Source organism: Athene noctua, chromosome 25 (assembly GCF_965140245.1).
Source record: "Athene noctua chromosome 25, bAthNoc1.hap1.1, whole genome shotgun sequence".
Lineage (NCBI taxonomy): Eukaryota > Metazoa > Chordata > Aves > Strigiformes > Strigidae > Athene > Athene noctua.
The window spans coordinates 2,956,740-3,098,657 of NC_134061.1; the positions used below are offsets into that span (position 1 = coordinate 2,956,740).

General features: G+C 46.1%; 4 protein-coding genes across 13 annotated transcripts; 1 reads left to right on the forward strand and 3 right to left on the reverse strand.

Moving 5' to 3' along the window:
- Window positions 1-6,316: 6,316 nt before the first annotated feature.
- SPOP (speckle type BTB/POZ protein) lies at window positions 6,317-34,775 on the reverse strand. Its single transcript, XM_074926954.1, has 11 exons — window positions 34,433-34,775; window positions 31,797-31,866; window positions 19,662-19,804; window positions 19,099-19,220; window positions 17,240-17,391; window positions 17,011-17,138; window positions 13,177-13,354; window positions 12,534-12,589; window positions 11,981-12,103; window positions 8,284-8,426; window positions 6,317-7,557 (listed from the first exon to the last, which is right to left on the reverse strand). The coding sequence occupies exons 3-11, from the start codon at window positions 19,737-19,739 to the stop codon at window positions 7,413-7,415; spliced, it is 1,125 nt and encodes a 374-aa protein (XP_074783055.1). The 5' UTR covers window positions 19,740-19,804; window positions 31,797-31,866; window positions 34,433-34,775; the 3' UTR covers window positions 6,317-7,412.
- A 13,862-nt stretch (window positions 34,776-48,637) lies between these two features.
- SLC35B1 (solute carrier family 35 member B1) lies at window positions 48,638-54,817 on the reverse strand. The gene is made up of 9 exons (XM_074926983.1): window positions 54,609-54,817; window positions 54,319-54,422; window positions 53,438-53,568; window positions 52,915-52,945; window positions 52,576-52,733; window positions 52,103-52,229; window positions 50,266-50,372; window positions 49,335-49,488; window positions 48,638-49,023 (listed from the first exon to the last, which is right to left on the reverse strand). The coding sequence occupies exons 1-9, from the start codon at window positions 54,800-54,802 to the stop codon at window positions 48,971-48,973; spliced, it is 1,059 nt and encodes a 352-aa protein (XP_074783084.1). The 5' UTR covers window positions 54,803-54,817; the 3' UTR covers window positions 48,638-48,970.
- Window positions 54,818-55,320: 503 nt separating this feature from the next.
- FAM117A (family with sequence similarity 117 member A) lies at window positions 55,321-89,448 on the reverse strand. Of its 5 annotated transcripts, none has more exons than XM_074926621.1 (11): window positions 89,282-89,448; window positions 88,444-88,549; window positions 85,810-85,944; window positions 82,319-82,412; window positions 63,748-63,910; window positions 60,164-60,280; window positions 59,497-59,610; window positions 59,048-59,182; window positions 58,320-58,542; window positions 57,849-57,969; window positions 55,321-57,021 (listed from the first exon to the last, which is right to left on the reverse strand). In XM_074926621.1, the coding sequence occupies exons 4-11, from the start codon at window positions 82,375-82,377 to the stop codon at window positions 56,682-56,684; spliced, it is 1,272 nt and encodes a 423-aa protein (XP_074782722.1). In that variant the 5' UTR covers window positions 82,378-82,412; window positions 85,810-85,944; window positions 88,444-88,549; window positions 89,282-89,448; the 3' UTR covers window positions 55,321-56,681. The 5 variants fall into 5 exon arrangements, with proteins under 5 accessions (XP_074782722.1, XP_074782721.1, XP_074782723.1 ...); XM_074926620.1 differs by having other exon boundaries at window positions 82,319-82,415; XM_074926622.1 differs by lacking the exon at window positions 82,319-82,412 and having other exon boundaries at window positions 63,748-63,914; window positions 89,282-89,445.
- A 169-nt stretch (window positions 89,449-89,617) lies between these two features.
- On the forward strand, window positions 89,618-102,867 carry KAT7 (lysine acetyltransferase 7). 6 transcript variants are annotated; one of them, XM_074926866.1, is made up of 15 exons: window positions 89,618-89,848; window positions 91,388-91,535; window positions 92,814-92,990; window positions 93,181-93,420; window positions 93,982-94,064; window positions 94,311-94,400; window positions 95,098-95,196; window positions 95,368-95,478; window positions 96,361-96,552; window positions 96,740-96,829; window positions 97,748-97,888; window positions 99,063-99,156; window positions 99,341-99,487; window positions 100,324-100,430; window positions 101,062-102,867. In XM_074926866.1, exons 1-15 carry the CDS (start codon window positions 89,834-89,836, stop codon window positions 101,161-101,163), a joined length of 1,836 nt encoding a protein of 611 aa, XP_074782967.1. In that variant the 5' UTR covers window positions 89,618-89,833; the 3' UTR covers window positions 101,164-102,867. The 6 variants fall into 6 exon arrangements, with proteins under 6 accessions (XP_074782967.1, XP_074782968.1, XP_074782969.1 ...); XM_074926867.1 differs by lacking the exon at window positions 94,311-94,400; XM_074926868.1 differs by lacking the exon at window positions 93,181-93,420.
- The last annotated feature ends 39,051 nt before the right edge of the window (window positions 102,868-141,918 follow it).

The following is a 141,918-nucleotide window of genomic DNA, read 5'->3' on the forward strand; positions in this document are numbered from 1 at the left end:
GATGGAGTTATTGCTGTGGTGCTGAAAGGAAGGAAAAAGCTTCTTTAAACATTTACCGTCTGCGAAAAGCCTCTCTTTTTCCCCTTGCCTTTTGAGGCTTCAGCACCCAGAAATAAATCTAGCTCATTAAAGAGTATTTCGTAGTTCAGTTTTGTTTACAGGCCCCAGCTAAGTAATGCCTGCTACCTAATTCAGGTTTTACCATCTGGCACATCACATTAGAAATCAAATCTGCAAAGTGGTTTATTTTTGATTATTTCTTTTTTTTTTTTTTTTTTTTTTTTAAAAAAAAAAAGATTCAGGAGAATCTATTAGGAGTGACATCACAACGGGCAGAGGAAAATAAAGAAAAGGCATTTTAATTTCACATCCTCTGGAGAGAGAAAATATGAGAAGAACCCATGAGATTATCTCCTGCTCATTTATGTCTGAATGTTTTACAGTCGCAAGGGCTGGAGTTACTGCCGGCCCCGCAGCAGAGCCACCGCCAAGGGCACGTCCAGCCCCTGAACGACGTCCCGGCAGCCCGCGTCCGTAGGAGCGAGCACGGAATGAAACACTCGTATCCCAGCTGCACGGAGATGGAGGCAGTTGGACTAGGTGATCGTAGGTTCCTTCCAACTGAAAACTTCTTCTGTTCTAATTCTATTCTATTCGGATTTCAATTCTAGAGCAGAGCAGAATAGAATAGAATATTTCAAATTCTATTCGGATTCAAATTCAAATTCTATTCTATTCAAATTCAAACTCTAAGCTATTCAAATTCAAATTCTATTCTATTACAATTCAAATTCAAATTCGATTCTACTCAAATTCTATTCTATTCAAATTCAAATTCTATTCAAATTCAAATTCTGATCTATTCGAATTCAAATTCTATTCAAAATCAAATTCTATGCTATTCAAAATCAAATTCTATGCTATTCAAATTCAAATTCTAGTCAAATTCAAATTCTAGTCAAATTCAAATTCTAGTCAAATTCAAATTCTAGTCAAATTCAAATTCTAGTCAAATTCAAATTCTATTCTCGAATTCTATTTGAATTCAAATTCAAATTCTATTCTATTCAAATTCAAATTCTATTCTACTCGAATTCTATTTGAATTCAAATTCAAATTCTATTCTATTCAAATTCAAATTCTATTCTACTCGAATTCTATTTGAATATTTGAATATTCTATTCTATCCGAATTCAAATTCAAATTCTATTCTACTTGAATTATATTCTATTCAAATTCAAATTCTATTATATTCAAATTCTTATTCTTATTCTATTCAAATTCTACCCCATCCTATCCTACCCCATCCCCTCCCGAGGCTGCTGTCGGGTGAACACACCATTCCAGGACACCTTTATTTCAACAAGCACATCAGGGCAGCGAGGCACAGTAATTACCTTGCTGTCTCCTTGCTGTATAGCACACAGGATAGAAGCCAACGTCCCCAAATCCACAAACACAGAGAACACAAAGAGAAAACTTGCAGTGTCTCATCGCTGGCCACAAAAAGCACTGGCCAGTTGTCCTTGCAACAGGGGTGAAACCCCTGACGAGCCTCCAACAACCGCCGGAGCTGGCTGCGAGCTGTATCCTGGCCACAGACTGAAAACTCAACATCCTGTTCAGCTATTTTTGTCGAGTGTTTTGTTGTTTGGCAAAAATTCAATAATAAGCAATAATTTTGCCAACGCCACCTGCCTAGAGGAGTGAAAAAAGTTAGTGGGAAAGAAAGGAAGCGCGGACAAACTGCAATGCAGCAACAACCGGAATCAACAGTGGGAAATTCTCCTCCTAACGCAAAATAAAAAAGCAACCAAAACCTCGGAGCGGTACGGTAACACTGAAATAAGTAGGCGTGAACAGGAAAAAAAAAAAAAAAAAGGACCCACCCCATCTATGAGGTGCAACAATCTTCGGAGCTAACGCTTATACTGCTTCATCTTACCACGCAAAGATAAAAAAGCAAACAAAAAGCACTCCAGCTCCAGCATCAGAGGCGGCGGCGAGGAGCGGGCTTGCAGACATCCACGCAAGGACGTCACTCTCCAGGATGCCACGTTATTAAATATCGAGGAGCAGCACACCCACCTCCCCGCCGTGGGGGGAACCAGGGCCCTGTCTGACAAAGCGTTTTCTCTAGTAGCTTTTAAATGACTCAAAATGCTCAGGGATAACCTCCGCGGCTGCCAGGAGCCTTCCAGAAGAAGCGGAACGACAGTTTGAAAATGGGTCGCGTTTGTTTTGTTTTCATCCCATTACTCCTAGATGTGAAACCTCTGGCTTTTGCAAGGCTCAGAAAGCTTCATTAGCAGCTCGGTACAAACACCTGAAGAGTTCTTGTCCTCAACACTGCTCCCCAGTGGCAAAGTCAATGATTTTCTCTTCAATCCCTCCTCAATTTCCCAATGGCAGAGCTCAAAGTAACGTTTCTGCAATTGGATTAGAGAAAAATACTCCAGCATAACATTAGACATCATTTCTCTTCTGGAGGGCTGGGGCAAGTGTTTCAGTTCCCATCCAGTTTATCATGCACCACCTCAATTAACTAAATTTTTTTTTTTTTTGCCATTGATGCTTTTCAATTATTCAAAGAGGAGCCCTACATTTTGTACCTCTCCAGTCTGTGATTTTTCATAACTTGATGGAATAATTGCAATCCTCTCTCCATTCCTTCCCAATTTATCCCATCAATTAACACATTTCCTCAAGTGATTTTAATAATTCAGTCTTAGAGACAAAGTCTAATGTATCAGTGTGCTGGTTTTGGCTGGGAGAGAGTTAATTCTCTTCACAGCAGCTGGTATGGGGCTATGTTTTTAGATTTGTGCTGAAAACAGTGTTGATAACACAGAGATGTTTTCCGATTGCTGAGCAGCGCTCACACTGAGCAAAGGCCTCTTCTGCTCCTCACCCCACCCGTGAGCTGGCTGGGGGGGGGCACAAGGAGTTGGGGGGGACACAGCCAGGACAGTTGACCCCACCAGAGCCCAGGGCTACCCCAGACCACACGGCGTCACGCTCAGCACATAGAGCTGGGGGAGGAGGAGGAGGAAGGGGGGGACGTTGGGTGTGATGGTGTTTGTCCTCCCAAGTCACCGTTAGGTGTGGTGGAGCCCGGCTGCCCTGGGGATGGCTGAGCACCTGCCTACCATGGGAAGGGGTGAACAAATTCCTTGTTTTGCTTTGCTTGCCTGCATGGCTTTTGCTTTACAACTGTCTTTATCTCAACCCTCATTTTCTCACTTCTACCCTTCCGATCTGCTCCCCCCATCCCACCGAGGAGGGAGTGAGTGGCTGCGTGGGGCCAAGTTGCTCTCCACAACAGTCATAGCAAGATGCAAAATCCAAACCCAAAGTTCACCCAAAACTCAGCTGATTTTTCTTGCCCGCACTCTGCCCAACAAACTTCAACTGGGTTAAAAGGCCACCTCCTATGCTGAACCACTTCTGTTTTATTTATCATATATATTTTCCAAAAACCTTCCAGGTCACTGCCATTTATTTCCCCAATTATTTTATTAAGGGCTGGGGTTTTTTGTGTTTTTTTAAATTTTTTTCTCCTCACACACACCTGCTGCACCCCCTCTTGCTGTGCACCCATCAGCACCACCACCAGCAGTTTTAAAGTTAACTTTAAATGTGAACACACACAAGAAACTGGAATCGCCAAGGCAAAATTTGCTGCAGCATGTGTCTGGATTTGCAGCCAAAGATCCAAGTGGGCAGCAGGTCAGAAAAAGAAAAAAAATAATACACCCTCTGTAATTAAATGTCTTCCTATTAGATTAACCAAAAAAAGTCATTAGAAATAAATGAGTTAAGTAATTCTGCAACACAAGTTAAATGGCAGTCATGAGAGAAAGAAAAACTGCATGGCCCAAGCTGACTGAACAAGATAATTATTTTAGCAAAGCCTTTTGCAAAATAATTTGCACGGAAGTTGAGAAACCATCTGAAACGAAGTTTTAAAAAAAATAAAAATCTTTGGCTCCTTCAAGGAAGTGGAGGGGGAAAAAAAAAAAAAAAAAAAAGGGAAAAAAGAAAAAGGAGAGAGCTGGTATTGTGTCCTTAACAGCAGTTTGAGAACCAGAACAAAGCCAGAGAGAGTTTCAAAGCCCAGCAGCTCTCCCCTCTCCCCACTCCACCGTTTGTTCTGCTCATAAGCAGACAAGCTGCTTCCTTTCATCTGGAAAAACTCACACAATAAATACCTCAGTAGACTTTGAGTCTGTAATAACAAAGCCCAAGGGGCACGCAGAAAGAAATCTTTCGGCCAGTAAAAAATATTTGGTGTTCGCATCCTCAGAGAGCGCCGAGTGCTTCTGGGTTTAGGGCACGCGTACACGGAGCGCTGCCGGAGGAGGTCAGGGATCCACTGAGGTGTTTCTCATTCCCCTCTCTCCTCCCCACACCCAGATGAAGGCTGCAACCCTCGTAGGTCAGCACAAAAGCGAGCGGAGGAAGCAGGAGCAAGGAGATAATAGGGAGAAGGAAGCACATGAAAGACTGCACACAGGGATGAAACGTCTCTCTGTTAACACCCCTGAGGAGGGGGAAGAGAAGGAATTAAAAGCACGAGCGCAGGGTTCAACCTAACTTCTGAATCCAGACCTGCGGTGGCTCCGCTGCGGTTCAGAAGACCCGGTAAAAATGTCTCTCTGAAATATTGTTTTGATAAATATGCCATCTCCTTGTGGAATTCAAATCTCCAACTGTTCAACTGGCATGGACATCTCTGCAGTAACAACACATGCCACAGATTGTGAGTTAACTTGAATTACATTTCAGATCTGGGGAGGGGAGGATGTCAGTGGGAGGTTTATGAACAGTATGCTCTAGCTCTGATGTTGTTATAACCAGATGGCTTCAGCTGTATCATTTACAATAAAAAAAAAAAAACAAACAAACAAAAAAGTGAAGTTGACAAATAAATCATTAATTCACCTGCAGCCAGAACAATGTGAACAAGACGCCTCCTTCGTGGATCTCATTTCAGCCCTTCCATGACAGCGACTTCTGCAACTGCGCCTGGCTCCGTGGGAAGGGCTGGGACAGACGAGCCCCAGAACAGATTATTTTCCTGCAGGTATCTCATCATCCTCTGGGGAAAGAGGCTGCCAAACCCGTATCGCTCTCCCGTAAATATGTGTGTGTGTGTCCCCTCCACCCCCCCAAAAAAACCAGGCTGAGGACACACGACGTGAGCACCCGTTTACTTTCTTCCAGGGCAAGGCTGAGCCAGGGACACTCCTCTGACAGTTGGTCACTCTAACGTGACAAGGATAAAAGGTCTCCTTCAGGTTTGGGTATTTCAGTAAACAATGCAGTTACTGCAGCGTAATTAGACATCTCTGTGCCACACGGACAACTTCTGCAATTACCTGGCACTGAACTTTTCATGTCTGTATGCAATTATAAGCTAGAAACGGAGGGTTTGAGTTCTGACAGGGTAGTGGGGAGAATGCTTTGCTTACCTACAAGGAAACACAACGTTAAATCCAATATAAAAGGAATTAGTGGTGTTCAAGCAATGGCTGTAATGTGGGAATTTGTGAACCAGGTAAAAGGAAGGCTTTTACTCTACAGCCTGTTGTGTGTTCGTGATGAGAGCCTTGGTGGGGGAACACAAAAAAAGGGGCCGGGACCCTCTCATGAGTCACCGTTTGATAAAAATAGACAGCAGCTAGATTAAACACACGAGTGTATGAACGGAATTCTCCTTCACACAAGGGACAAGAGGCTGTGAGAGAAAGTATGATAACAGAATGAAAAAATCAGAGACAACAGATACCTCATCTATTTTCTAGACAAAACAGAGTTATTCTCTGTAATCCATTACATGCCCTACCTGACCATCTTAAGGTCAGAGCAATTTGCCACTGCCCCAGCACTGCGTATTTCAATCTAACCTCCCCGGAGATTTGGGGCTAATGATGACAGAAATGGATGGCGTCTATCCTACCCAGACATCCTGCGTTGCACCTTAATGTTATAAAACAGATGGTGGTTTATACGGTTCTCCCTTCCCACATCTGAATGGGTACAGGTAAAAGGAAGGACCCTGGGTCAGCTTCACACAGCTATTATTAGAACCAAGGCTCTCTAGTATTTTGGGAATACCTGCTACGAGAAGTAAGACAGGTTTGCGTTGCAATTGTGTGTGCAACATTCCTTAATAAATCCCATTCTGGTTCCAGGAACAGCATGTCACTACAAGTACATGGCAGCAGACTGCAACTGAACCTTTTGGAAGCTGGTTTTAAACCGAGAAGTCTTAAAATGAAACAAAAAAAAGACAACAGATACCACACAGTGCAAAATAGTAATTATTTGTATTTTCAAAAAGAAAAAAAAAAAAGTTACCAGCTATTTTGAAACTTCTTCCTTGTAAGAAGAGTGACTAATAGAAAGGAACAGGACTGGCTCCTATATAGGTACAAACAGTTGTTAAGAATCATTTAGCAACTCAGAACAGGGACTTTTAACGCAGCGTTCATGAACAATAAATTTTTTTTGTTTTATAAAAGGGGGAGGAGGGAAATAAAGCAAGGAAAAATGCCAAAAACATTTCCCACAATATCTAAAAACAGTAACCGTTGTTCTTGTCAGACAGCACACTCCAGATCAAGGATTTTCTAGACCTTTCAAAACCAATACAGACTTGCCAAAGGCTGCCTTCAGTCTATTCACACCCTCCAGAACACACAGCCTTTCACTGCCCCCTTTCACTTCAATCTGTCATTTTATAAAAGGTGGGTTTTTAAATTTTTTTGTGTTTTTTTTTTTTTTTTTTTTTTTTTCAATTAACATACAAGTGCTACTAACAGAGAAACTGATCTTGTTGCTGGATGGCAATAAGGAGTTACACAAACGTCCAGTTTTTAGCTCAGCTGGAAGGACTTAAAATTCTCTTTTTTTGATATAAATACTACTGGAGCTCTCATCAGGTGCTTCCTTTCCAGAACCTCACTGGAAATTCTTTTTAACCTTCCAACGCTCTTCAAAGCTAAAAAGTCCTCTTGCTCCAGGCATCTGACGATTTGTTCTGTGCTGCCAGACGCAGAGACGTTGTTTTCCCCAGTACCACTGCTGGGTTATTCCGACTTGGGTCGGTGCCTAAACCAAACTCTGTACTTAATTGACTCAGCCAAGTCGAAGGGAACACACAGACGATGCAGCAACAGGGATTCGTTAGGTTGAACAGCCCCAGAGCCCCAGGCCCACCCTCCCCCCTCTCCCCAAGTTACTTGGTGCTGTTTTAAAAAGTCTGGGTGTCACGAAGCAGTCTTTTCCCCCCAACAACAGAGTAAAAGCTCCACAGATTTCGTCATCTACCTGGTGGTCAAGGTTACAGCAGCAACAGTTGACGCTGCTTCCAAAAAAAAATATGGGGTGGTGTGACAGATGGGGCTTTAGGATTGCTTCAGTCGTTTACGTGGGGGCCCCAGAAAGGGGCACTGCGCAGAGGCCAAAGAGCGATACGCCTCAGCCACCAGATGCGGATGTGATACTACCATGGACTTCCAGCCTGATGTCTCCATGACGTCAGAGGCATGACTAGAAATAAGAGAGAATAAATCTGAAGTTATCAACTGAGGATAAAAAGGATTAATTAAGGGAGATTCTTTCCACGTGCCTAAAACCTGACATTTTTAGCGTGGCGTTTTAGGATCGTCCTGGGTGTATGCTTTGGCTCTGCTGGCACAAGTTCTATGCTGGACAGTCTTTCAACTTTTGGATGGGAAGCTCAAACACACACAACGATCCCAGGTGGAGGACAGCAGGAACACAGTGCTTATCTACCCTGACTACTCAGCACAGAAGTATTTTAAATCAATATAGGAAGTAGTGAGAAAAACTGTATTAACTGACAAACAGGACTAAAAAAGTTTCCAGACATGGTAGTCATTTTACATCTACTGAAAGGTCTGTTATATTAGGAGTTGCAAACAGAGCCTCAATATCAGGGACTACCTGATATTCTACCACCTGGAAGTTCTTGTGATCTGTTCAGCAGACAGCAGGACTGTCTGTTAGCTACTACGGATCTCTTCCTAAGAGCACAAGAACTTTCTTGTCCCAGCAGGACAAGACTAATCTGCCCTTAGGGCAACATCACTTCTGGGGTGCCAGATAAACAACAGATCACAATGGGAGAACTAAAAGAGAAAAATAATACAGGAGAATCTCCCCTGCATACAACAGTTGACGAGTTGTGAGTGTTTTTTGCTAACAAACACGACTTCCCTCTAGATTTGTTGCACCCTGGAACAGTAAACTCACTAGTTAATGAAGTCCACTGCTTGAGTTTTCAGTTGATCAGCACTATGTAGGTCAGCTAGAATAAGGATCTCAGCTGCATTTTCCACAGACAGGTTACTGCACAGGGCATCCTCACACATCACCTTCAGACGTTCTAGAGCGTACTGCAAAATACAAGCCAAAGTAGAGTTACAAAGAAGAAAACATCTCACCAGGCCTGATGTGAAGCCTTACTCGTGCTCCTTCACTCTCTGGTAACAAACTATATTACGCTGAACAGATCTCTTTGCTTTGTTGTATGCATCTGAACTGTCCTCAAAGAAGTAGTGAGCAGCAAAATAAATAAATAAATAAATAAATAAAAGATTCATGATGTACCCACCCTGAGGAAAGCAATGGAGAGGAAACATACCCACCATAACTCTCATCCCGGCCTTCTTATGTTACAGGCTTACTTGTGCTGTGTTCATGCTTTGAAATGAGAATTTCAGGTCACCTGTAATACTTATTATCTCAGCTACCTCAAGGCACAGAACGCTAAAGCCAAATCTTTATTCTCACTCTGTTACTGCATGACAGTATTACCTGGGTTCAGTGGGAAGACCTATCTAACAGTGAATGCTCCATAGGTGTTCCAGTGATGTTTAAGGCAGTTTTCACTCAATTCCTTTACCATTAATGACCTGCACGTTAAGATCAGCCGTGCTCAATCAAGTACATGCTACCAGTTTAACACTACGATGTTAAACAAATGCCCCTGATTTCTTGCAGCTATCCAGTTAGAAATGAAACACCACAGCACGTCTGTAATGCCCTGGCAAACGCTCTATTGTAATTTCACATTCTCAGTCTAAGAGTTTCTATCATTCAATTGTGCATTTGCCTCAATATTTTTTAGATCCGTGGCGCTGGGTCACATCAGTGGTTTGTGAAATTCAAAGGACATGCTTAGCAGAAGAGTGCTAACAAATTTCACACTCTACTTTCTGCAGCACTTCAGGCAGTATTGAAACATGCAGACACAGCCCAGATTTTTCAAAAGCAACACAGTGGTCTTGGTCAGCCTTCAAAAAGGTCAATACTCAGAAAAGGGGAAGCCACTCGGTATCAAGAAGTAAAACCTAAACCCCAAATCTCAGTCTTTTGGAATATCATAGCTGGGAATTGTGAGACTGAGATACTTCTGAAAACCTGGGGGGGTGTGATCTGATTGTGGGGTTTGTGGCTCTTTGGATGAAACAAACTGAGTATTTCTGAATAATTCTGAATATTCTAGATCCCATGATTACACTTCACAAGGATTAGGACAGTAGTAAACTCTAGCAAAAGTTCTTATACGAGTAATAACATTAACACTATGTAAATGGTTCTAAAGATTAAACACAGTTAAGACTTCTTCATGTTACGACTTCAAATTGAATGACAATTCTAAAAAAAGAAAAATCTTTTGAGTTTGTTAATTTTTTTCATCTAACTGTATTTGAGAGTACCCTTCGTACCATTTATACAGCTTTTCTGAACAACTCGGCGATGATGTGGCATACAAGTTCTTCACTATATGAGGCTGCATTTGGAAAAGATACCAGATTTATATGGACTGTTCTGTCCTGAACCTCAATAAAGAGCTGGTAACAAGCTCATCTGCATGACGACAGGAGTGTGTACCATATGATAAGCACTATTACTATAAAATAATTTTATATTCCGATTGAAATTTTCATCCCATTATGATTAAATTTAAATGAATAATTTTAGATTATAAAAACATTTTTTCACTTAATTGAAGTAATTATCACTGAGACTCGAGGCATGGCACTCATAACCAGGACAGTTTTCTCCCACCAGAACATCTGAGAAGGAAAATCAAATTTACTTGCTTAATTTGTATTACTAAAACAGTTTCAAATGAGGGGCAAGCCATTAGTTTATGTTATTGTCTGTCAGTATCTTAAAATGCAGTAAATGAAGCTTAAAATTATTCCTTTTGTAAATTGAATAGTCTCCTCCCATGCATATACAATTTTTATTTCAATTTTCACTACAAATAGCTCAGCTTCTAATTACATAGTTGGGCAAAAGTAGCCATTCTGGTCTCTCAGGTACCAGAATTTCCCATTCCCCCTTTTCTTAATTACAATTTAAAAGAACACCCTACCTAACAGCATACGTACCCAAGAGGCTGAAATAGTATCTCCTGGGTTGAGAAGACATGCTTTGTTTTGGTTTTGGTCTAATTACATATTTCCCCCAAGAGACAGGAGGAACTCAGAAGAAGCTGTTTCAGTCTCCTGGGTAAATATTAGATGTTTTATGTGCCTTCATGAAAGATTTTTTATTTCTGCTTTTAAAAGACACACAATGAGTTTAAAAGGAAAAAAAAAAACCTACATTAAAAGCCAGGAAACTCAAAGTTAAAGCCTACTCTGTCCTTAATGTACTGCTTCTTACTTACACTTGTCTCAGTTAAAGATGGTATGTGAGCTCTCAATCAATACTCTTTAAATATTGAATAAAATGTGGCAATGGGTATAATCAGGCCAAGATTCTCCTTGCATTATTTCCCATTTTGATTCTAGTTGCAGTGGCCTAATAATGGCATATGGAGCATTTCACCTCTAAAAATCAGCATTTTTGATGAAGCCCAGGGTTGCAGCGACAGGGAATTTGATGGCTGCGTGGTGGTTGCGTGGAAGAAGGTTACATGCATCCACATCTCAAAATCCACCACCCTAACTGGCACCCCCAAGAGAATCCAAGGACTGAAGAAGCATGGAGACTGAACTACGCTCTCACCCCTAGAGGTGGTCCCTCCGGGTCAGAGTTGAGGCACATTGGCAGGGCAGTGTGGAGAATCTTGCACTGCTGCTACCCGTGCTGAACCTGTTCGATGGATAAATTCACTTTTAAGAGAAAAAAGAAAAAGGAAATAAAATTTTCATTATATATTACAGATTTTCACTGGTTAATACGGCTCAGTGGCCAGCAGAGCACTCTTCTGTCCTTGGGGCTGCAAAGGGAAGGAGGCAGAGGCTGGCTGGCAAGGCCACAGCGCTGCACCTGCTACACAGGGACTACCAGCAGCCTTCCAGTCAGACCAACCCCAACACCTCCTTGGCAAGGACCCTGCAAAACCACAGATGGGTTAGGCAACAGGGCTTCCTCCAGTGCACCCCTTCTCTCCATAAACAGCAGGGATCGCCACTGCAAAAAGAAAATAAACAGCAGAACCTTCCCACTCTTGGCTATCCATCACCTTAGAGCATCTCTTGGAGCTGCTGATACCAGCCAGACCAGAAGCAGCAAGCCCTGTTTGCCAGGGCAGAACACTACTTTTGAGATTTGGTGATAGCCACACTAAAAAAAAAAAAAAAAAAAAAAATCACCAGGTCCACCTCGAAATTTTCTTCTCACCCCCAGCTACATTATGCTGAATAAAGATGTCCTCTGAAATGTTAAAACGGCGCTTAAAAATGAGCAGTAAAGACAGAAATTCCTGATGTTATATGTTAAGTATCTATACAGCTATAGGTATCTTATATGTATATCTTATAGGTATCTAATACTACATCTAAGCTTACCTGCGAGCCACCACCAGTGCAAAGAAACTGCCCAACCACAATGATCCCATGAAAAATCTTACTGCTACAAACACCAAGGAGCACTGTGCAAGGCGCACGTCATTCCCAGTTCTCTGAACACCCATAAATCCCCACCGTACCTTGTCAGCAGCTGCCAGCAAGTCATCAGCCATTTTGTCAAGATTTGGTGCCTTCCCCGTGTAAATAAAGCACATCATTTCCTTAAAAACTTCAGGCTCCACATCATTGATTTCAACCCGGTTCTGTAGCAGAAAAATGAAGCTTATTAAGATGCTGACAAAAGGCTAAAGGTTTCCTTCTACTCAAGTTCTTTCAGTATTCAGATATTTGCTACAAACTATGTAGAACGTGTACTACTTGCGGAAAAAAAAAAAATTAAATGTGGATGGAGTAAGAAAAATTCTAAGTTGTACTTCACATTCACTGCTTGTCCCTATCCCACCCCAGACTCTTTCCCCAAGAGTAACAAAGGTAACAATTGCCTCCTCCATCCCTTTCTTCCTCCCTTCAGGACAGCTGAAGCAGAGACTTGCATCTAATGTGAGAAAAACAGTTAAAAGGTGACAAGAGTCACAAACACTACATAAGAAAGTTATCTGACCAGTGATGCTAGGAGTTGACTAGAGAGCTATTCACCTAGCCAGAGGAGTTCTCCTTCCTTCAGGAACTTACCTTTTTGCTCTCTTCCATCTCATGCTCAAACATGGCACTGAAAACCGGGGAACGTGCTACAGCAGTGGGGAAAATAAAACAGTTAGAGATGCTCTTTTACTCTTCAGAAGGTGCTAAGTGTAGCTTGCTAACACTTCCAACAACTATGCTGCTGCTTAATGCAGGAAAAATCCTCATATATATAAGACAGGTCAAATTGTGTATAACTGGTAAACAAGCATAGGTTGTGATATAATGTAATGTGGCCAACGTAGCTTCAAAGCAGGCATGGGAGAGTTTATGATGTCCTTTTAAGCAAGGCTGAAGGGTACATGGGTGGTAAGGTAGGTTTCTTGACTTCACAGTGAAGTATTCCTTTAGCAATGCACTAACTTCTCCTTACAAATGCTTTAGCAATCCATTACAGCGTGCTGCAGCCACACAAGAATCCTCCTACCATCCTCGTCATAGGAGGAGACAGGCAATTAAAAAAATGGAGTGGATATTTCTTCTCTACCTCTAACAGTTCACGAAACAGTACTGTATGACAGCTCTGCAGTTAAAAGAGCTGCAGAAATCTCCTTTAAAGATGAAATAACTCAAACCACTTGCCCTCAGGTAGTTGTCCCCTATCCCACTAAAGCCCATCGAACTCAAGACTCACCTGCTAGTATGGCTTTGTGAGCCTGGAATTCCTGGCCTGCAACGCACAGGCAACAGTCTGTGAAGCGGGAATTCTCCCAGAGTCCTCCCAACTCATCTGCCAAGCGGCACTCAGGTACCTTCACCATATTCATAGTGTTCTGGCCAGAGATGTTGACAGAATCCTGGACCACACTCACCTGGAGGTGGGGGGAAAAAAAAAGCAAACAACCCACAAACTCAAAAACTCACACTGGAAAAAAAAAACATCTCCCTACAGGAAGTTTTTATTTCCAGGGCAAGTGAAGGGAAATGCAAAGCAAACCCCACGCTTCTCAAGCAGAACTGCTGTATGATTCAAAATGTCTCCATCTTTAAAGCATCCTTTCTACCCTGTCTTAACCCTGTTCTCTGCTCCTCCAAAGTGTTTATCCCAAGTCCTAAATCACCCCAGCAGATTTGCTTCTTGACCCCAAACTAACATCACTTCTATGCTCTTATTTAATCATAATTTTATTAGATGGTTTCCTAAGGAAGTGGAATCTTATTTTTCTGCTTTTACAGACACCATACCTGACCTAGTTTTTTCCTTCTATCAACACTCTGAAACCCTCCTCAATCAATAATGCAATACAGACAGCAGTACAAATGAAAATTAAGTATACAGAGAGCTTCTACAACCAAGCACTGCATCCACACATGTACCCAAGGGCCGTGTCTGACCCCCCAAATGTCTTGCTGTTTCTGGTTCTAAATTTCTTCAAGAGTTCAACGCTTCCATCCCATTAAAAAATAAAATTAAAAGAAACCCTAATCAGTGAGTTTTAAAAAGCAGGTTTTTGTCAAGTAACTAGGATGATTTGTGGAAGGCAGATGGATTCCCTTATCACCTGCTCTAAAGCAGACGTGGTTAGGCAGGGACCATACATCGCCGTACTGGCTGATGAATAACCTACACAAAGGGAACCATGAAGAGCCTATTCAGCACCAAACCATTATTGTCAAACACACAGTAAATCACATGCCTTCTACAGCAGACTCCAATTAGAAAAGATCAGAGTGACTAATACTACCTCGCTATAACAAAGAATAAAGGAAGAAGCTGATTGACAGGGAAGCAGACGTGAGACTATTTCCTGGATTTCTGTCAAGTACAAGTTAAATTTCATTTCTATTAATAACCAATGGCCAAAGAACAACAACGGACAGCAAATGAACCTTCAGTTATGTAAAAGGAGAAGTAAATTATGAAGCGAGACATGTGACAGAAGCAGCAGGAATTTTCCTTAGAAGATAACAGCACCCCAACTCTTGAGAAACCTCCAGTGGGTTTTTATGGCAGACAGATCTTGTGCAAACTATACAACACTCCAAACAAATATCAGATGCTGCTTGCCAAAGGACACTAACAATTAGCCAGAGCAATTGTGAAGAAGCTAATGTTCTTCGTCATTAATCTGACAATTACATCATCTTTTTGCCCTGTGACTTCTAGCCCAGCAACATCGACTCGAGGATGGGTAAAATTTCATCAGATTCACTAAAAAGGAATTCTAAGATGCAGATCCCTTGCTAGAGTCCAATACCGGTTACAGATAAACCAAAAAAGACTTGCAAACTGTGTCTCAAACCAACAAATAAATCTTCATATATGAAAGGCAGTTACTGGCATGAAAATCTATTACATGGCTTTTTACATAAGGAGTTTAGACTGGTACATTCCAAGAGGTGACCAGCCTTAGAGGTCAAAACAGATAAGGTTTTGCTTAAGCTATTTTCAGCATCTTAGCAAGAGAAGCAATGCTGCCCAGCTCAGAAGGGAGCTATTACCACAACTTTGGGAACACCGTTCTTTTTGAAGATTTACCAGAATGATATTTACTTACGATGCTGGAATATAATTTAAACAGCAAAAAAGTAATGCAGTTGGGATATGAGCAATCAACCTCACCTGCAGAACAGAGGTTGAAAAATCCCCAAACTGACAACTAAACGAGGTCAGATTTGAAATGTTTGACAAGGAACATCATTCTCTGCCTTAACACCATTTTCAGCAAGATGTTATCTGTGTTCAGCACCAGACATGAGCAGAGAGCAAAAGGCTTTTTCCTTTTAACTTTAATAAAGGAATGAGAAGGTGCAGCAGAGACACTCAGCAACCTTCTGGTCTACAGAAAACTCCAACATATCCCCACATAACAAGCATCTCAACATCCAGTATTGCTAACTCTTTAGGGAGAGTTTCTACATACAGAACATGCTTGCTGAAAGTACAGATGTGAGCAGCATCACTTGGCACCTGTGGCCAGGAGGGAAGCATTAGGAGAGCATATGGCACACTGGTTTACATGCTAAGAGACTTATAAGCTCAGGGAAGAAAAAGCAAAAAAAGGAGTCTGGAAAAAAAACCACAAACACCCAAGCTGTTAAAAGTTCTTGACAAACTGTTTCCAGACAGCAAAAGCTTCCCTTCTGATATCACTAAACTTAAGATTTCTTACATGTTAGACTGTAAAACAAACAGAAAGAGAAAACAGAAGATATCAAGGCCAGGTGAAGCCAGCAACAAGTTTTCTCTTCATCCAGAACAAACAAGAACTGAGCTGAAGCTTTTGAAGGGAGTAATTCAGTTGTATTAGAACTGGTTGCCAAGACTACTGGTGGATCTCAGGTTTATCTACATCACACCTCACAAATTCCCTTCTCAGACATTAATTTTTGAGTTTTGCTCCACAATTGTAAGTTTTCTGGCTCTTTTATCATAAAGGAAAGAATAACTGCCAGACCTACAGAGGTGTCATCCAAGACACTGTCGTCTTCTCCTCCCATATTGCTACAAGTGTTGAAGGAAGGGGTCCCTCCATGACACTAATAATTTATGCTACTGATTGAATACACATGTTTTTAGGAGATGTTTGTCAATTTAAATATGTGCATGCTTATGATGGCCAACAAAAATGGAAAAAATACCCCACAAAACAAACCCCATCACAAAAAAAACCCCAAACAACCCAGCTGTCAGACAACTCCGAAGCATTTCTTTCATTCCTGAAAGAAAACACAGCAAAAGAAAAGACTCCCATACAAAACACTGCAGGAGATCCAAAGAGAGAACAACTTGTTCTACCTGTCTTCTGGCAAAAAAAAAAAAAATCACAGCTACAGGAGGTATTTTGCAGTTAGAAGGACAACGGAAATAAGACAGCAGAACCTCTGAAGACACTAAATTAGAGAGTTAAAATTTGCTCATTAAGGTTTCGAAACTTAAATATCTAGTTTTAGAAATAAGTGTCCGCATCTTTGTCTGAAATGAGCAGCGGTGAAGTAATAGTTTTGTAAGCAGTTGTAGAAAAATACAAACACAATGAACAGAAAATTGTGGTTTACTATAAAATTCCTTTTTCTTAAAATTTTCTTTTTGTTGGCTTAGGAAAATAAAGAAGGCTCTTTATTCAGCAGGCAAGTAATAAGCGGGCCAGTTTCCACTACAGAGCTAGTGTTGGTTATTATCCCAAGTGAGTTTCAAATTAAGAAGTACAAACAGATGGATGATAACACTAAACCAGAAGTGAAATGATAATCAAACATGTTTAATTCCTATCATCATCACAGGTAAAAGACAGATATAAAGTAACAAAAAATAAATGGAAGTGAAATGCGATGAATCACACACAGAAAAAGCTACCAGCCACACGGGTACACACACACACACAGAAATAAAAATCTAAGTGCCATATAAACATCCAGTATTTCTCCTGACACCTCTGACTCCTTAAAAGCAATGATGAAAAAATAAGGTCACACCTACCTTAAGCTAATGGAACTGCTATTCTTTCAGCTGCACAAGAAGACTTACCTCACAGAAGAGAGTGAGTTTGTCATCTGGAAGAAGTCCATTGGCCTCATCCAAAAGAAAGTCTCTTCTAATAAATTTTTTGAATCCCCAGTCCTTGCCTTGTACAAATCGATACGCTCGCTGGCTCTCTGAAAGAAAGACATGGTGCTTCAAACATCAGCTGAGTGACTCGCTTGATCAAACAGCAAAAGACAACCGACCCCATCAGACAGAAAGAGGTTTTACACACCCATTGCTTTTGTTTCTTCTCCTTTAGCATTCAGGATGGAGAATTTGAACTTTGCTCGAACTTCACTTTTTGGACAGCTCACCAGCAACAGATAGAGGGACAGATAATCTTTACTTTCTTCATCCAAGCCTTTAGGGTTCACACGTAAACACCTGTAGAAGCAAGCATCTGAATGAGATGTCAGGAAGTTTTTGGCAGGTCATTCATAGCTTTCAAAGAAAGGGCACTGTAGAATTTTCACAATAAAATGTACAGCAAACAAGTTCTGTTTAACAGCCACTGAACCACAAGGAAATAACTGGTGGGTCAATAGAGTGGAACTGCGTGTTACAGTCAGCCTCATGCTACATCTCCAAGACAGATAATATACAGGCAGTAACTATGGGCAAACCTATTTAAAAAAAAAAAAAAATGGGGGAAAAAGAGGAGGGGTGTACAATTTAAATTACTGAAAAAACACCTTGGATGTCAACTTTCACAAAAAGAAAGTGAAAGAAATAGCAGAATGGAGGCAATGGATTTGAAAAAGTGCAATAAATCCAGAGAAATTCTAGGTAAAATTCCACAGGAAGCAACTGAAAGGAAAAATGCATTTCTAGAAAGCTGGTAGTTTCTCAGAAACATAATATTAGGGTAAAAAGAGAAAAACTACTCTGGTGTGAAGAAAAAGTAGTAAAGTACAGGAAGAGGCTAACTCATAAGCACTTCCGTGACCTGAAACTTGACACAGAATCTAACAAGAAGAAAAAACTAGGCCAAATGACTAACAGCTCAAATACACAAGGACCAAAAAAAAAAAGAAAAAAAAATCAGAAAAATCTAGACATTAAAATGAGATCTGACAAGAAAAGGTTATAAAGGTAAGTAATTTAATAACAAAAAGCAGTCCAAGGAAAGCACAGGTCTGCCACCCAAAGGAAGGGAACACAAATTGTACCATATACACACACACTAAATTATTTAGTGGCTGATTTGCCACAATCTATATTAAAAGAGCTTTAAAGAAAAATGCTAAAACACTTAACATCAGCAACAAGGGATAAAATAAGGAACCAGGTGTCCATGGATCTGCAAGGTCAGACGCAACTCACAGCAGATACACATTCTGACCAAAATCCACTCTGAGTTACTGGAAATTACTTGAGAACTCAGGGAAGATAATAAAGGTTTTAAGGGAAGGGAAAAGGGTAAAAATAATGTCATCTTTAAGAATCAGAAACTGCCGGGCAGAAGGAGTTATGGAACACTGTCACTTAAATCACCTCCGTTTAAGCCTCCAAATTCAGAAAAAGCTGCCATAAGAGAAAGGCAATACAGTAGCAATAATCTTAAACTGCAGGATTTAGAGCACAGGCAAAAATTATCTTTCTAACAACATGGAGTACTAGGGACTGAAACTGGGAGGGTGAAACAGAGCTTGAAAACACTGGCTGTGGACTCTCATTCGCTTATAAGAACTTGTTAAGCTAAGCATCTGTCAAAAAACCCCAAAACTTAATAATATTAAGTTAATATTAGCAGTCATTTGTGGCGTGTCTCTGCTCCAAGGCAGGATGTAGTCTCCCTTCCAGCTACAGCTTCTATTACTTCTGATGTTTCCCATTATCAGAGAAACACTGCAAACAGCCAGATCCTCACATTTGTTTTGTGTGTCCAAACACTGTGCTGAAGCAACAGCACTTTCTCCCTGGGCATATGCTGTACACCCAAGGAAGCAAGAAGCCATGTGCAGTACAAATTTTTAATTTTTTATCTATATCTCTTCCTTCCCCAAATTCTTTCACACAGTTGTATAAACAGAGTGAACCTCTCAACCTCCCTGCTCCATATTCTTACCCAGATCTTCCCCAGTTTCTTACCATTTGAGTTTATCATTGGCTCCAGATGAAAAGGTTGAGCTTTTGATGACCTCACCCATTTCTTCTCGGCAGAAGCTGAAGTTGTTTATGGTCCACATGTAGGAAAACTTCACCACCTTGATCTTAATAGAGAGGATAGGAAGACGCTCAGGGCCACGCTGACTCTGGCCAGGGTCAGGCTGCCTACGCTCATCGTCAGGCTGCCTACGACCACGGTGCCTATGGCCACGGTGCCTATGGCCACGGTGCCTATGGCCACGGTGCCTCCCCCTGGCCATCTTAAAGGCAAAAACTGAAAACTTGGAAGTTTTACTGAGTGGATAGCACCAAATAACCCCCAAGCACAAGACAAGAGTCTCCAAATGGCTGCAAGGGGCAAGTTTGCAAATGGCTGCCAAACGGCTCTAAGGGCAGAGGACAACATTCTACCGTTGCCCCGGTAACGCCTGTGACCAAATACAACACTGCCCAAAAATCCAACTCTAAACTTGTTTCAAATATATTTTTTAATACAGAATTGAATCACGTTATGCCAAGAATATCTTAACACAGTGTAGACTTACCTGAGTGTAGCACCAGCTCTCTGCTACAGGTCCACTCGACATTTCTGCCGGAGGAGGAGGACTCGGCACCCTTGACATCGCCAGTTTGAAGATTAAACAGAATTTCACAACTCAACAGAAGAAATTTATAATCGATTTTGAGCCTGTCAGTCCCCAAAAAGAGAAAAAAATGAAACTAAGAATAAAAAAACCACTTTCAGGAGTGCTGTTAAATCTCATAGGACACAAGTTAAAGCCATCATGCTTTCTCCCTCCTCCCTAGCACCTTCAAAATATGATGTTACATTTATACGTTCTGAAGTGTTACCATGTTTTTTGAAGAGGGGATATACCACCTCCACTCATTTTTTCAATATGCAGCTCCTTATAGGAAATAAGCCTATCATATAATTTCCTTTAAGGAGTCCAAGTCTCAAATAGGAGACTCCCCACTTGACTTGGGATTTACTACTTCACCCTGAGGCCACCATTTCAACTCACTACTTACTCCCTGTTTTAATATTGAGAGTCAACACTGTCAGAGATTAGATTTGACAAATTAAGTTCTTGAACTGAAAAAGCTACAGGTAGCAACATGCAACCCAAACTCAACAGCAAAACAAAACCTTAGGTTCAAAGCGACTCTGGTAACATCAGCAGAATAATTCCCTGCAGTTTAAACCTTTTCCTGAAGCCTTACTATTAGGGAAGGTGTTGGTAACGATTTCTCTACTTCAAACTGAATCCTTTTGGCCTGAGGGGAATTCCCATTGCCTTTATATGCTAGTGAAGTTCCCAACTTCTAAGTGCCAAGTAAAACTGTCATTTGTAGAGAACCTATGGGGTTAAAACCACTGCAGCACCCCTGAAAGACTACAGAGGCACAACTGATGGAACAGGCACCCAGTTACCAGAAGGGAGCTTTTAAAACAAAATAGAATAATCAACCCATCTCTGACTTCTGAGTCCAGATCCCTAAAGGCAGATACACAAAACATCTTCAAAGATGAGCTCAAAAACTAGGATTCTAACTTTAGCAGGTATAAAAGCATCACATGCCTTACAGTTTAGCCTTCTGCTAAACACTTTCTGTTCCACAGGTAGTATTTATCTGCCTTCCTCTTACTGCACAGAACAAGCAGTGAACCACGAGAACTCCACTGCTGTTAGTTCTGTCCTCGGAAGGAGAAAGACATAAAATTGTTGTTATCTTGCAGTGCGAATTGCTTTATATACAAAAGCTGATATTCTATTTATCAGGCAGGTTCACTGGGGAAAAAGGCAAAGCACAGAGAGGCTCATGCTCTTGAGGAAGGCCAAGTCATTAGTTCTTGAAAGGAAATGGTGGAAAGCACAGAGAATATACACCTGAAAATCCCACACCTCAAAACAACAGAAGAATGTTCATAATAAGCACATCAACATACATGCACATACCCCCCCCCAACCTGCTACCAACATAATTTGGAGTCTTTAAGCACAGTTGCAGGGCAGGTCTGGATTTGACTGCAGGCTCCAGCTGCAGACCAGACCTCTCCCAGGTGAGACATCAGTCTCCACTCCAGTTTACGGCCACGTACTCAAATTTTGAGTTCTACACACCTTCAGAAAGTACCTGGAAATACCAGTACACAGGCATTATCTAACTGTAAAACAAGGGTGGGCGTTTCTTTTCAGATTTAATTTCCTTAAAAAGCACAAGTGGGCCCATGTAAACACTGAAATAGAGATACTGGCTATCAAGAGCCAAGAAATAAGTATCTTAGGGTGCAGAGACGCACACTTAACTAGCTGGAAATTTACTTCCCAGAACAAAGCTCAGGGGCAAAAAGACTAACTTGGTAAGGTCCAAGCTGCAGACAACTAGCACTACCGTAAAACCAGGTGCTCTCAGATCAAACTGCTTTACAAACTTCTCGCATTTGCAGTTGGTGCTGTGCATGCAGAATGAGGGGAGGAAAAAAAAAAAGTTTAAAAAGTTGATTTTCAAATGTTGAAAAATCAACATCTTAAAAAGAACAGGACATCAATATGCACTTTGGGTACTTGCTGCAGGTTTTATTACATTAAGCTCAAAATTACCACACTTTCTCTAAATAAATTCAATTATAGCACTCTGTCATTCAAATTAAGGCAAAATTACAGACACTAGTTTTGAATACTCGGCAAACTGCCCTCCTATGGACAACGCTGTCTTGACTCCCAAGGACATCAACACTTCACTATCTCCAGTCACACATCTTGGGGGGGTGAGGGGACACATAAAACCTGAAATTTCAGCACAAGCAGCAAGAAACACCTCCTCCTCTCACCGGCTGGGGAAATTATGGCTTTTTGCTGGTTTTAGTCTATGGGCAGGAGAGACCCAAGCCTTTTCCTTCCCCTTGGGGGTTCACAGAAGCACTGCTCAACTCCACCCAGGCTGTTACATTGTTCTGTGCACAGCTATTTTTAATCTACATTATTCTAGCGATCTGTTTTATAGCACAGGCACAAACAACTGGGACACAAACTCCTGAGAAGAGGGAAAGGATGAAGTTTCTTAATCTCACCTTCTCACCAACGGCAATCTGTCTGCACACTGAGCAACAAGATGCTAAACCTAACTGAAAGGTTTGACCAGAAGAAAGCACAACGAGTAAATAAAACACAAGAGTCAAATGTGAAATTAGGTATTTTTGTTGTTAAAACTGTAGCTAGTTTCAGTGATTTTAGTTTTTAACTAACACCTTTTTACTCAAACTACTTGCAAACCAGAAGTATTCCAGTCTCTTAAAATCCTTATGCAGAGTGAGAAATAAAGCAACTTTTCTTTATCCCTCTAATGCTGCTTAAATAAAAGCCATAACTTAGCTTACAAGAACTTTTGAATTCTCTGAAACACCACCACTATGGCCCTCCATACATCTCCCCATACACCTGGACAAAACTGGGGTGTGAATTAAACCTCAATTCACAACAAACTACTTGGTCTTCCTTTGAACAGGGATTCTGGGCACAGCCCATCTCTGCAGGACACCCTAAAGCCCCGTGTGAGGATCGTGGTGTCACAACTCTGAGGCCACAATGCTGATCTACTTGCCCGGCTTCAGAATAATTACAAGGAACAAAGCCAGAACAGTTGATATAAGGAACCAGTTTTGACATAAGGTATTTATCAACAATAAGAAATTTTCTAAGATGGCTTTTCCTTCTAGGTAAACTGAAACAATTAACTATCTCTACACACACATTAGAGAAGTGGTTTAACACTAAAGGTAATGACCAACTGAAAGACTCCAGTGAGTCCTTCTCGCAGACAGCTTGGTAAGTTTAGGGCTAACACCTCCCTTTTTGGCATTAAAATGAGGGATCAATGAGGAAAGAAAGAGGAGACAACATTTTTTTTTTTTTATGTTACAAGGGCTCCTTCATTCAAGGTTGGAACACCGTGAGAAGTTGAAGGGTTTGCTGGACAGAGGGCTGAAGTTAACCCTAAATTCCCTTCCACTGGTCTCCAAGGAGCAAAATCCAGAAGGCTGTAGCCATCGATCATATTAACTGGGGAAAGAAATAGATAAACATGTGATGCAAAAATCAAAACTTTAACAGCTACTTTTTGTATTTCAACAGGATTTTAAGATGAACCTAAATATTACTTCTGTCTTGCATACGCAAAGAAGTTTTAGAAAGCTTCTGTGGTCTAAAGGGAAGACAAATGTGTGAGCTTGAGATACACTGGACTATTTAATATCCTCTGAGTAACTGTCACTTTTATGTATCCTTTCCTCCCAGATGGCTTGGATAGACAGGTGGTAATAAAAGTTATGACAACGTGCTAATAGAATTGCTGCATGCCAGCACGTTATTTGTTATGCTTTTAAAATGGCCCAAAGGGGACAAAGGTTCTAGATTTTAAAGATTTTCTATTATTCAGAAAATACTTTCAGTCAAAGCTTTTTACAGATGCTTTGTGAGGCAGTTAAATACAGTTGAAAAAAGATGTTAAACTCCAAGCACACCCCTAGATCAATACAGCAATCAACCATCAAATACCTGTCATCAAATGACATCACTGGTACTTTTACCGCTGTACCAAGTCATAATGGGAATAAACAGGTAATATCCATCACTGGTTTTTTGGTAAAAATTACCAGTAAGGAAAAACTTGCCGCTTGCCTTGTTTGGGAAGCCCACGAGGGTCACTAAAATACACTTTCAGAAGTGTGCTTAGAAACTGCCATACCCTGGTTCCACCTTCAAATGCTGAATGGCTGGTCTGGCAGGGACCAGTACTAAATGCATTTTAAAAGGAACCACAGCTGACTTAACTTTCCCTTAAGTTTCTGAAATCAGCAGAGCACCCCCCGGTGTTTATTTGCTCCTGAACACTTAATACTTCGCCACTTCACACTTCTTCACTAACAGTGCTGGCACCTCTGAACTAGGAGTGAATTAAAAAGGGCTGCAGGCAGAAGTTTTAGGAAAACATTTTGTAAGTAGTTTGGATATCAAAATTCTTTCTGACCAGGAGAGGCAGGGACAAACCTGAAAGTACAGGGATAAATATCAAGTCACAGGAAACAAAATATAAAATATTATCCTATGGACCCCAGCGACCCCATGTACAGTCTGCAAGTCTCTTACTTCCCTGATTAGAAATAACAAACAGCACATGCCTCTGGACATACTTAAGATTACAGTTAAGAAAGAATAATTCTCACCTCATTCACAACTACTTCCAGATGAAGACATTTTATCTAAGAACCAGAGCCAAATCAGACCTTTTTGAAGCAGAGGAAATGTTCCCTCGCCACCTTGTCCTCATAATTACCTCCTGACTTAGCAGCTCTACCACGACAGCTCAGCTCAAAACTTTACTGTAGGAATCAACACTCAAAACTATTCTGTGAGCAGCAGAGACTTGACCTGAGAGAGGCAGGGAATATTAACAAGCAGTTCTAGAAGAGGCTTTAAAATTACTAGACTTGTGCTAAACAGCCAGTCACTTTTTGCTTCTCAAGATATACCAGCAGTTTACACTAGAAATTTGCAAATATATTCGTTTTCAGTATGTTTTATTCAGCAAAAGATAACTTACAGAAGCCTGCAAAAGAAGTGTATTTTTAATTAAGTGTTTCAAAAACGGGGGTGGTTGCTTCTTGGACCAGCAACATATCAAAGACTATCCAAGAACAGCACAAAGCACAGAGAAAAGGAGCAGGACAAGATAATTGGAGCAATAAAACAAGAGGATGAGATATGGAAGCACAGGAAAAGGCCATTATCTTCCCGCATTCTTCAAAGCCTTAGAAAGGACAATGGAAGGTCTGAATTTGCTGCTGTAAAGAAAAAAAAAGAAAAAAGAAGAAAAAGGAAAAAAAAAGGGTAAGTTAACTGAAAGAGCAAAGTGGGATGCAATGCTATCTAACTAGTGGATGAATATAAGTTTTCAGATTTTAATGTATACATTAAATAGGGTGGCATACCACAGAAGAAAGCAATGATGGGCAAAGCATTCCCACAGCCTGTGCTAACGACTGCCAAGAGACACCGATTGCAAAGTCTCCTGTGTGGCAGGAAATCTTGTCTAGTTGGAAATGCAGGTTGAAAGTCAGGCACAGTGAATTCCAGAGGTTACACAAAGTTGCCTAATTATTAACACGGTGGTGTAGAAGAGACTGCACCAAGGTAGCAAACAACCTGTACCAATAAAGAGATTTAAGATTAGAAATCAACACTTAGGAAAGATGAAAGTGGCGAACACCAAAAAAGCTACACCTTGAAAGAAAGTCTGGTTTACAAGAGCGAGAGGCTTATCTTTTTGGAACACAGAAATGTGAACAGTTCTACAACAAGAAGCCAGTCATCACCCACAAAAAAAAAACAAACTATAAAGGAGTAACACGAACAGGATATATACAGACTTAATTCTACCTGAGTTAGAGGGAAGAATAATTAACGCCAAAAAAGTGGTTGGTGAATTAAGCTTGAACACTTTCTTAAAAACCAGGAGTGTGTGCATTACACCTTCCTCCAACTTCTGTGCTCTTAAATTCAAAAAAAAAAAAAAAGATCTTACTTAACCTGTACCCCGTTGAGTGCCACAAAAACTGCTGAGCTCAAAATGACACACAGAGTTTCATTTACAATCTTCAGTCATAAGAGAACAGACTGGAAAATCAACACAATCATAGCCGAGATAAAAGGAATGAACTGGCATCCAGTGGAAGATGCATACCAGGCTAAAGGACCTACAATTTCTCATTTGGGAGACAGAAACAATAGAGATAATCTGGTTTCTTTAAAACACAGTGAAAATGATCTCTCCAAGGTCCTATCTATCAGTCCTAATTCAGTGTGTAAGCTGTCCCCATTATACCAGCAGTAGCATTCAGGAACTTGGATGGGTACCTTCTTTTTATTATACCCCGAAGTTGCCAAGCACACTCCAGAAGGCCAAATTCCTGAGGTCACAACAGGGCCCTCTGGACACTGCATAAAAGGAGGATTTTAATTAAGGCAGACACATACATCTTAATTCAGTTTATTTCAGAGAACTCATTATCAAGCTGGAATCCAGAATTACTTTTTTTTTTTTTTTGAGATGACTGAACATGGAAAAGTAGAGGAGTTACCTAGAAAAAGAATTTTCAACACAGTCAGTAAGCTGGGGAGATAGTTATCTCAAAACATGCTGGATATTGGCAGCCCACTAGAATTCAGTAACTAGAATTCCACTTTGAGAAATATTATTTAGAGACTAAGGGTTTCTTTTCCATTCTTGGAATGTTTTTATTTTTCTTCCCTTGAACCAATGCTCCAGTTATAAAAGAGGAAAAAAAAAAAAAAAGGAAAGGCTTGGTCACCTACAAAAATCGTAATTTGTGTGAAACTATTAAGGGATGGGACAACTGTCAGTGAAACATCAGCACTGTAAGGAGAATTACAAGTTTTACATATATTTTATAAGAAAAGAACCACCATCATTCTTTAGCTGTAGACCTTTTACCATCCCTTCCCCCTCCTCCCCAAACATCACCAGATAAAATAGCAAACAGCTAAAACCAAACCAATGAAAAAAGAGAGGAAGTTGGTGGTAAGAAGCAGCCCAGAGTTCTCTAAATAACCTTCTGCTTTTATAAACAAATCCTCCACTGAAAATTTCTGCTTTTCAGTCATTGTCAAGTCATATTTCTGACATGCTTCTAAGACTGCTTCATGAGAACAGATGCAGAAAACTGTATCCCCTTTAATCACATCCAACCCTAACTATAAATTACTCAAAGTATATTAGAATTATATCCACACCAGTAAATATAAAAAGTAATCAAATTCTTAAGCAAACAAAACTTTTAGTTACTGTTGAATTTAAGTCACCACGCCTACTTGCACCAGATGTTTGTCACTTCTTTAACTCTTTCTACTTCCATCTTTAATCCTCCTGAGATGATTGAAAACTGTTTTTCCTCAAAGTTAATCTTCCTCATAATTTTTTAATTCAGATCATAAGCATGATAAAAAGAAATAAACGTCTTACTACTTTTTCTCCAAATTCTCCTTTCCACCTTTTTTCTCTTTCCTCCTGCCAATGCTGATTTCTCTCCTCTCACAAGGAAAAAATGTTATTTCAACACACCAGTTTAGGTCTTACAGAAACAATCAGCCTGAGCAGACTTCTGTCTTCAGTGAGAAACCTGATCTTATTTTTTAAAATAAGGGTTTTGTTATTGCCCGTGAACTCTTTATTTTAGACTCTCCCTCACAGGCAAATCATAGAAAGTGTTTTACAGCTTCAGGTTCTACTTGTAGGGTAAATTGTCAAGTAACTCTGTTGCCATTTTAGCAAATTTTTTTAAAAAAAGTAAAATATTTGCACTTTCATAGCATGCAAGTCATCTTCTAAATTAAAAGATAAAACCATGAAAACTACTCTTTCTCAGAAAACTTCCTAGCATCCTGGGGAAGCCTCACATCCTGAAAGCAGGCTGGCAGCAGCAGGGCTTTTTCTCCCTTCTGTAGATTGTTCTCCTGTAAAGAGTGACACACTGCTAGAAATACCTCACACCTCTAAAATCCCAACAGATTCCTGGGGACTTGGAAATAACTGGAAGAAAATGCTTAAGCGATACGATGTCTAATCAGAGAACAAGGAAAAACTGAAAATTAAGCAAGACTGCATTTTTCAATCTGCTGTGGTGAGACCTGGTACAAAACACCGCTAAAGCACTCAGATGGGATTGCAGATCTGACCTCTAGCAAACCACCGAGACTATAATCCCCTCTGAAGCCTTTTATTTATATCAACTTTCCAGTAATATAAACATCTGGTAGTCCTCACATAACATTTTCCAGTTGCCATCTTGCATTAATATTTCTAAGAGCTTATCAAAACCAACTCGAGCCGAAATACAGATTCTGCCATTATTATTCTAGAAATTAAGCTTTCAAATAATCAATTTAGAGATTACAATGCATGGCCAGAACTAGACAGCAAACTACTGGATTCCTTCACCTACTTGCAATTGCAGCATGACTTCAAAATGGTTATGAAAATTATTTCAACCTGCTAAATGTAAAGATCATAGGATTGCTAAATAAGGGCACTCTTAGAATCAGCACGCAAACCCAAGTTTTTGGAAAAGCATGAAAAGAAATCAATTGCTTGCTTCATTCCACCAGAAAGCTCACTATGGGACTTATTTCTAATAGATAATAAATAGCAATTACAAGCACTCAAAGACTCCTGTTTGCAGCCTATCCTATCAGGTAATGCTTCTCCAACACTTTTGTTTTTACAGGCAGGAAGAGTCCTTAATTTTCAAAGTTATATTGTTTAGCCTTTTCTCTGACCTTATCAGACACCAGCATGAGAAGGAATAAGGAGAGGAAGGAGATGGGAATCGAATTCCAATCAACTACTACTCCCAACCCATCTGCATTTTCCTCAAAAATCAGCAGCCGTATTTTCTATAAAACATACCACACCAACTTCAATAAGGCGTGATGGTTTTGCCAGCATGATTTTAATAATCTTACTCCCATTAACATAAAAACCCCCACAGTTTACCATAAATCATACTCTGAAAATAGCAATTATGGCATTGGCCTACACCCATATTTGAATACCCTAACCATTCAAGAGCAAGATTATCAAATTAATAACATAAAGAGCAAAGCAAAATTTCAGTAGCTTAGATATTCTATATTTAATAGGTTCTTAGTCAATAGGAAAAAAGACTGGGCCAGAGGCATTATTCTATGTCTGTTTATATTAGTGACACTTCAGAAGGAGGACAGCAAGGTGCATTCTTTTCACTGCTTTTGGCATTAATGTTGTAACTTGTGTTAGAAGAGGAAAAAAAAAAATCCTCAAAGTATCCTGGACACAAGGAACCAATTTGCTGACTTTTAATTATATGTTTTAAACTGTTGTTGGCATAAGCCATTTACTGAACCTTTAAAAAACAGAGGTAAATTTAAAGTACATGAAAGTAACTTCCCAGAAGATATCTACATTTATTTCCCTTTTTACACCAACAAGCCATCTCCATAAACCATGCCTCAAGGAAAAAAAAAAAAGTTGTTGTCGCTTTTGTTTTCTTCCTGTTACTCCTTCCATTCTTAAACACACTTTAAAAAGTCCTCCTACTATTTTCGCCATCAAAACTCAATAAACTACTAAGCAATATAACCTAAAGAGAAATACTGATTATCTGCTAGCCAAGAACCAGCTCGAAATCACACATTTATAACAATAAATCTTTACTACTGAGTAACACTAGGACTTTTATCACACTTGCAGGTTCAGTAAGGTTGGCACCAACCTAAAGCAAGGACATCACAGAACCTTTCCAGAATACAGCTGAATATCATCTACTGTAATTCTTGTGCTCCCTGATGAAAATTATATTAATAAAATTTAAGTGTCAGTCGTTTCACTGTAATCTTACTTGCTAGAAAGCAGAGATCTGTGAGGCAGAACACGATACTTCAACGGCAATTTTCAAAACTTCCTAGACTCAAACACACAGTTCTTTCCAGGAACAAGTATGGACACAATCACAAGCTAGCATGAAATCTTAAGAAAATCGTCTGTCCCTCAAATGCAGTAGTGAAACTGTTCTCCGAATTTGATTTACTGCCCACAAGTCCTTCTCAGAAATTAATCAAACGTGATACACGTGGTTTTTAAGCACAACTTGTTGAGGTCGCACACTTCTACAAAAAAAGCAGCTGAGGAAATGAAGACACCAATACAGTGGGATCATTTAATATGATTTTGAAATGACAAAGGCAGATCTATAAGGTCAGGATATCCAGCCTAGAACAGCCTGGCTTCTATGCATCCAAGGCAGCTACTGTAGGAGGTCTCCACCATAAGATAAAGCATTCCTGGAGGTGGGGGAATATAACAACATTCTTTAAGAGTCAAGACAGTTAATCTGTAGGAATGATTCTAGCCATCTTAACCTAAAACTTTTCCATCAATGCAGTCTGCCTCTGTTCTAGCCTCTTTATGCAGCAACACTTGGGAGGCAGCCAGGCAGCCTCTCTGCATTGCTATACAGCAGCTCCAGACGACTTCGTGTATCTGTCCCCACCTGCTCTCCAGCCTCACGGCTATAAGCCTGTCCCTAAACCCAGGGCTGTCATCTGAGCTTTCCATTCAGACACAAAGGCAAATCCACAATTTTTAAATAAAAAGAAATAAAAAAGGATTGCTTTTTAAGAGAAGATAAGCGAGGCCTCACTAGCTTTAAAAATCTAAGCTGAATAAATAAAACTTAACAATCTTAGGAAGTCTCCCACTAGTAAACCACCGCCGTTAGATAAAAGTTGCTACATACAATTGTGATCCGATTTATGATTTGTTGAACAAGAATCTGCAGCAGTGAGCAAAGAATGTGGGCAGAGCAGTAACTAAAGCCCCACTAAATTAAAACACACATTCTTAAATTAAATTACTTCTTCATCCGATCGACGCCTGTAAGCAAACTTCTACTTCTTGTTTGGCTCTAAGATCAGTAAGTTTTTCTAGGCTGTCTTCTCTGCCCACGTAATTTCGCTAAGTATCAGTTCTTGTCACAGCCCCTACAAAGATATTCACATTATACTCATTTTGGAGATACCTGTATTGGTAACTATGAGGACTCAGACTTCATGAAAAGGAGGAAAAAAACCTGAACTACACATTGCTGTTTAAGTCCCACAAGTAATTTTATAGCATTCTGGCATATCTGTAGTTAGAAAAAGTGTAAGTTCTGTTCGACATCAGAAGATACAGTTTCCATTTTTAGAACATCACATCAGTCTTTTCAGACTGATGCTTGTACAGATGTCACCGGCATGTCTGATGTCACACATACGAGTGCTCCAGCTGTACCTCTATTAACTCAAAGGGTGTTAACTCCAAAGAAAAAGTAGTGATTCAGAGCACCTTAAACTATCAGCCAGCAATTTTAGTATCCCAGTGTCCAGCTATACCCTGTAAGTTCACATGACATGAAATGTTTCTGAACATGTAATAAATCCAAGAGCTCTAGACCTTCCAGTATATTTTCAGAAACAGTATTACTGAACTTATGAGATTTCTAAGGATTTAAAATGCTTAAAAATGAACATATTTTCAAATGAATAGTCTGACTTTTTCTGTACGCAAGTCTCTTGAAGGTGTGCACAAGGGCATCCTTTTATGCTAGAAAATGATTTCTGTTATCAGAAGTTGGATCAGTTTTTTTAAAAGCATTAACATGACTGTATATGATTCTCAGCCCAAGTATTACATCAGACCCAATTTAAAATGCACAACATACATGCTGTATTCCTAGCAAAAGCCATTTAAAAGAATCTACAGTCATACAATATAGCCTCTTGAGTAAGACCTACAGCACAGGCTAAGAAAAGGTGAACTGAGATCTTCAATAGGAAAATTTTAGTACTATTTTCTCCAGTCAGTGCATCTAAAGTCACCAGTATCCTACTGGCTTCTACTGTATCAATGGCCAAACCAGTATCTTCCAGTTATAAATTTAGTGTTGGGAGTGTTTAATCCCTCCCACGGTGCTGACTTTATAAACTCTATGGATGTCTAAAAATCCACAGAGTTGTAAGGCCAGCTATTCCTCACAGAAAGCAACAGCCCAACTCCTGCTTGTAGGGAAGGAATTTACTCACAGTATACAGATGAACTCCCAAGTCTTTTCTGGGCATTTGCTAGAGTCAGTAGTTCTGCATCTTTTTGGTCCTAAAAACGTGGAGAAAAAAAACAATAAACAGAAAACCCACAAATTGCATTTCATGTGTGCTACATATTTTCTTGAATTCTCAGCTATGCACATCAGCAAAGGGGAAGAGACTTCCAGAATCACTCAACTCCTTCCTTCCAAAACACTGCTACAGATTTCAGTAAAGGGACACTCAACAACATGAAACCAAGAAAAGAAGTTCTAATATATTTACAGATACAGTTTCTGAAAAACAGCAGCTTCTTTGCCTCCTCAAGGATACAAATACTTTAATCTCATGCTAGTTTCCTGTACTGTCATGTGTTTCTAGAACTTGGGACACGTGCTTTATTTAAGAGGTCTCTCAAGTACAAAGTACAAGACAGAATGCAGTAGCAGCTTATCGACTGAGAATCGAGAAGCAACAGTCTCATTAAAGGTTTTTTTGATTGTTTTTTTTTTTTTTTTGGTTGGTTGGTTTTGTGTTTTTGTTTTTTTTTTTTTTTTTTAAAAAACCCACATTTTTGTCGTATTTCCTCTCCGTGCCGAGTAGGAAACACCAGCAGCCAGAGGTTGGAGGAACACAGCAAGATCTTACATAATATTCCAATCGTGCAGAAAATCGAGCCAAAGCTGGGAGGAGAGAAGGAATTTTACAAAATTACAGTGGGTATTTCCAAGCGTGGAACTCTGAATGCAATCAGTAACAGCAATAGCTCCTGATCGTGCAAGAAATAGCTATCTTTCCCAGCTTTATGCCCAATTTTGCAGAAATAATGTCCAGGAAGAAGTGAAACACATTATTTCAAGTTTACAGGTCCACAGTGAGCCAGGCAGGGGAATGGCAAGCCCCACGAGTAAAATGCTGAACAGAAGGGTGTGCCAAGAATAAAGCTGGTAAGTCCCTCTTATTGTAAACTGGATTGGTATCTAGAAAAATCACACAGGGCCACAAACTCAGTTCACAGTACATACCTAACACTAGGTCCGTCTACAGGCTCAGTTGCAGTTCAGAGATTAACCCTAAACCTCCCCCCCCCACGGGGCAAGCTGGCTCAGTGGAAACTAATCGAGAGAAGACTCTGGTGAATGGAATTGTTTTTAACATTTAACAGGTCTAATCAACCTAATACTATAGCCAGTACTGGTACCATCTCCATGTTAAAACATCAGCAAATTGTAAGATCAATTACACAAGAAATAGTATCTTCTAAGCACTCCACTGTGACCTGTGCAATTAGTGACACATGCTCACCGAGACCATGTGTCAACCAAAAATCCCTTCCATTTTAACTCCCTCCCTGATCTGTATCTATGTGCAAATCCTGGAGGTTTCGGGGAGGAAACACAATTAGTTTTATAACAGTGGTAAGTACAGTCAAGTAAATGAGGATATCAGATTTGATAGTAGTTTCTACGATCTCATGGAAGGTATAGTTTTGTATTACTGTCCTCTGCTGATACAGTGACAGGATGACAGCTTGCAATGTACTTCTGCTATCACGTTGTCTTGATCTCGACACCCATCCATGACAAAGTAGCATTAAGGAAAAAAAAATAATCTGCTTTTTCTTCAGGTCACAATGAAACAAGTGACATAATGAAAGCAAATCATTCTGGGCATCTGGCTAGCAAATGTCACTGAGAAAAAAGCAAGCTAGTTACATGCTTTACTTAACTGATTTAGGATGTTTTTATAACCAAAGAGTTCTATTTTATAAAGCATAAATAATAGTGTAATTCTTCAGACTTTTACAGGGTTTCACATCAAGCCACCCCAGACATAACCACTCAGAACTCTAAAGGAAAAGGAAAAAAAAGGAAATCACAAAAAAGTATTCCTTTTCATTATGTCACGATGATGCTCCACAATGCTCACAAATGTAAACACATTTAATAATGCTGAGTTACAGAAAAATGACAACAAATGACATCATAGCCTGCATTTTCCTTCCCCCCTAAAAACTCCTGGCAGAAAAAGGCAATTCCATTTCACAGGCATCTTGGCAAATACTACAGGAATAATATTTTACCTTTATAATGCCATCTATCACTAATCAAGATAATGCTTGCGGCAAGCACTAGCACTCTGCTATCAAATCGCATTAGTGACACATTTAACTGTGAAAGGGAATTCTTTTGCCTTTCCATACTGCATGATGATGCACCATTTCCTTTAAACACCACTACAGGCCTAAGACACAGCTAAGAAACACCAGTACTGATCCCAGACACCCTGGGGTCTAATTCCTAGGAAGACCAAGTTCTCTCCTGATTTAGCAATGTGCCTCAGAGCCCTCGGTGGCACAGCTACAACCTGTCATCCCTCACTTGGTTATGCTGTTTGTCATCTCAGTTCGGCCACTCCAACCCTTATTTCCTTTCTGCCACTCGTGTTTCCTTACTCAGTTCCTGGCACCCCACTGAAGCTCTACCCCTGCCTGGGGATCTCTAGGAGCCCCTTCAGCAGACCTCCCCCCCCAACTTCTCCCCGCCACACCTCTCCCTGCTCAGGCCCTGCTCCCTCGCACCCCTCCCTCCCCCCCGAGCCCCCTCAACTCCTGCCCCCTTCCCCACAGCTCTTACCTGCTGCCCCACGAGTGACTCCTACGGCCGGAGGAAGCGCGGTTCCGAGGCAGGGAAGCCCGAGCAGTCCTTGCCCAAGCAGGTGAGGTGGGTGGGGATGGCTCCCCGGGACTCTGCCCCCCCCCCACTCAGCAGCCAGCCCCCCTAGGAGAACACCAGCAGTTGGGGATCACTATTTGGCAGCATGTCTTCCTCCTCCGACTCCCCCCCGAGCAGATGCAGAGGCTCAGTATTCCGCAGGTGCCCGCAGCAGCGCACTGCGCAGGCGCGGAGCTGCCGAACCACCAGGATATGGCTGTTCCCAGCGCTCCCCTCCCGGCCGCGCCTGCGCGTTGCGCCCACAGCGCCGCCTCCCCGGCGAGCAAGGCGCATGCTCAGGGCGCCCTGCTCCCCGCCCAACCGCCCGCCGCCTTCTGCGCACGCGCCTCCCGTCGCTACGCAACTCCGGCGCACGCGCCCCCCCCCTCCCCCTCACGCCAGCTGCGCGTGCGCGCGGGGCAACCCACGCCTACTTTCCCCGCCCCGCGGCTCCCAATCTGGCAGCGCGGCGGCGCATGCGCAGTGTGCCCCGGGGCCCCCCTCGGTGGAATGGCTCACTATTTGGCAAAGTGCCGCTCCTGTCGCAGTGCCATTTCAACAGAGCCCGGAGCGCGGGCCCGGGCGGGTCTCCCAGCTCCCAGGCGTGCGGCAGGAGCAGAGAGGAACCTGCCCCACACACACCTCGCAGAGGCATGCGGTGGAGGGAGAACGACGACGCTACTTTCCCCCCATCCCTGCGGGGGTTTCCTGTCCTCGCCCAGTTCCTTCTGCTTCTTTCTCCCACCCCCCCGCACACACACAACCCCTCCCACCTCACCTGAGGGACCTACCGCTGCCTGCTGTCCCCTTGCGGTCTCCTTATAACTGCCCTAAACTACCACATCCGGGCTCCCCACAGCCCCCGCCTCTCCCCAGGCTGGAGTGGGGCGGGGCCACGCACGGCGCATGTACAAAGAGGGGGCGGGGCCTAAGGGAGGCGGGGGAAGAGGCGTCGAGTGTGGTGGTGTGAGGGACATGGCTGCCCACCGCCTCCTGCCTTGTCTCCTGGGGGCGTGTGAGCGCTGAGGGCTCTCTTCGGGAGAGAGAAAATCCCTTTACCCAAGGAGGAAGAACTAGGGGAAGCGAGAGGGTGAGGGTGAGGGTTTCTCTTGATGTGATGGTGTGGTTGTGTCAGCCCTGGCGTGGCCAGCAGGGACAGGGAAGGGATCTGAGCCCTGGGCTCAGCACTGGGGAGGCTGCCCCTCGCTGAGTGGGTTCAGTGTTGGGCCCCTCACCCCAAAAAGGCCATTGAATGACTTGAGTGTGGCCAGAGAAGGGCAACGGAGCTGGGGCAGGGTCTGGAGCACAGGTCGGCTGGGGGAACTGGGGGGGTTCAGTCTGGAGAAGAGGAGGCTGAGGGGAGACCTCCTGGCCCTCTGCAACTCCCTGCCAGGAGGGGGCAGAGAGGGGGGATGAGTCTCTGGAGCCAAGGCCCCAGCGCCAGGCCCCGAGGGAATGGCCTCAAGCTGCCCAGGGCAGGGTCAGGCTGGCTCTGAGGAAGGATTTCTGTGCAGAAGGGGCTGTTGGGCGTTGGAATGGGCTGCCCAGGGCAGGGGGGGAGTCCCCGGGATCCCTGGGGGGGTTGAAGAGTCGGGCTGAGCCAGCGCTGAGGGATCTGGGGGAGTTGGGAACATGGTTCATGGTTGGGCTGGAGGAGCTTCAAAGTCTTTTCCAAACAAGATGATTCTGGGATTCTATGTGGCCTGATTTCACCTTGCCCCCCTCCCCACCAATTCCTTTGAGGGTTGGACTTTTGTGTAGTTAAAAACACAAATGGGTTTTCTCCCTTCTTTCACTTCGGGCTGTCTCCTGGGCCACTGCAGTGCGTGGATCACCAGGGCTTCAAGAATGGCTCACCTCTCTCTGCACAATGTGAACTTCTTGCCAAGTTTGAGAATGATTGGTGAGTTTTTCTCAAACCACAGCATTTATCTTAACCTTTTGAGAAAAGGATTGTAAAGCAAACATCCTTTACGCCTGCATTCAGGGGCCTAGATCAAAAGTTTAAGGGAGACCTTATAGACCTTTCAGTACCTACGAGGGGGTTATGAAGCAAATGGAGCCAGGAGTTCCATAGTGGTATATGGTGGGAGGATGAGAAACAAAAAAACGAGAGTGACTTTTGACTAGATAGAAGAAACTTTTTCATCATGACCGTAGATGAAGATTTTGACAGGTTGCCCAAAGAGATTATGCAGCCTCTGTTGGAGGTTTTCAAGGCCTGATTAAATCCCTGAGCAACCTTGGCAGATCTCATAGGTGAGATGCTTTGAGCAGGTTGGACCAGGTGACATCCTGAGTCCCTTCCAACACAAATCATCCTGTGATCCTAAGATCTCGTTTATGTGTGGCTCTTCTAATTTGTAATGGTTTGCAACCAGGGGAAGCAAAATTTTCATTGTTGGTAGTCCTTAATTAGTTAAATGTTTGTGGAGAAGCTTATCCAGAGCTAGCCTGCCTTTCCTGCCAGGCTCAGTCTCACATTATAGTGAATTAATACAATTACACACAAAGCACCCCAATAACCACATGAGTCAGGTTGCGTAATACATACCACAGCTACACTTCTTTAAATGAAAGATGCAAAGTCTTCTTCCCTCATATTTCATTCTCTCAGATGAAAAAAATGCTGCTTCTCATAGCACAATTGGTCCTGTGCACTGGGCTGCCACATTTGTCCACTACTGACTCAGAGAATATTGCCTGGTTTATTGCTAACATTTTCTGCAGTGTCCTGGGTTTTCCTGGCAAGTATCTCATCCAAGTCATGACCAATTCTTGGACCCTGCTTCATTCCTTCATTTCACAAACTGCTGCCCATGGTGACAAAACAGCAGGTAATGCTGCATTGTAATGAAGAAATGCCATAAAACTGCCTCTTGGGAAGTACAGAATTGGTATTAGCATTCCTAGTCTGGCAACGCATTTCTCCTAGAAACTCATTTTCATACCCTGTCCATTATTCTGGATTTTGTATGCCCAATATAAACTGTGGATTTTCACTGATGTGTTTATCCTCTTGAGTTGAAGTACAAAAGGAAATTACAGCACCAGTTTTAGAAAAAAAATCAAAGAGATTCTCCCCTCCCATCCCTTATCTCTCTTAGACTGCGGACTCTATACAAGGGTTTTCTAGATAGAACAAACAGAAAAGTCTCCTTTAATTCAACACTGGCCATGTCTCGCTTAGCAGTAGGGAGGTCAACCTCTTTTACAGTTTATGACGTTCTCCTGCTCAAAATTCTCTTGTTCCCAGGAAGTGGAAAATTAAATTGGGTATCTGTGAAAATGAAGATCGAATTTCACCTCTCCTCCATACGATAAAGTTATTTAGGGTCAGTTCTACCCTCCTCGGTGGCGGATAGAAGTGAAATACTGTCACTTATTCTTCACAATCCCTATCACCTTCTGTCTTTAATACAATTCTGTAATAAAATTACAGGACAATTCCTAGGTGCAGGTACTGCTCGAACCTTGAAAACTTGCCTGGGGATATGCTGATGTGTGTGTGTTTTGACACTACTGTGCATGTGAGAGCACCAAATGCTCAAATGCATTCACTTTGGGGATAATTCTCAGTATCGTCTGAATGATAAGAGACAGGTGGTTTTTTCTGCATGAAAAGAACCAGTAAATAGTAATGTACATATAGGTTTGGAGGTGTTACTTTTGTGCATATGTAAGTTTGATTTTATGTGAAGCTGATTAAACTGATGTCCGTGAAAGAGTTGTGTGCAAGAATTTTAAATAGCTCTTGCTCTTTAATATTCACTTCCTCTTTAGTTTTAATTATTTTGTTCCTACGTTTTCCCTTTCAATTTACTAAAAATCTAGAAATGTAATTAGAGAGAGGCTGAACTCAGAAAAAGCTGCCAGCATTTCTACATCATGATTAAATATATCAGCCATCCCTTTAGTGAGAGACTGAAAAACAGGATTCTCATAATTATCTCCCTGTTATCCAGGAAAGAAATCTGCAACACGTACGGATACAGAGTTATTGAAAATGCAGCACTAATTAAAATCTCATATAGGAGCCTGATGATCAGGAGAGTATGAAAACACAGTTATTTAATTATTTCCTGTATTTGCTATCTTTGTTACAAAAACAAACAAAACCCTTCTAAACAAAACCCATCTCCAATCACTGGGGAGACTTAATGAGGCTTTTATAGATGCAACAGTCACACAGACATTGGAAGCTGCTTGATTCACCTCTCCTTACACCAGCGAGACATCTATATATCTCCTTTTCCATATGTAACACAAAAGGAACGCTGTGGTATATTCCCAAACAGTAACGGAATCATTCCTTGGCTTGAGGATATGGTTAACTGTTTATTTTAAAATTAAGGCATAAAAAGAATCTTGATATTACAGGCTTTTATGGTTTCATTGTGAAATAGTAATATTTGTGTTATAGCCAATTAAAAATCTAGTATCTAATGCGTTATCCTTCCAGTCTGACTTCTGCCAGGGTATCTCCATCTTGAAGATGTCATGCTCTCACCTAGCCCAGCACAAAGCCTACGTTATTATTTCTCTTGTCAAAGGAATCTAAGCTTTGGCACTAGCAGAGCACGCTAGAGGACAATAACTGCTGATATGGTTTGTGATGAAAGGAAAAGCTTCTGAGATACTGGCTTCTTTGAACCACGTAAGTCTGAGCATCCTCCAGGGAAAGGGAACTGGTGAGCTTTTTGCGTTTGCATCCCTTTTCCTCAAAATTTAATTTGCAACAGAATAGCAAGTACTAATAAGCTAGATACCGAGTCCAGTATCCTCACTTTTCCCTTACTATAAATTAAGTAATCTTCAGTGTTGCATGGAGTAGGATGGTAAGTCAAATATTACCTATCTTTTAAAAGTATAGAGAAGTTAATAGTATAGTTAATAGTAAAGTTAATAAAGAAGAATTATACTATAATAAAAAAGAATTTTACTATTAAACTAGAAGTTAATAGTAAAGTTAATAAAGCTTAGTCACATTTAAAAAAAAAAAAAAAGAGATTTGGGAAACTGGTTGCTTCCAGTATCAGAGCATAAATCCAGAGAGTATAGGAATTAGGTGGATTTTACACATCTAGATTCAAAACTATGACTGAAAACAATTATTTTTCAACAGACATACAAAATTACAGGTACCCACATTTTTCAGGCACTGCCCTTTCTGACCTGAAAGTTCACTGAAGCGTTGCCAGGTTCAGGTTATGCATGTGCTCAGAACTGTCATGGCCTGAGCACTTTGGCAATTAGCTCCCCCCTTCCTTCCTTTGGATCCAGTAGCACCTACATCCCTTGGAGCATGAAGGGGTAAATTTGCTCTAGTACAGCCACCACATACACAACAGCATTAAATTCAGTAGAAACCACAATAACAACCAGCACTTCTGTGAGAAAGTGCCTGCTGGCAGTGGTGGGATAGTCTCCTTTTACACATACAAACCATTCCCAGGTCTGAGCTTACTGCTAGGCATATTTTCTTGTCAGAATTTGCTTTCCTGACTTCAGAACGCTGTAAGATAACTTAGTCATTGTTGTGATTAAAAAGTGTTTTTACTTGTGAGAAAACAAACATGGTTTAAAAAATCTTGACCTCTTTTGGAAAAACTCTGACTTGAAGATTTTAATTGCAGGGAATCTGTTCATAGTGCTATTTTTACATGTATTGGAAAAGTACCAAAGCTAATTTTTTAGAAGAGGAAATTATACTTTAAAATGCACTATTGTGAGAAAGTGACTCCCTAATGTCTTTGAGTTGGTGCTTTGTTTCTCGTTAGAAGCATCTCCTGTCTTCCCTGATGAGCCTGCTCTTGTTTTCAGTGCTGGTTTGCTTTAAGATGCTTTTGATCCTGTATTCATTAAAACCTGATCCTGCTGCTTCCCACCAGCCCTAATGGTCTGTGAAATTATTTTCCTTTCTCCAAGACACTGTTAACTCTGCTAGCACCTGCAGAGTGGAGGAGCTCAGAACATTGTCAAAAGTCCTCTGATTTATTCAAACCAGCTTTTCTCCACAAACAAGAATTAATCTTCAATATTATCACAGCAATGTTCCTCAGTGGAGAAGTGGGAACGGACTGCAACAGAGTCTGAAGGTTTTTATCACTCCTGTTTTCCCCTTCTACAGGTACAGAGAGATAATTGGACAAAAGACTTGAAAATCGAGGATAAGATTCACTCTGTATAAGAGTATGGAAGTATGAATGAGCATAAATGGCTCAAACAGCTGCAAAAATAATTAAAAAAAAAAAAGAGAAGTAAATCAAGTAAGAAAAAAGTAGGGAACAACAATGAAGAGAAATGATGTAAAAAAAAAAAAAACAAACATAAAAATGCATTTTCAGTCTGGACCTCGCAGGGAATAACAGTTAAGGGAAAGGCAGAGTTTTTAACATATCCACAAACTAATAATTTTTCACTCAGCATCAAGATTTATAACTCGATGACAGTTTAGTCTTATTCTATTTTTTAATGCTGGTGGAAAAGAGGAGAGCTCTCCAAATCTGTACTTTCAACACAGTGATAAAGATTAATATTAGCTGTCAATATGTATTTTATCGCACAAATTTTAGCAAGTATTATGACTTAAATATTGCTACTCTAGAACATTCTTTCAGAACTGAACTGCTTAACGTAAGAGTTAATCAGTCCTTTGTTTTTGCCTTCTCATTAGCAACGTCCTGGCATTAAGTTACTGCAACCAAAATGGCCGTAATGAGTATTCAGATGTTTAATTTCATTTGAAGACTCACTCGGTTATTGCCTAGAAAATTGTTTTCTAGAACAGGGATTTCAAAACCAAGCGTTCAGGAGCCATGAAGACCAACAAAAAGTAAGGTTGTCCATGCAATATTTTGGTCCTGTTGTAGAGAGCTGTATGCTGTAGTCTTTAATTGCACGATCCCATTATCTTGAACCTGATTTCCTAAAGAGACAAAGCTTACGTTGTCGATGTGTCTATCCTCCTGCCCTCAGTGACTTCTAATTCAGCAGCATTTTCCAACGGAGTTTTATAAAAAGGAGTCACAAAGTTCATTGTGTTCTACCACACTCCGTTAAAGTAGGGGCTGGATAGAGAAAAGGGACCTTCCCAAGTGCTCCAGGACGTTACACTCCAGTTTCATAAACACACCCGCGTGGGGCAGAAACTCTGTGAATATGCTGTGGAGAAAGCTGACATGGGAACCACAATCAGCCACAAACCTCACATCTGGAGGAAACCAGGCACTGCTGATTCCAGCACTTACAGAACCTTTTTTCACTGGACTGTGCTGTCCCTTTCTGTGACTGGGTAAGTTTATACGTGATTAAATGTTATATAAAAAAATAAAATTAAATGTTGCCTCCTGTATGGGGGCCCAAGCTTTATGTAACTCACACTTCCTAAAGTATTTACTGACTGCAAAATTAATTCATTTCTTCCTGGGCATTTCCAGAATTACCAGATAAGAGTGTCTTGCTGCTTAGAAATATCAATGAAGCCATCTTAACTGGTACCCCTGTGACTTTAAGTGATAATACTTCATAATTATTATATACATCTATATTAGACAAGAGGGGAGAAGAAAATCTTAGAATTTATCAAACCAGGGAAAATAAAGCTTATGTCAAAACTCCACACTAACTTAAAGTGCCCAATTTGATACATCCCATGCCTCATTATTTAGAGAAGTTGGTAATTCAGTTGTATTTAGTGTGTTCAGACTGCTTTACATCTCCCCAGGGGTGGCTGTGAACACTCCCCTTTCTGCAGATCTAGTCTAGCTGTTCGTACAAAAATAAAAAATTTACTAATCATTGAAATTCTTTGGGTGACTGGATTGCCACACGGGTCCTAAGGCAGGGGCAGAACCTGCTAATCCAAACTGGTGGTGTTTCTTAATCCCAGAACAAGGATTTGTTTTTTTTTTTTTCCTGCCACACTCACTGTTAAACTAATTAACAAATTATAGCCTATCACGTTCAATGAACGAGATCTCTCAAGACCTTGGGAGAATGTGACACTGTAATTCTGAGAATAAACTGAATCAGAGCAGGCTGCAAATTTGTCTGGAAAGCAGCCTCAGCTCCTCAAAGCTGATAAGGACTGAGAGAGGCAGCCTTTGCCTGGAAAACCATTTGCATTGTTCTGAGAAGTGATTTTTAGAACTTTAGCTAATGAATGTCAGGCAGTCATGCTGCCAGAGGACACAAATTCAACTCTACTTTTTTCCACTTCCTCAGAAACTGGAGACAGTGCTCCCTACTGTTTTGAGCGTACTTGAGAGGGTTGAGATTTTTATTGCTTTTGTAACGTTTAATTTTAGGTGGGAAATCATCCTTTGGAGGACAGTTTTCTGCTATCAGTGGGAAGAGACCATTACAGACAGGCCTGGTATGCCCTCTGCTCATGTCCCAGGGCTGCTGCAAGATTCCTTAGTGTCTTTAGACTGGCTATTAGAAAGGAGAAACTGCAACGTTTGATTAAGCAGTGTGGGGTGCTAGTGCCACCTGCAAAGCAAATCGCAGTGTACAAGGACTGTTATGGAAATCTGTCCTTGCTGTCCCCAGAATTATGGATGCCTGTTCGACTATTTCATTTCATTCCCATTTTCAAGTTTCAAACAAAAGACTTAGCACTCGTTCCAAGCGACGGAAGGTTTCCATGACTGACCTGGCTGGATTTTAACTTTTATGGATTTTTCAGCATCTGGTCTGTGCTAATAGAACCACTCCTGGGAATGCCTGATGCTGCACATCCCTGCTGCTCGTGGAGTCACTGAAGACCTGGTAAAGGGCCTGAACCTACTTCCAGGAAAAAAAAAAAAAACACATCACCACCACCCCTGACTCTGGCAGGCTGGTCCCTGCGCTCTCCTATCAAAACATCTCTGCTGAATGAGTCAGGATATTTCAACGAGGACTGTGTATGAAAACCATGCTGTCTTCTGAACAATTTTTTTTTTTCTTCAACACAGGTTAATTGCTGATAAAAACTTCAGAAACAGGCTGTGGGCTTACCAAAGTAGCTGAAATGTGATGATGAAGAAGGTAGGAAAAGCATTCTGGATCCTCTATATGCATAAATATACTGAAAGAGTAAAAATGACATTGCAAGCACTGTGGAAAAACACAGCAAGAGAAAGGAAAAAAAGCCATATGACCATTTTTGCTAGTTTAATTCTGAAGCCTTAAATGCAGTCTTCATCTTAATTTTTTTTTTTTTTCCTTAAAATATTTAAACCAAATACCTCATTCCAGTGTGACATACAGCAACAACTGACTGTCTCAGTTTCAGTCTGAGGCAGTTACTGGTTTTGCTGTTCTTTACTTGCATTCCTGGCTCACTGTTGCTGCAATTCTATTACTTACAAACTGTAAATTGATTATTATATTATAGAGTATCTATTTCCAATGCATCTCCCGCCCCTATCAGCCTTACAAAGGTCCTACTACTAGTCAGCATAAACCTACTACATGCTGAAGTGGGACTCTAAAGCTAGCACATCTTTTCCCTGATGGGTGCTATTTTGATTCTCATGTGCTTTTCAGTCCACAAAATCTGTTAGGAATTCCTGTTTCCTTTGCAAGACTCTGGAATCCCACAGGATAAACTCTGATTTATTTTATTTTTTATCCTCTCATGCAGAATAATCACTAACTTTTAACCGAGTGGCACAGCATAAATCTTAGTTGTTCTTGAAGAATCACCTTTTGGGTTGGGTTTTTGATTGGTATGTTCAAGACTGGCAATCAATTGATTTTAATAACTTCCTTATGCCTTAAATTGTAATTTGAGTGCGAGTCTTTACTATCCTCTGACCAGAAAATTATCAGTGTTACACAATTATATCCACCCCTACAAAATATACACGCACACGCTATCATCTACCTTATTCTATGCACTCTCTAAACATTTGTTTTTTGGTTTTTTTTTAAACATCTGCTGATGGAGTTGCAGAAGGAGCTCGTAAAAACAAGGAAGATGAAAGGAAAAGGAACACAGCTGCCAAGTTTTCCCCCCTGTGGATGCCTTGCCTCAGTTAGCTATGAAATAAAACTTCACCTTTCCTAGCTGATACATCAACGAGTTCCTCCTGGAGGGACAACAGGCACAAACACTGCAGCAATGTAATCTGTTTATTCTCATCTCCCCGGAACCTCCAAGAACTGACAAGGTTCCTAGGAGAATTCTGGCAGAAATGTTTTCAAAACTGTCGACTGTGACGCCAGTGGCTGCTGCTGTGCAGGATGCCAGCTGTTTGTGTTACATGAGGACACGAGGACATGCAGGTGTGCACATACTTCTTTATACTGATGCTATTTGTAACGGAGGCCGTTCTGCACAAGAGATGGGGATTGTCTCAAATCTTCTAACGACTTTGCTTCTGCTGACGGTCAAAAAGAAACAGAATAAAAATGGAGGAAGACCTTGATTTCCACATTATGCTTTTACTGTAAGCACAAAGACTCTAGAAGTACAGTTATATCGTTAATTAAACAGGAACTGCTTTTTTTGGTTGTTTTTCTCCTTGTATTTCTTGAAAATTATTGAAATAAGGGTTCCCCCTGCTGGTAACTGGCTGAGTCATAAACGGACTCAAGGTTGGGACTCTGGAGCCAACAAAAAGTAGAAGAAAATGGAATCTCCTCATCACTTCTCAGTCTAACTTTCATGTTTTGTATTTGCAGGGCTTCGTCTAAGGCACTTAATTAACTAATCTCCCACTCAACTGATTTCCCTTCCTCTTCTACTCAGAGAAAGACCAGTCACATCTGTGAAGGAAGGAACAAACCACAAGTGTTCCCTTTAGTAACTCCTTGGTAAGTCAACCCAAACTCCCAACATTACCCAGTGGGTGTTCAAAGCACCTACCATCTTGGCTGCGAAGGGCCATGTTTGACACTTTACAAAAACTTTTCATTTTGGAAAATCTGGCATTATTTTCTGGGAAAGACAGACAGATCAAGCACACAGGACTAAAAAGAACAAGGTAGTGCTTTTTATTTAACTAGATTTGCACCCTTTAATAAACTGGAGAATATCTAGAAAAAAAACCCCAAAAACCAAAAACAGACAAACTGAGTTGTAGCAGAACTGGTAAAGCCCAGACTGTTGGTGGAGACCCTGGGCGCTGTGCTTTAATTCCCTGAAACCTCTAAAATGTTTATAGGTGCACATGCTACCACGGAACGCTTCCTTCTTACAGTAAGCAAACTATAACTTGCCAGCAGCAGTTAAGAATTCCTTTGCACAGCCATACCCTGGGTGTTATGCAGTATCTGGATAAACTAGAGTAAGTTCTGTCAACACTTTGTTTGTTACTAATCTCTTACTTGAAGACAGAAAGCCTTTCCTGACACTTCACCAGAAATTCAAGCATTGCCTCTGAAGACACTTGAGCTCTTTATAAAAAAAGAACAAAGCCAAAAAAACTTATTAAACAGAATTATCCCTCTGCAAAAGGTGCCTCGAAGAGGAGCTACCATTTCTAATCGGAAAAAGTAACACAGGAGATGAAAACTTTATTGGATCCTAACCCAGTTCCTTTGGAGTTTACTTGTCTTTATTTAGAGACAGCTGAACTCGAGCAGTGACATACACCAAAAGCCACCAGGCAGGCTTCTCAAAATGTGGTAACCAGTCTGTCACTGGGGAGAGGTATTGCAGCAATCCTCCCGACAGCTCAGGGCTGGGGACCTGCTTTGTGGCAGCGTTGTTCAAACTGTCCAAGAAAAGCCAGTGCTGATTTGAAAACAGCTTCTTGAATTGGTTTTGTAGCCTCCTCTGGGATCTTGCAGTACGTGAGGTCTGGAGAGAAGACAGCAAGCTGTCCAAGGAAATCCAAAGGATTCAGACTCAAGGTAGGTACAAAAGCTGCCTTTGTTTTAAGAAATTCGTATTGACTAAGAGTCAGAGGTGCAGCAAGAACCAAGTTGGAGCAATACCAGGAATAGGCTTTAGAGCTAAAGTGGGTCAAGGGAGCCTGCAGCAATCAGGAGAGAGAAAATCTCCTTTATTTTCTTTCTTCTTGGCAGACTGATCTTTAAATCTGTGCTCTGAATACAGACAAGTTGAAGATATTGGTAAAGACAGATCTTGGCTTAGAAAATAGACCTTGGGAAGCTCCCAACTTCATTCTTTCTGCTGGTCCTCTAGGCTGCTGCAGCGTGGGCAAGGGGACAGACCTGGGGCTTTGAGCAAGTTCCCTTGAATCTACAGTGGCTTCTTTTCAGTGGTTAAGAAAAGAATTAACAAAGTCTTTGTTTTTTTGGTTGGTTTTGTGGTGGGGTTTTTTTGTTTGTTTTGGTGGTTTGGGGGTGGTGTTTTTTTCTTTAAGACTCAGTTTCTTCTAAAGCTACACCTAGACTCGGGGCAAAAGGGGGAGAAGAAGAGTTCAGAAAAGCAGTCTCTGTACAGAGAAAAGGCAATTTGGCTTGAGATGCTGTAAATAAAAAGGAGATCACCGATAACAGACGGACAGCACAGCGGAGAAAGGCTGCTGCTATCTCACTCCCTCAGTTTCTGATCATGTCCTTTCTCAAGAGCTTTAGTCAGTATAGAATTATTGCTATTAAACAATTCTGCTTCTGCGGAATCAAAACAGAGCTAATTCCCTTTTGATTCGTAGCACACTCGCTAGAACAGAGTAGTTTGTTACAGCAATGACTCAAATATTCTGAACAGGCAACATGTTTTAACAGAAATTCCACGATTATCACAAGGAAGTGGACGGTTGAGGGAGTAAGTGATTTATAATGCATTTTTCAGGTGTTTGCACAGTGATGTGGGAGCTGGGTCTAATCCTAGATTACTAACTTAACAGAAGGGAAAACAAGTCTGCAAAACGAATAGAATTGAGAGCTCGCCTAGAATACTTCTGCTGCTGTTGGTTGCTGAGTTTGAGACTTGATTAAGTTTAAGATAGTGCTGAGAGAGAGGAATACAAGTCCTATAAAAAGAGAGCAAAGATAGTTTTATGATTAAATCACACAGAAGATAATTCTTATCTCTGCCACAGCGTTCATGAACAAGTCACGCAATTTCTCTGCTCCCTTTTATAAAATGGAAATAGTAATCATTACCTTAGAGATACTGGGAAGTGTAAACTGTCTTCAGGGAAGGGAGAATCTCCACACAGTAGCAGATGCCAGCGCAGGGTGTGTGTCAGGCAGCACTCATGGAGTTAAGTCACAGAAGCTTTTACTTCAGGCTTCTCTACTACTGAGGACATGTTTGTTTACTACTTATCACTTGACCTTTAAGACAATGGAAGTTAGCAAAGAGGTGAAGGTGACAGAGAAAAACCCTTTAACAGCCTCAGGTTTAATTTTGCAAGAAACGCGTTGTTTGAGTAGAACTGTAGGATAGTAAGATTAATGAAAACCAAATTTGAGGCCAAAAAAGTTGTAAAGAAACGCTGGAGGGGTGGAGGAAGCAGGGGATGGAGAGAGAGACTTACAACAGGCGCTCAGGAGAGAGATCAAGATCCCATCTGGAGGGACAAAAGGCCAAAGCCACAGAACAGATGGAGACCAAGCGACAGCTGGTAGAAACATGCTTTCATGTGTAAAGTTTGCTCTTTGGAGAATTTTGCTCTCCAACTCTGAAGGCATCATTATGGTAATAACTCCTCCCAGTACAACACTGGGGAGCCAGCCTGTGCCCAGGAGCGGGTGTTCCAAGGCTCATCGTGATGGTGGTTAATTAACAAGGGCCCTTTCAACGTTTAGAAGCCCTTGTCACACAACCTTGGCATGGTTTTAGCAGCAGAGGGTCCCCTTCCTTCATTAGCGGAGGGGATGAAAAGAATTCATTTGGGCTCCACTGGTTAAACAGGTTTCCTGTAAACTTTGACATATGCCAAGAGTTGCTTCTGGTTTAGAAGAGCTGGGGTGAAGGATGTGACACATCTCGGTGGTCACACACGTGACCTTAACGGCAGAACGTCCAACTGGCTGCTCCACCAACCCAGTTCTGGAAAAACCATACGAGCAGTCAGAAGAGGGGGTGGTCTTCAACACCAGCCTTTAATCCAGGGGCCTTTCCAGGCCACACCAAAGAACTAACATAATTCTACAGCTAGTCCTCCCCTCGGAGGGAAGTGTGCTGTTTCTCCCCAAGATCAGCCAACAATACTGAAATTAAAGTTCCGGAAAAGTGGCCATTGTATCTTTTTCTTTAATAAAGATATGAACGGGTTTTTTTTCCTGTTAAGGCAAGAATTTCATCCTGCTGCTAGGATCTAGTAATGCAGCTTTGATTACAGAAAAAAAAAAAAAAAAAAAAAAGCTTAATTACAGTTAAAACTAAAGTATTACATTTTTAAGACAATTTAGAAATAAAAAACTAAAGCAAAAAAAAAATCCAGACACTCCCCTTCTGATTACCTATCCTGAGTCCAGTTTCATAACAGATTTTGAGGTACAAGACAATAAATTAAAAGTTCATTCCAACTGCAGAGATCAACCATTTCCTCAATGCGATGTCTTCTTCACTCCCTTCCCAAATTTGGCATCGAGTCCAAGGCCTGCAAAGAGACAAAATAATCTGTGTGCACAGAAAATTTCTTCTTCCTACAAACATAAGCCAAGAAACTCTGGGAAAAATCAGCTTAACAGCACCGATTTATGAACGGTCAGAGGCAGCGACTTAACCAGTGTGGGGGGAAAGGAGCACGTAGATCTGGTGGGAGTCACGTTCCCCTTTCCCTGTGCTGGTACTAACACACTGTTCCAACGAGTATTCTAATTTTTTTTTTTGTTTTTGACCAGCATCTTTTGTCAGCTTTCCTTTTGTTAACAGGGGCCAGGCCTCAGGTGTTTTGCTTCCCAGACTTACCCAAGAACACCAGGACTGTCCCCACCCACTGCGTGGTACTGATGGGGTTGGCAAACAGAATGACGGACGCTAAAATGGTGAAGAACTTGCGGGTTGTGGTGATGATGGAGCAAGTCAGAGGTCCGAAGTATACCACAGTCATGAAAATAAAACTCTGTAAATAACAAACAAGGTGCCTTTTGTCACTCTGACTGAAAAATAGTACAACACGGGTCATATTTTCGGGTGAAAAGTCATCAAGCCAGAGCTAAATGAATCTTACTTCAAATCCGGATTATTTTCATACAAACTTAAACCAGTTTTACCCCCAAGGCAGCCTGTACAGAAAGCAAGGAACAGCCAAAGTGACGGAAAGTGAAGCCGCCTCACTCTGCTGTCTCCCAGCTGGGCAAACACATCCCTGCGAAGGCTGCGCGACAAGGGAGGTGTATTTGGCCCCTCACCCCAAAAAGGCCATTGAATGACTCGAGCGTGGCCAGAGAAGGGCAACGGAGCTGGGGCAGGGTCTGGAGCACAGGTCTGCTGGGGAGCGGCTGGGGGAACTGGGGGGGTTCAGTCTGGAGAAGAGGAGGCTGAGGGGAGACCTCCTGGCCCTCTGCAACTCCCTGCCAGGAGGGGGCAGAGAGGGGGGGTGAGTCTCTGGAGCCAAGGCCCCAGCGCCAGGCCCCGAGGGAATGGCCTCAAGCTGCCCAGGGCAGGGTCAGGCTGGCTCTGAGGAAGGATTTCTGTGCAGAAGGGGCTGTTGGGTGTTGGAATGGGCTGCCCAGGGCAGGGGGGAGTCCCCGGGATCCCTGGGGGGGTTGAAGAGTCGGGCTGAGCCAGCGCTGAGGGATCTGGGGGAGTTGGGAAGGGTCAGGGGGAGGGTCATGGTTGGGCTGGAGGAGCTTCAGGGGCTTTTCCAACCCGGATGATTCTGGGATTCTGTATTTACCTGACCCAGCGCACTCGTCAGGCCAAACAGCAGGATGTTGTAAATGATGCTGGGGTAGCGTTCCGTAAAACTCAAGAACTCCCAGAGCTCTCCAGTGAACAGGATCCCTGGAAGAAAGATCAAGATAAAAAGCCTGAATTACAAGCCCAGAGGCAGCCTGAGCAGCCACTGCCTACGTAGTATAATTTCAGTTTACCCTGCCCAGAGTGCCCAGCTCTGGGGCACCAACAGCAGAAGGACACGGACCTGCTCGAGCAGGGCCAGAGGAGGCCACGGAGATGCTTGGGGGGCTGGAGCCCCCCTGTGAGGACAGGCTGGGAGAGTTGGGGGGTTCAGCTGGAGGAGAGAAGGCTCCGGGGAGACCTTAGAGCGGCCCCCCAGGGCTGAAAGGGGCTGCAGGAACGGGGGGAGGGACCCTTGATCAGGGGGGTAGGGTAGGACGAGGGGTGATGGTTTTAAACCGACAGAGGGGAGATTTAGATCCGATCTAAGGCAGAAATTCTCCCCTGTGAGGGGGGTGAGGCCCTGGCACAGGCTGCCCAGAGAAGCTGTGGCTGCGTCCTCCCTGGGAGGGTTCAAGGCCAGGCTGGACGGGGCTTTGGGCAACCTGGGCTAGTGGAAGGTGGCCCTGCCTGGGGCAGGGGGGTTGGAATTTTAAGGTCCCTTCCAACCCAACCCATCCTCTAATCCATAACCCAACAGGAGCTACTAAAAGCAAAGGCTCCATCCTACACAATGGAAAACAAAGAGAACAGGAGAAAAAGTGATCACTTTCCTAGTTAATTAACGAAGGAAGCAATCATTAACTGCAGATCCAATGCTGACAAAACAGTGCCTAGCAATTAATTAGAAGTGCTACTCCCTAATTGGAACAGAAAGCTTCATGTTTGCTCCCGGCACAGGAGAGCCGTGAGCCTGGAGCCAGCCCGTGGGGTTGGGCAGCCACGCTGTGCGTGGAGCGGTGTCCTCTAGTGGGCACGGGGAGAGCTACAGCCACGCCAACTCCTCACACACCCGACAAGAAAAAAACCACCCAAAATATGAAGCTACTGGCGAAAAGTGTTCTGGGCCCGGTTTTCACAGAATCACCTTGGCTGGAAAAGCCCTTGCAGCTCCTCCAGCCCAACCATGACCCTCCCCCTGACCGTTCCCAACTCCCCCAGATCCCTCAGCGCTGGCTCAGCCCGACTCTTCAACCCCCCCAGGGATCCCGGGGACTCCCCCCTGCCCTGGGCAGCCCATTCCAACGCCCAACAGCCCCTTCTGCACAGAAATCCTTCCTCAGAGCCAGCCTGACCCTGCCCTGGGCAGCTTGAGGCCATTCCCTCGGGGCCTGGCGCTGGGGCCTTGGCTCCAGAGACTCACCCCCCCTCTCTGCCCCCTCCTGGCAGGGAGTTGCAGAGGGCCAGGAGGTCTCCCCTCAGCCTCCTCTTCTCCAGACTGAACCCCCCCAGTTCCCCCAGCCGCTCCCCAGCAGACCTGTGCTCCAGACCCTGCCCCAGCTCCGTTGCCCTTCTCTGGACACGCTCGAGTCATTCAATGGCCTTTTTGGGGTGAGGGGCCCAACACTGAACCCCCTCAGCGAGGGGCGGCCTCCCCAGTGCCGAGCCCAGGGCTCAGATCCCTTCCCTGTCCCTGCTGGCCACGCCAGTGCTGACACAAGCCAGGATGCCATTGGCCTCCTCGGCCCCCTGGGCACACTGCTGGCTCATTATCAACCCCCCCAGTCCCTCTCTGACTGGCAGGACACAATATCTCTCCCCTCGGGGTGTCCCGGGGCAGGCTCTGGGTGCAGTGGCTGTGGGTTTTGCAGAGGCAGGGGTGTGTGTTTCCTTACCAGCCCCCAGGAACAAGGTGGACCAGAGATTAACATTCAGCATCATGTGATTGGAGCCCGTCTGGTAGTGAGCTCTCATGTGGTCCTGAGAGACACCAGTCAGCCCATCCAAGGTCAGCGACAGCAGCTAAGAAAAGAGGAAGAGATAAGAGAGAGCCAAGAAAACCTGCACTTTTCATTTCTTCTCTGTGGGGAAGATCTTGAGCATTCTCCTCCTTTTTTTACACCCCAATCACTTATTAAACAGCAATTATACAGCCTCCAAACATACACTAAGAGGGGTGCATGTGCACTCACATGCTCTCATTCCACAGCTTCCAAGCACACCCCTCAAATCCAGCCGCCCTCTTGCACAAGCGTTTCCACACCAGCTTTAGGGGACGCTTGAGGGACAAAGGATGTGGCCTTCTCGTTGTCATAACCGCCCGTTCCTCCTCGCCCCGCCAGGGGATGGGTGTGTGGGCAGCACTCACCAGCAGCAGCTCCCCGTAGCCAAAGACGTGGTCGTCACTGCCAGCCCCCTTCTTCGGTTTGTAGAGAAACAGGGCCACGCCTGCCACTATCAACAGGACGCAGAGATACTTGGCTGGCGGGTACTTCTTCCGCAGCAAAGTCACGCCTAGAAGCATGACTGTAAAGAAGCAACATCAGAAAACTGCTCCCAAAACCCTCTCAGGGGATTTTAACTTGGCCCAACAGAACAAAACACCACGTGTTCCTCCCGCAGAGGCGCCGTTTTGACAACCGAGATCCTCGTTGAGGGCACGAGAAATCCACACAAACGTATGAGAAGAAACGTGAAATTTGCTCACCTGGAATGGGCTTACAAGATTTGCCAAGGACCTGTAAAAGAAAAACTGTGTTAACTCCCTGTGTACCATCACCTGCCTCCAAGCAGAGCGATGGGGGCCGCCGGAGGGTGATCAGAGGGGTCAGAACACCCTGACACACCCCTCCAATAAAACACAGCAGGGGCTTCACAAAAAGAGGCAAAAAACACCAACTCTGGGCAACTGGTAAATTAACAGCGAAGGCTTCAGAATCCTCTCAAGGCCTCCAACATTGGCACCAACTCCTAATTAGCAAATTCCCCTGGTTTCTAGAGATTGCTATTCCCTTTCTGGAACAATTTGAGCTCTTTTAACCCCTCCCCTGTGCTGACTGAAACCCACTGACATGGTCCCATGACAGCAGCTACAAAAAGTGTCAAAATCGCAGTTTCCCTCCACATCGTTTCTTCCGCAGCATTAACTTCCTCAGCACGGTGCCCGTTTCCAGAGCACCCCAGCGTTAGGGGGTACCAGGGTGCTGAGCGCCCCCCTCGCCCCACTCCACCTGGGTTGGGTAGCTGACGAACTGCAGAGCTGAGTTGCTGGAAACCATCGCGCCCAGGTAGGAGAGGGAGCAGGCGGCGTACAGCCAGCTCCGGGTGCGATCCGCTTTGACAGCATCGAAAAACTGGATCACTGGAAGGCAAACAGAGAAGATGAAGGTCAGGAGAGCTGCCAACAGCCACTGCCAGCAGGAGGCACCTACGGGACGTCACCAGAGGCATGAGGGACAGTCGACTGCACCTCAATTTGTGAGGCCGCCCCTCGCTGAGTGGGTTCAGTGTTGGGCCCCTCACCCCAAAAAGGCCATTGAATGACTCGAGCGTGGCCAGAGAAGGGCAACGGAGCTGGGGCAGGGTCTGGAGCACAGGTCTGCTGGGGAGCGGCTGGGGGAACTGGGGGGGTTCAGTCTGGAGAAGAGGAGGCTGAGGGGAGACCTCCTGGCCCTCTGCAACTCCCTGCCAGGAGGGGGCAGAGAGGGGGGATGAGTCTCTGGAGCCAAGGCCCCAGCGCCAGGCCCCGAGGGAATGGCCTCAAGCTGCCCAGGGCAGGGTCAGGCTGGCTCTGAGGAAGGATTTCTGTGCAGAAGGGGCTGTTGGGCGTTGGAATGGGCTGCCCAGGGCAGGGGGGGAGTCCCCGGGATCCCTGGGGGGGTTGAAGAGTCGGGCTGAGCCAGCGCTGAGGGATCTGGGGGAGTTGGGAAGGGTCAGGGGGAGGGTCATGGTTGGGCCGGATGATCTACAAGGTCTTTTCCAACCCAGAGGATTCTGTGATGGTGACGCTTCGCCGTGAGGGTGGCAGCAACTGACCCCTCTGAGGAGTAAATCACCTCATCATGCAGCGGAACCCCCGGGCGCCCTGGCAGCTCCTCGAGACCCAACTTACGGAGCTTGGCGAAGGCAGCATTGATCACGCACTGGATGAACACCAGGGTCAGGGCATACTTGAACTTCTCCTGCTTGGCGCCTTCCCCGTACCGTCCCCGCGTGCTGCAAGAGCGGGATACGCTGACATCAGCGGCGGGGCCCGGCCTGGAGCAGCAGCCCCGGGGCGCATTGAGACACCGGGCGGGACCCAACCCAGGGAAGGCTCCCCCGGGCCGGGACCGCGCCGGGGGGCCCGCAGCGAGGGCGGCCTCCCGCTCCCCCCGCCCCGGTCCCCCCGTCCCCGCTCACATGCTCTCCTGCAGGATGCCGTAGTAGAAGTAGCAGGCGAAGACGCCGAGGAAGCAGACGGGCAGGCGGAGCCGCTCGGGCAGGGCGGCGCCGTTCGCGCTCGCTCCCATGGCGGCGGCGCGGCCGCTCAGCGCCGGGGCCACGTCCAGCACCACATCCCGCAGCGCGGCCGGCGGCGGAGCGGGCGGCCTCATACGCCCCGGCCTGCGCCCGCCCGCCGACCAGGGCCCTCCAGGGCCGCCCGCCGCGCTGCCGGACCCGCCGCGGGGCGGAGGAGGGCGGGGGAGCGGGCAGACCCTGCCGGGAGAGGCACAACGAGACCTTCCGGGGACACTCCGGGGCCGTCCCCGCCGCGGTTCGGCCGCGGCCGGAGCCGCGGGGCGCCCCTCGTGTCAGGCATCTCCCGGGGCAGCCCCGGCCTGGGGACCTTCGCCGAGCGCGGCCCTTGCAGTGACATAACCCTATGTGGAGGGCGGCGATTGGCTGCACGCAGGGGGCGGGGCTAATGGGCGGTACCTGGTTCGCGTTCCCGCCGTCGCCTGAGCGACTCGGGCAGGGGGCGCGCATGCGCAGAGGGCAGGGCCTCCCCGCAGCGCCGCGCAGGTCCCGCCGCCCGCCCGCCCGCTCCCGGCAGCTGTAAACCGGCTTCACCATCTGCTGAGCTCCCTCACGGCCCCGCTCTAGACTCGGTATATATGAGATCCCCAAGAAGTACTTTGGATGCCTGAAATATTTATTTAGTTTCCTTTTAGCTGGCAATACCAGCATCTGCAAAAAATAAACAACAACAACAACCAACCCTCTAAACACAAGACAGGAACTCCAAAGCTAAACGTTCCTCCTTTAAGCTTTGCAAAACATACATAAAATACAAACTTCAAACAGCTGCAAAAATAGTGTCTTTGGAAGAAAATAGAGTTTCTACATCAGATACAAGAAAATAGGCTTCTTCGATACAACCCCGAGCCTTCGCAACAGAACACAAAAATCAAATACTTTTTGTTGTCAAGAGGCTTTTACAATCCACGTTCCCATGTTATCGCTTCGCCTCCCGAGGCCTCACGCCGGGGCAGAGCTGCTGGTGGGGGGGCAACAACTTCGGGCTCCAGCCCAGCTGCGGTCACAGCTCCACACACCCCCTAGTGCCCTCAGGGGGACCGCGGGTTCCATCCATCCACCCCCCCCCCCCAGGGATCCAGCGCCGGCCCGGGGGCTCCAGGCTGGAAGGCAGCAGGTTGTTTCTCTACAGCAGCACCCACGCCCCTGGGGCAGGGCCCTTCCTGTGCTGCCGGTTTTCCCTCCGTTCCCTGCAGGCTCCTGGGAGCCCTTTGCCCACCTGCGGGGAGAGCAGAGAGGCAGCTCCCATCTCCGCCCTCACCCCCCCCAGTCACCCCTTTCCCGAGCACGGATCTGTGGCAGCTGCCTTCAGCCACCTGCATCCCCCCCCCCAATTTAGCACCGGCCACCTTAAAGCTCCGGGCTTGTTTCGAGGGGTGAAGGTGGCCAGGGGAGGCAGGGAGAGGGAGCTGCTGCTTGCCAGCCCTCTCTGTGCTCCGAGGGCGATGAGCCGTCTTCACAGTGCAGCTACACAACGCGTTCTACTCCGATACACCCAGGGGCAGCCACCCTACAGGTCCCTTCTCCCCTCTTCCCACTCCCCAGGGTTCAGCAATCCCAGAGAGCTGCAGCGGTGCCAAGGACCCTCCGACCTGAATTCAACCTTGTTCCCAGAGCCACAGAGCAGGAGTTTGCCTCTGCTCCCCCGCAGCAGCGCCCGGCTGCTCTTCACCAGCGAAACAATCACACAGGAAACAAAGACAATTCAACACAGGAAAAGTGCTTTGAACAGGGGAGGCTCAGAGAAACAAGCCCCTCCGGCAGCGAGGAGTCCTGTGGCACACTGTATTTCACAGTTTCTGTTATCCTCGGGAGGAAGACCTGCTGTGGTTCGCAATTCCAGAGCCGCCTCTTGGCTGTCACATCCCAACTTCAAGGCACTAAAGTCTCCCCAGGCTGGCAGAGACACGCTGAGGAGCCAGAGCTGCTGTTGCTGGCTGAGCTTTCCTAAAGGCTTCACACCACCAGAGAGCTGTGGAAGACGACGCTCTCCTCGGGCTGGCCACGCTTCCAGTGTTCGTAATTCAGCGAAGGAGACGTGGAGACCTCACTGAAGCCGTCTACTGCAGCGTCCTTCCGCACCCCGAGGAAGGGGCCGGGGGTGGGGGGCTGGCAGGATGGAAACGGGCCCGGGCCGGGGCTGGAAGGAGGCGGGAAACCCCGGAAGAGGAAGCCCACGTTTGGGAAGAGAGGCTTCACCAGGCTGACGGGGCAGAAGGCAGAACCAGTGGGGTTGAAGTGCACTTTGTTCTTATCAGGGCAGGAAGGCTGGAAGGGCTGGTCAGGGCTGGGGGAGCTGAAGGAGAGAGACGGAGCGGGCGGGGTTAGGGACGGACACGGCCAAGGGCAGCGAGGAGCCGCCGGGAAAACACCTGGAGCTGGGCACCCTGCAAAGAGCCTGACTAAGAGCTGAACCCCCCGGGAGCTGGATCACTCCTCAGGTACAGAGCGGCACGAGGAGCCTGTTTTGTTTTCATGGAATCCTCTGGGTTGGAAAAGCCCTTGCAGCTCCTCCAGCCCAACCATGACCCTCCCCCTGACCGTTCCCAACTCCCCCAGATCCCTCAGCGCTGGCTCAGCCCGACTCTTCAACCCCCCCAGGGATCCCGGGGACTCCCCCCTGCCCTGGGCAGCCCATTCCAACGCCCAACAGCCCCTTCTGCACAGAAATCCTTCCTCAGAGCCAGCCTGACCCTGCCCTGGGCAGCTTGAGGCCATTCCCTCGGGGCCTGGCGCTGGGGCCTTGGCTCCAGAGACTCATCCCCCCTCTCTGCCCCCTCCTGTTCTGGAAACACATTTTTTATAGGAGAACCACCTCTTCTCCTCAAGGGCTCTGCTGGCTGAGGAAAACCCTCTGCCTGGGAAGGGTGAGGAATCACAAGATCCTTCTGAGCACTGCTGCAGGTTTGCAATTCCAGCTTTCAGCTCTCACCAGGGTCTGAGCAGCCACCTTTTTACTGGGAGTGTTTTCCCAGAGGCTGCTCCCTACTTTTAGAACAGGGTTGCTGCTCCCTACTTTTAGGCAACTGCAGCAAGAGAAGCCTCGGCTGCCCCCGCTCCAGCATCCTCCCACAGGACCAACCTCATGCGAGTTGTCTTCTGCCAACAACTCCTCATACTTACGAAGCTTCTTCAAAGGCCCGGACCTTCTCACATCCCTCAGGAGGTTCCCGTTTAAACATGTAGCTGTGGTTGGGTCGAGGAGAAGAAGCAAAGGCCAGGACTGGTGAAGGACTGCCCTCCTCTAGCAGGAAAAAGGACACTTTTTGTGAAATTTTTAGAAGAATTCAAAAGCACTAACTCAACACCAGACATGCTCTTCTAGACTCTGAGGGCTGCAGGCTACAATACCCCAAAGCTTAGGGCATTTCATCTGTGTAGTTCCCAGCTCACATCCTCCATCTTATACTGGAAACCACCCACCTGGAGGGTAATTACTGGAGCTTTATAAGTCCACTACAGTTTAGTCAAGACCCTCTCTCCCATCTCAGCTGCAGCTTTCAGCCCAGCAGGCAGACATGAGCACCGTGGTTTTTGTAGCCCTGGTCCCCTTTGTCTCCCCGACTTCCCAACCCCTCTGCTTTCGGTGTTTACCTTTCTCCTTTGGATCTGGCTGCCCCTCATCTGCCACAGAGGAGGGCTCTTCTGCTGCCAGTCTCCCTGGGGTGTGTGGAGAAAGGTGGAGAGGCACGGAGGGGGAAGGAGAAAGAGAGAGGCTGCTACAGCTGCCACTGCTGGGCTCCAGAGTCAGGGATGCATCTCCAGAGCCTCTCTGGGCAGGCGCGGGAGCCCTGTGGCCGTCTGGGACATCCAGTATCTGGGGAAGAAGCCAAGTCTTAAAGAAGCAAGAAACCCCTGTCACAAGAGAACAGGTTTGACAGCAGTTGCAGCTCAAGGTCCAACTCCCTGGGGTGCTGGATGCAGACAGGGGCAGAGCCTCCACTGCAGGGAGGGAGGTGGCCATCGGCCCTTCCGGATTCTCAAACGTTGCTGCAGTTCCTAAGCCATCTGGGATCACTTCTGCCACATCTGCACAGGACAAAGTAGCCTCTGGATGCCAGTCTAAGTGTCTTAAAGCTGTCAGTGAAGTGTCATCTATCCCAAGATTGCTACTGGCTGATTTCTCGGAGCACTACCAAGTTTTAAGGAGGGAAGCGAGCAGTCACTTGACACAATTTAGACAGTTACACAACTGGAACTAACTAAAACGAGACACAAGAGACTGTCCCCACAGCCAAGAACAGATACGGGCAGTGTCTTCAGAGGAAAGGATTTCTGAGACCACTCAGAAGATACAGGACAATCTTGTGGCCTTCACTTACCCGCAAAAGTTCTTCATCTCCCTGTTCCTTGACAAATGCTTCCTCCAGTTCCTGGTTTAGCCCTTCCAGGCTCCTGTGCAAGCAGGGGCTGAACCTCAGAATGGGAGATGGAGAAAGGAAGCCTGAAGGAGAGTCCTGTAACAATCCAGAATCAAAGTTAAGAGTTATATCTGCACAAACTCAGCAGTTACATCCTGTTCCCACAGCTCTCCAGGGCTCAGCCAAAGCCTTCCAGGAGGCTGATGGGAGAAGACTGACAGCAGAGTCACTAACTGCAGATCAAAGCACAAGGACACACCGAAGAGGTGAGAGAAGAAAAAAAAAAATTCTCCCTTCTCAGGCATGAGAGCAGGAGGCTGTGAACAGCTTAGACACCTGCCCAGAGGAGTTTGCTCTCCACCTCCCTAGGACATACGGTGACAGCAGAGCAGGGGGAGATGTGAACGTACCCTGAGCGATGCAAGGACAGCATGGTCCCCCTGGAGCGGGGAGCTCTTCTCCTTTTCTTTGCCACTTCTGCCATTTAGCTTTGTTCGCTGGAGCTGTTGCTTCAGTTTGGCAATCTAGCAAATAAAGTTTCAGCTACAGAACCAGACAAGCCAACACACCTCCACCAAAAAGGATCATGCCTTGTCTCTCTCTCTCTCTCTCTCCTCCCCCTCTCTCCCAACCCACAAGGAAGTGCCAAAATAGAGCTGGTTTCAATCACGCAAGCAGCAGCTCCAGCCACCTCTCAAAGGATGGACCAGAAGCACTCGCAAGGCCTCGTCAAAAACTCCCCTGCTGCAGCGTGGCCACCGCCCTTCCTCTAGTGGGTCTGGATTATCCTCCACCTACAGAGCGTGAGGAGCTGGAACCCACACTGGCCACCACACCGACGAGCAAGGTGCTGCGTTTCAGCAGAGCTACTTTACAATAGCAATAGCTGCCTGCTAGAGGAAGCCAACAAGATCAGTCTTTAGTCGAATCACAGAGTGTTAGGGATGAGAACAAGGGCTAAGGTCTCATCTTCAACAGCGTCCTGTCCTCCCACTCCCCTCCCATGCAAGCAGGAGCATCCTGTACGTGAGCGACTAACACAGATCTTGCTCGAGCATTGGGAGTGGTCTGTTTTACCTCTCTGCGGTGATCTGTGCTACCCCAAGAAGCAGAACGCTTGTGAGCACTGGAGCTGGCTTTCCCCGCTTCCGCGTCATGCCAGGACACTGGAGTCTGAAGTGATGAGAAACACGGCTGAGAATAATCACAACATTTACTGGTTTAGAGACTGGTGGTAGAATCCTAAGAATAAGCAATCAACTGCTGTCTGTTCACAGTCCTCTTCCAGTCTCCCCCCATTAATACAACGCTCAGTAATGCACATTAAGAGATAGACATCTATTTATTATTTGCCAAAATAAAGTCATTTTGGCCAGATTTCTGCCTATCAGGAAACTGGACCTCACAGACCTACATGACAAGAGACCTGCCCAGAAGTCAGTGGCTTAATCACCACAAGTACCTGGCAAGATAAAGGGCACCAAACCATTACTCCGGAGAAACAACCGCAACCACCCCCTGCGCTGCTTGCACAGGCTCTCGTCTGCTGAGCGGTGACGCAGGGTTTCAGGCACTCATTGTACAGAGCAGCATTACCGAGAGGAAAAGCCTCACCCAACTGTGAGAACACACAACTTGCTTCTGAGACCTCAGGCTCCCGTATCGGAGTTCAAAGGCGTAACCAAAACCAGAGGTTGGCCTGCAGACCGACTGCTGCCGGAGCGCTGGAAAACCCAGCTGCCTCTCCAGCTCACTTCCCTCTGTCTGCAGAGGGCTGGCAGTTCTCGGCTGACTCTCTTCATGCAGAAAAACAGCCTCGGCACCACGTTACACAGCTGTTTTCCAAGCAACAGCTACAGTTTGAATATCAATGGAAATCAGAAGGGGCTGTTAATCTGATCAGCAAAGGGTGTGAACTTCCTTCCACTGAACTCAGCCCTCTCGGCAGAGACTCCAGGATCCTAACAGTCCCAAGGCACATCATTTTCAAGACCAGCCATCATTTTTTCCCAACATCACATTTCAGTGCTGCTCAGAACGCTCACCCTGTGTCACTGCTGCCTGCCATTTCTGTGGGAGGCTTTGGATGATACTTCCCTCCTCCATCCTCAGTGACAGCCTGCCAGAAGGTGCAAGGGCCTGAGAACAGTTCCTTTCCAAGCAGCTTAACTGATCTCCCCAGAGGCTACTGCAAGAACAGCAGCTGTTTTAAACAACCCTGTTGAGTCACAGGGATGACAGAAGCCTCTTCTCTCAAAACAGGTTTTAAAGTCTATTTGAACCAAAGGAACAAGGCAAGTTACCTAGAGGTACCAGGTTTCCCGTCTGTAAAGGGATACAGGTGATTTCTAGGCCGAAATCCAACCCTCTCCTGACTGAGCAGGCTCTGAATGAAACCCCTCCTTACACACACCACTCTCAAGCAGAGCACGCTGCATTCCCTACAGCTAAACCATTTGCTGTCCAGGTCTCCATTTCGCAGTGCCTGTAAGCAGCAGACATCGTGGCACAGAAGTTATTCGATTCAATTTACAGCGTTCAGTTTGATTTGAAAGAAAAAATCCATTCAGCCTGAGCCACCTCTGAGGTCCCACTAAGGCTGAGGTCACAGCCCTCCCTGTGCTAGCCTGGACTGTGCCAGAGCAGAGGAACAGCCCAGTGTGATAGGAAATCCTACAGCAAAGACCAACCTTTCAGCGCATGGCACGTCTGATCTCATTTCCTACCTCCAATATTCTCTCCTAAACAACTCAAACATCATTATTTGGCCATTATCCTAAAACATTCTGTCATTTTATATCCCAGCAGATCACGCACATAAGAAGAGGCAAAGGTCTAAGACAACACCACAGCCCTATCCCACATTACTGCAACAGCAAGTCTGTGGGAAGCTGAACTCCAGCTGCTACGAACAGTCCTGCTTTGCAGGACGTGACAGAAAGTCTCCTCGTGTCACTGGGAGCCTCCTGAGCCCTGTTTGAGACAGGCTATTGCTCTGGTATCCAGAGCACTGAGCCCTGCACCAGCGCTCACAAAAATCTAGGGCCTAAAAAGGAAGAAAAGACGCTGTTTGCAATAGGAAGGCCTGAAAATGAAGAGCGCATACGCGTCACACCTCTCACAGGCAGACTGTCAAGGCAGAAGGAAATTACAGAACCTTTTGTACTAACTGCGGCAAAACCGCTTCCTCAGAAAAAGGAGAGAAAAAAAAACCTGCTTTGCACAGCAAGATAAAGCCACAAGCTCCAATCATGTATAGTGCTGCCATCCTCACCCCCACGCTGAGCACCTGCAGTTCTATCTCTCACTTAACCACCTTATGATAGTAAATCTACAGAGCTCTGCAAAACAGCTGATCAGTAGCTGAATAAGGAGGGAATAAACATGTACTGGCTAGCAGAGAAAGTCCCAAGTTTGGTAACTATTATGCCACTCCTTCCATCCTTTCAGACTGAATCCTGGAGGTTACGATGAGGAATATTTTGTTAATACTTTTGTTAATATGTAGGGCAGTCTAGAACCCGGGACTTTATTCTCAGCTTTCAACAGACAAGCCATTTGACAGAGAGGTGTTTGTTTGCATGTGAACAGAGATGGCTGCTCATTTCACAGGCATGTTGCAAGGTGAAATTAGCACTTGCAAGACACTTGCAGATAACTGATGAAAGACTGTGGCACATGCGGCCTATTCACTGCAGAGAGGAGCAATCAGCTCCATGCTCAGCAGAGTCTGGATTAACATAATAGTACCTTCCATTCCGGGAAGAAGGAGGTGCCCCTCTTCTCCCACCCTTTCCCCAAAAGGGCCACATGCAAGAAAAACTAATTAGCCCCAAAACACCAGGGTTAAGTGTTCCCACTACGGCTGATGAAGACAGAAAGGAAGAGTGTGCTTCGCTCACTCAGAAATAAAGCTAGACAAATTCTTTCCCTTCCTTTCCAGCATGCCCTCTGCCCTCAGCAGCACTCTTGGGCACTAGAACTGAAACAAAAGCAGGCAAGAATACTTTGGGAAAGGACAATGGAAGCTGGAATCCAATTGAGAATTTCCTGCAAACAGCCCAGTAATAAATTGTTGAACAGCAAAGATCAAACAGCAAGGTAACAGAGATTGAATGTGCTAAATAAACAACTTGTTAAGCAAACGGATGCTCTTATCCTTCTAAATTCTTCCACCTCTGCAGATAGGCAAAGGCTATTTGCTGCCATACAGTAATATTTACAGGTTGCTAAGAGTTCCTCGAGGTCTGGAGCTTTTCCATGCTACAGTGGAGAGCTGTACTGTTCCTGCTAGTGAGCCCTTCTGTGGGAGCACCCCTGACTTCTCGCAGCGTGTGGCACACAGCCCACGAGCGTTGTATAAGGACTTGGCCCAGAACTGCAAGCCAGAAAAAAAAAAAAATAGCAGTGAGCCAGTACTAGAGAAGCAAGCCAGAGGCCATCTGCCTCCAAACAAGGCCAAGGAAATTCTAACTCTGCACCAAAGTGGAATCAGTTGAAGCTGAGAAGCAAAAGGGGAAAAAAAGCCTTCCTAGAAAGTTGCAGCTGGACGGATGGAAATTTAATGCTTTCCCTGTTCACCCCAGTTTACAAAGCTCGTTTCAGTTTTGCAGCCCCCTCCTGGCCCAGAGACCTCAAGGCCAGTTTGCAGGCCGTTATACCTGGGTAGCTTTGTCATTCATACACAAAGTGGAAGCTCCTTCAGCTTCCCTTGGCCACTGTCCCAACAGGTAGGAGCCCACGATGGTGTCTAACGAAGAGGTGCGCCGCACACGGGGCTGCCGGGGACGGCAGATCTTCTCAACAGCAGCAGCACAGGGAACACTGGCTAGACAAAGGGAAAAAGAAAAGAAAATTAGACTTCCAAAGCCAAGATTCAGCAACAGCTATCACCATGAACGAGCCCATGTCCGTCGCAAAGATCACAAGAAGGAAACTAGCACATCCAGCTTGGAGAAACCCATTTACTTTTTGGAAACCAGAGTTCTATTGCTTCGAACACGCCCAGTGATCTCCCACTCTCCCAAGAGCAGCAGCTCTTCCCCGCCAAGGCCACAGGGCTGCTCAGCCTCAGCACGGGCAGTTTTGTTGCTCCAAGCCAGCTACTGAAAACAAGCAGCAACATACATGCCACTTAAGTTGAGTGGGCCAGCAAGGGCTTGACTGCCCAATCCGCCCTCCTACTCCTACTGCAGAGCGCCATGTTCAGGCTTATCACCAAGAGATTGCTTCTCTAGAAGCAGAGATTTTATTGCAGTCCTTAAGTGGCTGCTTGAAATCATTGATTAGACATTCCAGGCGAAGTCGAGGGAGCTGCTATGCAGCTGAGTGAAATACTCGGCCTGTCCACATCGCTTGTGCACGGACACTAGAAAAAAACCACTGCGCTGTCTGTAACGCTGTATTTCTTACAAACTGGAGCACAATGCTTAGTCAGATAGTGAGGCTCTTACCCATGCTAAGACCCAACAGCAAAAGGAATCCTACGTGCCCCAGTTTCCCCCAAGGAAGCAGGCTACTGCCTGCTAGAAACTAGAAGCTTCAAGGCCAAGAGAATGTCTGTGAAGTTTTGGATCCCCCAGCAGGACTATGTGAGCACTTGATGCGTAAGTTGGTGGGTGCATTTAGCAAAGACCAGAGACGGAGGTGTGCAACCTCTTCACTAACATAACCCATCACTGGCCAATGGCATCCTGGCTTGTACCAGCCCTGGCGTGGCCAGCAGGGACAGGGAAGGGATCTGAGCCCTTGGGCTCGGCCCTGGGGAGGCCGCCCCTCGCTGAGGGGGTTCAGTTTTGGGCCCCTCACCCCAAAAAGGCCATTGAATGACTCGAGCGTGGCCAGAGAAGGGCAACAGAGCTGGGGCAGGGTCTGGAGCACAGGTCTGCTGGGGAGCGGCTGGGGGAACTGGGGGGGTTCAGTCTGGAGCAGAGGAGGCTGAGGGGAGACCTCCTGGCCCTCTGCAACTCCCTGCCAGGAGGGGGCAGAGAGGGGGGATGAGTCTCTGGAGCCAAGGCCCCAGCGCCAGGCCCCGAGGGAATGGCCTCAAGCTGCCCAGGGCAGGGTCAGGCTGGCTCTGAGGAAGGATTTCTGTGCAGAAGGGGCTGTTGGGCGTTGGAATGGGCTGCCCAGGGCAGGGGGGGAGTCCCCGGGATCCCTGGGGGGGTTGAAGAGTCGGGCTGAGCCAGCGCTGAGGGATCTGGTGGAGTTGGGAACAGTCAGGGTGAGGTTCAGGGTTGGGCTGGATGATCTACAAGGTCTTTTCCAACCCCGATAATTCTGTGATTCTGTGGCAGGGCATGAGCTCAGATCCAGAAGCTCTGGGTCTGCCCAGCTTCCCTGAGATGGTCACAGCGCCTGTTCAGACATTACTTTCATAACAGTAGCTAGAAACATCATTAGCACAAAAGCTTTGTAGACATGACAAGTTTAAGTTTGTGTGTCAGCAGTGATGCACCCCAGCACTATCCTGTCACAAGGAGGGAGAGCCAAGTGTCTCTCTTGGCAGGCTATGGCAAGGGGAGACGTACAGCACATGCTTTTCTGTGCCTTCCCCTCCATCGCACCCTGGCCAGCTCCAAACGAGTGATTAACGCGTGGCCTGCGGGCAGGGAGCGCACCTGCCCTCTTCTGCAGCCCTGTCATCACCCTTGGAGCTGGAAAAAAAAAAAAGGTGTTATCTCCAAAACGAAAAAGGTAGCAAGAAAGAGACAAGTTGAAGCCAGCAGGAAGGTTTGTTTGCATTTCGTTTTGATTAGACATGCAAATTACCCTGCACATTAGAAACGGCCCTGTGGCCTCCTGGCAAGGTATTAAGGCCATGCACAGCGCTCTGCTCCAGGTGCTTTGTGTACAGATGTTCTCTTTCCTCCCCAAAATGAGGGCATGGCAGGGAGGTAGCGAGTTAACCACACTAAACCCAGCATTAAAACTGCTATGTTGTGTTTGCCAAATACCTCTGTATACAAAGGTGCTGCGGCACCCACTGCTGAGACTGTTCCAGGGACATGGCCTGTTAAATACATCTTTTTATCAGCTAAAATACCATTTGAGCAGTGGAATTCCAGTTCTAGGTGAGAAAAAGGGTAGGAACAAAAAGCCATGTGGGAGGGCAAGAGAAGCATTAGTCCTTGCATGACAGCCACACCTCGTAAGGTCCACACTGGATTAAAGGCTCATTGTGTTGGGTCCAGCTGGCATTTGAAGGCACACTCCCTGCTCCCAACAGTTAACAGTAAGACACTAACTTTAATTTAGAAACTCGTTAGTATTTGCAGCTTCCTCTTCAGTGCCTCATTGCCCCCACAGACTGTGTTACTTGCATCCCCATTACGTATGACTTCAGCTGTCTCTTCCTCTCGTGCTGCTCTGCCCAGCTAGGCTGCTGCAGAAGAACAGAACACTACTGCAAGAGGGCAGTGCCTCTCCCACACGGCTTTGACAGCACACAGCCCCCTCAAAGCTCTCCAAGAGGCCCCCTTTGATATAACCACCGCATCCAGAGCAACTGGGGTCACGTTTGTACTCCATACCTTCAACAGAGCGACAGCAAAACCAGCCTGGGAGGACCTGGAGAACAGACATGACCGAGAGCAGGGGAGACCTGGCGTCCTGCATCAACTGTGGATGACGGCCAACAAACACCTAAAGCTATTAATGTACAAGCAGCAAGAACTGTCGTTCCTCTTCACAAAGTACAACTCTGCTACCAAACAACTCAAGTTTGTGGTTGAGCAGCACCGAGAAGCCTGAAGGGCAGGGAAACAGATTGTCCTGCCTCACGGTGCAAAGGCTGCGTGTGCGGCACAAGGAGGGCGCGGGAGAGGCGCCGAGGCAGGGTGGAGCGTCCTGTTTACAGCTCCGTGCTATTATCATCCCTCCACACCGAGCCTGCACAGCTGCCACCTGGCCACCAGCTCTGGAGTTGGTCCAAGCCAGCTCCACAGCTGAGAAGTGTCAGGTTGTGGCGCTTTTACTTTTCATGTGACAGTAAAGCTGCTGCAGATAACAGAACCGTCACCATATCTCCAGGAGCCATTTGGCTGCCTCCAATTGCTGCATGAGGTTTTCATGTAGCCACAAGTTAAGAGACTGGTGCAATGCATGCGTTGAAAAGTAGAAACTTTTCAGTCCTGGAGTTCTAGATTTGCAGCGTCCCTAGTCTTTCCTAACCACATCAACATCAGTGAGGTCAGAGCTTCCTAAACAGTCTCCCTAGGCCAGCCAATCTCAGCATCTAAAAAAGAGAAGTCTTCAGTAAGATTAAAAAAATTTCCAGGATTGCTTTTCAATAAAGAATACTTAAGCTGCATCAAAAAAATGGTGGCAAGCAAAAAAAAAAATAAATTTCCCATTACTACCTTCTTTAGGGTTGTAAAATTTTCTTCCTTCCCCTCTCCAGATTTCACCCCGGGGGAAACTGACCCTTTAATATCAGAAGAATGTTTAGATATTTAGGGACATTCTGTTCAGACCCTGACATTTTTGGAATATGCCCCTGCAAAGGTCTGTCAAAGTGATGAAGCACAACAGTCCATGTTTAAATATAATCAGCTTTCAAGTTAACCACGGAATGACAGGCTGTCTGAAGCTCCACCACACAGCGAAGCTTTCCCCTCATTCTCCAATATCAGGGCATACCTAAGGGCTTTGGATGCAGTTTTCAGTTTTTTTGGCTCAAATAAGAGTTGTAAGCTTTCAAGAGAGAATTTGCCAGGAGAGTTTAGCGAAGATGGAACATAAGTAACTCTGTCAATAGTTTACGCAAATATCTTCCATCCCAGTGTAACAGAAATTACTGCCAATTGTTTAAATTCTGTATCAGCTTCCCCTATCTACACCTTTTAATGCTCTTCACAACACATCATCTTATTCAGATGATGGTCCCGATTTGGGGGATGGGGGCAGTAACATAAATGCCTAATTTCTCAGGGGCCTGTCAAACCACAGCAGGACCCTGTGGCACAAACATCTCCATCAGACAAAATATTCACACCAAACCAGGCTGCTGGATGTGTATCAGTGTCCCCTACCATACCCCACCACTGCTTCCTTGATCTTTAACATCTTCCTAGACAATCTAGCTGGGAAATCTCTACATGAAACTTTTTTTTGCACAACAGCTACTTGGACACAGTTCAGGTGGCACAAGCAGAATGGACACAAGGTTGGCATTGCTGTGGTGGCTACCAGGGCAGGAGCTGCTACAGCACAAAGGAAATTAGCTATCCCACCATGCCAGAGCACTAGAAGAGCACCTTATGTTCACCTTAAGGACTGCACCACTTAATGAGTTACAGCTCTCACCAACAGTTTTGGTGTAGGGTTGGCCACAGCATCACCCCAAGCTCGCTGGCTCCAGTCTGACAGAGCAGGAGGTGAGGCTGGTGGACAGCAAGAAACCCAGTGTCCTCTCTCTTCTCATCTTCAAATGGGACTGGGCAAGAAACATGCACAGGACTTCCAGAGGATGTTAAGGATAGTGATCCACAAATCACATCAGGGAATCATACCTCACCTAACCTCACTCTGCAAGATGGTATTTGATCAGAAAACTTATCTCCTGAGGACCAAACCCACATTAACCATGCATTTCCAAGTGCAGTGACAAGCAGCAGAAGTGTTAGTGAAATAAAGATCAAAACTGAAGCTTCAACATTATAATCCATCTAAATCTCATTTCAATTTCTCTGCAGTTACAGCATGGCGAAATCAAGTTACTTGACAGGTTGTCACCAAGATAAAAAATTCTCAGCAGCAAGCGAGCTTCAGAAATATATCCTCAGTTTTTATTTCATTATTTTTTCCCCAGGTGAAGCAGGTAAAAGAAATTGTGTGTCCTGACCGCTGCACTTAAGAAATGCAACAGAAGCAGTGATTTTTTTAAACAGTGCCCATCTTTAACATAGCAAAGACGAAAAATCTTTATAAGGAAAGAATTGCCTTTTCCTAGCATTGGGCCTTTACTGCACTCTCTCTGCATTCAGAAGAAACGTGAAGATTTAAGAAACCATTGCAGTCAGCCCAGGCACTTCCTCCTGGCACACTAAAGCACTGCTACTGCGTGCTGCTTCTGCAAAAGCACTCCCAGAGAGGACCTTAATCTATCACACAATCTGAAAGCAATGCAGGATTATGCAAGGAATAAATGCTTTTGCTTTGGGAATCCCAGAAAGCCTGAAAGGAGATGAACAGGCAGTATTACTTGTTCTTAATGAAATTTAAAATCTCGTGCTTAGTACACTAAAGAAATCTGAAAACGTGGTAGAAAATAGAAGCATTTCACAGGAATTCACAGCATGGTCAGAGCTAGCTACGGAGACAGGCTCAAAAGCAGGAGAGGTGCTGGGATGAAAGTTCATAGAAGCGGGAGAGAATATCCTCTCCACAAAGACATCTACAGACAGGTCTTTTTAAGTGGAGGAGACAAGGGGGAAGATCTCAAGCTTTACCAGAAACAGAGTAGGAGATCCAGAAAAGCCTGCCAGAACATGCTTACTCAAAGTACCATAAGACAAGCGATGCTGTAAATCCACACCATCGGAGGGGTCTCCACAAAAACCTCACTAGAAAATGAAGCCAAGCAGGGATGTAGAGAAAAATCTCCCGTACAGGACAAGCAGCAGAGTAAACCTGAAGGCTGGACACAGTCTGCTTCTTCTAGGAAAAGAAAAATCTCACTTTATCCCAAAAGCAAAAGAAAGGACAGTTATGTTCCGTAGCAATGCAACAGGGAACAAGAATGCAGTAAGGCAACCAGTTGCAATTGATATGTACAGGTAGAGAAAAAGAATAATTTGAATGTGAAGGAGCTTCAAAGAGGAGAATGAACCTGGAATTTACAGGCAGATTAAAAGGTAATGACACACACCACCCTCAGCTGCTCCTACAAGAGAGTTAATGTCTCCACAGCAGTAACTTCTGGCACCAAGACTTCTCACCTCAAGTCTCTGCAAAGGAGGTACTCTACATCTCTCAGTATTTTACAATTATAATCCCTTTGCCTTTAAAGAAGATTTACAACGGAAGGGAAATTCACACCCATGCCAGGATGGGATTTCATAGCTCTTTGCTCATTTCAGTAAACATTAATATAGAAACGCAAACCCCTCAGAGCACTGAAATCCATTGCACCTTCCGGTGAAGAGGCAGAAGCTGTGGTTAAACCACGCTGTCCCTCATGACTCTTGCTCAAATTGTACGCACACAGCCCGAGACACCCCAAAAAAAAAAAGTACCTGCTGTTCCCAGAGCACAGGGCTCTACGATACCCCTCAAGAACCTTTCTCTGTTTCACTGACACAGAAGAGAGCAATGCAGCAGGGAGGAGGGGCATCAGGAAAGCAAAAATCCAAAGGCAAAAAGGATCCTACACCAGGTTGGGGAGCTGGATTCCCATCTGATCCAAAAGGCAGCAGTGACTTGCCCCGCAGGCTTTGCTGAATCGGCCCCGAGGGCTTCACAACTGGCCCGGGAACACAAGGGAAGAAATTCCAGGCTTTGTAATCACTCCCCTGGTTACAAGCTGCGTTAAGAGTACAGCTGGAGAGAGCTGCCCAAAGGATCTGCAGCATCTGCAGATATCATTGAAGGAAATTAATAGGGGACACTAGCAGTTCAAGCTTTTTTTTTTTCCCCTGGACTCACGACTTAAACAGCAACTCCCTCCAACACAGCTCAAGGCCTAAAGCTGAACACCCAGTTGATGGAGAAAGAGCTGAACTCTTCACCTTTAATTCCTGCGAAGTTTGTTTTTCAAATGATAAAACAATCTGAAGAATTTCAACATCCTCAAAGTCTTTGGCTGAAGTGCACATTTCCTAGATCCAGCCTGATGCAAGGCACCACTTTGGCAGGATCTTCAACAAGCCCATCTCTTACCCACTGATACAGGCCAGGAGTGCTTCTGGACTGGCTTTACACTCTGAAATTTAAGTAAGAACTAGGAAAAAAACCAGATGGGCAGGTCACGAACAATAAGAGGCTTAGAAACAAGCAAAAACTTGTTCAAACATTAGATCTTTAGGACTTGTTCACTCTGATTCTGGAGGATACAGATGACTAAGGAGCTACCAGCATCATCCAAGTCACCCGTATCAGAACAGTGAAACTCATGCAATGAAAATAGAGCTATGGGTTTGGGGTTTTTTCCCCCCCTTTTTGTTAACTTAAGTCAATTCCCGATAAGCATCTAGAAATCGAGATTACTGCAAAAGGCAGGGCTCTCACTCTCAAGATGAGAAACCTTTGATTCTCAAGCCTTTGGAAATCTTCCAGTACAGATAAAACAAAGTAAAATGCAAACAGAGTAAGACATCCTTGATATTTCTACAGTTACAAACAAGGTGGAAAACAAGGAAAAAGAAGGTTTCCTCTCCTTTATATACATATAACTACATAAATCACATCAACATTTTGACAAGCCCTCCTCCCATACTCAGTCATCTTTATGGCTACTTGCAGTTAAGCCATCTGCCTGCAGGGCCCAACAGGAAGCTACTGAAACAACTTGTCAGCAAGGAGAAAAATAATAAATCACAACATCATGATATACCTTTTGATTACCTTGCCAGTGCCTTTTCTAACTGGGAAGCAGGATACCAAAGCTAGCATTAGCTCAGTGTTACAGCCAGCCTAAACAGTGTAAGCACAGCAGCATTATGCAGCACTTGCACAGAGCAGCCTCAGGCTCAAGCATGCCAGGAACTGTAATTCCTGTTCCTGAATGCTTCCAGCCTGAAAGGATGGCACACAAACGATGAGAAACTGAGGCACGGGGAGGAGAAGCAGCTTGCCCAGAGTCATACAGCAGGTTCCAGGCAAGCATGGAAACAATTATCTCCCATTATTTTCAAAGAATGGGCTAACCACACAACCTTCTTTGAAATTTCCCTCATTTCCTTTACAGTCAACCCTGCATTATCAGGGGGTTTGAATGGCAGCACCACAAGCCTAATGCAAAAAGACCTGTTTAATATCAACTCCAAGAAAGATTATTTTTTTACAGGCTCAACACTACTGGTCTTCCGTGGAGATCTTTCTTCTACAGCTGTGAATCCCACTAAATCAGTATTGTCATTTTAACCAGCAGGAGCCACGAGGGAAGTGCCCAGTTCAGCTCGGTGTAGTCAACGCTGCCATTTATGCTGTATTTCAACATCCCAGCTTTGCATAAAGAGAACTCGCTGCACTTTGGTGCTCAACACTATTTCTCTCACAAGGTTAGGCCAAGTACTTTTTTTTTTTTTCCCTTTTGCACCACACAGACAGTAAAACGTTTACCACACCTGGAACAGAACTGCTGCTTCTCTGCACAAATAGGTGCCCAGGTTCTGTCAGTTCTCTACTTACCCAACAAATGTTGGAAACTTTGCTGTGGTCCATGCCATTGTGTTAGATAAGCCCCAGCTGAAAGATTAACAAATAAAAATCCATCCAGGGGAAATGACCTGAGAGCTTCCTAGTTCCTCTGGAGCATTCTGCTATAGAGAGGACAGATCAAACTGACTGCACAGTCTCATTCCTTCCCCCTGCAAATTTGTTTTTAAATGTCATCTCCAGCATTTTAAAGCAGGGAAAAACTTGTTTCACCCACAGAATGTCAACACAAGTCAAGATTAGTTATAGATGTGTCCTTTGTTTCCCCTTTCCCACACCCGTATCCAGAGGCTAACAAACTGGGAGCAGCAAGTTTAGATTGAAGGTATGATCTGTATCAGCTGAGGACTGCAATACCATGAATGGGCTCCAATTACTGTGTGAGAAACTCGTTCTACATTAAACAAAGCCACCTGCAATGCTTTGCCTCCAAACCTGAGCCACATATTGTATTCAGCTGTGTTTTGCACAAAGCCTGATTTGATTCCATAGGACAGAGGCAGGATTCTTCCTGGCTAGGGCAACAGCAGGACATCTTCAAGATTTTCCCATCCCTCAACCAGTCCCTACATGACTATTTTTCCCCCTTACAGCTCCCTACCTGTGCTTAACCCTTTAATTCTATCAGCCTGCTTACCCACAGCAAAACCCTAACGGCAAAGGCAGAATTACTCCATAGTGATGAATCCCAAAATTTGAAAATGCAAAGCTTGTCCAAGCAGCTGTTTGCACGGTGCAGCAGCAGTTTTCCCATGACAGTGTTCTGCATCCCCACTTGAGGGTTCTTCTTTCTCTTTCAGAGGATTAATACCAAAAGAGCTGCTCCTTCTACTGAGATACCCCTTCTCTAAGATGGACTTTTTTTCCCTTTCAAGCTGGGTGCAGGATAGAAACGTTATGAACCTGTGTGTCCCATGTTCATTTGCTTAAGCACTCCCTGAAAAACTACAGGTATTAAACAGCATAAAAGAAAACTCAAGAGCAGACACCACAAACATCTGGACCACTATTTTGGTTACAAAAGCCTTTATACCCATCCCTCAGGACACAAAACCCCATCAGATACCAACTGCTAAAGCAAACACAGCAAGGCCTGAAGCACTTAAGATATTCAACTAGTAAGATGGAGGGAGGGGGAGGAGACCCCCACACTCATCCTCAATGCCTGCAGCAAAGGAAAGAAGCAGAGAAAGATGTTTAACAGCTCTGTTGTATCACTACTATGTAGGCAGCAATCCCGCAGCACTACTTTCAAGTGGTAAGCATACATTTTTATTCCTAAGAAACATTTTCATTTTGCTAAACATACACTCAGACAGTATTGCCTATGAATAGTGTCCCACTCGTTTGCCTCTATAATATACACCAGGCACGGGTTTAATTCAGATACCAAATAAAGATATTTGGCAGTCTGCTCACTTAGTGTCTCTAGCAGGATCCACACAGCAAAAACAACTGGACATCTCAAAAACAGGCAAGTTCAGCAGGCAAGCAACAAAATCCCATCCAGATGAGTCAGCTCAGCCAACAGTAACTTCCTGAAAAGCTAAAAGGCACCACATAATTCTGGGGTTGTAGGGGTGGTGGTGGGAAAACTGGTGAATTTCTCCGAATTCTGGTGAAGAGAGACTATGAGTAAAGCTCTGGTTTCCTGAAGGATTAACGTGAAATACGTTAAGTGCAAGACACAAGTCTTGTCAAAGCCATTCATGAAACCCCCAAATCAATCCTACAGGTTTAGAGGTGAAGACCTGGCACCCCACTGTTGTTCCTCTCGTATGCCACGCTGTCACTGGTATTCAGAAGGTACACAGGCAGTTTTCCTTTCCCCTCCCAAGAAATCTAATCCAACACTATACAGAAAAGCAGTTGGTAGGCTCCCGGTGCAGCTCTTCATCCCATCTTACTCCCCTACACATTTAGTAAGGGATGCACTGAAGGAGTCTGCTCAACCAGTAACATATGACATGAGTTTGCTTTTCCATCATGTTTCATCTTCTCCCTCTCTGTAACCAGTTTAGATGACTAAGTCTTGTCCCCAAGTGTTCCCAAAATGCTATGTTCACCAATGGGTCCACAAATTAAAATCTGACTTGCAATTTGAATAATCCTATTTTTTTTCTACTGTCATACTGAAAAAAAAAGAATAATAAAGACTTCTCTGTGTCTTGCTTGAGAAAATCAGGTTTCAGACCTGTGAAGCTCGATGAGGAACGGGGTTATACCCAGGCAGTGGATTCACAAGTGCGAAGGCGTGGGTCTCACAGAGGCTGAAGTCTGGATGCAAGCACGGAAACTCTCCAACCAGCACTTGCTTCTGTGAGGGCTTTGGAGGAAACAACTGAGGCCACAAACAGCACAAGCATTGCCGTTAACCGATTTAAACTTCAAAGTTCTCCACAAAGCTCATCCCACCCCAGAGAACGTGTAACCTTGCCAGCGCTACAGCACCTGCGGAGCTCTACCCCAGCAGCCGCCTCCAAGCCACCTACCCTGGCACAAACAGATGCCACAGGGATGGGTCTGGCCTGCACCTAAAGAGGATCAAACACTAACACACTACCTGCTTCATTACCAAAAGCCACATCACTGAAGAGATAAGGAATAAAAAAAAAATTAAAATTGACCCCAGTGACACATATCAGATTCATCACTAAAGCCCTAACATCTTGGGTTTCTAAACAGCAAGTCAAGTCCTTTTAAAATATTCTTAGGCCTCCTTCCTGGCATCCCCCAGCTCTAGCTCTTCCTTTTAACAGAAGCCCTTTGAGAGACTCAGCAGCTGCTCCTCATCTCAATGGGATCCTCTATTATCAGAGCAGCTGCAGGATCAGACCCCGGATCACCCCGCACCTCTTCTTCTAAACCCCCAAGCCAGACCCCCAGAGATCCCCAGCCACGGTGCAGCCTGAGAGCAATTCAGAAAGTCAGCAGAGTCAAACGGGGAAAGATGTGATAAAGCAATGGATTTCCATGCTGAGCTCCCAAAAGGTAGGAGCAAAAGTGTTAGATTATGAATCACCAGGATACCAGTTTTCGGTTAAACCCTGCCAGTTTACTGCTACAGCTCCCACACATGCAGGGAGCAAATTGAAGCTTACGAAGAGTGATGAGGCAGAGAGCAATGGAAATTTCAACACTTCCAAAACTGTAGATGAAATTACTATGATCAAGAGGAAAAATTCAAGCTCCTAGAGCCTGAACAGCGAGGCACAGAGCCAGGAAGAAATGAAGACCAGCAATTCTGGTTCATGTCAGAGGAGCACCAGCCGTTTTGCCCTCAGAAAGCCGCCTGGTATTCACCACGCTTTGGAGTAGGTACAGCACAGAGCTCCAACACAACCAAGAGATCACAGGCAGCCTGGCTCTCCTTTCTTTGAGATTTGCTTTATTTTCTTTGTAACATCTGAAGCTACTGAGTAATTGCCCTATTAACAGCAACTTCACCTCGATTTCAGCATACTGCTGAGAGGTAAGGAGAGCCTAGCACTCAAAAAGAATTTAATTAACTTGTTTCAAGTGTAAATTGAGCAAAAAGCTTTTTAATAGCTTCTCTGATCAATACCAACGCTGCCAGTGGCAGGAATGACTTTAAGTCTCAACTAGTGAAACGCAGGACACTTCAGGAAGGGTCATTAATTCTCATTGTAGGATGGGCTGCAGCACTGTCCTCTGCAAAGCAGATTAAGTGGCCACTGCATTAAACAAGAGACCAGCACTCGGAACAGATGCCACCAAGATCAACTGGCCCAAAGCTTGACAAATATTTCTCTCTGTTCCAGAAGTCTGTTTAATCTTACATTTAATCCAAAAAGTGTTTCGTTGCTATTTTAATACTTGAGATAACGAACAGCCAAGCAAGGCACCCAACATCCAAAAGCAGTCCCACGAACAGCCAAAAGTAATACATAAAGAAAAGCCAAAGACTATTATTAGGTCACCAAAAAGTTATATTTAAATAAGCATTCCTGAAGTGGTCAGAAAAAAATCTCAGTAATGTAATTAGGGACAAATTGCCATTAGCGCAAATCAAATTATTGCTTCTTTATCAAGCCAGATCAACTGCATAAAACACAGGGTTCAGTTCTTTTGTGAAACCACATCCAAATAGGCAACTCATTGTCACGGGAGCCCGCAAGCAGTGACACGTCCCGCCTGCAAGGAGGCCAGCACAGGAGGCTGAGCTGTTGACCCCACGGGGCCGGAGATCAAAGCTCACCCCTCGCGTGTGTGATCACAGCCCACGGGCAGCATTTTTAAATGCCTCGGCTCTTTCCAGGCCGCGTCCCGCAGTTTGAAGTTTTCCTTTGCTCGTTGCCTTTAGTGTCGTGCCCCCCCCCCGCCGCCTCCACCCCCACCCCGTTTTGTTTTCCCCTCGCTTCTGCCCTGGGTTCTCTCACTTCTCTTTCACCTCCACCCACGCCGCACCCGTTCGGGGCAGCCTCCCGAGCACACGGTAGTTTTCGCTAATCCCGTACGGCCTCCGCGGGAACCCCCGCTGCAGGGGCCGAGCCCGGGACGAAGAGGCGCTCCCCGGCGGGGACACATCACGGAGCGGTCCCCACCAGGACCGGCCCCCCCGCGCCTTCCTTCCCCACCCCGGGAGGGGTCGCTGGGAAGCGGCGGAGCGGCTCTTGGGACCGATTCAGAAGCCCACCTCGGGCCTGTCCGCCGCCCCCGGGCGCAGGGAACACGCGGGTTGCCACTGGGAGGGGTGTCCGTCTCCTCCCACCGTTACCTGCCCGGCCCCCGTCTCCGCGGCGCTGCTGGAGCTGGAAGGGGACGGTGGCGCGGAGCGGCTGGAGCCCCCCCGCCCCGCCGCGGCAGCAGGACGCGCCGCCGGCCCCCGCCATGCCCGGCCCGCGCCACCCGCCGCACTGACCCCCCCACGCCGCCAACGCCGCTTATCAGCGCTGCGGGGGCGGTGCCGGCTGGAGGAGCCCGGCGATCATTGGGTGTCCGCAGCCAACGGCCCCGCCCTCCCCAACGACAGCCAATGAGAGCTCTCGTCGAGCTCCGCCCCCGCACGCCCTGTCAGGGTAGCCAATCAGAAATGCGGCCACGCTTAAAAGGCGTCACCCCTCGTGCCATAGCCAATCAGAGAGAAAAGAAAGTCTCTAGCCACGCCCCCTTTCCCGCCCCGTTGCGGCGGCAGAACCAATCGCAATAGGGGACAGCCGCGTCACGCCCACTGTACTGCGGGCCACCAATCGCAAACCTCCTCTGAGGCCCCGCCCCTTCCCCGCGTAGACTAATCAGAGCCGCCCGGCAGTGTTTGTGTTCTGCGGCCGGCGGTGACGGCGCCGGGGCGTGGGGGCGGGGCCGGTTTCTCTTTCACCTTGGGAGGGAGAACGGGCCGGGGGGGGGACGGGACGGAACGGGGCCGCCCCGGAGCAGCCGCCGCCCGCCCCCTCCTGCTCCGACTCGTCTCGTCCCCAGGGCACGGCGGCAGCGGGAGGGAACAACCCTCTGCAACCCCCGGGGAGGCGGCGAGCCGGGTGTCGTCCCCCGTCCGTTCCCCCCCTCGCAGCGGGGGTTACGCTACACGCAAGAAGGAGAAAGGCAGAAAAAGTCAGAAAAACTTAAAAATAGTCAAGATCATAGCGCAGGTTCCAACCCACACCCCCCTCCTGCTGTCTGAGGCTTTTACCAGCTTTTAGTCGTTTTATCCCATTTTATAAGCTTTTAAATAAAGCTTTAAAAGCTTTTACCACCTTTTAGCTGGGTTTTGCCCCATTTTACCCAAGCTCTGCTCTAAGCAAAGTGAACATCACAGTCGTTGTTTGCCTTTTAACTAGAAAAACCTGTTGTGGAAAACTCTAACACAAGTGTTACCACAGAGCAAACTTCCAATTTTGTGTAGCCCTCAGACAGCTGAAATTCCAGATCATTCACTGCAACCCCTCCCATGCTGAATTAAGAGTTAAAAAAAAAAACAAAACAACAAACCTCTGGAAAAATGAGAAATCTGGTCACACAGCACAGGTGGCTCTGTCAGGGGATGGGCTGGCAGATGGGGGGGGGTGTGTGTCATGGAAGACCCCCTGGGGGAGGTGGGGCAGGATCAGGCCCACGGCCTCGCTCTGCACGTTTTGACTTTTGTACCAAGGACGTGACTCACGTCCCAGCCCGCTCGCAGGGCCTGACCCTTGTGAACTGCAGCTCCAGCCGCAGCTGCATGAGGACCCTTCTCCTTTGGTTCCTTGTCTTGGTGTCCCTGTCCCCACCACCACGTGCCTTTGACTTGAGTCAGCTTTGCTGAGCTCACATTTCCAGAAAACTTCTGTTCCTCCCACTATCTGCCATCTCATGTCACCTGCGGGAATCAAGTGCTACTTAAAGGAGAGGGATAAAAACCTGAGAACATCGACCTATTTCTGGGCCCAGAAAGAAGGTGGCTGGGGAATACGGCCTCAGGAATGACAAACTCAGAGCTCTGGAGAGGGATAAACTGAATGCTCAGGATTTGGGCTGCCAAAGGATGTTGCAGGAGGCAAAGTTGAAGCTGTAAGTACTCAAGATAGACTTTTTCCCCAGTGCTAAACATTTGGGAATCTGCTCGCACAGCCTTTTCCAAGATGAGGTTCCTCCAAGGTGCCTCACCTCTATTTGTCCCTGCAGCCTCACACCTGGCAGGTGCAGAGGAAAAGATCCTTCCACCCGCCCAGGGCCCTCAGCACCCACCACTCACCATCCCCTCACCTTCTCTTCCTCCAGGATCATTTCTGATCACAACTTCCATTTAAAACATTATAACTATATCACGTTGTTTGATTTCTTAAAAAGACATCACAACACAAGCTTTTCCCCACCCCCACCCCCCCTTGGTCTCGCTCCATAAAACACATTTTTAGTCTGAACTAGTCCTCAAATAAAGGTTGTTACATTTCACCCTTTTCACTCACTATAACCCTACTAAACCTACAAGCAGAATTCACCTGCTATGGGTCCAGGCTCATATTCTGCCTCCAGACAGACGCAGTTATGTGGGTTTAAGGAAAGGAAGCGTCTGTCCAAGTGAAGGGTGGGGCTGATCTATCTAACCCAGGAGCCTGGGAAGCTGTGGCATGGCCAGATAACGACAGGGGGACAAGCATGAGGTGGCAGAGTGGCCTGGGCTTCGTGCCAACCTCTCTGGAGAGGAGAGGTTGTGGCAGCAGCTGACAGTTGGTCTCCCCCAGCGGCTATCGCAGCAGCACAGCACTCCCCATCTTCTTCCTGTATCTCTCTGCTCACAAGGCCGGCTGTTTCTATTTGCATGTAATCAGGCAACAGATGGGAAACTAGACAGTGCCGCCATCTCGCTTCTAGAAGAACCCCATGGCAGGGGGAGAAGTGGCGGGTATTGCAATACCACAAGGAAAAGACAGAACGTACCTCCTGATGGCAGCAAAGATGAGAAAGAAACCACAGCTTTGGTTATTAGATCTTCGTAAACAAACAAAATGCCACCCAAACAACTAATCATCCCTATCTCTTCTAGCAAGGAGTGCTGCTTGATCTCTGATAAGGCGGAAACCCAGTCACACTGTGAGCTCTGCTCAGGACTGTCCTAAGGGTAGGGGAACATTCCAGAGCAGCAGTAGCGTTAGGGGGCTTTTCTCAGAGTTAACAGAACACAGTTCAAGTATTTCTCTGTTCACTTAATCTTACAACCTAAAATTAAGTTTTAAACTAAGTGAGGGTCCTCAAGTATCTGTTCTCCTAACAGTTCCTACCTCAGCTCTGCAGCAACAAGGTAAAACCATACCTAGCTGATGTTTGAAATCCTGCTGCTACTCTGTATACAGACATTTCTTCAAGCCAAAGACACTCTTCCTGAGAATATTTCCTTCCCAAGGTCCATAGTAGCTATTAGCAGAGAAACAGGAAATTAAATGTAAGAAAAAGAAATGGAGAGGGAACAACCAAAGTACAGGTGTTCAAAAGAACATAAAACTGCCGTGAAAGAGTTATGAATGCCAAACAGAGGGGTTTTGACCATATTATTTTTTTCACTGACAGAATGGTAGCTCAACTTTTTTTAGGAACGCTTTAGAGTCAGTCCTTCCAACCTAGAAATTTAAATTCACCTTTCAGTTTCTCTGACACACTGTCTTTTTAAGGCACTGCAATTTGAACCCAATACCCACAGCTGGAACAAACTAAAAATATTCACTTCTCTGTACTGTTTGTCTTAGCCTAAAGGAGGTCACACAGCTGTGCCACTGATTGTTCTCACCATATCTCATGCTATAAATACAGCAAGGAATATTAAAAAAAAAATAATGAAGCATTCAGCACCACTAAGCTAAGCACCACTCTGTCTCAAGTCCAAGTTTTGCTTTCAAACACTTCCTCAAGGTTTAAAACCCCACATTTTGCTTTAATATGTAGGAAGAGGCAAGAAGCACCAGCTGTTACCTATCAAATGGGCTACAGCTATTCTAGCTCAGAGGAGTTGCACATTATCAGCCAGCCAAGTTTATTTGCAACAAGAACAGGCCTTTCTGTATCTTTCCCCAACTAAGACACACATGACAGAGTAAGCGTAAAATTAAAGCTCCTACATTCCTGCAGGCTACACTCTAGCCTACGCAATGCAGTCATCTCCCCGTAATTAAGGTTCCTAATGATGTGCTGCATAGTAGTAGAAGTAACACAATCTTTTACAACTGCTCAAGGGCTGCAGGTCAAGGATCCAGCTTCTTATCGTACTCCGCCTGCTCGTTTCCATTGCTTCTGCCACAGCAGTTTCTGCAGACTTCTCCCCTTGCACAGGAGTGCTGACCTACCACACCACCAGCTCACTAGTCTCAGTTTTCAGAGTCTCCAAAAGCCAGTCACTTCATCACGATTAGCAAACACCACAACGCTTCAGAATTATCAAATGCATCTCATGGCTATGCACTGACCTATTCAGTATGTTCCAGAAAGTCACCTTTTAACACTACAGCACTGTCCAGTTCCTCAGTATTTACAGGCACGTAGGACAGCATTTCTGTGTAACAGACCTGGCCTTCCCTTCCCCTCTGCACACCCTCGGAGTACACCTTACTCCACATCCCAGAACTGCTACCCACCATTCTTTAGCTTTATGTCGGTGCCCCTTGAGGAAGTGACAGGCAAATAGGAAACGTATAAAGCTGAGCAGTTGCCACTGCAGTCCTGTCATTCTGGTCCAGTGCTCAAATCCTAAATGAGGTGATATTTCTAGCTGTTTGCTATGGGTAGGAGGGAGACAGAGCTTAGATTTAAAGTCCTGATCAGCTGAGCATGAACGTGGAAGATCAAAGGGTCATTCAGCATACAAGCTAAGCTTTACCTCATTGTCCTTGAACAAAATTCCTCTCACTCTAAACTGTGGAGTAAAATGCCTGCCTGTCTGCCTCCCACTCTATCCCCAAGAGAGATGTCTGCATTTCACTACTGGACAGTTTCTGCACTCAAATGTTTTGAGATTAAAAGCTCTAAAGAGCAGCAAGATAAATAAAACTGCAGTTTATTAAAAGAGACTAACAGATTATTCACCAGACGAGCCAAGCTATTTCACAGTCTGGTCATGCTCACAGTGAAAACAGTGGGAGTTTTGGGAACAGAGCACAAACCCTGCTAAGAGTAAGGAGACATTATGAAATAGATCGTTTTCACTAAGTCATGGAAAGGCAGGAAGCCTCTCCTAATAGTATGAATCATCAATATACCAGAAAGAGTGCACTTAAAAGTAATCACTGATGTCCAGCACTGCCAACACTGTAATAGAGCATCTAAATGAATACAAGGACACCAAGGAGAGCCAGTCAGTCAAGTACCAGCAATCAATTTAAAACAGACAAGGGACTCAAAACTACAGCTGTAATAAAGCATGTCTCATACCTGCTGCTGCAACATCCTCCACTGCTGCTCGGGTTGCTTCTACCCACTACAAGAGCCATCTCATCATCCCACTCCTGTGACCCTGCAGCTTCTCCTGCTGGAAAAGAGACACAGCAGGGATGAAGTTTACTCTTTTTTAGGATCCTTTCATCATACACTTGCAGAAGTTTGGGTATGTGACTTCCAATTTTCTTTTCTATCTCCACCAGTGCTGATGACGTGCAGGGCAACCCCCTGTTTTGTGCCATCTGTGCGGCAGCTGGCATTTGACTGTTCAAAGTGACACACAAAGGTTGTCTGCAGCAGGACAACACATCTAGGGGACACCAGGACTTGTGATCTAAGCTGGTAGATCCCACTTATCCTAAGAGATTATCTTGTTTCTCCTCTCATGCCCAACCACATGGATTCAGCCAACATCAGAGACTTAGTAAAGATTTCCCAGAATAACATGGGCTGCATTAGACATGAAATGTTCACCATTAAGGAATGCCAGTTTGCTTAGGAGACTGTTAGAGGAAAGTTTATGTTTTTAGGATAGGCAAACCCATGGTTTCTCAGTTTGCACAGAAGATTGTCAGCAAATAAAGCTCTAGTTCACCCATCAGCTACTGCCTGGTAAAGCATGGCAGCTCAGACACACAGCACTACCTTTTCACTTCCTGAAACCAAATTAGATTAGAAAGTGTTAGAATATAAAAAAAAAGTTTACATCAAGGGCTGTATTTGGCACAAAAATATTACTCCCTCATAGATACAAAGCAGTCCCAAGACAAATTCCCTAGGAAGTGCTGCTGAACTTTTCCAGAACATGGAACTTACCAGTTTGGAAGCACAGGTAAATAAAACTTGTGTGGCAACAACTGGCACAATGTAATTAGGAAAAAATGCAGACACCGAAGAAAATAACCTACTTGGCTCACCCCAGAGCTCAGCAAGCCAGAAGTTCATATGGGAAGAAACTTTTTTTTTTTGCCATGAATAATTACAAAAACAGGAGTTTCAAAGGAAATCAGCAGTTCCAGCTGGCACATAAACCTTGTGCTAGGAACAGCCATTTTGCAGCAGCACACTTCTAACAGGATACAAGCCCCCAGAAAGCAATAACATTGCTCACCCCGATCTTTACTTATTTGACAAATTTCTCCAAGACAATGCTTGTTTTTTCTTTCCTAATTAGAAGTGTAATGGACAGTGATCGTATCACATAATACAAACTGGTATAAAAGCTGCTGTTCCCATCTTGTGATATGCTTCTTCCAGATACATCCTCCCATTCTCCCTCCATTCAGTATTGCCAATTTGCACTCTGCTTGGTGTTTCTTTGGCTCCTTCAGTGTTAAAGCACAGAGCTAATCAGTCTCCTAGGAAACTAAGAGAAAGATAAACCTGCCGAAACAGAGAAGCAGCCGAATTGATGCATATTTGATATCAGAGTAAATCAGACTATCCCAGCTATGGTGGTGCTCAATGTACCAAACTGGCGGCCTCTTGTTCTCAAAATCCTTTTGCGTAGCTCTGGTTCTTACTTCCACCTTGTCTTACTACAATTCTCTTACTCCTCGTCTCAAGGCTGCTTATTTTCTTGACCTTTGGCTAAGCCTCCAAGTATATACCACTCTTTAGTCTGGGGTGACATTTGGTTTCTGTTACCTGCCTCCTATTTTCACTTTGGATCTAAGCAGTAGGCACATTCTAAACAATCCCTCTACCTCCACTACTGCAGGCAACTACCTGAGGCACAGAATATAGTTATTAGGGACCACTCTTTAATTAACAGAATTTGTCCTTACTTGCTCTGCCCTTACTATACTCACATATAACCTGTTCTTAATATCCCCATAGTTCTTACAATCAAGATATTCATGTCAACTGGAAACAGAGCTACAAAGTCTGTGGCTAGTTGCCCAGAGTAAGTTTTATAAAAAGGAACTGCCCACAAAATGGGCTGAGAAACACCAAACAGGATGAAGTTTCGCCTTTGCTTCCCACATCAGTATCATCTTTGGTGACAGATGTTTCTTACACCTGTGAAAGTTTGTGTAATTGGGCTGAACAACATGAACAGAGTTTTCCTTTAAGGAAGCATGCAGAGGACTTGATTGAGTAGGAAGCAAGGCACTAACATCACTGCCAGGCAGTTGGAGAGCACTGCCTAGACTGGAAGGAATGTATTAAAGGAGCAGATCACAACTCCAAAAGCAGACAAGAGAGCCCAAAAAATAACCCATTTTGGCAGGAACAGGACGAGGATGGCATAAAAATATCTGACCTATCAATAGGCTTTAGTCCTGCCAGGGCAAAATGTACTTTTATTGCAGCTATTTAATAATTAGATTATACTATGAGACCCAGGGGAAGGAGGGAGGGAACCAGGAAGTGTGGCTATATTCAGCTGTAACCAAGTGAAAAACAACAGCTTTCAGCAAAACTCAGACTGGATCTTTTTTTCCATTACAATAATAATAATAATAAAAAAAAAGATGTAGGCCAAACTGGATTGACCTTGCTCCTGATGCCAGAGAACACAGGCTCCACTCAGATGTCTGCATGCCAGAGCCCCAGGGAAAGAGCAAGTGCATGCATTCTGTTAAAGTTTACTGAAACACCCCTGTCCCTCTACACATAGTTGTGTTCTGCAAGACCTTCAGCTCAATGCATGTTACATGGCCACAGTTCTCCATACAGCAGTTTCTGTGACTATTTATACTACAGGTCAGCATCCATTCAAATCTAAACCAGCTTCAGGCTTTAAAAAAATAAACACACCCCCTCCCCAGCCATTTGCTGAACTGTCTGCAAACACATCCTCTAAAAACTGGAGTCCTGATGTGCAACAGCTGATCATTTCTTTAATGCAAAAGTAAAAATATGACACCAATCTCCAAATAAATTCCACAAGCTACCTTCAGTGCTACGATTGTCTGAAACATGTTTGCTTCTGGAGTGTACCAAGGCCCATTAGAGAGCTGGTCTCTTCAGCTGTAAACAGAAGTCAAGTCTTAAAAATACATAGGGCCAAGCTCATATCTAGTCCAGGTTGCACAGATGTTTTACCACATTAAATTCTGCACCTTCTACCATTTGTACACACATATCTGCATTTAACCTGTTTGCACATCACTGACTACACTTTGTCAAGAATCAACTTCAAGCTTCTCAGCTACTGACAGAATAACTTCAGCTCCAACCCCCACTCAGAGCCAGGCCAACATAGATCAGGTTGCACAAGCCCTGTCCAAAAATACAGCCAGCAAACAGCAGCTAACCCTCAGTTATTCTATAGTAAAAGTGCCCTTGTGAGAGACAGTAACCCACTCCCGTATGGATCTTTAAGACACATCAAATTGGATCAGGAATTCAAGCTTTACATGCTTGGGTCAAGAGGTTCTCTGACACTGCTCTATCATCTAGGCCTACCACATCTAAAATCCAAGCACTTAAAAATATTAAGCTGGAATGCAAACCAGAGGGAAGCCACCTCTACTCACCTTCTGAAGATATGAAAGTATAAGCAGCTGGGGTCCTGGATCTTCATATCTGCGTAGCTCTGGATATTTGCAGCACTTTACCATTATCATAGTCTTTCTCTAAGTCTAGCCCCCAGAGCTGGACTGAGATGATACCTAAAAGCAAGTAAGATTTATTCAAGTATAGCACTTCAGATATTTTTATGGCGTATTTTCATTATGTAACATTTCTCTCGTTTGCTTTAAAACACATTTAAGCAGGTAAAGTAGCCCTGCAGGAATGCATCATAGCAAGTAACACATAAAGCACAATTAAAGTGAATAACATTTATAAAGCACTTAGCAACTGAAAAACCTTAAGTACTTTAAAAGCATTTATTCTGCTACATAAGCAAGCCTACTTTATATTATCACTAATATAAGTGATGGCTATATTAAGGTCTCACAGGCAGCTCGCTCAATGCCACATCTTCAGAGCAAGTGGGAATCAAAGCAGGAGATTAGAGCTGTAAACCTAACTTCTATCTATTGATGCTTGTACCTCCTTATGGAGGTTGGTTTAGGTGAAAATTCCCTTTTCATTGCCTATATTCTTTAAGATTTGACAAGAGATTTTTATTTTTAAACATAACAATGAATGTACCTAAACCTAAATTCCAAAGAGTTTTAGTGAGGTAAAGGCCTTGAGAGATTTCAAAAGATTCAGCGAGATCTTCAGGGCCAAGATATTTCAGGCAGTTAACTCTGCTTACATCAGTAACAATCTAGCACCTACACATCTTCTATAACCAAGGATTTAAAAAAAACCCAAAAGTCACTTCTGTGTGATTTCCCATGAAATGTGAAGTCATCAAGCTCTTGCTAAACTTTCTTCTGGTATAGCATCAGGAAATTCCTCGTTTCCTACTTGGAAAATGCTGACAGAGTTAAGAGCCTGCAAGTCTGGCTTAAGAACCTTATCAAAAAGAGCTTAAACCCAGTGGGGAATCCTTGTAAGCAGAAGCTACACCAGATCTGCACCCTGAAGAAATCGCTGGCTCTTCCCAAGCCGGTTCCTCGTTTCAGTAGCGTGCTCCGGGCGAAGCAGCGGTTTCCTGCACCGACATCTAGTGGCGATGCCAACAGGGAAGGCACCTGCCGCCACATGCAGCCCCTCAGCTTCCACATCCCTTCGTGTTTTTCCCCTAGAACAGACCCTGCAGTTTCAGACAAATGTCAGGGCTGGAGTTTCTTCAGTACCGACCCCTGGCACATGGCCAAGGTCTGGACATATCCCTGACATAAATTAATGAAAAAAACATTATTTCTGCTGTAAGCCTCCCAAGTTTGGGCTGGATTTGAACTGTAGTTGTAATAAATTTAATCCTTGCAGTCTGTTCTACTGGTAGTTACACCCACAGAGAAAAGTTCCTGCAAGCTCTGCTGCAGACTCATGCTTTTCTGAGAGCACAAGACAGTTTAGCAAATACAAGGCCATCTTCCCTTCTCATTGCCCCCTTCCCCTACAGACAGTGGATATTCTAGTTACATCAATTCAAACTGCCACAGAGGATTTACAATTTGTGTTACTGTTTTAATTATCAGGAAACAGTAAGGCAGCACGGAGAACAGAATTCCTGGCTTCTATTCAAGTACTGCCACCTCTAGGAAAGTTATTAAACACCACCCACTTCTGTTTGCTTTGTTTTTCCAGTATCAGCCTGTTGGTGGTGATAAGTCCTGCTAATATGCATTAACATAAACAACTTATTTCAGACATAGCCTTCAGTAACACCTAGAAGCTCTAACTGATATTTTATTTATCTGATACAATTAAGCACTATAGCTTGCATATAAAGCCAGAGTTTTTGAAAGAGGAATCTTATTTCGACTATTTCTATGGGATGTGACAATGTACAACTTTTCACATTGTATTCTTTAGTCTTTTTCATTCAAGCAAATCTGCAATTGAATTTCCACATTTGCAAGGTCCAAATATGTTTTCTTAGAACCAGTCTTTAAGCTAACTGTAACTTTTCTACCACAGGCTGATTCCATTTAATGCAAGAAGAGATAAGAGGTGAAGAAGTTGCAATTTACCAGCTCTCTTATTTTTTTTATTACTCCTGTCCCACATTTCCATTAGAGCACTTCATCAGTTGGCAACATTAGACACATTCACTCTTGTGAGGTCTGAGCTTTGTCTCATAGAAGATACACAGGAGACGAGCAACTATGAAGTGTCCTGACTAACTCCTCCCTTCTTTTTCTATTAAGGAATAGTGCACTAATTTTCTTTGTTCCCATTCCTCTTGCCCTTTGAAGCAATGCTTTAGTTCATCCCAAATTTATCTCAAATTAATCAAGTCAGTCTAATAACTTTGAGAGCATAATGCTTATTAGCCTGGCACTAGATTTTGGCTCAACTGCAATTTGAAATTTTATTAAATTCCAGGCAGTCTTATTTTTCTTATAAATTAAGAACTCATGCATTTGTGCCGCCATGTTTTCTCCTGCAGCCATATTTCAGTAGGTTTACAAATTAGTTCACTGAAAAAAATCACTTACAAGTGAGTTGTTCACACACCTACAGTATTCCTGAGCTTAAGGTGTAAAATTTTTAGGTTGTTTGTATGCTTATTTGCAACCAGTAAAAGACACTCCCACTACACATACCACACATACTGCTTCCCATGCCTCTGCTTGGGCAAAAGCAGAGGTATTTCATCTTGACTTCTTCAGAAGGTTTGCTTTTCAACATTTCAGAGAAGAGTGGATACACCTAGGAGCAATAACAATTTGGAATGAGAAAAACAGTATTACTTGCATGACTAAGGATGACATGCACTCATGAGGATTATAGGATTAGGCCCTGAGAATTTCATAATCCCTAAAGATAACCACGGTTGGAAAGAAATCATGTGTTTGACTAAATACTCCTATTTTCCCCCAGGTTTTTACATAAAGCAATATACTGTTGCTCACAGACAATGTTATCACATTAACATTATTGATATGTTATGCTTAACCAACTATTAGCTTAATCGCAACCAAGGAAACAGCTCCCACAGTGCTCGGCCAGCGCAGGGAACCACACAGGGGTGAACTTGCTGCCTCTCTCCTCCAGGCCAGCCAGAGGCCCCAGTTAGTGAGAGCCGACAAAATGCCTCATCAGCTCAGGGCAGAAACACGACCAGCTACAGAGGCAAAGCTGCATCAACACGCCCCTCCCCTCCCGACGATATTTTGAGAGCAGAAAGATTAATTAACGACAACAGCCTTTCCGAATGAGAGCCCAAAGCAGCACAGCACTGCGAGGCCCGCCCAGGCCCCTTAGGCCTCTGCGACGGCCCGCCCCGGGCCGGCCCAGCGCGGAGCCGGGGCCCGGGAAAGGCCTCTCCCTCCGGCAGGACGCACAGAGAGCAGGCGGCGGCACCCCCTCTCAGCAGGAGGGGGGTCGGGAGCCGGAGGCGCGGCGCTCCCCGCCTCCGCCTCAAGAGCAACGGGGACTCACCGCCTTCCTCCACCCAATCACTCCATGGAGCCGGCGGCGCGCCTCTGCCCGGCCCCAAGATGGCCCCAGCGGGAGGGCTCAGGCTGCCCGAACCCAACATGGCTCCCCGGGGAAAATACCCGCTCCAGTCCCCGGGCGTCGCCGGGAGCTCACTGACTTCACACCCGGACCCAAGATGGCCGCCGCCCTAGCCCCCGCCAAGAGCCCCTTCGCCCGAATCCAAGATGGCCGCTGGTAGCTTCACTGTCGGCGGCGCCGCCGGGATACCTGTCCGAATCCAAGATGGCAGCCCCCGCTGGCGTGAGGCTGGCTCGGGGTCACGTGACGGGGGGGGTGTGGACCGTGTCCCGGCGGAAGCGTGAGGGGACCGAGCAGGGAACAGGGACTGGCGGCGGCGGGAGCGGACTGGCGCCGCCGGAGCAGACGTGCCGCAGGACGGGAGACACGGCTGTCACCACGGAGCCCGCCAGCGCTAACACGGCGGCGGCCGCCGCTTCGCGGGCCGGGGGCGCCGGGGACCAGCCAACCTCGCTGCCCCCGCCCCCGCCGAGGATGCCGCGCAGGAAGGTGAGCGCGGCCGGGGAAGCGGGGAGGCGCCCGGCGGGGGAACCGGCGAGCTCGGGCTGCAGCTTTTCTCCCTTCCCTACCCCCTCCGCTACCTCTCACGGGCACAAAACTGGGGGGAAAATAGCGGCCTTCAGCCCCCAGCGCCCGCCCCGCTCGCTCTCTGAGTGGCTCCCGCACGGGCACGCTGGGCGCTGATTGGCCATCTTGCTCGTCACTCATCGCCCCCAACGGTTACCGCTTCCCCTCCCCCGCGCCTGCAGCGCGGTCCGCCTTTTGGCTTTTCCGATTGGACAAGCAGTTGGAAAGCTGGTCCCGTATTGGTCGGACTGTCTTGCCGGGCTTGTCGCCGATTGGCGTATGCTGCTGCCCATTTACGCCCCCAGCGGTCACCTCCCCGCGCGTGCCTTGTTTCTCCCTCTCTCCCTTCCCCCATCCCGCTCCGCTCCCCCCGGGTTGATGTTTCTCTGGGAGCGAGGCTTGCACTGATAGGCTGGCGGTTGCCGTCAGTCACGCCCGGCGATCACGCCCCTTTGCTCTCCAAGCTGACATTGGCGGGCTCCCCCTTTCTGCCCCTCCCACGCGCGCTGTGATTGGCTGGGGCCGGCGAGTCTCCGTCGGGTGCAAAACAAAGCGGCGCGGGGGCCGCGCTCGCGCCACTGTCTGCGCGGGGCCTCGGCAGCCGCCTCCGCCCTTTCCCCTCAGGCGGGTGGCGGCGGCTGCCGAGGCCTCGTCGCCATCTCCTCAGGGCCGGCGGTCGCTCGCGGGTATCTCTGCCCGCCCTGACCGCGAGCTCTTGACACCCTCACACCCCACCACTGGAAAAAAAAAATCAGGGGCTGCTGGGCAGGGCTCCTCGGAGGCCTGATGGCTGCCTGCCAGCTCCTGAGACCTGCTTCCCTCAGAGAGCCTCCCAGGCCGCTGCGTGGGGCGGGCGGCCGCCCGCTCGGGTGGGCCGAGTTGAGGTGAATACACCTGCATTCGCAGCCCCTTTGGCTCAGCCTCTTCCCTGAGTGACTTAATTTTCTCTGCCTTGTTCCCACCCGGGAGCCCTGACGCTGCCCTCGGTTGCTGGATGGTGAAGAGTCAGGTTGGCCGTTGCTGGAGCCCATCTGTTTCCTCCACCACCTGCTCCCCTGGTGCCTTGTGCTCAGCTGTGGGCTGCCTCTGCTGTTTTGGGCAGGCAGATGGTGCAGTAGGGCTGCTGGCTTCGCTGGGTGAACCTCAGAGCATATCCCGTCCAGTCTTGAGACTCCATTTGCCTTTTGCTTTAAATAAAATCAGGTGCGACTGTCATCTTCCTTAGTTATTCAGTTTGCAGTAACTTTTTATCATTGAAGGCGCTGTCTGACACTGCATGTTTATTAAACTAAAATATTTTCTCCAGAGTAATAACACTTGACATTTATTACTTTGCATATGTCATTGTGTCAGCTTGAATTTATCTGCCTAGCACCAAGTATTTTCTCTCTTTTTATGGCATAAAGACAATATGCAAGTTTAAGTGCTCCTGTCCTAATGTCTGGGTCTGTGGTGTTGCAGAGGAACGCGGGCAGTAGCTCCGATGGAACAGAAGACTCTGATTTTTCTACTGATCCTGAGCATACAGACAGCTCTGAAAGCGATGGCACGTCAAGACGATCTGCCCGTGTGACCCGTTCCTCAGCCAGACTCAGTCAAAGCTCTCAAGGTAAATGTTTTATTTTCTTTAACAAGGAAAAGAAAAGCAGCAGCCTCTTAAGCAACAAGAGGCTCAATGTACTCCATATTCCTGGCCTTTAGAACTTCAGTGTGTGGCGTTTATACCTAAATTGGCTAAGTTTTTCATTGGCTATTAATGTACCACAGCAAAAAGCAGTCTTTGCAAGTGCATATTGCAAAATGAGGTAATATAATCTAAAGATTACACTGGTGTTGGAAGTGAAACCTTGAGTATCCCCTGTTCAAAAAGCTTGTTAAAGGAAGTAAAAATCAAACAGTGATACCAGCTTTGTTTGATTTTTCTGACAGCTCTAAAAATTTGCTTTCCATCTAGTCAGTCATATTGGCACTGGAGCCAAGTTAGAGAGATGGTGTTTGGGGGTGAAAGCTGTTTTTGTTTGCTTGGTTTGTTTGTTTGGGGTTTTCTGTACTGCAAGGAAAGATGTGTTTTCGTGACTTGCTGACGCTGACCTTACTCTGCAATAAATGTAGTCAGCATATTGCCAGTTATTTTGTTTGCTTCTAATTTGGCATCCAGATTGTAAGAGGAAACATTGAATGTGTCCACCTCCTCGTTTTGAGTGTTAGTGTAGTCATTTCTTGGCTGTTAGTTAATAAGCTGCCATCTGGCATCAAGGGGAGGAAATGACAGCAGATAACAACTTCTTTCCATTGCTCCATGTATACGCTTGGATAAAGAATCTGTTTTGTGACAAATTTTATTGCAGGTAGGAAATATATGTGCATGATCATCTGGTAATTAGGTCTTAAAAATAAGAGGAAAGGTGGTTTGGATGTGTATGGGATGCCTGGGATATTCCTGGCATTCTTTTCATGCAAAATAATTGCTTTATGAGCAGTACAGGATCACAAAACCACACACAGGGTCCCAAGTACAGCTCCACACCAGAAGCAATCTTGCTGTTCCCAAGGACTATCTAAACAATCATAGTTCTTATCTAAACTAACAGTTCTTTAGCTTTCCAAATGGGAACTGGTTTGTAATTACTAGTTCATTAAGTAATTAAGTCCAGAGAAAGCTGATCTAATTCCTGATTCCTCAGTGTTGGTAAAAGTGTCAAAAGATTTAAGCTGGGAAGAGCAGCATATCTTTGTGATGATGTGCAGCAGTGAGCAGTAGGGCAGAACCCTGTGTCAATACCCAGCTACCAGATGTTGCTATTACGGACTTCAGGGCACGTGCGAGGCCAGTCTCTGACTGCCAGTGGTTACTGTGGGTGTAATTATGGTGCTTCTGTGGAATTAGATTCCAGCCCAGTTCGTAATCCACCATCGTTTGGAGCAGAGGAGCCCGTCTATTCTACGAGGAGGGTAACCCGCAGCCAGCAGCAGCCAACTCCTGTGACCCCAAAGAAATACCCGCTCCGGCAGACTCGCTCATCTGGCTCAGAGACTGAGCAAGTGGTTGACTTTTCTGACAGAGGTACGTAGGGTGCAGTGAGGCCTTGAAAATCTGCAGAATGCTGTTGGAAAGAGTGTGTGACTCCATTCTCTGAGGGCACAGTATAATATCCTGAGGATAGAGGGTTTGAGACAGCTGTCTGGAGTTGCTTTACGTATTTTTTTGAAAGCTTTCTTTCACGCAAATTTGTAACATCTTGATCCTTATTCAGACACTAAAAATGCAGCGGATCACGATGAGTCTCCACCTCGTACCCCCACCGGGAATGCCCCTTCCTCAGAGTCTGATATTGATATCTCCAGTCCAAATGTATCCCATGATGAGAGCATTGCCAAGGACATGTCCATGAAGGATTCTGGAAGTGACCTGTCTCACCGCCCTAAGCGCCGCCGCTTCCATGAAAGCTACAATTTCAACATGAAATGTCCCACTCCTGGTTGTAACTCTTTAGGTAATTTCAACTCCAGGATTAATCTTGGGTTTTGCCTTCCTGCTATGATATTCAAAGTCCCACTCAGTCAAGTTACACGTCCTTAAAAATATGCACTTAATTAGGATCAGGAGTATTACTGAGAAGTGGGTGTAGAGAAGGGATATGAAGCGTATCTGCAGGTATATTTTTCCCGGAGGTGTTTTCTGGCTAGGAGTGTTTGGGGGATGATTGGGGAAAGAACAAGGTAGGAGTTCAAGCACAGATGTGGGAGGAAAACACAGAGTCTTGCAGGTAGGGTACTGATCTCTGCCAGAAGCAGGCTTTCAGAAACAAATCATTGCAGACTTCTAGGATACCTGGCTGCTTGCATGGAGTGCAGCTTTTGAGTTAGCGTGAAGAAGATTTTCCTTCTTAAAGCTTGTGTCATGAACCGTGGAGTGTGCTCCTTCTGTCACACTGGTAATAAACAGAGCATGCTCCTTGAGAAGCTCAAGTGAGGGATCTGCCCATCTGGGATACTTTTTAAACCTCTTTGTGGTCACATGTTGAAAGTTGGGGTTTTTTTCTGATCCTTTGCAGGACACCTAACTGGAAAACATGAACGACACTTCTCCATATCAGGATGCCCACTGTATCATAACCTCTCAGCAGATGAGTGCAAGGTAAATGAGTCTTCTGTTTTAACCTCCTTCCATTTTTTTTGAACAAAATGCCACGATCTGTCATTTGTGAACAGAAAATAGACTTAACATGTTACAGCTGATGTCTTCAGCTCTAAGGTAGCAGCATTTGTGTGTCAAATCCTCTGTGAATGATAGCGTAGAAAATTCACCTAAATGAGAAAAGGAAGAGATGAAGGTTTTGATAGTAGTTTGCTGCAGCATTGATGGATGAGTTTTGGCTTCCAGGTGCGAGCACAGAGCCGGGATAAGCAGATTGAGGAGAGGATGCTGGCCCATCGGCAGGATGACAACAACCGGCACGCCACCAGGCACCAGGTGGGTGATCTGGACGTGGTGGAGGGGCTGCTCAGTTAAAAGCAGAAAAACCTCACCTTGTGGTTTCTGGCGACAATGATTTTAACTTGGATCTCCACTTCCCAAACTGTGCTGAGTCCTGACACTGCCCGTTTGTCCTCTCCAATTTGTTTCAGCAAGGGCAGTTCATTGTATCTCTTAAATGAGAGACTGGAGCAGCTAGTGAGAGCAGAGAGGTGGCACTGGCCAGTAATATAAACATCATGTCAGGATGATCTTTTCTGTGTGCTTTGATGTGTAGGATGAGAGAATTCCTGCACAACTGTAAACTACAATTTTACTCTGACTCAGTAGAAAAGAATAAAACCGGGGGAATTAAATTTTTCGGCTCACGAGTCTTGGACTTGAGTCAAGATGACTTTAATGAGTCAGCTCTGAGCTTTTCCCCATGATTAAGCAGCACATAAGGAGTGCAGCATGTTTTGTGGGACTAAGGTACATTGGGAAAGGCAAGCTGCGGTAGGGAGAAAAATTTCCTGGTTTACATACCCGATGTTGCACCTGCAGTGCCCTCTTATGTTAGCACGGGATTTGGTTCAGAGGCAACAAACCAAATAAAATGAACGCCAGGACAGGGGTCCTTTAGGGTGGGACGGTGAAGAAAAATGTTTGAAGTGGATGATGCCTAGCGAAGGTTTCCACCTCTGGTTTCTTTCAGGCACCGACAGAGAGACAGCTGCGATACAAAGAGAAAGTAGCTGAGCTCAGGAAGAAGAGGAACTCAGGACTAAGCAAGGAGCAAAAAGAAAAATATATGGTAAAAACAATAACTCCATATTCTTTCATTCCCTACTGTCTGGAATGAGACCACAAAGCAGGAGTTGGGCTTTCCCAGTTATCCTGCAATATTCTCAGCTAAAAAAGCTGCAAGATCCAACAGCTTAGTAGCAGCATGACAGCAAAACCTCCTATTATTTTGTTGTTCTAGGAGCACAGACAAACCTATGGCAATACCAGGGAACCTCTACTTGAAAACCTGACGAGTGAGTATGACCTCGAGCTTTTCCGAAGAGCGCAAGCACGGGCATCTGAGGACCTGGTGAGACTTCTAACTCATCATATATCTCATAGGAAATGTCTTTGTTAGAAATGTGAATGCCCTTGGGGGTTTGTTGTACTGGTGCAGATAGAATCAGAGTTTGTAAGAAGAGCTGCTACCGCCCAGCCAGGTCAGCAACGTTGCACTAGAGCTGCTGTTTAACCTGTGCCTGTGGTTCAGGGGGTTTGCTTGAGCTGCAGCTGGAGTGAAGCGTTTGCAGTCACAAACGCTGCAGTGCCTGCAAGAGGAATAACCACTAACAGTCCCGTTTAATAGGCGTCTGCTTTCAGTGAAAGGATGGACACTTCACCTGCTGAAAGAATGGCTAAGGAGTGATGATAACAAAAGACAAAAGCCGTCTTGACAGTAGCTGGTGACTTTGGAATGGAGTTCAAAACTTTGTGTTCTTTGAGGCTTCTGTAGGTGCTTTCCAAAACCTCCTTTCGTCTCCAGAGATGAACCAAAAGATACTTTCACACTTACCAGTGACAATTGTGTCTGGGATATCTGAGGCAGAGCATTAGGCTGTGTCGTCTCCCTACAGATTAGGAAGGAAGCATGAAGTGGCAAGGAGCTTACATTGCTTCCATCGCACAAAGAGTGTGATCCTAGTGTTAGCGTGCTGCTAAGTCCTGATTCACGAGACATTTACTGGTGAAAGGAACAAGTCAGTAATAACTGTACTGCTTGTGGACAGGGCTTAGACTTGAGTTTGACTGAGGAGAGGTCTATGGGAGGGGTTATCAGATGTGGTCACACCAAGAGATGAATTTAGAAGACTTGAAGTAAATTATTTCCTTGAGGCAAATAAATAGGGCCCCCTTCTCCTCTACCTGCTTTTAAATTTTTTAAAAAATAATCATCCGGTTTTTTCATTCATAGGAAAAGTTGCGGCTTCAGGGCCAGATCACAGAAGGCAGCAATATGATTAAAACAATCGCTTTTGGCCGTTATGAGCTGGATACCTGGTATCATTCTCCCTACCCAGAGGAGTATGCTCGTCTGGGACGTCTCTACATGTGTGAGTTCTGTCTCAAATATATGAAGAGCCAGACAATACTGCGCAGACACATGGTAAGGGCTAGTGCAGAGCTGATTCCTGAGTTTTAATCAACATGTAAATGTTTTAAAACATTACTGTTAGCTCAGTTGCTTGCTTTAGGAGGTGAGAAGACTGCATGTTTCCTGTTATATCCAGTAGTTGTAACCTTTTTGGTCCTTAAAACAGTAGTGTGACCCTGACTTTGTTTTCCTGTCATAGGCAAAATGTGTTTGGAAACATCCACCGGGTGATGAAATCTACCGCAAAGGCTCCATTTCGGTGTTTGAAGTGGATGGGAAAAAGAACAAGGTAACTAACTGTGATTATTAGGCCAGTCTTGAGTGTTGAGTCCATCTTTCAGATGTGCTGGGCACTGCTTTTCCTGTAGAGAAACAGGATGCAAATGGCCCTTTCTCCTTATAATTGCAGAAAAGCTACTAGAGTCTGATCTGTCCATTCCTGCAGCTCTGGCAGTAGTTTTGTCCTTGTTTTCTTTGTGATTATTCCTCAGCCCTGTTGTGCTCCAACAGTTCCATCTGTTGTCTCATACCCTGCTTGGAGATGTGTGTCAAGATCCCTTTCTGAAAGTTAGTGGGGAGATTTCTGTGCTTGGCCTCAGTAGATTGCTACTGCCCACCTCCCGTTCCCTGTGAATATTTGATCAAATTTGGGTTTGAGTGGGAAGAGCACGATGTTTCCGAGGGTGACCTTAACCCTGAACTGAAGGGTAGAACATGAATCTGCAGCTGCAGGTTCAGTGCTGGGTGGTAGCACCGTGCTTGTGCCCTGCCTCTAGTCGCGTCTGGTCTTGAAGTCTTCAGAGGAAAGAACAAAGAAACAAATTCAAAAGCTAAATTCTGCACTGCAGGAAGTTGGGAGGAGTCTTTTCTCATTACCAGAGCTAACTCTGAAGCAGGGGATTAAAACAATACAGCGCAAGCAAGCAGAGCTGCAGCCTTCTGCTGCCCTTCACTGAGGATGTGATGTTTCGGGCATTCAGAGATTGGTATCACAAACATCCATCCCCACCCTTAGGAAGCTAGGCTTATCAAGTTTCATCACAAATGGAATAATTTCCTGGCCCAGCTGCTGTGTTTGAAAGACTGTACATCATTTTTCAGAGGAATCAGATTTTTCTTGACATTTCTCATTTGTGCCTGTTTTTGTCCACTCTTGGGATGTTCCACTGTAATAAGCAGGTGTGTCCTATTCTCCTTTTGCTTCTAGATCTACTGTCAAAACCTGTGTCTGCTGGCAAAGCTTTTCTTGGACCATAAAACACTGTATTATGATGTTGAACCCTTCCTCTTCTATGTCATGACAGAAGCTGACAACACTGGCTGTCACCTGATAGGGTATTTCTCCAAGGTTAGTTGAAAATACATACATATGCATTACTATCTCAACAGAACAAGATTTAGGACACCTGTTATCAGTACTAAATCTCCCCTCCTGAGTTTTTGTAGTCTCAGGATTTGTTGCTTTTAGGAATAAAGTTTCAAACTTGATCTGCATGAATTGTTGTTACTGTTTGCTGCAGGGATTGCAGGTGCTTTGCTGTAGCACCTTTTCTTGTTAGTAGCAAAACCCAAATCAGCTCAAATGAACTATTGTTGTTATCTGGAAGTGTGGTGGTGTCTTAAATATAGGCAAAAGTAATGATAAAACATAAAGAAATGTAGAGAATAATATATTAAAATAAGTATTGGTCACCATGATTTTTTTTTTTTTGATAAAGTAACTGAAGAAATAAAAATTCTCAGGTGGAGAGGCTGAGACATAACTCAAGATCATTTAAGCAGATCCCACAAGTCAGTCACTGGCCAAGCTTAGAGCAGGAGCCAGTTTTCTCAACTGTTTGCTTCAATATGTTGCCTACCTAAAAAAAGCCAGTCTGTTTGTTTAATCTCTGCTGCACATTAGTGAAATGCATTTCCTGGTTGTTCTTTCTTCAGTACAGAAGAGGTGATTACCCTTCCGGACGTGGTGATATCATGCAATGCAGTTATCAGTTTAGATATTTCAGTCAGTGAAATTCTATAGAATACCCTCCCACATAAAGTGCAGGAAACTCTATTCCTTGAATCACCTGAGTCAAAACTGAATAAATACTAAATGCTGTAAAGAAAAATCTGCATTGATCTGAGGATAAGTGTGTCTGAGTCTCTTTGAATGTTCCAGTACGCACCACGTGCTTGTAATGCCGCCGCTCTCGTTGCGTGTAAACCTGGTAGATTACAGAGGTGGTAGTGAGAGTGTTTCTGCCTCCTTCTCAGGTACAAGTCCATGGCCAGCCATGGTAGGCTTAAAACTGTGCACCAAACACCCAGTTTAATGGCTCATAAAGTAAGAGACTGAGCCAGGTTGGTAGCTGGAGGATGATCGTGTTACTTGTTGTTGGGCAGGTTTTTCTACTGTTGCTCCGTTCCCCTTGTATTGTATCAGTTGCACAGGCTTGTTCAGTCTGTTGGGATTGTGGTATACCCATTGTTTGTACAGATCTAGACCTGTTAATCTGTCCTCTCTCTGTTCTTGTTTTTAGGAGAAGAATTCTTTTCTCAACTACAATGTTTCTTGTATCCTGACAATGCCTCAATATATGAGACAAGGTTACGGCAAAATGCTCATTGACTTCAGTAAGTAGAGAGAGAAAAATTTTGGAAACATGTTCCGTCCAACATGACAATTCCCCCAAGAAATCTGACGTATCTGTGGTGGTGGTTGAGCAGTTTTCATTATAGCCGATCTCTGCATGTGCTAAAGAGGGTAACAGTCAGGAGGGAGTAGTTTAAGAATAAATAGGTTTTCTTTCCTTTACAGGCTATTTGCTTTCTAAAGTAGAAGAAAAAGTTGGCTCTCCGGAACGCCCTCTCTCTGATTTAGGTCTCATCAGCTACCGTAGTTACTGGAAGGAAGTTCTCCTTCGTTACCTGCATAATTTCCAAGGAAAAGAGATCTCTATAAAAGGTATGTTTTTAAGCTAAGTAAGCCTGTAGTGAATTGGTTCATGAACATACCTGTGCATCGCAATCATTTTCCTCAAATATGAGCAGGTCGTGCTTGACTCATTCAGAGAGGTGTTTGTGCAGCAGTTAGTGGAATATTCCTGTAGTTGGGTATGGCTCCTTTCCAGTCCTGCCACCGTCAAAGATAAGCCAGCTTGCAGAGTTTTCAAAGTATGTACTGGCTCCTTCTTTTTAAAAATACATTTTTAAAAAAAAAATATTCAGCTTTATCCATCTGTAGATTAGAATGTTAATCTTAAAAAGAAAAATGGCCCCACTGAGAGGCTTCCAAATGCTTTGAAAAAACACTAAGACTATTTAGATTTCTTTTAATAGCATTTTTATGTTTATGGCACCCAGGAGTATGCAGCATTTCACAGAGACAGCAAGGTAGTTCTGAAGAAGTGGCAACATCTTCTTTCAGAGGATTACCTCTTTTTAACGTGGATCCTAAAATTAGTGTCGCTAAATCATTGTGATGTCTAAGCTGGCTTTCATTTTTTGGGTGAGCTGGGCTGTTTCTGTGCAGGGTTTGCCTCTGTAGCCTGAGGCTGTTGGCGGTCAGGCAGCCCCTCGAGTGAAATAAGGGGAGTTGTACAGCAGTGCTGCGGGTAACCGGGGTGCTCAGAGGTACAAGTCTGGCAGCAGCAGTAATCCTGCACGTATCTCCTTAGTACATGCAAGGCATTTTGAGTATATGACTTCAGAAGGAGTTGCATAAAACTCGTAGTTGAAAACTAACAGGCTAGTGTGGAGGAATTTGTTTCTGTTCTAACATACATTGATACTGGTTTGCAGAAATCAGCCAGGAGACTGCAGTAAATCCCGTCGACATTGTTAGCACGTTGCAGGCGCTTCAGATGCTCAAGTACTGGAAGGGAAAACACCTGGTCCTAAAAAGACAGGTGAGATTTGTGATGGCTATTTCTGCATTTTTGTTTCCTTTATATTTAGCTGTCGGATTCATAAGAACTTCCTGAAATCAGTATTCCCTTTGCATTGTGCTGGGTTTTCCAGCCTTTTCATTCTGGTGGGGGAGTGCTGTAATTTTTAAGTTCAGTAGCTGATAAAATAGGACATGGGCGGCCAACCTCATTCTGCAGTGGTGCAGAAATATGCTGTATTTACCTTCCTTTTCTGATTTGTGGAACAACGTTGCTCATTGTAAACTGCTTTTAGGGGAGCAATGGATCAACATTCCCATCGTGGTCTTCGTCACGCCTGCCCTTTATTGGGCAAACAGATAACAGAAGTGAACTGAATTAATGGACTCCTGAATGGGTCTTGTTTGTACCCTTATTAGCTAGAAGACAAGTGGTTGATTAACCCCCAAATGTGACCACTTCTCTTTTGTTTTTCCCTCCCTGAGACTTCCCTTGAAAGGGCTCTGGAGGAAATGTTATTTTTGTCACGCTGAGCAGTTAGTAGGCTAGTCATCTTCAGGTTTGTGGCCTTGGATGTGTGCTGGTGTACTGTGGGTAATTCTTCATCATGGATTGTTTGTTTTAATGCGCCTTTTCATGCTCTTTCCCTTAGGATCTGATTGATGAATGGATAGCCAAAGAGGCAAAAAGATCCAACAGCAATAAGATAATGGATCCCAGCTGTTTGAAATGGACCCCTCCTAAGGGAACTTAACTGTCTCTCACTCCTGAAGCCAGTGAACCCCAGCAGTAGGAAGTACCCTAGGGATCTCTGTCGTATCTGTTGCTGTTGTGATTGGCTGGTACAGTACCCTCCCGAAAGATCAGTTCCCCTTGGTACTGTTCTGGCCCAGATCTTTTGTGCACACCACAGACGCTAGTTCTGAGGAACTTTATGTTTCGGCCTCAATGAGGTTGCAAGGATTGGATCTGTATAGGACCCAAACGAAGCTCCTAGCAGCACTGGCCCAAGGAGTTCTGATATCTGGTACTGTACCTGTCCAGTCACTGGTCTTACCCTCATGTTCTCATTCTGATGAGGTTGTGTTGTGTCCTGTATACTGGTTGTTTCTTCCTTCAGGTTCCTTGCGTTCTAAGTAATGGAGATAACTTCTGTGGCTTTTGAACAAGGTCTAATAATGCTTGTTTGGGGGAAGTCTGGTTTTCCAACGAGCTGCAGTTACACTGACTTCAGCATTTTTAACTAGTCCTGTCTGATGGACCAGTCCATTCCATGTATCAGATAGTTTTAGTAAGGTAACACGCCACCTTTTTCAGCAGTGTTTCCATATAATATAGCAGGTCTTCACATAGTTAATATTGTACAGTCAGAAGCTTGGGTGTCTTGTAACTGAGTGGTGTGATTGTTCGTGATCCCCCGGAGGAGTCAAGGCTCAGTGTGTGAGAACATCATGGTCTGAGGTGTTTCCCAGAGCTGCTCTAGGTATGTGTTCCTGGAGCTGCTACAGTACTATGTCTGTTGGAGAGACCTCTCTAAGTTACTGTTTTTTCCTGGTTTATCTCCTGAAGTTAGTGGGTTCCTTTACATGGAAGCAGCCTGTTCACTATATTTCACTGCAGATATTTTTCCCAGAGCAGTCTTCCTTGAATTGTAGGTCTCTTTGTATTGGAGGATTTTTTTTCCTCTAGACTGAAGAAAGAAAAACTTTATAGACAGATTTTTGCTAGCCTTGTCCAAACAGCCACAGAAACTCTACAATGCAAATAGCATCAGTTGTTGGATTGCCTACAGCGTACGTTCTGTGCATCAGTGGCAGCTCTGGTTAGCTGTGTGGATGGTTTGCTTCTCTGACAGTGCATTCTTGTTTGTCTTTGTAAAACAAAAAAAAACTTCCTCTCTCCCATCAGCACCACCGTAAGAAACTATCATACAATGGCTTTCAAGTATAACCACTGTCCTTGTGCCACAAGTTTCCTGTATGGCTCCAGTGTCATTAAAAGGGGGGGGACAATCTTGGGGTAGATGATGGCAGCATCACATAGTGCCGATTTCCTTTAAACCTTCCAATGCTTCCTCATTGAACGGTGTCTGAAATGAAGCATTTGCAGTGTACCGGTAGGTAGGAGCCGTTTCCTGTTAACCACTGACCCATCCTAATGTGGAAAAGTTCTCTACTGCTCTTCTGATGGTTGTCTGCCTTTCTCTGCCTCTTTTAAAAAGGAAAAGAAAAAAGATCATCAGTACATGGTGTTATACCTTGTGGGCATTACTGAATTTTGCTGTCTCATGCCCTTTGCTCCTGTATTGTAACTAACTACAGATACTCATGAAACTATCCAACAAAGTAGATCTCTTGTGGAGTAGGGAAGAAGGCCATTCTTGTGCAGAAGCTAAACCCTGTTCCCATGATGTGGTAGAATGTACTATTCTTGTATCTACTTCTCAATAAAGCATGTTCTCTGCTCAAGTTTATGCCTTCTTTTTATTTTTTTTCAGTCACATGCTATTCTGCATTTCCAGTTGAGCGAAGCTGCTGCTTTATGTTGCGGGGGACTCATTCTGAACCTGTCTTTGTGCCTGGTGTATTAAGGATTGTGACTGGAGCGGCCTTTTGCTTGAACCTTTTGGAAATAGCCTGTATTGTGTGTTCACTCTGGAGTTCGCTGTGCAGAGGCGGCTACCACGAGGAATATGTGGATGTTGCCAGATACCAGCAACTTAAGTATGTCACGCAAAACTGGGATGGCATCTGTCAGCATGAAGTTCAGTGAAGAAGGAAGGAGTTATCCTAAAAGTGATCTTAGATTTTTAGCCTTTCCCTCTGTGCTTCCATAGCTGATCGTGCTGTGGGAGGACTTGGGGCAGTGAAGCCTCTGATCTTCAAAAAACAGTGTTGAAGTTAAGCACATCTCTCAAAGATTTTGAGTCTTTGATATAATTTCTGACATGAAGTGGTTCATTATACATATCTTGCATATTACACATATGCAAGATCCTGCTTTTCTACATACCTCAGAGTTAAGAGCAGGGAATGTTTCTGGACTGGGCTCTAAGCTGCGGAGAGGGCAGGGTGCTCTGAAGAATAGGGCTGCACTCCCCAGTGATCCTGGCCTGGGACTCGAGGTGCTCAGCTGCTGGAGGAAGAGCCAACTGAGAAGGAATACCTCGGTAGTCTTGGTCTGGTTAAGATGAAAATCAGGGGCACTTCCCTGAACACTGATGCTGGTTTACTCAAGTCACGTCAAGGCGTCAAGGCTCTTCCTAATTCTGCCTTGTTTCCCTTAGACAGTTTTTTAAGCATTTTATTCAGGAGCATTGCTTTTACTTACTTGAGCACAGTTTCATACAATACCAGTTGTCTTTTTTTGCTTTCTTTTTTTGTTTGTTGCGTTGTGGGTTTTTTTTTTTGTTTGTTTTTCTTGCAAATACAGAGATGCAGTGTGATTTAGTTTGTAGATAACTGGACAGAGAGACAAGAGGATGAGGGTTTTAAGACCCCCACACTGCTCTGCTGTGTGACAGCCAACCCCTTTCCAAGCTTTTGTTCCTTCCAGTCCTTATTCTGTCAAACTTGTTTATGTTGTGACTTCCCTGAGGCAGCGCCTGTCTCTGTGTACATACAGTTCTTAACTCCATGGGGTCCCACGCTTGACTGAGACCTCTGGGTGCTTTGGTAATGCAAACACTAATTAAGTAGTGAGTCATACAGGTAGCCATAAACATCTCTGGGTAACCAAAGGATGAGACATGCTCACAGTATCACCCGCAGTTTATTCACAGCAGCTGCCAGCTTGCAGATGTTGTATTCTGTATGGGCAGTTGGAAACCCACCTAAAAATTATGATGCTACCAAAAAGCAGCCAGCTCTTTCAGTAAATTTTCCTAGATTGATACCTTCTTGCCCCCTTCTTATTTATTAAAAAACCACTTGCATTTAGCCTTGACCTAGCATAGGACTAGATAATTTTAAGCACGCTGGTAACCCTACAGAGTTCTTTGGTGGGATAGACCCAAAGAAACCCTGGTGCAAACACAAATTCAGTGTAAGACTGAATGAGAAGTTGAGAACCAGACCACCTCCCCTCTACATCCAGAATCAGGAACTGGGAGTCACATAAATCAGTCAGATTTTGAATGCCAGTAAAGGTGAACAGTTGGAGCAGATACAACCTCATAAGGAACTGGCTCTTTTTGGAAGCCCCAGGTTATGCGCCCAAAATCGGAGAGGAACCAAAGAATGAGATGAAGCCAAGTCTTTCAATGCTCAGTCCTGATGCTTTAGCATCAAAATCATCCTGTTTTCTATGGGCCAACAATGCAGTTTGTTTGGTTTGGATGCTATCTAACGCACTTGTATATATTTCCAAAAAGTCTGTAATTTGGCAGAGCTAAGGTTAAAAACCCCTGATGTCTCTCTGCTGTCAGTAAATGAGAAATGGCCCTTTACAGGCGCAGCAGTAACCAGTGTGTGTAATTCTATAACAGTATTGTTTCCCGCTGAGTTTGTTTCCCAGAGAACTTTCCATGACTTCTGCCCCCTTGCTTAAACTCCAGCTACCCTGTAGCCGTTTTACTGACAGTCCCTCTAGCCTGCAACTTTTTCCCTGTTTATTTTGCTGTATCTGGCTTTCTAGATGTTGTGGTTAAAACAACGTCACTTTCTGTTTTAGTCTCTATTAAAGTAAAAGTGTGATAGCACAAACTGCAGGCCAGCGTAATGTGGCCACGTGCTTTCCAGAGGCTTTCACCCCTACTTTTCTGCTTTGGATCGTGTGCTGCTATTCCAGGGTAAAGCTTCACTGCACACAGTTCCTGTGTTTCAGGCTGGACATAGACAAAGAGCATGGACATCTCTGATCTTGAGCTGGACTCACACTTGGTTCAGCTTTAGGAAGCTGAAGTGAATTGATCTAGTTAGTGCACAACTTGTGTATTTAAGAATCCCCCCAAACCACTCCTATAATTACATGAAGTTTCTTCATGTAGTTTAAGATTTCATAGCAAGAGGGATTCTTAGCTCTTGTGCCAACTCGTGTAGGAACTGCTGTCTGGATCAAATCTAAGATCAGCTGAACCCAGTAATGTGTGTGACAGGAGTCAGAGGTTAATCTTCAAGGTTAATGACTGCCTCGACAATGTATGTCATCATTAATTATGATATCTACATACCTCTTTAAAGAAATATATCTCCCTAAATTATGTATCCTCGAGTGTTCAATTATGGTTTACCAAAGCATTCTGAAGCCACCCAGGGCCCTGCTTCATCCTCTGCTCATCCTGGTGTATGTGAGAGCAGCCCCAGGGCTGCTTTAATCGTACGCTATCCCAAAACTTCCATCGGCCTTGGGAAACGGGGAATAGTTAAAACACACAATCCTTCAGCCTCTCCCCAGCCTCGTCCTTGAACCCAGACTCTGGAAGCACAGTGAATGTGAAGACCTTCAGATGTGCTGACGCTAACAAAGAACAAGCCCTGCAAAGGGCTTTCTCAGGAGCCGTCACACGCACTTTAACTGCTGCTCCAGGGCGAGTGAGGCCAGGGCGCTCTCAGAATCTGCCACTGGAAAATGCTCTTTTGACCTTGGACATAGCTAAATTATTTTTTCCTCTGAATTTCTTCAAAAGAAGGAAAGTAAAGCTTCCAGCATGGAAGCTTTCCAAGTTGAACTTCCGCCCGGGACAAAGCAAGGTTTTACAGTTAAAACCCCCAAAATGAGAATTGAGAATGGATATGACCGTGAACTACTGCCTCATATGGGGAATGGTCTCATTAACTCATCACACTCTCGGTGCTTTGGAGATCCAGTTCTGGTCATGAGCAGGCAAGCGAGCCGAGTCCTTTGGCTGTTGCATGAACTTTCATTTTGCAGTGTGGAAAACTGAGACAAAGGAAACAGGCACAGGGATCCCGCAGCCACTATTCCCTCACCACCAGCTGCTTAGTCCTAATCCTGCACTTGATTGTGCTGCCCTCAGCTGTACCAGTCCAGTGTTTATAGGGACCACGCTGATCTCTGATGTGATCCAAGCCTCTCCATCTTTCACTCCTTCTGTCCCTGGACCATTTTATTTGGCAAACCACAAGGCCCCTCCTTCATGCATTTTTTTTTTTTTTCCCCCCAGACTCCTGCAATATTGGTACAACAAGAGTTTTCACCACGATGAGGCAAGATCTTCTGTGTGCATCTCCAGGAACTGGTCCGCGGGCGCTGTTCCTTTCCCCCAGCTGAGTGCTGGCAGTTCTGCTGGCTTTTCCTTTTTTGATGTCATTGTTCGGGGCAGGATGTGGTCATGTTGTGGCCACCCTGAGGATCTGCAGGGAAGGAATAGGTGGTTGATATTCCTATAAAGAACGCTAGAGGGAAAGAGACAGCAGGGAAGCAGGAAGGAAAGGAAGCTAAATACGTAAAAATTACTTCAGTTGTTTCTATTGTGATGGCTGTGTAATTCTTGAGCTTAGTTTAAACCCGTGTTAAGAGTCCATCTGCCAGTAACTCCGCCCTCCTGTTGTTCCAAAACTATGGAAAGAACTAGAACACCTACCTCTCACACCAGCTCGCAGACAAGGGGAAAAGCAGCTCTATTTTTGAGAGCATCCCCTGTAATTAGGTCTGCTTTTCCCCCCCTCCTCTGGGCTTCTGCCCACACATCACAAGAAACACCCAGACCTGAGTCTGGGATGACAGCAGAGGTGTAGCAAAAAGGGAGAAAACAAAAGGAAAAGAAAACATCCCCAGGAAGCAAATGGATCTCAAAGGCTCTTGCAAGTTTTCTACAGTAAAAGATTTCGAATTTGAGGAAAGCTGTTAAACTGAACTTGACACCCTCCTGCAGTGTCACAATTAACTCATGTGCTGAACAGTGATACAATCCTTCTTAATTTGTGCCTGGTTTGTACATCTATCCACAGGATCCACAGACTACAATAATCCTACATCATATATTTGTAGTAGGAAGTCAAAAAAAAAAAAAAAAAAAAAAGATAGGCTTCTGGAGCTAGATTACATGTTCTGTTATTTGTAGGATTTAATCAGTAAAAGAATGAACACGCTGAGCTATATAAGGCACTAGACAACCAACAATCTTTAGAAGCAAATATGCTTTAGCACTACTCAGTTGAGTGGGGGTGGTTGAAAGGGAGCTGTCTGAGCAGAGAGAAATGACAGCGACTTGCATTTTTCTTTGTATTCAATTCCCCTGGTGCTTGGGTAGGTGATGGTACATCAGGCTGTTCCATAGCTAGTGTTTGTAGGTGGAGATTAATGAGGAGTCTGAGTTAGGGCTTAGAACTGAGATCAATCCTTAACATAATAACGGGGATGCTAACAAGTGGAGGAAGAGTTCGTGTGGGAGGTCGAGGGAGCTGGTGCTTGTCACCCACTGTCACCCATCAGTTGGTCTGAACAAGGAAGTTCAGTGGTTTTACATTTCAGCCGAAGCATCTGTTACCTGTACACCTCTTGATTTTCACATCCAGCACAAAAAATGTTATTAGCGGGTTTCAGCTCTGCTGGGCATTATTTGACAAAAGTAACAGAAACTCACCGCTGCAAATGATGTTGAGAGATTATGAAACTGTTTCTATTCGTATGAAAAAAACCCTCTAAGGAGCTCTTCACTGCTTCTCCTGAGACAAACATTACCAGAGCTGCACCTCGGGGGAAAAACAAGTGGCAAAAGCATCTTTAGATCCCATTTTTGTACGAGATGGGCAAAACAGTTCTAACTTAATATAGTTTTCTGCAGGCTATTGAGCAAATCACTGGCACAATCCAACCTCCTGTAACTTCTCAGCTCTCCTCTGCAGTGAAAAAATTGTCTGATCCTTTCTTTGTATCAATCAAGAGCACTGGTGTTGATTTTGTTCACAGAACTCTTCTGTTTTAGGAGTCCTTGATCCCTTCTCAGTGATTTAACCTCAGCTGTGTGTCCCTCCTGTTTCTACTGTCCTCTTAACGTCAGGTTAGACATGAATATTGCATTGGGAAGCCTTTGCTACCCAGTGTAGTGGGTTGTGTCAGGCCAACATGTAGAAGCTAATTGCCAGTCACACGAGTCAGAGAAAGAAAGGGAACCTCCCCCCAGGTCTCGAGTTAAAATGGAGAAACAATGCCCTCTGATGTGAGAAACTTGGGGTGTCTCACACATCTCAGGGTGATGTAGCACCCTTGCTGGGAGCTCCTGGTTAGCAATTACAGATCCCATCACCCCACAGCACACTTTCTGGAGCGGGGCACCAGCGACTTCCCACTGGAAAATGAAAACCTCAAACCCACTTCCATTTTGCTCCGGAAGAGGCTCAGCCATTGATTGATTGTCCAGTTCTGGCAACTACTGAGTCTTCTGTAGAGGAATCGATGTAGTGTTGACTCGTCTGCAGAGGGGTGTATCTCAGCAGAGGTGTTTGAGGTATAAATGAAGACAACCACAACCTTGGTTTGACCAGGGATCAACCGTGGAGCCGTGCAACTGCAGCTGCTAATGAAGACGTAGAGGTACCCTCTACCCTTCCCAGGGTTCCCCCAGTTAACACACACCTGGGACATCTTCATCTGGCTGTGCACCTTTTCACCCCTCTGCCCTGAGGACAGTTTTTTGGGCAAAGAAGTGGAAACAGGAAACTTCGGTTACGTTTCTCCCACCTCTGGAGATGCAGTCTGACCCCCTGGAGCAGCCCAAAAGAAACAGGATGTCAGCAAACCACGTTTGTTGGCAACTTCAGGGTGTTCCTGATGAGCCAACACACTGCATCAAGATACTTGTTTGCTTTCCATCCCACTAGGGAGTTTTCCGTGCAGACCAATTACTCTCCTTCCAGTGAGATAAATCACTTGCTGCTTGAGCCGTTCTGTTTATTCCTTAATGCTGGCATTGGAAACCAACAATCGGAAGTCTATAAGCAATCTGGCTTTGACAGACTTGTCCTCGTGTGAGAAAAACAGAAATCAGATGGGGAACAACAACAAAATTCTGTGCCTAAGTTTAATGTTGGCCAAGACTACTCCTCTTGTGACTGATTTTAGCAGCTTGGGAGCTGCTGCTTTAGAGAATGGCTTTGCTATGCTTTGCTTCCAGAAACACGCAGAGATATGGCTTGTAGCCAGTAGGCAATAAATTTGTATCTGGCTTACTACTTTCTTGTCGTTAGATCTTCGGTGGTCCTTTTGACCAGGGGTATTTGTGCCTTTCCTAGAGGAGGAAGAAGGCTGAGGTTGTCTTACCTGATCCTATGTCCACTTTCCAAGGACAAACCTTAGACACACCAGGACACTTTCCACATTGTCCTGGGCCGCATGTAGTGATTTAAGCTAACGCCAGGCAGAGGTAGGAGGCTTCCTGCTCCTTTAGGAGGAGCTTGGGATTCACACTGCCCTGTGGCATACAGACACCACGTATTAAAATCACTGAAAATTAGAACAGATCTGTCTGTTAGAAAACAAGACGCCGGTGAGGCTGGGTTTTTGTTAACCTTTAGCAAGCTCTTTGATCAGTTAATGCTGTTGTCTAACATTGAGAGGATGTTATACACAGGTCCTAAACCCTTCATTCTTCTTCATTTTTTGGTATTTTGTTAATTTGGCTAATTCAACCACATATAGGTAAGGAATTCTATAATTAAAGTATAATAAAGTACTTTATGATAAGATTGGAAGCAGAAAAGTTTTGCTGTTTTGTGAAAACTTTGCCATTTAAGATCACCTATTTAAACTCGGTGTTTAAATAGCAAAGATATTTAACAGATCTGAAACAGCAAAGTTTAAACAGTGAGTTTAAACTCCCCGTTAATTCCTAAATTTTCCATTAAAAAGCGGACACTTGCTTGATGGGGCTGCGTGAAATCTGTTTGCCAGATAAGTTTGATTCAGATCACATTTAAGAATCCTAAAATCTCTTTCCCACCCATCAGATGAGGGATGTATTTCTTGGAATATTACACTGCCAGTCCAGGAGTTCCATCTGATCACTCACTGCCTTGTTTTCTAGAATCACGAACAGTTGATTAAAAGGGGTTTAAAAGTCCCTGGATCGTTTTCTCAGCTAAATTGGATACTTCATCATGCTTAGCTAGTAGAAGAGGCATTGCATAGATGACAAGCAACCGCAAAACTCCCTGGAAATCCCCAGTGAAATGTCAGTGAAGTCCCGGAGGTCTGACAGCAAGGTCTGGTTTGCTCTGGGAGGGCAGCAGAGGGTGCTGCCTTCCCAGGGCAGCGAAGGTCGCTGTGCAAAGGCACTGCCAGACCGGCAAGGGACCCCATCTACACTTCTGGAAGCTCACTTTTACTTTTATCTATCCATCCCTTTATATTTTTCTGGGCAAAAAATAAGCGTTCACGTTCAGGGCTACTCGGTTTGCAGGAAGGGTATGGTGAGAGTAACCACTTCGGCACTGTCCTGGGCGTGTTTTTAACTATTTTAACCAGCTTTAGAGAATGTCAGTACAGGATCCCGCTTTAGGAAAGGCACAAACTTACTCTTGGAGCATTGAGTGGTGCTTGGGAGAAACCCTTGGGTTTTCTTCCCGGGTTTGGCACGGGCAGATGACTGGATGTGACAGATGGCTTCACCACTGTGTGCCTTGGTTGCTCTGTTTTCACAACAGATGCGGCTCTTCTTGTCCTCTTCTATGAGTTTGGGGGGTGCCTGCTCCCCCCCATAACTCTAGGGGACGGGATGTCTATTTTTCTCCCACCAGGGAGGTTTCCATATTGTCCTAAATACTTCAGCTGGCAGCCAACCTGCCAGAGGGGCACCCAGGGGCCGGGACCCATCTCTTTCCCCATCCCGACGAGTGACAGCTTTTCTGCTAGCACGGTCTGAACCCCTCTGCCTGGACTCTCTTTGCCTGTCCCCCCCGTTCTTAGCTGACCGGTGGCAGCTCAGAGCAGCACTCCCTTGAGTCCCCGCTCCTGTCCCTTGGCCCACATCAGCAGGGCGAGCAGCCAAGGCAGGCTGTGGCCCGTAGATGGCACTGGCCTTCCACCGTCAGTGTCCCTGGGCAGAGCATCTGCCCCTGGTCCTGCCCGGACATGACTAACCCAGCTTAACCCTTGGACTACCAGCAACACCTACGGCCCCGCAGGTCTGATGTCACCGCTTGGCAGTGGGAGTGGGTGGCTAAAGATGTCACCAGTAGGCTGCAGATTTTTATTTATTTATTATAATATTGTGTCGTGCACTTAATGAGGGGGCGGTTTGATCTGCTGCCTGCAATATATGCAACCAGCAATAGGAGGCTCTCCACCTCCTACACCAAAAGGGACTTTGAGGTTGATAGTTCAAGTCAAACTCCTCTGGTTTTGCAGTTTTCCCTCAAATCGGCTAGACCTGCCCCAGAGCTCTGCAAGTGTATGAAAACAATGCTCAGGATTTTCCCCTTTTGGAGAAGGGCTCTCAGACTGAATGTAGGACCTGAACAGCTCAAGAAGTCATGGTTTTCTTTTATTTATTTCCATTGTGCTAGCACCTCAGTGCCCTAATTAAGCTACAGACTTCATTGTACCACTATATGAACCAGCAGTGAAATGTGCTGTGGGATGTGAAGGTGTCAGGAGGTGGGAGAGAGTTGATATATGTTCCGAAGGACCTACGTCTTATCTCCTCCCCGAAGGCTTTTTTGTTGTGACCAGCTCCAAGCTGATGTGCTACATGTTGTTGAAAATCTGGTTCTGACTGTGGGCTGCAAACCCTGTGGAAAATTTTAGCCTTCCGGCCGGAAGATGACCACTAACAGAGTTCAGAGGACAATAGTAAACTGGTCCAGAGCTTGAGGGACTGGTTTGTGACAAAAGGCTGAATCAGATGGTGGGGAGGGGCTGATACGCATTCTTGGAAGATGCCCAAGGAGGGAGAAAGATGTTTTAGGGGACGTAGGAGAGGTAAATAACTGAAACTGAAGGGATGAAAGAGAGGGGAAATATACAATGGCTGTCACAAACCCCACGAGCTCTCTAAGCCTTTGGTATGTTCCTGTAGCCCTGGGAGAAATCCCATCCCCAGGGTCACCAGGAAGAGACCTGAGAAGGCTGTTTTCTGTTGACCCTAGAGAGATGAGCTGGACAGGATTCCAAGAGTCGGCTCTTTCACTGTCTTTCCCGTGATTATTTGTTGTCTGGAGGACAGACGGGTCTGCTTTAGAGTAACAATGCTAACCTGCTGCTTCTGAAAAACAAGTGTTGAGGCTGCACTGGTGAGGGTGGGAACTACAAGACGTCAGGGTTTGATCTCATCACTTGCATCAACCCCAGCTTGCTGGAGTCAGTGGGCTCTGCCCGAGGGGGCTGAGAGCCCTGGGGTTGAGGCAGACGGGCTGCAGCCGTTGTACCCAAAGAGCAGTAACTCCTCAGCACTGCTCTGCAGATCGGTGGTCAACCCAGCATCTTCGGTCCACAAATTTCAATTTACACATTAATGAGAAAGGTGTAAGGTGAGCCATAAAGAGTTCAGCTGTGACTTTGGCCACCTCCAAGGAGGACAGGCCACTGGCTGGACCATCAGCTGGGATGGCAGTGACTTGCATTTGTCCCTCCACAGATGCCCTGTACCCCACCTTGGCCACGTTTTTCTCTCTGTTTCAATCTCCCTGCATAGTACATGGCCTCACGCAGGAATTAGGGGGTGCTCTGTATGGTAGTGAGGACTGTGTGACATCCCCTTCATCCGTAACCATCAACTCAGACTTTTTCCTAGTGCAATGCTTTTTATTTTTCTACTTTTCCTGTTCTGGGAATGACTTCCTTCCATGATCCCACCTCAGGTCCCAGCAGGAACCCAACATTGAAAAGCCTGGTTGAAAATGCCTGCCCTAAAGCACTCGTTGGAGAAAAGAGCTGGGTAAAAGAGGAGGGTTCTTATTCTGAAAGTCATCGCTGGGGCATACACCTTTCTCACTGACAAAGGGTCCCCTTTAGTGTTGTCTGCATCTAGGAAAGCCATATCGCTGTAAAACAAGTTTGTCCCTTGAGGTGACACTTTTACCCACTTTGCACCCACTTTGCACCATTATATCCAGGCCCACAATCCTTATTGCTGCTGTTTTTGACTGGTCCCGCTTCTGGCATGTGCGGATTTACCTCGGTCTGAGGGAGAGGAAGGGTGGAACTGGAGATATTATCCCTGCCTGGTTTTGCAAATCTGCATTCACGTCGCGTGATGCGGTCACAGCTGCACGAGTGCCCGAGTCTCCAGCCAGGGGTTGTGCCTGCCCCTGCTTCTGGGCCAGGCAGGTTCTCCACCCCCCATGGCTGGGCTGAGGGTGCTGCAGCATCCGTTTTGTGTCGTGTTAAACTCTGAGCTCTTCCCTTATTCCTCCACCTCCTCCCACACACGGAGAGATGCTGCCAGAACGCCAGAGGCACGGCAGCGGGGAGCCAGGCTCGCTCTCCTGAGCGGGGAGACAGGCAGACAGAGACAGTGCTGGGAGCAGTCAGTGGAACAGGGGAGAGCCAAGGCTGCCAGACAGACGCAGACAATGTGCAGTCAACAGGCAGAGCTTCTGTCCTGCCCAGACGGACAGACGGAGACTATCAGGCTGAGGAGACGAGATAACCAAGCCTCCTCAGGCAAAGGGAAAGGATGTGCCATGGGGGAAGCACTGCTTGTCCTATCTTGTTCCTACTGTGAAACCACCGATAGGTTGCAGCGGGAGCAGGAGTGCACCCGGAGTGCCCAGCGTGGCAGAATTCAGCTGGAGGCTGTAATGTCTGCGGGATTGAACCCAGGCCTGGAGACGGGCGACGTGGGGAGGTGGGGGCTCTTCTGAGCTCAGCCTGCAGCTGGCTGTGCAACCTCAGGCAAGTCACTTCTCCCTGTGCTTCGGTTCCCCTCCATCTGTGGGGAAGGGGCTGTCCCTGCGACAGATTTGTACAACAGCTAGCACGAAGCTAATTCCCTGAATGCCCCGGACTCTTTACATGCTTGCTGACCACAATCAGGGCCCATATTAAGTCGGGAAACCCCGATGAACAAGAAATCCCTCCATCGGGAGTGTTACTGAGCAGAGACACCCAGGGCAGGCCCCATCATTTCTTGGCCAGAGGCCCTGCAGCTCCCACAGGCGAAGCAGAGTTTGGCTTGGTCAGTTGATTTCTGCATGGGAGTTCTCCCCACGGAGCCGGCTTGTGCAGGAAGTTTTGCTGATGATTCAGCAGGTGATGCTGTTCCCTCTGAGTCACTCCCAGGCGGGCGAGGAAGGGGGAGATGATGCTAGTGGAGATGCTCTCAGCCAGACCAGATTCAAACCTGATGGCTTAGCTCATTAATTGCACTGTGATAGCTTAGGATACTACTTTAAACTGATAAGAGGAATTGCTGCGTGGCTCCTGTGCTCCATCCCGAAGGTGGATTCGTTTTGGTGGGAGAAGATAGGAGGGAGAATTTGCAGGCAGTGCAGACAAAGGGCCTCAGGACTACTTTTTCTTGGCTGCCCACTGAAAAAGACACTTGTTTCCTCCCTGAAGTTCATCACCTGTAAAAAGGAGATGGGGCTAGATGCTGAGAAATCCATTCATTAAGTTTTGGTTATTGGACCACCTCAGAGGGACAATTAGGTAGCAGGAGAATATCTAAATTGTAAGAGAGTAATAGCAAACAGGACTTAAAATGCTGAAAGTCTCTTGTGGCCCTGCACCTGCCCGTGATCCTTAGAAGCAGGAGCCTCTGTGCTGCCTTGCCACCTTCGTATCCAAGGTTTCAGGGCCAACCGTGGTTCTGGTGTAACTGTATGTTAGCTCTACAGGCGACGTTCACAGATGACAGCAAATTCCCAATTCCTCTTCAGCTCACTGGAATCACATTTGCTTACAGCAGCAGGGCTGGATCTGGGCCTCCCTCCACTGGGAAATCCCTGTAGTGTGTTGTTTTGGTGGCAGGCACAGGCTGCTGCTTCTGTCCTCCTTGCTCTAGCTCTCTGCCCTGAAAAGTCCAAACTCCTTGATCCTGCAAGTTATTGAAAGGGTCAGGGGCCCAGCAAACCCCTTCCCTGCATGGAGCAGCTAGTGGGGCAGTGAGTTTTTCCTTCACCAGCTGTGGTCACACACGAGTACAGAGATGTCTTTCATCACCTTTGGTTCTCTGTCAGGCCCGGGTAGGGACAGGCACTGAGCAGAGGACTCCAGCTGCCTCAGATTCAGCCCATGGCTCGCTCTCATGTTCCCCAGAAACTGGTAGAAACTCTTCATACCCCACAAACTGTCAACCAAGGGAGGGAGACAGGTGCCTCCATCCCAAGGGCAGCATTGATAAACCTCGCTAAGGCTGTTGCCCATCCTTTCACCCTACCTCAGCTCCGGGGCACGACCTTGGGGCACCCCAAGAGCAGCCCACTGCTGTAGAAGGTGTCCCAAAGGGGTGAAGTGAGCTCTCTGCTCTCTCAGGACAGGACAGTGTGTGTTGGGCAGGTACAGACACCTCATGGAGCTCTAGCAGCGATTGCTGGTGTCTCTGGCTGCCGCAGGGTTTTCCCGCAGGCACCTTTGGGCTTTTGGGGTTCAAGGCAACTACTGGTATCTCGGATCTTTCCTGAGAGGTTAAAAGCTGCCCATCTATATAGAACAGTGAGCCTGGAGCCTCAGTTACTGCTTACAAGCAGGGCCAAGAGCTCTGAACTCCAAACACCCTTTCCCTCTGTAATTATGTTTTATTTTTAGGTGTCCCTTCCTTTTTCTATTTCAAGCCTGCATCCTCCGCAGAGTAAACCGGAGAAGGTGCACTGAGCCGAACCCGCTGTGTTTGGGAAGCAGTAAAACGAGGCTTCTAAACTGGGCTCAGAGGCGTAGGAGCCATTGGCGAAGGCTGGCAGGGAGCCCTGGCACAGCACAGACCACAGCTCGCCCTGCGTGAGGCTGCGAGAGCGCCAGTCGCTTCGGCGGGCGAGGGAGGGAGGGAGGGAGGGAGGGGAGCGGGGGGACTGGGCTGTGGCTGGCATGGAAGGACGATGCTGTCCGGTTTTTTTGCAGAGCAAGTGGATGTGTGCACTGTGGATCTCTGACTTTCCCAGCTGGGTCTAATCCTCAGGTGGTTTTCACTAAAGAACCGAGTTTGATGCCTAAATGTGCAGAGACTTGTGGCTTTAGTGGTGGGCCCGGTTCCATCGTTGGAGCACCAGCGAAGCTGCTGGTTGTCCTATGAAGCTGCTGGTTGTCCTAGTTCCACAAAGCTGCACTGAAAATGGAGTTTCTTTTTCTTTAAACAAGTCCCTTCATTTTCCGTTTGTATTTATATGACCTGGTATTGGGCTTGCTTAGCACTTCGTGAGTTGAGTAACACTAGGATAAGGACAGAACATTTTCCAAACAGCAGCAAGAGGTCATGCGAGCTTCTTTCCACTGCAGACCAGTCACATCCAAGCCCTGGGAGGGCTCTTACCTCACTGTCCATCCTCAGGTCTTTCCCGTGTCCCTGCACTAAGGATACTCATTCTACCACAGTATCACCACAAGCTGTTGGTAGAATGAGCCAGGTTTCTCCTGGATGCTTTTGGTTAAACCAAACTTCTCATTGTACTGCACCTCAGGGCTAATAAATGCTTATTAGCCCCAGATTCCTCTCCAGATAACCTCTAACAGACTTACTAGGCCAGCCCTGACTTCTAGGAAACCCCTTACTGCTGAGCTGAGCTGCACAGGGAGTCAACACTGGAGTCCCTCCGCTTTGTTTAGCCAAGAGATTTCAACTCTGGCCATCCCAGTGTAGACTCTGACCTGCTTCCAGAGGGAACAGCCTCTGCAAAGACAAGGGGAGAAAGGGAAGAAGGTGTTGAGCTGCTTTTGCATTCCCCCAAGCAATGTTCAGGCTTAACCAGCCCCTTAGTCTAAGCATGAATTTAAACAGCCTTGGGAGTGCCCTATGTTGTAGCTGGCTCCCACGGGACATCGCTAAGCCTGGAGCAGCCTGGACTCTCTGCTGCATCACCACCTGGGCTGCATCTCCATCCTGCTCCCGTCTTCATCAGCCTGGCCTGTTGTTGGCTTCTGGATTTTTGGGGTCCAGAGCTTCATGTGAGACAATGGTTGGGCCCAGGATAGCAGATTTACCATTGCAGATGGTTTTAGTTAGTGCTCAAGACACATTAAAGCCAGCAAGGATTTATATTTAGCTGGGTTTCTTTAAGAGGAAAGCCTTTTATCCTCCTGGCTGGTCATCCATCAAGCCCTTGGGAGGGCGGGGTCGTGTCTCCAAATAGATCCCACGGACAAGCAGCCACTGTGAAACCACATTTCCTCCTGGGAGGGCCCTCCAGAGACAGGCGCTTGCTGTGGCTAGGCCTCTGGTCGCCAGCGTTAAAGCAGGCTGGTCACGGGAGCTGGCAGCAATACAAAGCAGAGGCAGGGACACAACCAACTCGGGCACTGTCTTGGCATCATGGCGTTTAAGCTGCCTCGTAGTCCAGATCCTACAGTTCTTGCTTCTACAGCCTGGAATGGAAATTGCAGTTGGAAATTTTCATCTGGTTTTAACCAACACTCGGAGCTGATATAATCATGAATCCAGTAGCTACTGGCGTGTAAATCTACTGGTCTACCGGAGGGACAAGCAGTTGCACCACTGTGATGGAGTCCTCTGAGATGCCCGCTGCAGCTTTGCTCTTTCTCAGGGCCACGAGGTTTATGCCATGGTCGTAGTGTCACTGGCATCAAAATTTAGGTGGCAGCAAAAAAAAAGAAGATGCTGATGGTAAGGAAAATTTTATAATGCAATGAGGTAGCTCTGCTGGAAAGGCCCTGGAGTGCTAGCTGCATGTTTGTCACTAGACATTTACCTCTGAACACAGCCCTCTTGACAGCTTTGTGGCATTTCTGGATCTTCAGGTAGCGTAGATCATCGCCGTGTGGATCTTCAAAGTGAAGGCCACGGCGTTCCTCGTGGGAAGGCTGCTCCTCCCGACATGGCTGGAGCACTGCTGCAGGAAATTCACAGTGCTAATGCTTGAGCCATGACAGAAAAATTCAATGAAGGAGAAACCTGCTGTCAAGGGCAGGAAAAGTTACTTGGCTGGAAGCTCCTTTTACTCACGCCAGTATAAATTTTAGTGGATTTACTTCAGGTTTATATTGGCATTGAGGAGAGGGGAGTTGGACCCTGTTTCTGTGTTTCACAGCCCTTGTGAGAGCATGAGTGCATTTGATCATTCCAATTCCCTTGGCTTTTCCGAGGACTGTGTATCACTGATGTTGTTTTAATTGCCACAGACGGATTTTGGAACCCCAGATTGTCCTGGTTCATTCTAGCAACTGCAATTCTCACCACCACCACCACGGTGCTCTACCCCAGCAGTAGCAGAGGGTGATTTTTTAGGCTCTGAGGACGTTGATGTCTGAAGTACATAGGGTAAATTACAACTCTGGGGCAGCAGGACCCATCTTGAATTACACTGCTGATTCTAAAGAGGTTCCCTCCCCTGGGAAACTACCAGGGCACTTGGGAGGGGCTCTGTGTGTGCACAAGCAAAACCAGTTTGGAACTGGAACCAGTCTGAGATTAAACCATTTCCTTTGCTCTCTTTCCAAGAATGAACTTTATTTTTCCAGTTGATCTGAAACAGGGAATATTGGGACTTGGGTTGGTTGGTTGGTTGTTTTTTTTTTTCTCCTTCCTTGTGTCTGGAAGCTTTCCCAGAAAAACACAGAAAATGAAACATTTATTTTTCTTCCCAGTGAGAAAGTTTCTTCTTTTCTGGGAAGAGGTGCAAGGGTCGAACTAGAACTACTATCATCCTTGCTTTGTGAGGAGCAAACACAGATAGGAAACGCGTAGCCTGGCCACACAGCCCACCGTCTGGTGAAAAAGGCTAAAGGGCAAGGTTGTGAACACGCCAGAAAATCTGAGCTTGTGACTAGAGAGCGTATTCATTCATGACAGCTCTGCACACTTGGAGCCCCTCAGATTGCAGGGCCTCCATGCTTTGGGGAGAAGAAAAGGGACGACTTTCCCACTGGAGGAAACAGGGAGATGCACAGGAAGGAATATATTGATTTAACTGTCACTGGAGCAAGCAGTGTTTCAGTTCATTTCCAGGTGGGACCCAGTGCCAAGCCAAGTGGATGCTGCGGAGGAGGCACCACTGACTCAGGAATGGTCTTACCATAACGCCTCCTGGTCAGGGGTGGCTCATCTAGTTTGTCCTCTAGTCCCAGGGCAGAAAAAAATATGAAGGCTCTGCAGCCGTGTGTCCTGTTATAGTTCTCTGCCTTCCCAGGGTAGAGATGGTGCAGCTTCCTGAGGGGAGTAATGGCCTTGGTCTCAGGAGATACAGCACCTCATTCTCTCCGTGCTTTGCTGGGATGGTTTGCTTTCCAGGTTTCCCATTTCATGTCTTTCCTCTGAGGTAAGAGCAGTCTCTTAGCTGAGGGCCTGTAAGTGCCTCTGCAATGCAAAAAAACAATAGTGTTACTAAATATTCCAATATTATCCTACAGTTTTGCCCAAGAGGAGCTGACAGTGACCCAGCCAGCGAGCGGGTCCAGCTCTCGAGGACCACCCAGGGCTGTGGTGCGTGCTTTCCGGGGGAGGCCATGCTGCCTTGGCTCCCTTCTCGCTGGGCTCAGCTTGCTGCCACAGCCAGTGCAGTAGAGGAAGGGGCTGACAATTCTGTTTTGCTCCCCACCTCCACTCTCCTGCTTTGAAGACCTCCCAGTAAGTAACCCAAGCCCAGAGCTGTGGTGGCAGACGCTGCTGGGGAGGGACTTCCAGTCTCCAAGGCTCTAACCGCCCAAGGAACCAGCCTCCTCATCCCCACAAATTACAGGCTCCTGCCTGCCCTTTAGAGACGAGCAGGGAAACGGATGAGAGAGAGCACGAAACAATCCCCCTACCACCAACCAGCCCCCCGCGCACCCCTCCTCTCCTCAAACCCGTTATCTCGGTTGTGAGACGAAGCTCTCAGCAAGGCTAATGTGGTCTCCTCTGTGTGTGTGTGGATTAACCACCCCCAGGAAAGGGCTGCACTGATGTGTGAGTGCTGGAGCCAGCGGGAGACGGCTGTAAGCGCTTGCTTACCACAGTCTCCCCTTCTTCCACCCCTCTCTCCAAGGGCTCAGACACAGGCGTGTTGTGACACCTCTGCTGTGGGTGAGGAGAGAGTCTGAAACGTAGCAGGCACAACACAGGAAAATAAACTCGTGTCAGATCCAAGCAGATGCTCAGGGGGCTTGTTGCTCCCAGTCCCGCCAGAGCAGAGCAGGTCAATGTGCTGGGGAGGGAGGTGGGTTTTTACTTTTGCTTTTGCCAGCAAGCTGCAGCCCGGGGTAGCTGCAGAGTCTGGGCATTAGCTCACCCTGTGCAGATTGGCAGCATGAAAGTCTCTTGTGGTTAAGGTATTGTGCTGAATTCAGGAGATCTGGATCCAAAATCCAGCTTTGGTGTGGATTTTCCAGGTCATCCCCATGTTCCTACCTGTGAAATGGGGTAATAATTCAGCTGTTTCACTGTCCTAAGGCCCTGATCTTCAAACGTGCCCAGGCTCCAAATTTCCATTGCCTCCTGAAGTCAAAATGTGCCTTCCAAGAATATGGACCCAGGTTCTTCGGATGGGGACGCTTCCCTCTGTGTCTTGTGCAACAGCTTCTTCCCCTCAATAAGCAGCTACGGGTAGAACCATAACCCCAGTAAAAAACAACACAGATACAGATCAGTTGGTAAATGCTCGTCTCCAGCTCTGGCAATGGAAATGAAATTCAGGTCCATATGAAAGATGTTGAACCGCATAAAGCCTCAGAACAGGATGTAAGTGGCAGTAGCGTCGTGCACGTGGGCAAACCAGCACCAGACCTCTGTCCCAGGGCAGTTATTTGTGTAAGAAACCTCGGTCTGGGGGTCAAACCCAGAAGGCTGATGAGAAAACTCAAGAACTAGTGAGAGTCAGGTGGGTGGCAAGGCCAAAAGCTGGAAGAGGTGATACTGAAACAGTAAAGAGCTTGGACGAGGTGGCACAGGGGAGAAGGGCTGGTGCTGGTGAAGGAGCTTTTGATGGTGTCTGAATCGGTGGCTTTGAAACCGCCTGGAGGCCTGGCTGGCTGTGCTCCGTGGTGATGGGTTCCTCCGGAGTCAGGCTCCACAACCAGCAAGCTCAGATGCTTTGCTGACTCTTTTCTCCGAGCTCTGCTTGTAGCAAACGCTGCTCGTCCCTGGAGTTCAGCTCGGGTCCTCTGGGAGCTGCCCCATTCACTGGGAAGCTGGGGAGAGGGAGGAATGTGTAATAAGGGCAATGTCCAAATTAGGAGGTGAAGGAGGGCTGCAGATGCTCATAAATACTGTCCTGCTTGTCAGAAATGCTGTTCTTCTGCTTTTATTGCAGCCCCTGATTTACGAGCTGGGCCGAGTGCCAGTCGGTGTGTTGCTGCCAGGCAGGAGGAGATGCCTGCGTGTGGCGCGGGGTGTGTGCTCACCCTCACAGGGGCACAGGTATGGACTCGGGCTTAAATTGCTTCTCTCCTGTCATCCAGAGGCTTTCCAGGCTGTCTGAAAGGCCAGGCTTTAGAGGCTAGACTGGGACAAATACCTCACTGCGTACTGGGTTCCTCTCAGACCATCTGTCTGCTTTGTCTCTTTTCAATACCCTGTCACTCCTTTGCCCCGTGCACTCTTGGGGAAGTTCCCTGGGTGTAAGAATATCAAGACCAGTGGGTTTGTGAGACACACGCACTGTTCAGTGGCGTTAAATCCTTTAGATTAAAAGTCTCTCACCCAGATATGAAAATATGCTTGATATTTTGGCACTCTCAGACAGTTGGAGCTAGTTTTAAATTGGCAAGTGAGTAAAGGATCACTTAATGCAGGGATTTGACCTGAATACAGAGGTTGTCCTAAGCCATATCTATTCTCCAAGTTCAGTGCTATTGTAAAATCATCTCATAGGCAAGCAAAATCACTAAAAGATAGTGGTTTTGGTAGTTCTCAGCAGTTCCTTAATTTAACTCTTACTGAAGGCAGTGGGAGGTTTTCCTGTAGCCTCTCCTTCGGCGGCAGCACAGACAAGCTGACACTGAACACTTGCAAAGACCTTTTTGGTTTCACACCAGCAGGGCTGCACCAGCTTGAAAATTGGGTTAACTTCAAGACCGCCAGTTATGCCTTATTGATTGTCAATTGTGGGCAAGACTGCCTGCCTAAAGCATGGGGTAAACATCTACTCAAGAACAAGAAATGAGTCCTTCATCTTGCTCTTGAGTTAATGAGCTGTCAGTAGGGTGTTATGGCTTGAGCTGAAGAGCTAAACTCCTAAAACTGTAAGGTTATCAACCAGCCTGGAGATTTTATGTGGGGCAGCTTCATCCTGATTTACGCTCGCTTCCCTCTGCTGACTGGTAGGTGTCTGTGGGTGGCGGGAATGTCTACACGTGACATTTTGGGATGGGCCTTGTCCTTGGCCCCTGCAGTCCTGGGACAGAGCTGTGCCAAAAGACCACCAAAAGAAACCTTCACTTCTCAGGAGGCAGTTCTGCTCCCCAGCCTGACTCTAGATGGGAAGATTAGCAGAGAGAGCAAGAGCTTTTACTATTTACAACAGCTCCTGGAAAGAATTAGCATCGGGAAACTACAGCCAAGCATGTTGCCAAGCCTGAGCGGTGTTTCCACGCCTGAGTAGGGCTCACTGAAACAAACCTGTGAGGCAACACGGGACAGCGCCGTCTGCTGACTCCAGCCCTAGAGAAGACTCCAAGAGATGGCCAATTTGCCACATCCTTTGGTAACATGTACTAACTTAATTACTTTCTTTGTTACCAATTTGCAGTAGTTATTTATTCATAAAATCCACTTACTGTGCCATAAATTTACACAGTCAAGCAGCAACAGTGAGGAGGTTTTTTTTCCCTTAACATCCCCCTAGGGTTACCCTCAAGCATGCTTCCTACATGGAGACTAGCCCACCAGTGCCTTGGTGGCTGCTGGGCTGAGTTTCACTGAGTCATCACTACCAGCCACATTCGTATTCCCATTTCAGTTTGCCAATTCACGTTTTATTTAGCAACCGGCATGACTCACCCATAGGATGATGACAGTGAAGAGATGAAGTGATACTGACATTTAATGCTCAGTTTCTTGGGGCCAAACACTTCCTATACTTCTTCACTTACATCATGGGTTGAAGAACTAAGTTTGCCATTTACCATTGCCCCGGAGAGGAGTCATGGATGCCGTCAGGAACACACCGAGGGAGCCTCAGCCGCTGCTCTGGGGCAGGGGAGAGAAGGACGCATCGAGAACAGAACCCGTGTGGCTGAGCATTAGCCAGAGCTGTGCAACATCAGTTACAAAACATGAAACTGGGCTGAACTTTCCTGGTTTCACGTTTCACATCATGCTTTGGGCTTCAGCCAGATACCTTGAGCCCGGACTGGGGAATTTTCAGGGGGGTGACTTCCAGCAGCTCTGGCAGTGTTAGTGGAATCTTGCAGGTTTTAATATTTGCCTTACAACTCTCATTTTTGGAGATCTGCCTATTGAACCTGCAGCTTCTGGAAAGCAACAACAAGCAAACAAGTTTTTAGCCATCACAAAGCAGAAAAAACTCTCAAAACCAGCATCTAGTGTGCATTCTGTAAGTTGAAGAGGAGGAAAAAAAGAGTCTATTAGTCATTATTTTTTTACAGAAACACTCAGGATTGCTTTGACATTTTGCCTGGCTAGACTGATGACAACTGATTAAGGGGGATGGGAACCCATGATCATATATGATTTATATTTTTTAAGCAACTTAACTGGATGGAACTTAGTAGCATCCACCTAAAGGGCTTATAAGATGGGCATTTTCATCAGTACTGAAACATTTTCCTGGCCTCAACTGTATTTTTACTGCAGGATGTTTCGTCTTGATTGTACGGTATCTTTCCTCATTTCAATTTGATTTTTATAAAAAATACCATTTTAATAATGTATTTTATCTATAGCAGTGTTTTATATTTGTCTATATTGCATAATGACTCATTTCATATTACATTCTGATGTTCTGACTTGAGAAACTTCCAAGGAAAGTAATATTGATATCCAAAATCTGTACTTTTTCAAAGATCAAGAACATGTTTTTCTCTGGTTTGGGACATAGTTTGGAGAGGAATGGTTTGACGTCATTTGCCACGCAATGGAAATTTGCTCTCCTTCACCAAATGCAAGCTCTATCTGCATTTCCTAGGCACAGTGGGATCTTCATTTCAGGGCACTCCTCCCAGTGCCTTAATCTTAAATTCTTGATCTTCACCTCTGCATGGTGAAGATCTCTGCCCCTCTCCTCTGCTGGCAGAGTTGCCTGGAAGCTGTTCCCAGGACCACGGACAAGAGGTCCTGAACTTCAGCGGGCGCTTGAGGTGGCAGGTGTAAAATGCCTGTAGGTTTGTTCTTCTTGACACTATGGGATGTGCCTGCAGTGGCTCCTACCCTCCTTCTCCAGCTCCTGCAAAGCGCTCCCCTTTGATACTGCTCTGCTCTGAGCTACTTCAAACAGCTGGGAGGGTGGTTCAGCCAGGGCGGTAATTACACCCTTTTGCAGCTCACTGGTACTGCAGCCCCTTTGAAGTGATTTTACCACCCAGCCTGGTCGCCAGGAGCCACACGCACACACACATACCATAGAGTTCAGTCTCCCTAGCAGCTCTGCCCTAGGGGCCCTATAGGAAGGTGGGAGTGGACGGGGACAAGGAAACGAGATGAATGAAGGCTTTAAAAAAAAACTAAGAAAGCCCATAAACCATTTACCAAATATTTTATTAACCCTTCAAGTGCCCAAGCACATCCCTGGTGGGACCTGTGCGTGTGCAACCACTTGTTTCGACTCCTGAGCGAAACCAGACTGTGTCAAGGGGAGGTTCCTCAGCAATTGGAAGGAATCGGGGATCTCTCCCTCATGCTGGCTGGGCCTGACCAGCTCCATCCGCTGGCCAGAGTGGCCTGGCACCACCCTTGGATGGACACATTCCCTGTCATCCCTCAGCAGGCTGAGGGCTCCTATTGCTCCCTGAAACTGTTCTGGGTGCAGGCAAGGTGACTTCCCTGGTTGCAGTGCTTTGAAAGAGATCCTGCTCGTGGCATCTCCTAGTTAGCATGCTACGCCCCTACTTCCATTTCTACAGTCTCCCCATAGACTCATTTATCTACCTTACGTCTTTGTCTGTCTCTTGTGACCACAAAGTCTCGAGGTTAGGTTATGTTGTTGTCCTCAGCCTGCCTCTCCGAGCTCAGTCTGGGCTCTCTTTTCCATCGAGGACTACTCATCCAAAGTGGCACAGATGACTGTAGCCCAGCAGGCTACAAAGTGGGGCCGTCCAAACCTAAGATTAATGCAGAAGTGCTGGACTACACTCTTCCTTTTATTAGGCTGAGCTGAAAGTTGCAGTGTAAATATGAAGAGCAAAGGAAACGAAGTCCAGGATGGCCCAAGCCTGCTCTTGCCTCCATGTGAGCACCTTTAGACGTGCTGACTGCTGAGCACCGGTAGCATGTGTTCATCATCTTTGAGAAATGTTGAAAACTGACAGTAATCCACAGACCTGAAAAGATTGGAAGCAACTGATGCACCTGGAAACAGCTGCTCTTGGAGACAGGAGGCTGAGCAAAATGGGCTCTTGTTGGGGCTTGGAAATGTCCACGTTCTACCTGACCAAGCACTCATGATGGCAAACAAGGATTGCAAGGGCCCCTCCCTCCCTTGCTTTGTTCGGTGGAGATCACAAACCTGGATGTTTATCCTCTCCTCTGGCTGCAGCCGAGTGTCTCCCTGATTACAGACAGAGACCAATTTCTTTTGGCTTGGAAGTAATTTGACTGTGCCCTGGCAAACCCTTCTGGAGCCACATAGTCCTAGACAACTGCACATCCCTCCTCCCTGCTCACCACCACCTTAATCACCAAGTCTACCATCAGCAGTGCTCAAACATGCAATTGTCTGGCAGACACACTGCTGTTTTGAGGGCTGCTGAGGGGTAGCTGGAGGGAGCAAAGACATATGTGTGTGAACTGCAGCCTTCTAGCTTTTCATCCCCAGCAACACCACAAGTACCGCTGCACAATGCAGAAATGACCTTTGTTAACAGCTGGCATTCCAACAATTTAAGTTTATCCCAGCTTTGCCCATTAACCTGGGACAATTAGGGATAGTTTGGGCTTGGATGATCATCGTATTCCAATTTTCCTGAAACTGGGGGTGAAAGCTCGTTGTCGTCTTCCAGTCCTCCATTGCTTCCTTGAGAAGGGCTTGAATGCAGCCATGCAAAACTTCCTGCCTCTCCCATCCAGGACAGCAGTGTTTCGGAGGTTGCTCCACCAATGTCAAGGCAAGGCTGGCGAATCTCTGTATTCATTTGAATTTTGAAGGTCTGGATGAGCCTGAAACTAATTTGAATTTGGTTTTGCAAAACCAAACATCAAGGTATTGATTAACTCATGTCTTCCCATGAGCCTGGTCTGCACTGTCCATGAGACCACCAAAGACGCTTCAATATTTTCTCACTCATTTAATCCCAGTGTATTTCCTGTTAAAGACAGGCTCAAACCAAAGTCCCTGTTCCCTTGAACATGGACGTACCCTGATCTGGATTGTATAGCTTGGGGCCGTCTCATGTTAGCTGTATTTTATTTGCTTGTGCAATGAGCTTCCTTCCTTAAAAGAGATGCTGCAGCTATGAAATGCAGCTGTTTTTTAAATTGCTAGTAGTGTCTTTGCTCTTTAACAGTCAGAGGACACAAAGAGCATGTGCACACTGTCCTGACAGGCACAGGTTGGGTAATGCCTGTTGCTGTGACTAAAAGGCGACCGGTACGACTGGAGTTGGGAAGTGGCTTCCTCATGGGAAGAGGCAAAATAAGAGTCTCCTGCTTGGAGAAGAGGTTTGGAAGAGGGTATGATAAAAGTCTACAAAATTATGTCTGTCTAAAAACCACGAGAAGTAGGGGGTACCTCATGCAATTATCAGGCACATATTTAAAACAACAAAAATAGAGCAGAAGAAGCTGAGAGGGCAAACCAGGGGAAGGGCTGCTCCACACAGGCGTATTCCTCCCCGCCTTGCATCAGCTGCTGATCCCTGACAGAGGGGAACCAGCGCCCAGAGAGCCCTTGGTCCAGGCTGATACGGTCGTTTTTACAGCTCACATTGCTGAGCGTGTCTCTTGCCCCCAGCGCCAGGTTGCCGTGCAGCCCTCATCAATAGTTCCCTTTTTGGCATGGAGATTTTTGTTATTTATGTTTGTTTTCATCTCTAGCAAGTCAACAGGCTGGAGTTGGGCTGGGAAAGATTTTGCAAAGGCCAGAGAGACATTGCAGGGCAGTTTTAAGAATAACATTGCTCACTGTAATTTATAGCCACTGAGAAAGTCCTTTTTTGCCTCAGTATCAGTAGGAAAACTACTGAGCTGTAGTGAGGACTCAGCAGCCAGCTTAGTTTGAATGAGTTTCCTGCTCCTGTTTCTGCTCCCAGGATGTTATCGATGTGTGAAATCGATAAGGATGTCATCTGAGGTCGTAATCTCTCGAGGACTCTCTTTCTGCTTTGCTTATAGGCAGTGCCAATGTCTGTGTTTGGGTCTCCTAGGCATTATTGCGACACATCACCAGTTCTGATAGCTAAGTGCTAAAATGAGAACCGTGGCTTTGATTATTCAGTAGTTGGGACACACTGGAAAACAAGGGGCATTTCCACAGCTACGGAAAGAAGTTCTTAGTTCCAGGCATCAGTGGTACCATAATGTCTAGTCAGCAACATTAAGGGAGGAGAGAAGGCAGGGCACAGAGATTGCAAGAAGGGGTTGTGGGACAAAACAAGGGCAGGGACATCGGAGGGGTGGAGGTGATCAGAGCCTGGAGGGTGGAGACTAGCTTAGGCAGCAGAACAGCTTCCACGGTTGTTTTCTGCATTTTGCACCTCAGAGCTTTTAGGAGTCTTCCTCTTGCAGGGAAAGCTGCAACGGTGTCAGGTGAGCACATGAAAGCTGCATCATGCTCCCTCCCTGCAGAAAGCTGTCTTGTCTTTGACATCATGACAAACAGCCCTCACATCATCGTGACTGAAACAGAATTATTCTCTTTGGTTCTTTTTCTGAGTGCCCAGCTCCACGGTATCTGTGCAAAGGCAAGATGTGCCGCTTCCCCTGCCTGAACTAATCCCTGACCCCAAACTCACAGAAATCAACAGGGAAACTTCCATCGTTCATTTTAACCTGGCCCTCAGGTTAGCTTCCCTTGTTTGCATGCTTTTGGATGCTGATAAAGGGCAAAGATAAACCTTTACAAATAATTAGGAAAATGTAAAGATCTAATTAGGAAAATGTAAAGCCCTAATTAGGAAAATGCAAAACATCAACAAGTTAGGAGGGCTCCAGGAGGGTCACAAGAGACAAAGAGAGGCTGAACTAAAGGATGAAACTGCAGGCTTGGTGTTCCTGCACAAGCTGCTCTACGGTTGCTCTTGGTGGCTTAGAAAAAAGATGAAGCCAAACTGGATGTGAGAAGAAGCGTGGACATCTGGTAAGGAGTGGGACAAGCTGAGGATACGTGAAACAGCAAGTGTGACTCCGAGGGGTTCCCCCTTCTGTCAGACCAGTGCCTGCCTGCAGCACGGTCACACCGGACCCTTAGTCCTTGCAATTTTCTTCGGGGTGAGAAGAGCCATTTTCTCTTAGCAGGCACCGTGAAGTGCAACTCTGAGATTAACCGGGGACTGACACACCCTCTTGTGCCCCGTTTCTTCCACCAGCATCTCCTCTTGCCCTGCCACTCGTGAGAGGGCTGGGCCCTGCTGGGGGAACAGCGGAGGCGGCGTGTGGGAGACGGTGCGAGAGCAGGGAGCCGGAGCGCTCACCTGTCTGATGTGTCAGCCTTTGATGCACACGCCTGAGGACAGATGGCTCAGCTCCTATTAGGACAGCAGGGAGCCGTACCAAACAGCCTGCTGTCTTCTCCTCCCAGCCCACCCTCCTACCTCTGTCAAAAGCACCGTCCTCACCACCCCTCCCAGCGCTGGCACTCCACGGCTCCATCAGCTCCGTCAGCAACTTGGCAGCCGTGGGATGCTGAGTGCCCGCAGGGGTACGTGGGGGTGTGGTGAGCTGGAGACGCCCCGCTTGTTTATTTGGTTACCGTTTTGTGGTTTTCCAAAGGTGCCTGCAGGTCTGCAGGAGAATCTGCTGCGAGATGGGCCTCGCCCTGTTCCCGTCTCCTCCTGGGCCCAGCCGGTGCCGCACGGGCTCCGGGTTTCCTCGTGTGTGTGTGTGTGTGTGTGTACATGTGTGTGTACATGCGTGTGTGTGAGAAAGAGCAAGTGAGAGCAAACCCTGCAGAGGCAGAGACACACAGAGCTGCGTGGGGTTACTTCCATCTCCTTGCACGTTCTTCAGCTTTGTCATGGAGCAGATAGCAAAGGGCTCCCAGGCACCCCATAATTAACCCTGTCCCTGCCAGTATCTTTCCCAAGGTTAGAAAGAGGGGAAGACTCTTAACTTTCTTCATAATTTTGTAAAATCCCTCATGCAAGGTTGGATGAGCGGGGTATTTCCAGTTCTGGACTTCAGTGCAATGGAGCTGCTTCGGTGCTACACAGCTGCTCCCCCTTCCCACCATCTCGAGTGTGCACCCCACTTGGGGAGATAATAACAAAGGCTGCACCTTGATCCCCTTTCTTGTCCTTGTAAGAAATCCATCTCCAAATATTATTCTTGGCTTGGCGTAAGATACAAAATGGATTTAGAACGTAACAGTTAATTATGGCAAGGATTGTAGTTACGAATATCTGCGTGATGCAATACTAGCTTATCCCGCTTTGTATTTCTATCCGTCTTACCTGTGTGACGGTCACATGTAGGGACTCAAGCTGAGAGCAGAGATTCCTTCAGATTAAAATTGCACAGATTGCAAGAAACAGTTGCCCACCTGAGAACACCCTAGAAAAGACAAGAAAGCGTGATCGTTCCCACTCGTGGGGTCTGAAGCACGCAGGAAGGACGTGTTTCCCATAGGCCTCAGAGCTGAGAAGTGATGCAGACTTTCTGATTCCTGCTTGAGAAACTAAGCCACAAAATCCTCCTTTTCTCCTCTGTTGCAAAATGTACTTGCAGCAACACTGACGTGCAGCCCCTTCTGGGGTGAAGGCTGGCGCAGTAGCACTGCCTCACAGTTTAGTAACACCTGATCTGAAAACTGAAAATAGAGGAGAGATCTCTGCGACGTGCCATCTGCCGAGCTGGAACCTGGCCCACGCGCTGCATCAGGTGCTGCTTTTCCTACAGGGAGCGACGGGGCCGTGTCAGCGCGCGGGAGCCACACCGAGTGAGGAGTTTCACGCTGCCCAGAGGGGAGAACCCCACCTACTGAATCACCCTCCCTGCTTCCTGCAGCACCTCGCTCTTCCCCCCCTGTGCATCTCCTGCCGGAGACTGACCCAGCCCAGGCCTGCTGAGCTGCTTTGGCTGCAAACCCCATACATGAGATGGGGCTGATTTTCGGATCATCTGCAGGAAGCACCCGGGGCAGAGAACCCGCTGCTTCGGCCACCGCTGAGACGCCTTTGCCTGATGTCACTCAATCCCAGCGCAGTGTCAAGCTGCCACGACGTGATGTCAGCTCTGAGAATGAGTTGCAGGGCTTAAACGTGCTTTCAGGACCCACGACGCCGAGCCAGCTGGCAGAGAGGGGCAGGCATGGTTCCTGGTTCCTTCTGTAACGACCTGCCTGTTTACAGGCTCCTAGTGCTTCCTTTTCCTCTTGTCTGGGCAAAAGCAGTTGGCATCCAGGCTTTGGGCTGTATGGGCTGTGTAGGTGTTGCACACCCTGCTCTGGCAGGCAGGATGGGGATGGAGGAAGTTTCTGATAGCACCCAAGACTGTGAAGTGTGGAAACATCTTCTGTGGCCACTAAGGGATTGCTACTGATCACAGCTGGTTCAGAAAGGTGGCACCTTTAATGCTGGTTTAATGTTAGCCTGGAAGGGGAGTTGTACCACCTACAGAGAAAGTTTTTCTTCTTGAGAACCAGATTTGGGGCTTTTCTTTGGAGGGCTTGACTGCTGTAGGCCTGAGATGGGCAAGCCCTTCATTTGTGGCCTGACGTTAAGACCTATTTAGAACCAGCACTGTCTTTACTTTGGCTTTTTGCAATCCCAGCAGCATGTGACTGTCACCTCTGACTGCAGATCCAAGGCTTTACTGTTCACCAGATATTTGTAATACTAATAAATAAACATCATATCTGACCAGTCAAAGAGCCTCTGGCTACGAGGATCTCTGCTCTACGAGCTGCATTAGCAGAGTGCCATTGTGTGGGCCTAATCCTGCCTTCCTGGCTCGTATGGAATCAACAGGTTGCACCTGCGGGTTGAGAAAGAAAACTAAAAATAACCGGATCCATTTTCCCCTGGTGACTGGTTGCTGAGTTTAGGGGCTTCATGTGCTCCGTGTGAGCTGACAGGAGCCTCTCCTGGATTACCTGGCGGGTGTTCATGCAGGGTATTTATTTGCTGTTTTTACAACTAGACATGCGTGTTGGGAAGGTTTGGATTGGTTGGGCACTCAACTAGTGCAGCTGCCGTTTGGGAGAGGCGGTGGCACGGCCACCGGCAAGAGAGGTCAGAGGTGCTGGGAGAAAAAGGAGGTGGGAAAGTTACTGATCTCTTAGCACTGTCCAGTATTGATCCTTTGTCTGTGTGAGAGCCAGACTCAGTGTCTGCAGAGGAATCAGCATACACCCAGTACCCACCCAGTTTGAGTCTTCATTCAGGGTAGGACTGAATTCATCAGGTTTGCCTTTCAAACAGGGCCAGGCCCAGTTTGGGGCTGTTCTCATGCAGGGCCTGGGGGCAGGAACTGCACAAGTTGGAATTTAATTTGCTGTTTCTCTACACAGACTTGCAGAATTGAGAAAGTTCATCTTGGCTGGACATTCAGATGTTGAGATTTGTCGGAAGGCAGCTCGTAAAGCAAATACTTCAAGGGGAAAAGGGCGTGAGCAGGGAAGGTAGGGGAACCCATCAATGATGAAGCAGGAAAACATTTTCCTGTGCTGGAAAATAGTGAAAAAACTCTTTTATAGCTCTTTGTTTTCTAATTACCATGTGGTTTTATTGTATATATCCCTGCTGTGAGTATCTGACCAATCCTTTAATCCTCATTGCTCTCTGGTATAAATCACGCTAAAACAGACCAGACATGAGAGGAAAAAAAATGGTTCTTTGGTCTTTCATGGTTGTGCACGACTCCCCTGACACCTTCCTTGGCTTCACGCACTTCTCAGCTTTGGGTAGCCTGGACTTGGGATGGGACCTGGGTGACCAAAGTTTCCTTTCTTAACATCTTGTGTTTATCTAGTGCCTCTCCACCAATGAGCACAACCACACTTTGCAAAAACTGGTGATTTAAACTGTGGTCCTGCAGCTGAGTCAGAACAGCATCATTTTTATTATCCCCTTTTTAGAAATGCGTGGAAGCAGAAGCTATTTGCTCGGTGTCGTGTTGTGAGGCAGTGGGGTAGCCGGAAATGCAGCCTGGGAGTCTCCACTCCTTGTCCCCATCCCTGACCATTAAGTGACAGTCGCAGCGATAACTGGGAACAAGATCCAAGGACCAGGTGACCAGTCCCTTTGCTGTAAGTCCCTCGAGCCAGTAGCAAAGTCCAACATCCTGATTCCCAAGTCCCTTCCTATCTCACACTCCCACCCACAGCTGGAAATAGAGCGGAGAAGCCCCGGCCAACAGCCCCTGCTCCAGCCACCAGCGCCTCCTCCACTCCCTGTAGAACACATTTAGTCCTTGTCCCAGCGAGAACATCACGGTCGTCTGCGAGTCACTTCGAGTTGGTTTTTTGGTCATTTCCTTAGCGCTGCCCACTCCCACAGCAGGGCTGTGTTTTGCCCTTTGATCCTTTAATGAGTAGCCTTGGCAGAATGGGGGGGAGGCAGGAACGGTGCTGGGTCAGGAGCACGAGAAGGTGTTGATGAGGAGACTGATCCAGTTCATGAAATCACATCTGAACTGAGCAGTGCTCTCCCTGGTGACTGAGGGAAACAAAATGATAGATTGCTGTCTCCTTGAAGGCTACAATTTAGTCCTCCCATTGCGATATTCCCCTGCAGTTAATAAGCACCCTGCCTACTCTGAGGAGGCTACTGTGGCTGGGGAGTATGTAAACCCAGAGAGACTGGAGCTTTCTAGGATTCAGGGGAAGGCATCTGGTAGGACCAGGGATTGGTCAGGAGCTGAGCCAAGCATGACCCAAAAAGTGGAACTTAATTCGGACAGAGCTCTCAGAGTTGCTCGTGGCTGATGCTCTGTGCTCAGCTTGGGCCTGATTCATCTCTGTAACGCTGCCTGAACTCATCTTTGAAGTGCTGCAGCATGGCAGACTGGCTGGTGCGCGGCAGCCTTGTGTCTCTGTTTCATCCCAGGTCTTCAGGAGAGCTGGTGGGAGCTTGCAGAGTTCAATGGGAGGCTGCTTTATTTTTGGAGACCAAGAAACCCATAGCAAAATCCTACCTCCATTAAATTTAATGACAAAACACCCCTTGACGTTGCTGGGTCTAGAATCCTGTCCTGTTATTTAGTTCTTTATTGTGTTGCCAACTCTCACATCTGATGATATTTGCCATTTTCTTCTGGAGCCAGGTTCTGGAGTGGTGTGGTGACTCGGGGAGCTCAACTTTCATTTAAAACTGAAAAGTACGTTACTAACCCTCATTATGGTGGAGTAAACCTGAAAAAACATTAACCCAACAAGCTCAAAAGCCACCAAGCAAATACAGAGAATAAAAACTAATCTTTTGGTAAATCTTTAAAGCTAATCCATGGTTTGGGGGCACAGCTCATGATGTCTTACCAACTGTGTTGGACAGTCCTACTTTTGGCTAAGGTCTTGCTTGCAGCCTCTTACTCTAGTTAGGAGAATCTCTGAGAGCCCATGTGTTAAGGGAGGTCAGTTCCCACAGAATTTCCCTCTTCTGTTCCTACCACGTGATCAGCATCTCAGGATATCCAACATGTCAGAGACAGTTTTCAATTTATTCCAGTGTCTGCAGCTGTTGATCTTGGTTCCAGAAGGCAGATGGTTTTGACTAAAAGGAAAGAGAGCACCTTTACCTACTGCTAAACACGCTTCATACACCAGGCGTGTCCAGAACTTAGAGGTTAGGCTTCATGTTTCAGAGGCAAAAAACCCCCATGTGGCTGATCAGTGGTCTGAGTTTGTACAGATCTATTCACTAAAACAAACCCGCCCTCTGCCTAGTGCAAAAAAATATATTATTTTAGATAAAGTCTAGCCGTGATTCATCCTCTTGGGTCCATTTCTGCATCTTCAGCTCAGCTGTAGCACCACTGGGCACATCAGTCCTTTCAGCACAGCCAGCACCAGTGCAAGAGGGCTCAGCAAGAAGCTCTACGCCCGCAGAAGCTCATGGAAAGATGCCGTGTGGATGGAGAGAGAGTTTTGCCCTTGATGCAGAGGATGGCTCAAGGCCAAATTCTTTCCTGAATAAACTCAATGTATTCACAGAGGCCGGAAGGTAAGCCTGGCCTGAGCTTTGGGCTGAAGGTTTGAAAAATGATGGCATAATTATTGTCACTGGAGTCGGTAGGAAATTTTTTTTGTTGTTTTAGAGGGAGCCGAATGAGCCCAGGGCTGGTAGTTTCTAAAATATTCTCATGCTGTTCAGCCTGGGTTTCTTCACAAGTTTCTCTGCCTTGGCCATGCTACTCACAGATTACTTCAGGAAGGAAATCTTTATGAATTCAAGTTATTTGGTGATTTTGGCTTCAGAGATAAAGAATTCCCTATTCTGAGTGTCCTATTCTTCCTCCAGCCAGAATTTGAACATAGTTCTTTACAAAATCACCCTGCAAACCTTTAGCTTGAAATTGCCACTACACGTCGTCGCGTAAATGGAATCTCCTGGTCTTGTTTGCATGGAAGCGAATGGGAGTAACACAAAAAAAGATTTTCACTGTGATCAATTTTCCCTGCCTGCGTTAGACTGGTTATCAGGTGGTTTTATTGCAGCAGCCTGTGTAATCTGGCTTTGGTTGAAACTTGAGACAGTCCTTGATGTGGTGATAGCCCATTCTATCAGGATGGATACTGTAGGAGACTTCAGCCCCACTGTCCAGGCTGTTTTGCACCAGAGGTAGTTGCATTCTCTCTCCCTGACTCCTCATTCTGCATCCTGAAGAAACCTTCATCTCCCTTTCTGGCCCTCCTTGCGCAAAATTATTCCTTGCCCGCTCCCATACAAAACTCAGCTGAGGATTAGTGCTGGATCAGGGAAGGGTTTTTTGGGTGTGCTTCTGGTGAGCAGCCCAGCGTGTGACAAAACACCAGGATCTTTCTGAAAAGTGTTAATACCCTCTGCTTAGCACCTCGCAGGTACTCTGGCCGCTTCCTCCTTACAGCCCCTCGCAAGCAGAGGGGTTTGCAATCATTTTGCAATCTGTTTAGGGTCTCCATCTGGCCAAGTATTTAAGCATGTGATGGAAGAGTTGTAAGCAAGTACTTAAAGTTAAGCTTGTGTTTAATTCCCGTTTAAGTCAATAATTAAGACTATCCAGACTTAAAGCTAAGTGAGTGGGTTGTTTTTTTTTTTTTGGATCAGAGCTCAGCCTTATAGGATTGGGGTTTCCTGGATTCAGCCCAGGCCACAGGAAGCTGCGGGGGCAATGGGTTTTGAAGTCCAACTTCCTCGAAGTTCCTAGTTATCAGGTGTGTGCTTCACCCTCTAGGAGGAATAAGGTGACATTGCTAAAACCCAGCTCTTTCTTGACAGTTTCACTGGTAGATCTCAAAGGATTAGCAAAAGAGGATTGACACCCATGCACAGAACTGGAAAAAGGAGTCCCGAGTCCCTGTCCAGTGCTCTGCTCTCTGCCTCCAAGCGTTATATATTATTGTTAATTACTTCCCCTTCATTGTTTCTCATTTGATCACAATAAATCGAGAAACAAAATGCATTGAACAGTTGTAGTGCCAAGCATTTGAAATGAAAAGGCATTTCAGCCATTCCCGACTGTACAACACAGCCTGTTCGTACCGCCCTGGTGTACTTACTCATTTCATTATCTTTGCAGATGTCTCTGTGGCCTCAGTCCCAACATGAATATAGAGTTTGATGACAAGGTCCCTCAGAATACTAGGGCAGCCTATTCAGTCCTGGAAAATGGGGCTTAACTGCGGCATCCTCTGTGCGTGCTCGGGGTCAGAAGGGACCCCAGCATGGGCTACCCCCCTGCAGCAGGGTGTTCCGTGCAAGGCTGCCCTTCCTGAGAGCTGAGGAGCAGACAGAGGTGGTGTTAGTGGGTCACTGCACAGCTGAACTGGCACAGAAGGAGAAATGCACTAGGAAATGGCTGGAACAGCTGATAAATTGGACAACCTAATGTATTCCAGGCATCTCCTGCTGACCTTCACCTTCAGATCAGCATGTACAACACGACTTGTCTGAAAACTCCCACCTGAATTAGCTTTCCGTAGGAAAGTTGTTTTAAAGTTGTGCTTTTATGGTGAAAATGGTTCCTCTCTAACCCACAAATTTTAATTCCAAAACTTTTGGAAGTCAACACTTTTTCCATCAGAAAGTGAAGGAAATTTCCGTGGGAAATTTAAGAGATGTGAAAGAATGTTTTTAAATTGTGTGAGAAAATATATCTGGAACAAGGTCTGATCTGTCCCCTGACTCTCTAATTAGAGCTGCAGGACATTGTTACTGTGAGAAGTTAATATTCAGCTCTTTGGAGAGAAAATGGTTTGAAGATCTCAACATGGTCTCTCCATATACACTCCTGTGAGGGCTAATTTTGTAAAGGTGCTACGTATTCCTGGCCATACTAGACGTGATGTGTTTGGGTTTTTTTTCTGTACCATGAAATCCTGGATTTCAGTGTTGAGGCACTCTGACTTAAAAATTCTATTTGTTGGCCCCAGTTCTTAAAGTTGGGTCTCCAAAATTAGGTAAATAAGAGAGACCTGATTTCTTAGAATCTGAGCATCGCATCCCACATCAGCATCACTGGACACGACGGACTTTAAAGGTTTGCTTGGAGACTCTAAAGGCGTTTCCTTGTGAGGTATAAGTCCCCCTCCAAAAAGTGATATTTTTTGAACAAGGGAAGAGATGACGAACCCTGTACAGCAAAACAGCGAGGCCTCTGTATGGGGAAGTAATGGGAGACTCTTCCCAGGTTAGGGATTCCTATGGAGCGGCTGCTAGTGTTGTAGCCTGACAGGTCTGGAGCTATAAATCTTGCAGATGAATTTGAGTCAGAGAGGGAACACTGGCACCTCTTGAACATGTTCTACTGCTGAAGGGGGTTATTTAGGTCTCTGCCACCCACGATGTATGATGTGAAAGACATCACCCAGGTTCCTGTGGAAACATTAAAAGAAATATGGGGGCTGGCTCACTTTCGTTTGCCAATTACAATTTAGCTGAGTTGCATTTGCAGGTAGGTGCAGGCTCAGGAGAGAGGGAGAAACAGAGGGAGCGCAGTTTTGGAATGAATACCTTGTAGCCCAGGGCCTCTTTGCAAATCAGGGGGATGGTAAACCCCGGGGATGGTGTATTGCACTGCTTGGGCTTTACCCCCTCCAACCAGAGCAGCTCAGATTGTAGCATGGAAAGTCCACAGCTCACTCCCCAAAGGCTGTAGTGGCCTTGGCAGTGGATTCTGCGCTACACATTGCTGCCCAAATTAGGAACTTTCTGAAAATCAAGATGTCTGATATTAAAAATCAGAATCAGACCCTCTTGTGCAAAATGCTGGAGACCGAGGAGGGATGGTCCCAAGCCTGAAAAGTTTAAATAGAGAAACCAGAATGGACAGAGATGTGGGAACTCTGTTCTCTCGTATTACTGATATGCAAACAAAGCACAAAGAAGGCAAATGGATTTGCTCAAGGCTATGCAGGAAGCCAGTGACGGAGTCAGGAAGCACAGTCACATCCCCGAGCCCCATTCCATCACTCCAGCTGTTCCCCTCTCAAATACGCTGCGTTCCCTGCATCTAGACCATCCTTGTTTATGCAACAACATGAGAAACTCAGGTTCTGCTGGTGGCTGAGGCCAGGAACCCATGGCCCGAGGGGACAGTGGCAGGGGAAGAAATTCCCAGGGGATCTGCCTTGGACGGGGTAAGGGCTGGGGTGGCGGGAGCAGCGGTGTCCCCGGCGAAGGGGAGCGCCCCGCTTTGTTCTCCGAGGGCAGGGGGAAGGAGCAGCGCTGGGCTGCGCAGAGAGCCAAGGCGGATCCTCCCTGCTGGAGGGGAGATTCTTTATGAACGTGAGGAAGGAAAAAAAAGAAGGATTAATGAGTGCGAAGGGTGGGGATAGGGCCCAGGGCCTGAAGATTCCCAAGCAATAATGTCTCAGGTGTGTACATATATATTTATATAAATATATGGGAACTGTTCTGGAGGTTGAATGAAGGTTCAGCGCTTTACAGCAGGAGGGGTGACCCTGCGGTTAAAGTGTTGGCCTAGATTTCAGAAAACCTGCTCTCCGTCCGCGGTTCTCAGTGCAGCTTTAGACAAGTTGTCAAGTTTTTCCCTGCCTCAGTTTCCCAAACTTCTGTTTATGCGCTGCGTCCCTTTCTATCGCCCATTCCTTGGAGGAAGGGACTGCGTTGTCCTGTTGTATCCCCAGTGCTACGTGTGGTAGGGCTCCAACCAGGTAACTCCTCTAGATACCATGGTAACCCTGCGGGTAGTGAGATGTACTGGGAAATGTCCATACAATAGCAAGAAAAAGGTTAAAGACTTGGGGAGATGGGCTATGAAAGCTTCAGGCTTCTGAGGTGACCATCCTAATAAACGTTTCTGTAGCTGAAAACTCTGGTGGAGGTGGGGGAAGAATGAAATTTTCTGAAATTTGTTCTGGTTTGGATAAGATTTGATTTCCAAGATTTCTGCATGGAGTAATATTTTTTTTTTTTTTCTGCCAGTTCTAGATTCTGTATTTCAATAACTCTGGGGCGCCAAAGGAGGCAGGGAGCTGAGGTTCAGCCTAGACTTAGAAATCTGGAAGGCAGAAAGGCTTTAGGGATGTTTAACTTGGTCAGTCACACTGTGCAGTGACACAAGGGGTCTTCCCAGCAGTGCCTGGTGGCGGAAGGAGAGGTGCTCCAAGGGCAGAGCAGCCAACCTCCTCCAGAGAGGAGATCAAAGGGACAGGCAGAGACAGGCCATTGACAGCGGGATAGAGGGGATCATTATTTCAGCAAATCTTAAAAGCTTTGATAATCCCCATCTCCCCCCTTTCATCCCCACCTCTTTGAGTCGTCACTAGACACCAAAGGTAGGTTTCTTACCAAAGCCATTCCCAAGAAATGATGTCCCCCAAGAAATGTCTTCCATCACTTGCCCACCCATGGCAGAGCCGTGATTCCAGATTTACCCCTTTTGCATGCCAAAATGCCCCTGCAATGGGGTTCCTTTCTGTGGCCATCCCCTCCTTGGCTTCACACAAGGCTGCCAGGAGTTGAGTTCAGTCTCCCTGCCCATCCCAGCCCGGGTCTACCCACGGAGCCTGCCAGTGAGGATTTTTTTGCCGTTCCCATCAGCGTAAAGCACATGGCTACCAAGCTATGGACAGCACTGATTTCCTATTGTCCTGGCTGGCATTCAAACCAGGGAAGAGAAGAAACATCTTCAGGCTCATTCCCATTCTTTTAGCCATCTGGTCCTATGCTGCTGGAGCCTTCCCTGCCTTAGAAGGAGGCCCAGATCGGCTCTTTGTGGTATCTTCCCTTCTGCCAGGCTCCGTCTCCGCTTTCATCCTCGGTGCCATGCCCGCCCCCTCATCCCCTTTGATTCTAGGACCTGAAGAGAAGACTGGTTTAGGGAATGTCTTGTCAAGTCCACCTCCCCCCTCCTCCTCCTCCTCCCCAAGGGCCTTCTGCATTGTCTCACTGTGGTGCAGACGGAGCCCGGAGATCAAAGCCCAACCGTCTTTTTTTAGCTCGGGGAGGAATGCACGATGCCTCCTGCGCTGCGAGCTGTCGCCAGCTCTAGCAGAGTGTTCCTCTCCGTAACTCGAGACTCCCATCGCTGGAGGCGGCTCCAGGATTGACAGGTGACACAGAGCTGCTCTGAGCAGGCAGGTCCTTCCCAACAAGTCTGACTTTGCACGGAGAGCTTTCCGTCAAGGATTTGAAGATGTCTGCGGTTAAGATGGGATGTGCCTCATAATATTCAGCTTTGAAAGAACTTACCTGGATGGAATTAACCCTTTCCAGAGCTTCGTCTTTCTTTTCTGCTCGGAGTTAGAGCGATGCACGGCCTCTTTCTGTTATTTAATTGCGAATGGATTTCTTTTTCTCTTCCTCATGCTTGCCCAACACACAACTCCCGTCAGCTCTGTCTCCCTGTTTCTCAAGGCTGCCGTGACACTGGGGAACTGCTCGCCGATGGGTTGGCGAGGGGCAGGTTTGCAGGGGTGACACCTGCGTGCAGGCTTCAGCAGCAGACAACTGCAGCTGGGATCTTACTCCCTAGAAGCATAAACTGCCATCACTTGAGCTGAAAAATCGCTCCAGTGTTTCCCACAGTAGCAGAAGACTCTGAGTCACCTGTTGAAAAAGTTCATGACCCGTTTTGACCTCGAGGTTTACATCAAACCAATATTTTTTGCTGCGAAGAGCGCTGAGCCTGGGAGGAGATATGTCTAATATACAACTGATATCTACTTCAAGGCAGATTCAGACTCACAGTTTCTACACGTGAATTTTTCCCAACGCCAGCACCGTTCTGGGCAGGGACTGCTGGCAACCATAAAGTAGCAAAGATGGGATTCCTAAAACCCTGGAGCCTCGGGCAGGTTTTCTGTGCCTCTGTTCCTGGCAGGGAATGCTGTGAGCTGCCAGTAAAACTCTGATAAAGACTTTGCTCAAAGGGATTGTTCATTGAATAAATAAAAAGGAAACAGCCTGAGTAGATGGGGAGGAGGTAAATTCTCTGCCCTTATCGCGCCCTGATTTGACAGAGACCTCAGCCAGAGGAGTGTGTAGAGTGAAGCAATCGTATGCGTTTATAATGTTTATGCATATTGCTAGGGCGTTTTTCTTGGACTGCTGGAGTCAAGTCATTCCTCTGGTACATTCCCTTCAGTATATCAGGCAAGTCATCTCTTCCTGCGGACCCCTTTGTTCGTCTTGTCTCTTTAGGCTGGGGAGCTCTTTAGGCCAGGGTTGTCTGGCTCTGGGCACGCACTGAGCCTAGCGCGAGGGGCACAGCACCGCCGCGTTGGAAGCCAGGAATAGGCCTTTGAACTGGGACGGTTTGCAATCCCCATCCAAAGGGCTCACTGAGCCTTTGAGATGCTCTAACCGGCCCTGCATGGCAGATCCTCAGCCTGACTTCTTCGGTAGGGAAACTGAGGCACAGAGCAGCACTCCGGGGTCATATGCTGATTCTGTGGCTGAGCAGGGAATGCAGACAAGGTCTCTTGCCTGCTGGGCCCGTGCTTTAGCCACAATCCATCTCCCTGCCCAAGGCCCTTTCTGTGTTCAAAGTGTTGCACAAACAATTGAGGTCTTTGAACTCCTCCTCATCCTGGTTAGT

Excerpts from the sequence above, each read along its gene's own strand:
- SPOP (XM_074926954.1), bottom strand. The coding sequence starts at position 19,739 with ATGTCAAGGGTGCCGAGTCCTCCTCCTCCGGCAGAAATGTCGAGTGGA. Across the intron at positions 19,221-19,661 it reads AGAGCTGGTGCTACACTCAG|ATCAAGGTGGTGAAGTTTTC; the intron begins GTAAGTCTACAC and ends CTCTCTATTAAG. Across the intron at positions 12,590-13,176 it reads TCACAAAGCCATACTAGCAG|CACGTTCCCCGGTTTTCAGT; the intron begins GTGAGTCTTGAG and ends CCACTGCTGTAG.
- SLC35B1 (XM_074926983.1), bottom strand. The coding sequence starts at position 54,802 with ATGAGGCCGCCCGCTCCGCCGCCGGCCGCGCTGCGGGATGTGGTGCTG. Across the intron at positions 52,946-53,437 it reads TCGTCAGCTACCCAACCCAG|GTCCTTGGCAAATCTTGTAA; the intron begins GTGGAGTGGGGC and ends TTTCTTTTACAG. Across the intron at positions 50,373-52,102 it reads CACCTTGTTCCTGGGGGCTG|GGATCCTGTTCACTGGAGAG; the intron begins GTAAGGAAACAC and ends TCTTTCTTCCAG.
- FAM117A (XM_074926619.1), bottom strand. The coding sequence starts at position 77,316 with ATGGCGGGGGCCGGCGGCGCGTCCTGCTGCCGCGGCGGGGCGGGGGGG. Across the intron at positions 63,915-77,201 it reads CGGAGACGGGGGCCGGGCAG|CCAGTGTTCCCTGTGCTGCT; the intron begins GTAACGGTGGGA and ends CCCTTTGTCTAG. Across the intron at positions 58,543-59,047 it reads GAGATGAAGAACTTTTGCGG|ATACTGGATGTCCCAGACGG; the intron begins GTAAGTGAAGGC and ends CTTCTTCCCCAG.
- KAT7 (XM_074926866.1), top strand. Across the intron at positions 94,401-95,097 it reads GGCACGCCACCAGGCACCAG|GCACCGACAGAGAGACAGCT; the intron begins GTGGGTGATCTG and ends GGTTTCTTTCAG. Across the intron at positions 99,488-100,323 it reads AAAAGAGATCTCTATAAAAG|AAATCAGCCAGGAGACTGCA; the intron begins GTATGTTTTTAA and ends ACTGGTTTGCAG.